The sequence below is a fragment of the Staurois parvus genome, unplaced genomic scaffold (genome assembly GCF_062004578.1).
Source record: "Staurois parvus isolate SC_StPar_1 unplaced genomic scaffold, SC_StPar_1.0 ptg000512l, whole genome shotgun sequence".
Taxonomy (NCBI): domain Eukaryota; kingdom Metazoa; phylum Chordata; class Amphibia; order Anura; family Ranidae; genus Staurois; species Staurois parvus.
In genome coordinates, this window is record NW_028318308.1 from 1,079,620 (window position 1) to 1,223,798 (window position 144,179).

General features: G+C 46.5%; 1 protein-coding gene across 1 annotated transcript; it reads left to right on the forward strand.

Annotated features, from left to right (window-relative positions):
- The first annotated feature begins 22,922 nt into the window (after positions 1-22,922).
- Positions 22,923-87,248, forward strand: LOC149451885 (NACHT, LRR and PYD domains-containing protein 3-like). Its single transcript, XM_089690037.1, has 7 exons — positions 22,923-22,971; positions 24,828-25,130; positions 36,134-37,862; positions 45,073-45,213; positions 66,790-66,960; positions 73,604-73,786; positions 86,599-87,248. Exons 1-7 carry the CDS (start codon positions 22,923-22,925, stop codon positions 86,702-86,704), a joined length of 2,682 nt encoding a protein of 893 aa, XP_089546163.1. The 3' UTR covers positions 86,705-87,248.
- The last annotated feature ends 56,931 nt before the right edge of the window (positions 87,249-144,179 follow it).

The window sequence follows — 144,179 nt, forward strand, 5'->3', positions numbered from 1 at the left end:
CCTAAAATGCCAGGATAGTAGAAGCCCCTCCCCCCCAAATGACCCCTTTTTTGGAAAGTAGACACCCCAAGGAATTTGGTAAGAGGCATGGGGAGTATTTTACAGACTTCATTTTTGTCACAGGGTTTGAAAAAGGAAAAAAAGAAAAGAAAAAATACATTTTTGTTTTCTTTCTTCATTTTCCAAAAAACTTGTGGAAACAAATGAGATCTGTAAAATACTCCCCATGCCTCTTAGTGAATGCATTGGAATGTCTACTTTCCAAAAAGGGGTCATTTGGGGGGGAGGCTGCTTCTACTATCCTGGTATTTCAGGGCCAAAATTAGACGCGTCTGCCAAACATCACCCACTCGTCTAACCACTGGAATACCAAGCCTTTTCCAACACTTTTGTTTACATGAAAAAACGTTTTTTTTGCTAGAAAATTACTTTGAACCCCCAAACATGATTATTTTTTTTTTAAAGCAGAGGCCCTAAAAAAATAAAACGGTGGGTGTTGCCATTTGTTTACATCACACAGTATTTGCGCAGCAATTTTTTAAACGCTACTTTTTTGGAAAAAGATTTTAATCTTAATGCACAGTATATTGAACAATTTTTAAATAAAATACAAAAGATGATGTTAGCTGAATAAATAGATACCAAACATCATATACTTTAAAATTGCGCATGCCTGTGCAATGGCAACAAACTATGTACAGTGGGGCAAAAAAGTATTTAGTCACCACCAATTGTACAAGTTCTCCCACTTACAAAGATGAGAGAGGCCTGTAATTGGCATCATAGGGAGACCTCAACTATGAGAGACAAAATGAGAAAACAAATCCAGACAATCTCATTGGCTGATCTGGAAAGAATTTATTTGCAAATTATGGTGGAAAATAAGTATTTGGTCACCTACAAACAAGCAAGATTTCTGGCTCTCACAGACCTGGACCTTCTTCTTTAAGAGGCTCCTCCTCCTGCACTCATTACCTGTATCAATGGCACCTGTTTGAACTTGTTATCAGTATAAAAGACACCTGTCCACAACCTCAAACAGTCACACTCCAAACTCCACTATGGTGAAGACCAAAGAGCTGTCGAAGGACACCAGAAACAAAATTGTAGACCTGCACCAGGCTGGGAAGACTGAATCTGCAATAGGCAAGCAGCTTGGTGTGAACAAATCAACTGTGGGAGCAATAATTAGAAAATGGAAGACATACAAGACCACTGATAATCTCCCTCCATCTGGGGCTCCACGCAAGATCTCACCCCGTGGGGTCAAAATGATCACAAGAACGGTGAGCAAAAATCCCAGGACCACACGGGGGGACCTAGTGAATGACCTGCAGAGAGCTGGGACCAACGTAATAAAGGCTACCATCAGTAACACACTACGCCGCCAGGGACTCAGATCCTGCAGTGCCAGACGTGTCCCCCTGCTTAAGCCAGTACATGTCCGGGCCTGTCTGAAGTTTGCTAGAGAGCATTTGGATGATCCAGAAGAGGATTGGGAGAATGTCATATGGTCAGATGAAACCAAAATAGAACTGTTTGGTAAAAACACAACTCATCGTGTTTGGAGGAGAGAGAATGCTGAGTTGCATCCAAAGAACACCATACCTACTGTGAAGCATGGGGGTGGCAACATCATGCTTTGGGGCTGTTTCTCCGCAAAGGGACCAGGACAACTGATCCATGTACAGGACAGAATGAATGGGGCCATGTATCGTGAGATTTTGAGTGCAAACCTCCTTCCATCAGCAAGGGCATTGAAGATGAAACATGGCTGGGTCTTCCAACATGACAATGATCCCAAACATACCGCCCGGGCAACGAAGGAGTGGCTTCGTAAGAAGCATTTCAAGGTCCTGGAGTGGTCTAGCCAGTCTCCAGATCTCAACCCCATAGAAAACCTTTGGAGGGAGTTGAAAGTCCGTGTTGCCCAGCGACAGCCCCAAAACATCACTGCTGTAGAGGAGATCTGCATGGAGGATGGGCCAACATACCAGCAACAGTGTGTGCCAACCTTGTGAAGACTTACAGGAAACGTCTGACCTCTGTCATTGCCAACAAAGGATATATAACAAAGTATTGACATGAACTTTTCATATTCACCAAATACTTATTTTCCACCATAATTTGCAAATAAATTCTTTCCAGATCAGCCAATGAGATTGTCTGGATTTGTTTTCTCATTTTGTCTCTCATAGTTGAGGTCTCCCTATGATGCCAATTACAGGCCTCTCTCATCTTTGTAAGTGGGAGAACTTGCACCATTGGTGGGGACTAAATACTTTTTTGCCCCACTGTAACTGTTTAATATTGATAGGCAATGCTATAAAAGCCTTTACAGGTCACCACTTTAGATTTACACAGGAGGTCCAGTGCTAGAATGACTGTCCTCGATCTGATGTTTGCGGTGATACCTCACATGCATGGTGCAATCTCTGCACATGAGCACAGGAAGGGGGTGGGGTGGGGTAATTTTTTTTTACACTGTACCTTTCTTTTTTTTAATCAATTTTATTGTTATCACAAGGAATGTAAATATCTCCTGTGATAGCAATAGGCAGTGACAGGTATTCTTTTTTGAGAAATCTGGGGTCTATCAGACTCTAGATCTCTCCTCTGCCCTTATATTATCTAATCTCACCAAGATCGCTGTGATCAGATGACTTCCCAAAGTAAAAATGGCGCTGTTAAAGTCCGGCAAAAGGGAAATGATGAAATGCTCATAGCTTCCAATTTCTTAGACTATAGAGATGATTGGAGCCATTCTGGTTTCTGTTCAGCTCTATGGTCAGCCAGCAGAACTGCCGGCTGCATGCTTGGATCCAGGAGAGCCTAAGAAAGCAGTGGAAAGAGGCGGGGGGATGTCCATTTCTGCTGCTTGTAAAAATGATCCTGCAGCTAATTTGTCACTAGGATTGTTTTTACATGAAAGCTGATAACCAGCTGAAAAAAAAACGGTCCCGGGATGATGTCTGTAGCTGCAAGCATCATCCCGGTATAACCACCCAAAGTCCAGCGACGTACCAGTACATTGCTGGTCCATGTTGGACATATATGTAACAGCAGAGAACACGGACATACGATGAATCGGGTCTGTGGACCAATATGGCCGGCATTCATTTTTTTCTGTAACGCCCATGTTGAGGGTTCGTCTCAATAGAGTTTTAAATTCAGAAACCGTGATAGGTTTCCATGTGAATTGTCCAGCAAGAGCTGAATTTGGGTGGCGGCAATGTATTGTTGTGTATAAATTGCCTTGGCCCACAATCCATTGCTACAAATCTGCCATGAAAAACAGCGGGGGGGCTAAACACTAGTGCTGACCGGGAACGGGGCCCATCCTGCTAACTCTGCATTTTTGTGGGCACTATACTAAGCAGGCACTAGTATAAACTGAAACAGGGTGAGTGTGCGCAAATCACAAGACAGCAGCTAGCACACAAGGCAATCCTCAACACCAAAAAAACAAAATATACAAATGGTATGCAGCGCTAAATGGTATATCAACCATCAATATAAAGATGGATGAGACAGTAAATAGACAGTCAAAATATGAATAGTTCCATATAGATAAAATATAAATATATAAATGTTAAAATCCAATCCGGCTTGTGGAAAAATCCAGTAAATGATTGCGCTTACCACAAAAACATACAAACAGAGCGTTGTATGTATATGATGGACATCAGGGCCTGGTCAGCAACTAGAACAGCATCCGGTCACCATATGAGACTTCCAGGAATGGTGGAAACCCCCCACGGTCATCTCCGGTTTTACCAGCAGGTCCAACGAAGTCCTCTCCACGCACTGTTCATCTGGATCACACCACCTTGGTAACGCTCATAAATGATGAGCCAGAGCAAAATGGGCAATGATAGTGAAGTATGTTTTAATGGGTGAACAGTAAAATATAAAGTATAGAACTCACATAATGGGAAAAACACAGCCCAGGTCAAACGAAGAATTTCCCTGGTGATCTGTGGTTCCCTGGTAATCTAATGGCGTCTGTTGGGTGGATCCCCTAACATGTTTCGAGCCACGCTCGTTGTCAAAGGGGTGAAAAAAAAAATCACCCCTTTGACAACGAACGTGGCTCGAAACATGTTAGGGGATCCACCCAACAGACGCCATTAGATTACCAGGGAAATTCTTAGTTTGACCTGGGCTGTGTTTTTCCCATTATGCTGTTCTAGTTGCTGACCAGGCCCTGATGTCCATCTTATACATACAACGCTCTGTTTGTATGTTTTTGTGGTAAGCGCAATCATTTACTGGATTTTTCCACAAGCCGGATTGGATTTTAACATTTATATATTTATATTTTATCTATATGGAACTATTCATATTTTGACTGTCTATTTACTGTCTCAGGCACTAGTATAGTTCTGTAAGTGATCACTATATTGATCCGTACAAACACTATACTAGTAATGGGGGAGATCAGCGACTTATAGCGTGAGTGCGATGGTGTGCGGGCAATCTAACGCTAGCTGACCCTGGCTGGGAGGGGCGCTAACTGACCCTGACTGGGAGGGGCGCTAACTGACCCTGACGTCATCTGATGTCACTAGTGGCAGGAATACAGTGATCAGTGAAACATTCTATATACTGACACTGTACTAATGGCACTGGCTGGGTGACGGGGCCATCAAAGGGTTAATAGGGGAGATCAAAGGGTTAAATGTGCTAATCGAACGTGTGCATGTAAAATGTATTGCTTTTATTCGGTTCCGTGTTCACTCTTCTCTCCCTGGACTGACCGGGGGGGGCAGCAGGAGGGCGCAGGTGTGTTCACACCCCAAAATAGAAAGTGGCATAAGGTTAAGTCGCTTTGCTCAAAGCCGCTGCTCACCCACAAAATGCGGGCAGGCGGGTTGAAAAAAAAAAGTTAAATTTTTTTTTTTTAATTTTCAATACGGTATTTTTTATTTTAGTTTATTTTTTACATTATTTATTTATTTAAAAATTACTTTCATCAAAGTAATACATCGTTACCATAGTAACATTGTACTACTCTGGGGGGTGATCAGGGATTTTTTTTTACACTTTGCATTGCAGGAGGAATGAAGATCAAAGCTTGTTTTGAATGGTCATGAATGAGTTGAGGTTATGACAGTTCAACCTCATAGTGATCTGTGATTGGCTAGAGCTGGTCACATGGTACATGGTAACCAATCACTAGGAAGAGAAGCGGAACTGTTATGAATCAAATTGATTCGTAAGGACTTTGCTAATGTTGCTAATGATCACCGGGTCCCATTCACTGGGATCTTCATTCTGCTGTGTCCCACAGCTGTCGTGGGTGGGGAGCGCTGCACACCTGCTCGGGCATGCAGCGCCCTCCTGTGTTAGTACAGCCAGAACAACGTACCCATGCGTCGCTCTGCCCGTAGATCCCCGAGGGTGGAGGGTGAGCAGTGTTGCTGATACCAGTGGCTGGAGAAGGTCTTTATGGAGAGGAGTAAGTGCCACCATTGAGGACACCGAGTGAGGTGACTGACCTGTGACCAATAATACCTGTAAGGATCGTGGTGTGATCCTAGAAAGGAGCTGGCTTCTAAGGAGGCGAGGGGGCATTTTGGCCACTTGAGGATTTGCACCTGTGATGTGACCACGACTACACAATATCACCTGCATGATTTTGATGTTTTGAGCACTATTTGATATTTTCTTGAGGTCGCACAAATCCTGTTCGTGATTTTCAATGACAGTGGCCGCAGCGTCCATTCTATCTTCGAGATCGTTCGTCCGGGTGCCCAACTCCCGAATTTCTTGCGAAAGACGGTCGGCCAGCTTGGAGGTAGCAGATGACAATTCCACCTGCAGCATACACTTAAAGTGGCGCTGGAGCTCAGCATCACGCAAGGATGGAGCGGGAGAATGCTGGGATATCTCTGCTTCCAGGTCCCCCATACCATCAGGATCCTCGGATAGCGGAAGCGGGGGACCCACAGTCATGGGCATCATTTGCAGCCCCCGGTGGGAGCCGTGGACCCGCGGCCGGGATCGCGGAAGCCTCCGGCGGCCGGCCCAAAATCGAGGCCGCGGCTTCAGTCGCGACCTCTGGAGGGTAGGCCGCAAAGTCTGGCGCAGCCCGCCGGGCGCTGGAGGCGCGGGTGGCCCGCGTTTTCTTGCCCATAGGGTTCATGGAGGGTCAGGGGCCAGCGAGCAATCAGGGGGACCTCCCCTGAGGGTCGGAAATTGGCCGATGTGTCCGGCGGCCGAGGAAGAAAATCAGAAGGCAGCCATCCTGGCTGCTGCTCACGAGCGCCCCTGGAGCACTAGTTGATATTTTCAAATATTTGTTATTTATATGTGCTGGAAAGGGGGATTTCAGTTGGGGGTGGACATGTACTGGGAGGAGGGGGAATTTATGCTTAGAGGGTAAGAATGCAGATTAGTGGTCAATTTTTTTCTTTTCTTGGGGGGGGGGGGGATTTTTGCTTAGACATAATGCTCATACATCTTGGGGCGGTGGCATGCAATTTGACATGTATGCCCTGGGCTGTAGATGACCTTGTCCCAGCACTGATCCCTGCTGTTCCTGCCAGTTCCTATGCTTTCCTAGCCTGAGAGCTCAGTGTGGTCAGTTCTCTCTACTCTCTAGGTATGCTGAAAACTCAGCCTGCTCTCCTTCAATGACCAGACTTGTCTTGCCCCTTATACAGCCATTCACTGGGAAGATCGGTGTGCTGAGGTTTATCCTCTCCAGCTCTCTGAGCTCCCTATGATGCTGAGAACAGAGGGAATGTGATCACTTATAAAAAAGGGTATTTATAGTGGTTTTTTTATATCTATACACAAATGTGTTACCTTTCATTTCTATTTTAAACTGAACGGGTGGTTCTACAAGGTGAGGGGTCACTTAGACTTTAAAGGACTTATCAAGAGATGAGTGCCTATATTTACTTCGTTCACGGACGCCGAGCCTACTACAGCTGCCAACGCCTAGCCTACTCCACCTCCAGACGTCGATCCATACCACCTCCTGACGACGACCCTTCCACTCCTCCCGACGCCGGGCCCTTCAGCACCCTCAGCGCCTCCCGACACCGATCCCTCAACACCTGGCCTCAACTTCTCCGGTCTCCGAGCCGCCAGCATCACCAGACACCGCGCCTACCGCACCCCAGACGTCGCGCCCTATGACCCCTCCGCTCACCGAATCACCGCACCCACTGATGACGTGCTGCCGCACCCACGGACACCAACCTACTTCACCCGCAGACTACTACCAACCAGCTGCTATCCCTGTTGCCCTCCACTCTCCCCTCACCCCTCACAGAAGAACTCAATAGTCTCCTCCACAGTGCTACAGACGCTCTGCGCCACCATCCCGGACCTGCACCCCCTCACCTCCCACGGCGTTTCAGACACTCTGCTTTGCCATCCCTGACCAGCACCCCTTCAAATACGTTTCGGACACTCTGCTTTGCCATCCCTGACCAGCACCCCTTCACCCCCCTGACCTTTCCAGCACCCCGCTCACCCCAACATGCCGCCCACGCTCCTCCTCCTCGTCCTCCTCTCCTCCATCCCTAAAACCGCCTCCCTCTACCCGCCCACCCCCACTAAGCAGCTCTATATCGCCCCCTCGCTTCTCCCCTCTCCCCATTACGGCACCCACCACCTCCTCCTGCTACTCCACTTCCCCGCTGACCCACTTGCCACCACTTCCAGACCCACACGCTCCTACACCTCCCGTTCCCATGCCACCTTCCTCACCCTCATCCTTCTCATATCAGCTGGGGACATCTCCCTGAACCCTGGCCCCTCACCACCTCACCCCCCCCCCTAGAGCCCCCCCTGCTCACGCCAGCCGACGCGACCCCCTCAACCTCATACATGTACCCCTCCTCCCCATACCTATCCCCCCTCTCTCGGTTGCACTCCTGAATGCCGGTTTGGTTTGCAACAAGCTTACCGCCATCCATGACCTCTTCATCTCTCGCTCCCTAAACCTCCTAGCAGTCACCGAAACCTGGGTACAGGCCACCGACTCCACTTCCCCTGCGGCACTCATCCATGGAGGTCTCATCTGGACCCGTTCGCCAAGACTGAGCGATCGCAGAGGTGGTGGTGTCGGCTTGCTCCTTTCACCGCTGAGCACCTTCCAGGTCCTCCCTAACCCACCCTCTCTATCCTTCCCCTCCTTTGAGGCGCACTGCATCCGACTCTTCTCACCCACCCCCCTAAGGATCGCAGTGATCTACAGACCTCCTGGGTCCATACCCCACTTCCTGGACAACTTCGCCGCCTGGCTCCCCTTCTTCCTCTCCTCTGAGCTACCGACCGTCATCCTCGGGGACTTCAATATCCCCATCAACGACAACAACCCGGCCACTTCCCAATTCCTCCACCTAACCTCCTCCTTCGCGCTCACACAGCTCACGCAATCCTCCACCCACATCGGAGGGAACACCCTGGACCTCGTCTTCTCCCACCTCTGTACCCTCAACCAGTTCTCTAACACCCCTTTCCCTCTCTCTGACCACCACCTCATCACTTTCTCCATCTCCCCTTCCCCCAACTCCCCCCCCCAAAACCGCCAAACCATCACCAGCCGCAATCTCCGCAAACTGAACCCGGCCCCCCTCCACTCAGCCGCCGACCGCCTACATGACAGCATCCTCCCACTGTCATGTACCCACATAGCCACCACCTTGTACAACGACTCACTGTCAGCTGCCCTAGACTCTCTGGCAGCCCTAACCACACGCATCATCAAACCCAGACCGCTCCAACCATGGCAGAATGACAGCACTAAACGCCTCAAACGTCGCAGTCGCGCACTGGAGAGACTGTGGCGCAAAACCAGGTCTCCTCACGCATTCTCCCTCTACAAATCTGCCTTCCTCACTTACACCTCCTCCCTTCACGCCGCCAAACAGGCCTACTTTGTTAACCTAATCAACACCCTCTCCTCCTGCCCTCGCCGACTCTTCTCCACCTTCAACTCCCTGCTCTCTCCCCCCCCCTCCTCCACTCAGTACCTCACTCACCGCCCACGAGATTGCCACCCATTTCCATAACAAGATTGACGCTATCCGTAAGGACATTGTCAACTCGCAATCTACCTCCCCACCTAGCCTCCCCACCCCCGTCACCCCTTCTTCTCCCCCCTCCTCTGCCCTCACAACCGCACTGCTCTCCTCCTCTCCCAAGGCCCCGCCCATCGTAACCCCCCCTGCACTGCACTCCCTCAGCCCTGTCACTACTGAGGAAGTCGTCAAGGTCCTCTCAGAAGCCCGCCTAACTAGCTGCCCCCTGGACCATATCCCCTCTCAACTCCTCCGGTCACCCCCCTCTTCCCTCATCCGCTCCCTCACCCACATCTTCAATCTCTCCCTCTCTACTGGCGCATTCCCCTCCCCCCTAAAGCACGCACATATCACCCCCATCCTCAAAAAGCCCTCCCTGGATCCCGCAGACCCCAACAACCTCAGACCCATCTCCCTGCTGCCACTCACCTCCAAGCTCCTTGAGCGCATAGTCTACGATCGCCTAAGCGCCCACCTTATTGACAACAACCTCCTTGACCCATTACAGTCCGGCTTCTGTCCCCTACACTCCACCGAAACTGCCCTCCTCAAAATCACTAACGTCCTACTAAACGCCAAAGCCAAGGGCGACTACTCTGTCCTCCTTCTCCTGGACCTCTCTGCGGCCTTCGACACAGTCAACCACCCCCCACTCCTTAATAAACTACTCTCCCTTGGCATCAGAGATACCGCTCTCTCCTGGTTCTCATCCTACCTATCCCGATGCTCCTTCAGCATCACCTACAATGGTGCCACCTCCCCCTCCCTCCCCCTCTCTGTTGGGGTCCCCCAAGGCTCTGTCCTTGGACCCCTTCTCTTCTCCATCTACACCTCCTCCCTGGGCACACTCATACACTCCCATGGCTTCAATTATCACCTCTATGCTGACGACACCCACATTTACCTCTCCACCCCTCTCCTCACCCCCACTATCTCCGCCCGCATCACTCACCTCCTAAACGACATCTCAGACTGGATGTCGTTCCATTTCCTCAAGCTTAACCTCTCCAAAACTGAACTCCTCGTCTTTCTCCCTGCCCACACCCCCCCCCCATCCTATCCATCACCACCACCAACACCACTATCATTCCCGCCCCGCAAGCCAAAGTCCTTGGCGTCATCCTTGACTCAAACCTCTCCTTCCTGCCTCATGTCAAATCACTTACAAACACCTGCAGGCTCCATCTCCGCAATATTGCCAAGATACGTGCCTTCCTCACCCCAGACACCACCAAACTTCTTGTACACTCCCTCATCATCTCACGCCTTGACTACTGCAACTCTCTTCTCACTGGCCTACCCAAGAACAGGCTCTCCCCGCTCCAGACCATCCTGAACTCAGCGGCTAGACTCATCCACCTCACCACCCGCTCCACCTCTGCCACCCTCCTCTGCCTCTCCCTCCACTGGCTCCCGATTGCCCAACGCATCAAATTTAAACTTCTAATTCTGACCTACAAAGCCGTTCATAACACTGCCCCTGACTACCTCACCAACCTGATCCCCAAGTACCACCCTACCCGTACCCTTCGCTCTTCACTGGACCTCCTTCTATCCTGCTCCCTGGTCTCCTCCTCCCATGCACGACTGCAGGACTTCTCCAGGTCCTCCCCCATCCTCTGGAACTCACTACCCCAATCCATCCGACTGTCGCCTTCCCTCCCCACATTCAGGCGCTCCCTCAAAACCCATCTCTTCAGGGAAGCCTACCCCACCCTCACCTAACGGCCATTCTCCCTCATTCCTCCCACCACTTCATCCCCCTCAGCTACTTCCTATTGTTCCACTACCCCCTCCCTCCTAGATTGTAAGCTTGAAAGAGTAGAGCCCTCTTACCCCTCGTACGCTGTCTGTTTTTGTTGTACTGTGCCATGTATTGTCCCCCTTATTGTTCAGCGCTGAGCAAACCCTTTGGCGCTATATAAACTCGATGTAATAATAATAATAATAATTTACTAGGTACTTTTTTTTTTTTTTTGATTGAGTAAGGAATAAAAATCTGACAGAGGCTCCAGGTTCCTCCATCCAAAATAAAATGCAGGTTTTAACTGGAGTTGGGCTTTAGCCTGCCATGGGACCTGTGAGGTCTTCCCACATCTCTATCTATCCTGTACAGACGGACCATTTATTAACGGTTTGTCCAGCTCAGATGTGTTCTTTTTGTTGCATTTATAGTAAAGTTCTTTATCTACCCGGCAGGATCTCTAGAAACGTCCTTTTCAGGATTTCACTTGAAAAATATGTACAGTCAGGGTGACATGGAGACATCGCCTTCCCATTGTTGTCTCTTCTGCTTTAAATACTTTCTGTTGTTCTGTAACAACATTTTTTCTCATTTTATCTGTTTGTTTTATTCTTCGTCTGTATTGTACAAACATTCTCCGTGTTGTGGAGTTCGGAGGATGCGCAGCGTCACCAAGGACTACAGCCAACTAACAGGCAGGATGGAGGTCAGGGAGGTGTAAGTCCTCAGATGGGTGGGCGGAGGAAGGAGGCGAGAGTAGCAGACGGGTGGTCGGAGGAAGGAGACGAGAGTAGCAGACGTGTGGGCGGAGGAAGGAGACGAGAGTAGCAGACGGGTGGTCGGAGGAAGGAGGCGAGAGTAGCAGACGGGTGGTCGGAGGAAGGAGGCGAGAGTAGCAGACGGGTGATCAGAGGAAGGAGGCGAGAGTAGCAGACAGGTGGTCGGAGGAAGGAGACGAGAGTAGCAGACGGGTGGTCAGAGGAAGAAGACGAGAGTAGCAGACGGGTGGTCAGAGGAAGGAGACGAGAGTAGCAGACGTGTGGGCGGAGGAAGGAGACGAGAGTAGCAGACGTGTGGGCGGAGGAAGGAGACGAGAGTAGCAGACGTGTGGGCGGAGGAAGGAGATGAGAGTAGCAGACGTGTGGGCGGAGGAAGGAGACGAGAGTAGCAGACGGGTGGGCAGAGGAAGGAGACGAGAGTAGCAGACGTGTGGGCGGAGGAAGGAGACGAGAGTAGCAGACGGGTGGTCAGAGGAAGGAGGCGAGAGTAGCAGACGGGTGGTCAGAGGAAGGAGGCGAGAGTAGCAGACGGGTGGTCGGAGGAAGGAGATGAGTGTAGCAGTCTGAAGACTGGAGGTCAGGTCACATTAATTATTTTAAATAGATATCACATCCAAAACTGTTAGAGAAAAGAGGGGATATTATAATATATATTGTAGGAGGATATTGGGGCCCAATTGTCCCTGAACTGGGAGCTGTGGCAGTGATAGGCGCCGAGCCTCTATCTACCAGGTGACACCTTACGCCCAAGTTATGAATGGGTGGCATTTATATAACGTGTATATTAGACAGAGTGATATTAGGCTCTCCTGATACACACTGCTCAAAAAATGAAAGGAAAACTTTGAAAACCCATCAGATCTCAATGGGGAAAAATCTCCTGCTGGATCTCTATACTGACATGGACGGGGTAATGTGTGAGGAACGTAAGGACGCCCCATCGTTGATGGAAATGAAAATGATTGACCTACAGAGGACTGAATTCAAAGACGCCCCGAAAATGAAAGTGAAAAAATGATGCAGCAGGCGAGTCCATTTTGCTGAAAATTCATTGCAGCAACTCAAAATCAACAGTTTGGTCCATTCTGAGGCAAGAAGAACGCACTGGTGAGCTCAGCAACATAAAAAAGGAATGGGCGTCCATGGAAGACAACAGTGGTGGGTGATTGCAGGATCCTCTCTATGGTAAAGAAAAGTCCATTCACAACATCCAGACAAGTGAAGGACACTGTCCAGGAGGGGGGTGTATCATTGTCAAACTCTACAATCAAGAGAAGATTTCACGAGAGCAAGTGCAGAGGGTCCACCACAAGGTGCAAACCATTCATAAGCCTGAAGAATAGAAAAGCCAGATCAGACTTTGCCAAAAAATAACTAAACAAGCCGGAGCAGTTCTGGAAAAGCATTCTTTGTACGGATGAAAAAAAGATGAATCTGTACCAGAATGACGGGAAGAAAAACGTGTGGAGAAGGCTTGGAACAGCTCATGAACCAAAGCACACCATGTCATCTGTAAAACATGGTGGAGGCAGTGTGATGGCATGGGTGGAGGCAGTGTGATGACATGGGCATGCATGGCTTCCAGTGGCACTGGGTCATTGGTGTTTATTGATGATGTGACAGAAGCAGCCAGATGAATTCTGCAGAGTTTACAGATCTACTATCAGCCCAGATTCAGCCAAATGCAGCAAAGGTGATTGGACGGCGCTTCACAGTACAGATGGACAATGATCCAAAACACACTGCAAAAGCAACCCAGGAGCTTTTGAAGAAAAATAAGTGGAATATACTGCAATGGCCAAGTCCATCACCTGATCTCAACCCAATTGAGCATGCATTTCACTTGCTGAAGGCAAAACTCAAGGCAGAAAGACCCAAAAAGAACAACTGAAGACAGCTGCAGTTAGAGCCTGGCAAAGCATCATAAAGGAAGAAACCCAGTCTTTGGTCATGTCCATGGGTTCCAGACTTCAGGCAATTCATCAGAAAGGAGGAAACCCAGTCTTTGATCATGTCCATGGGTTACAGACTTCAGGCAAAGCATCATAAAGGAAGAAACCCAGTCTTTGGTCATGTCCATGGGTTCCAGACTTCAGGCAAAGCATCATAAAGGAAGAAACCCAGTCTTTGGTCATGTCCATGGGTTACAGACTTCAGGCAAAGCATCATAAAGGAAGAAACCCAGTCTTTGGTCATGTCCATGGGTTCCAGACTTCAGGCAATGCATCAGAAAGGAGGAAACCCAGTCTTTGGTCATGTCCATGGGTTACAGACTTCAGGCAAAGCATCAGAAAGGAGGAAACCCAGTCTTTGGTCATATCCATGGGTTCCAGACTTCAGGCAAAGCATCATAAAGGAAGAAACCCAGTCTTTGGTCATGTCCATGGGTTCCAGACTTCAGGCAATGCATCAGAAAGGAGGAAACCCAGTCTTTGATCATGTCCATGGGTTCCAGACTTCAGGAAAAGCATCAGAAAGGAGGAAACCCAGTCTTTGGTCATGTCCATGGGTTCCAGACTTCAGGCAAAGCATCAGAAAGGAGGAAACCCAGTCTTTTGTCATGTCCATGGGTTACAGACTTCAGGCAAAGCATCAGAAAGGAGGAAACCCAGTCTTTGGTCATGTCCATGGGTTACAGACTTCAGGCAAAGCATCAGAAAGGAGGAAACCCAGTCTTTGGTCATGTCCATGGGTTCCAGACTTCAGGCAATGCATCAGAAAGGAGGAAACCCAATGTATGGTCATCTCCATGGGTTCTAGACTTCAGGCAAAGCATCAGAAAGGAGGAAACCCAGTCTTTGGTCATGTCCATGGGTTCCAGACTTCAGGAAAAGCATTAGAAAGGAGGAAACTCAGTCTTTGGTCTTTGTCCATGGGTTAGAGACTTCAGACAAAGCATCAGAAAGGATGAAACCCAGTCTTTGGTAATGTCCATGGGTTCCAGACTTCAGGCAAAGCATCAGAAAGGAGGAAACCCAATATTTGGTCATGTCCATGGGTTACAGACTTGTTTGTACAGTCTGACTTGTTTGCTGGGAGCTTAGCTGGGCCCCAGTGGGAATCTGGTCAAGGGAGTGGGTGGTTTTGGTGGCTTGCAGGAGGTCAGGTAGGGTTCCCTCATCAGCCTCCCCTATGGGTGTGGGGCAGATTGCTAGTATGGGCAGGGTCCTGTCATGGTATTCATTTTTTTTTTTTAGAGAAACTTTATTGGGTTTTCAATTAGCAGGAGAAATACTCCAAGGATGTATCTCAGTAACAAAACATTGTTGTTAATTGTATTGACATAATAATCAAAACAGGCAATAGTAAGAATTACGTATAGAAAATCTGAACATAGAAATTCACCACATACTTGATACCTCTGAGGGGAATTCAGAAGATGAAAAGAAAACATCTAATTGTAGTACCATCAGTAAGGAAATCTGAGGAGAGACTCTGAAAACTGATGATAAAGAAGAAGAGGTATGTTGTGAATCAGAGATGTAGAAGGGTGTGGAAAAGTATGCTATATCATATCCAGAGATATGAAGTTGACAATATGTTATAATGTAGTGGCTATGTTCCAGATTACTGAGACTGTGTTGAGAGTCAAGTAAATGGGTTGAATACTAAAGTGGGAAGAAAAAAAAACATATGTGAAAAAGAATTAAGCAGAGAGGAAGGAGAAAAGGGAGGAAGTTAGAGGGAGCTATAAAAGGAAAGGAGAGACGTGAGAGAGAGACTAAGCTGGAGAGCAGAAGCAAAAGAAAAGAGAAGAGGAAATGATGCAGGAGCGGGCTGGAGGGGCCCTTCCCAAGAAGTCACTGAATATGTTTAGCAGTGAGCCAAACGGTGTATTAAAGATCAAGGGGGGAGGGGGGGGGGGGGCAAGAGAAGGCGTTATGTAGCTGAAGGTTCTGTAGGTGTTGTAAGGCCACACTGGTTAGGGGTGGGAAAGGATAATGTATAGGGAATTAGAGAAGGGATTAGAGTATACAGGAGACGGTGAGGAAAAATAAAGAAAAAATAGTTAGATGGAAATTTAGTTTGGCTGGCTAGGAGTGGTAAGAGAGCAGCAACAAAAGAGCCTTGTATGCCTATGATACAGTCATGTGGACTTGAGACAAAATGGATCAATATGATATAGTCAGATTACTGGATCCTGTTTCCAGGTGGAATCATAACAGAAGAGTCATGAAGTAATAACTGTTGCTCTGAGGTCAGAAAGGACTGTTGTATATAGAGTCTCCATTTTCGATTATAATGTTCTTCTCTATGCTGATGGGAGGAGGTTAGAAAGTTGAGCTGATCCAGATGAAGAAGGGCATTGAGATCTGTCTTGACATCTGAGATATTTGGAGGGCTGTTGGAGACCCATTTTTTCAGTATAGCTCTTCTCGCGACAATCAGGCAAGAGGACAGCCATGGTTTTGTGGCACAGAGTGTGGCAAGCTGAAGCAGGCTAGCTCTTGGCAGAGGCAGTTTCAGATTGCCAAAGAGAAGAGGTAGGGGGTTACTTGGTAATTGGAGAGAAGTAATGGAATCAATGTAGCTGAGTAGTTGGGTCCAGAAAATAGATATGGATTGGCAAGTCCAAAATCTGTGTTTTAACGAGGGTTTATAGTGACCACATAGAGGGCAGGTAGAAACTGAAGGATTCCCACGGACATATAAGCATGGCATATAGGCATGATACATCAGCTTGAGTTGTTGCTCCCATCAGAACTCATTGGTGTTGAAAACGCTGGTATTGTTGAAACCAGTGAGGAGTTGATCCATTGAAAATGTGTTATCGAAGTCTCTAATCCAGGGAGAGTTGGTAGAGGATGACTCTAGAGATTGTATATAATGTAGATTTAACGGTCCATAGATGTTAGATATCTTGTATTTTTGATTCCTGACTAAGGTATCTATGAACGATGAATGGAAGCGGCCAGCTTTAACTGGTGTTATCATATTCACATAGTTACATACTTGTAGGACGTATAGAAAATGGTGAGGAGGTAGATTGAAGGAAGTTGAGATCTGAGAAAAAGACAGGGAGAGCCAGAAGCAATGTCATATAATTGGTTTACTAATTTGAGGTCCTGTGCGAACTATAGATCGTATGCCATGTGTTGTTGCAGGACGGGGAAAGCAGGATTGTGGTGAATGGGGAGGAAGCGAGAGACCCAGGGGGGATACCCCTAGTTTGCGTCTGATTTCCCTCCACGTGATAAGGGTATCTCGTATGAGTGGATTATACTTTAAGTGTGGTGGGAGTGAGTTAGGGTTTGAATGTAGAAGGGCTGTGAGATCAAAAGGGTGAACCATGGCAGATTCTAATTGTAGATTAGAGTAGTTAGAGGACTTGGTCAGCCAATCTATACATACTTGTAGAATGCAGGAAAGATTATATACTCTGATATTTGGAAGACCAATTCCTCCCTCACATCTAGGCAGATATAGCTTCTGCAGGGCAATGCGTGAGCGAAGTCCTTTCCATACAAAGTTGGAGATCGCCTTGTTTAGTCGAATTATGTCCGTATGTTTAAGCAGTAGAGGGATAGTTTGAAGAGGGTATAACAATTTCGGAAGGCTAGCCATTTTGAAGAGATGTGCCCGCCCCGAAAGTGACAAGGGCAGCTCTTTCCATAGCTCCAATTTGCCTATAATTTTTTGAACTGTCGGTGAATAATTAAGCGAGTAAAGAGAAGAAGCAAGTTTTCCAATCTTTGTTCCTAAATATGTAATGTGACGTGAGGTAATTTTGAAAATAGAATTGTGAGCCCATGAGGGAGTGCATGCATGGAATAGCGGGAGGACTTTGCTTTACGTGAACTTAATGCGGAGACCCGAACAGTGCCGGAAGGCCGTGAAAATATCGTGTATAAAAGGCAAGTCGTGGGTTGGGTCAGCCGTGAAAATCAAAATATTGTCAGCAAACAATGCTAGACTTAGATCTTGCTGTGCAATTTGAACTCTGTGCAGTTGTGAATGGAACAGTAGGAAGCGGGCTAAGGGTTCTAGTGCCAGGTTGAACAGCAAGGGGGATAGGGGGCAGCCTTGTCTTGTTCCTTTATGAAGTTTTATAGAGGGAGATATGTGCCCTGCAGCAATCACCTGTGCCGTGGGAGCCGAGTACATAACTTGGACTAAATGAGTGAAAGGGCCCGAGAAACCGAATCTATGTAAAACCATCTGTAGCCACTGAAAATTAACATTATCAAAGGCCTTCTCGGCGTCAAGGGAAATTATCGCTATATCTTGAGAGGATTGATTTTTGCATGGTTTAATACAGCTAGTACTTTGCGGATGTTTGAAGCGGCAGAGGGACCCTGTATGAAGCCTGCTTGAGAAGGGTGGATGATGGAAGGCAAGATGATGGCTAAACAATTCGCTATAATTTTTGAGAGAATTTTGGCGTCTAAATTTAGAAGGGAGATTGGTCTATAGGAACCCGGTTCAGATGGGTCCTTGTCTTTTTTTGCAATTAGTTTTATATGTGCTTGGAAGGCTGACGGAAGGTGCGCTCCCCCTGCTTGTATTGAACAGTACACTGATTGTAAGGTTGTAGAAAGGGTTGTATCCATGAGTTTATAAAATTCGGAAATGTATCCGTCTGGGCCGGGAGCTTTACCATTTGCTAGGGTTTTTATGGCAGAGTGAATGTCGGATTGTGAGATAGGAGCATTGAGGGATTGGAGTGCTATGGGGTCAATTTGGGGAAGAGCAATACTGTCTAGGAAGGAGATGGCCTGTGAGTGATCAATGGGTTTGGATCCATAAAGTTTAGCGCAGAAATTTTACAATATGGAAATAATTTCCTCAGGGGAGTGTTTTAGCGTGCCCTGAGAGTCTTTGAGGGAGGTGAAGTGTGTAGGTGTAAATGGTTTACGGCACAAGCGGGCTAGCAATTTACCATGTTTGTTGCCAAATTTATGGTACTGTAAATCTAGATAGGATTGGTACATAGATTCTTGGGCTGTTGCCCATGTTTCGAAGTGGTGTTTTGCATCTAGCCAGGCTTTCCTGTGTTCATGTGTGTTGGATTCCGCCAAATTTTTTTGAGTCAGTCAGAGTCGATTACTAGCTTCTGTGTATTTGAGAGTGAGCTTTTTCTTGTAAGCGGATGTAAAAGCGATGATTTTACCACATAAGACCGCCTTACCCGCTTCCCAGAATAGATTTGGGTTAGATAGGTGAGCTGCATTAGTGAACTGGAAGTCCGCCCGTGTGTCTTGGAGTTGTCGTAACAGCTCCTGATTATTTGCTAAGAAGGAAGGAAAGCGCCACATTTTGTGTTGTGTGTTATTAAGATAGTTGAGAGAAATGGAGATGGGAGAATGGTCCGAGATAGCAATATCATGTATGTCTGAAGATGAAGTGAGTTGCGTTGCAATGGAATTGCAGAAAAAATAATCTATTCTAGAAAGCGAGTGATGTACCGGAGAAAAGAAGGTGAATTCCTTCCCCACTGGATGGGCCAAGCACCAAATATCTGTTAATTGCATTGCTTCCGCAAAGGAAGATAAGAGAGTATGTGTAGGGTGGGACTCCGAGGGTGAACGATGGTTAAGATCCAGGGACTTTGACTTGTCATCAAGGGCATTCATGAATGAGTTGAAATCCCCTCCAACTACTAAAGGGAGATGAATGTAGCTGGCCAGTCTTAAAGACAAGTCCTGGAAAAACTGTTTAGATGGTGAATTCAGGGCATATGTGTTGGTGAGGACCAGGGATTGAGACCCTACTTTATGATGTATTGCTAGGAATCTGCCTGCTTCGTCAGTGTTTACTGAAAGTATTTTGGGAGTGAGGCTTTTGTGTATCAGAATAAGGACTCCAGCTTTATTGTTGAGTGAGGGGGATCCTGTAACGTGCCCTACCCAGAGTTTCTTCATACGAGCAAAGTCGGTTTGACCTAGATGTGTATCTTGGAGTAGTGCTACATCTGCTCTGAGTCTGCAGAGATGACGACGTATTGCCATGCGTTTATGTAGTGATCTCAAGCCCTTGACATTCCAGGAAAAAATATGTATCATTGTGTCACGTGAAAGGTGATGTGTACTGAGGTGATAGACTTGCAGGTTTGCTGAGCGCAACAATCTAATCGCTCGTCACCACCACATCTCTGATGGAATATGATTGACTCCCGGGGAGGGGAAAAGTCTCCAGAGAAATGTGATGAAGGAAAGTAAAAAGGGAAAGAGAGAGAGTAGAGCAGGATGGCCCAACTGAGGCCTGATTGGCAAAATAAACAGTAAACCATAGCAATATACTGGACTTCACGTATTTCTGCATGCTGTCCCTATGCTATGACCAGCGTATCCGGGTAGTAGCAGAATAAATTATCTGCAACAGGCGCTCATTGGAGTTGTTGGGAGGACAGAGGAGCATAGCACCCTGACCTGTTTGGTAGCACCGAGGGGGAGTGGACTCAACAAATCGAGCAGCCAACATGGAACGTTTGGTCAAGGCAAGGCACAGAAAAGCGGTATCATAATAAAAGCATGTATAAATTATCAAACAGAGTGACAATTAAGTAACCACAAAACCAAGAGTGTTATCACTATCTAGCAGCAGTTAGATCTACCCGTGGACTCAAATCGAGGTAATATCTAAAGGCCTAGAAGACTTATATGTAAATGAGTGGAGCAGGTAGATTAATGTGAGGAGCTATCCATATAGCACCTGTATGGCTGCGTCAACTCAGGATCGGCGAGATTTGGAGGAGGCAAAGTTGGCGTTTCGGTGGATCGTTGCGGGGGCTTTGTTGATCTCTAGGGCCCGAGTGTTGGGTGGGATGATGGGGAAACGTTAAAGCGTCCGTGTCCGCCAAAGAATCTTGTAGATATTGAGTGGCTTCTTCTGGGTGGACGAAAGACTTTGTATCACCAGAAGGTGTAGTGAAGCGGAGAGTAGCCGGATAAGCCAGGGTGAACTTGTAACCCCTTTGGTATAGCGTGGCACATATTTGCTGAAAGGCCTTACGTTTGCAGGAAACATCTTGTGAATAATCAGCAAATAGGAGTAATTTGTGACCATCTATTTGCAGGGACCGTGAGTTGCAGAAAGAATTGAGAATAGACACTCGATCAGCATAATTGAGATATTTGACGATCCTCAAGCGTGGTGTGCGACGGTCATTCGAGGGCGGCCCTAGGTGATGTGCTCTCTCGACTTGGCATGGTGTGGTTATGCCAAAAGCTGAGGGGATACGTGTGGAACATAGTTCTGGAAGTACCTCTGATGGAAATGATTCCAGAAGGCCCACAATACGTAAATTATTTCTGCGTGAGCGGTTTTCTAAATCATCTAACTTGTCTAGGATGGTTTGGTGTGTACGATTGGTCTGATATGTACCTGTACGTAGTGATTGAATGTCATCTTCTAAATGTGACAAACGCTGCTCCACCTCAGTTAAGTGTTTGGAGTGATCACTCATATCCCTTCTAATCTGGTCAATGCCAGTGGCTACAACATTATCCACAGCTTGAGTGATTGTGGGCAGTAAGATGGAGGCGGCTGCTTGTGCAATCTTTTCATAAAGATTTGTGGGACTACAAGTGCCAGGAGTAGTGCCAGGGGTAGTGAGCAGAGCTGGGAGCATTGTGGCAGTGTGAGCAGGGAGGATGTTTGTACCTGCTTCAGTGTTCCTGTCAGCCTCTGTGCCTGTGGCCATTGAGGAGCTGTTATCGGTGGCCATCTTGGCTGCAGGGAGGGGGGAGCCGCATCCCTCTCCCTTTGTGGCGGGACCGGAGCTGGGCGGAATCGGCAGGAGGAATAGCTCCATGCCGGAGTGATCGGTGATGTGTGTGGGGGGGTCAGGGGGGAGCTCCTGTTATAATTTGCAGGAGTCCCTGATGCAGAGTGCCGGAGTTATATGCTGGGTTCCCGGGAGCCGCAGGTCTCACCACCTCACAGCACCAGAACCGGAAGTGCCATGGTATTCTTTAAGCATGTTTACATGGACTGTGCGCTGCTGCCGGTCATGATCGTCCGGGCTAATCAGATAACTAGTCTTGTCAATTGTGTGGAGGATCTTATAAGGTCCTTCCATGGTGTGCTGTAGCTTGTTCTGGGGGTGGCGGGACTATCTTGAGAACTTGTTGGCCCTCTGTGAACTCCCATCCATGGGCCCTGTGGTCGTACCACACCTTCTGCCGTGTCTGAGCTGCTTTGAGGTGGCTGTGGGCTATGGCAGAAAGTCTGGTCAGCCGCTCTCGCAGTTCCAGTACATATGATATGACTGTAGTGCCCATATCTTCATCCTTCCCTTCCCAGTAGTCCCGCAGTAAGGTCAGGGGACCTCAGACCTTTCACCTGTATAGCAGTTCAAAGGGGGAGGAGTTTTTCCCAGTCTGCCTCACTATCTACAAAGGATTTCAGCATACCTTTTAGGGTCCCGTTAAAGCGTTCACAGAGGCCGTTTGTCTGGGGGTGGTATGGGGTGGTCCGGATGGCCCATACCCCACAGGTGCGCCACAGGGATTGTATTACATCTGACATAAACTGGGTGCCTTGGTCAGTTAGAATCTCACTGGGGAATCCCAGGTGGGAAAAAACAGTGACCAGGACTTCTGTTTCCTTGTGTGCCAAAATGCAAGACAGGGTTACAGATTCCAGGTAGCGGGTCGCGTAGTCCACTATAGTGAGGATATACCTTTTCCATGACTTACTGGGGCGGGCCAGAGGGCTGATGATAGCTAATGACACTCTCTGAAAGGGCTCCTTGTTGATGGGTAGGGTACGGAGTGGAGCTCTGGGGCGATCACAGGTCCAGCAGAAGTTAGCAACGGACTGGGAGATGTCCGGCCAGTAAAATGCTTGGGTCAGTCTTTTTTCTGTTCTCCTCTTCCCCAGGTGGCTAGCTAAGGGAATGTTGGAAATCTGGAGCAGTGGGAACTTAAACAGTTGGGGAACTATCAGCTGTTTAGTTGCAGTTCAAGGCTGGCCTGGGCATCTTGAGTTCATCAGGTGGTACAGTAGTCCTTGCTCCCAAAGTAGTTGCTCTCCACATTCCCTTACTGGTCCGGCATCCGCCTGGGCCCTAAATCTGCTCAGAGTGGGGTCAGAGTCCAGTTCCCCTTTAAATTTTTCACAGTCCCAGGTCAGAGTGGCATTTAGGCCAGGGTAGGGAGCACTCACTGGATCCAGGGTGGGAGGGGGTTCTGGGTGGGCCTCTTCAACTGGAATACCTTGACTGGCTTGGCTCCTGGTCACAACCCTGACGTACTGGCACTGCAGCTCCCCTAGATCATTTCCAAGCAGGACATCTGCGGGGAGCCCGCTTATAACTCCAATCTGGCAGCGCTTTTCCTCAGATCCATAGTTGAGATGTACTGAAGCCCTGGGAATGTTCTTCCTGGCACCACCTGCTAGTTTGATGGAGAACCCATGGCCTGGTTCGATGGCTTCCAGTTTTACCACGCGGGGATCAGAGATGGTAAGAAAGGCCCCAGTGTCTGGGAAACCCGCGGTACTTTGCCAATCAATCAGGACTGCTTGCAGGTGGCGCTGCCTCTGCTCAGGGTAGGAAGGGACAAGTGGGTGAACACTGTAGACTCCCTGGGGTGTACTGGCCTTTTTTTAGGTCACCCATTCTCTGGGTGGTGGGGGATGTTTGATGTAGTTGCCAAGCCCAGCCAAGAAGAGGTGTGAGACTTGCCGCAGGAGGCAGCTCCCTGGCACCCAGCACACCACTTTATGTGGGCTACGTGTGGGCGCAGGGACATGTAATGGAGAAGGGAGGGAAGAGAGGGAGCGAGGGAGGGGGGCCATGACATGTACTGTACACCTTTTGCTGACAAAGTGGCCACTGAAGTGCCAAGAAACATGATGATGATGTCTTAACCTGTTTTTACGATCAATAAATACCGACCTTCCTGAAGAATCCACTTGGATCCACTTGGCTATAAATGACACATATTTGTGGAGTTGACACCTAAAAGTACGAGTCTGTATAAATTGTGACCCTAAACAGGGTAAAATTCCTGTGTGACCCCGATATACCAATCAGATGAATGCCAGGATGAAGGTTCTGATTGACCTTCAGAGTTATGGGTTGTAAATGACAGAAGTCCATCCAATTCTGATCTTCTCTAATTGGACAACAGGTGGCCAATCGTTATTCACATAAGAGAACAAAATCCTTCTTATTGGTTCTGTTCATCGCACCACAAAAAGGTTTATGATTGTTTGTGCTCCTTTCAGGTGATGTCATCTCGGGTCATCTCCTGATGTCATGGCGACCTCTTCCTCCTCATCTTCCCCCTCACAAGGTATGACTGCTGATCCTGACGATCCTTTCCAATGGTTTCCTCCATCTCACATCTCCAGAGATTGGAATTAGATGATAGGATGTCTTCTGTCTCTGTAGTCTGGACATTTCCTGTAAACATCTGGTCAGTCCTCCCATTAGAAGAGTTCAGAAGATTCCATCAGTTCCACAATCACATTCCTGTGTCTTCAGATTGTATTTATCATTGATGGAAATGATCTTCTGAGATGGCCCAGTGATCCATAATGACTGGATGACCCCAAATTGTATGGTTAGCTGTGCAGTGGTCGGGGAATCCTTTGTCTATAATCCTAGGGAGGACACAGCCCCGTGGTAGATGACACATATTGCTGGGAGATTTGGGGGTAATCAGACTTCTTAGTTTACAATGATCACAAATATCTTTTATAGGGGTAACATTTTTACAGGATTTATAGGGTTTTTTTTAGTTTACTATAAAACAATCAATAAACGTGATGTTTAAAATGGTCATCCCTACATATACATGAGGAGGTCTATATATAAAATACGTATTATGAGTTTGTGTCATTTGCACAGCCATCACTAATAATCCCCGTAATGTGTCTAATAGGTTACTTCCTATAATCATCACCTCCATCTAGTAGCTATATTACAGTATTTTTTCTTGAAATACCTCAACTAGTAAGATATGACATTATGGCCACTAGATGGAGGATGAAGGGAAATAAACATATTTGACCTATTATGGGGATTATTCATGGAGGTGATTTATTTTTTTATAAATAGACCCCTAGGTTTTTGCATTCAATATTCATTCATCTGAGAGGTAACACATCATCCTGGAAGAGGTCATGTGAGATTATCACAGCCAATCCCTCCATAGGATAATGTACATATATACATATTGGGGGGGATTTCCTTCCTCTTCTATATGCTCTCTATAGCATTACCAGCTGCCAGTACAGACTTATCAGCTGTCATGTGTCAGAAATCATCCAATCAGGATGAATGTTTATGGTTGCTGATTGTCCTCTCTGCAGGGTCGGCTCCTGATATTGGAGGAAAGCGGAAACAAACCACCGGGGATCTTCTCATATATTCTCTGGAGGATCTGAAAGGATGTGACTTCAAGAGATTTAGGGACAAATTGTCTGATTTCTCCTGTAAAGATAAACTTCCCATCCCCCGAGGAAAACTAGAAAATGCAGACTGGATCTCCACCAAGAACATCCTGATTGACACATATGGAGAAGAAGGGGCTCTGGATGCCACCATTAAAGTCTTTACACTGATCGGTCTGATGGGACCTGCAAATGACCTCCAGGAGAGGAGAACCCAGAATGGTGAGTTCCCATCTATAATGACCATTTTCTACCAATTCCTGATCAATATCTGTGAGAGGAAGAACTAGGAATGTCATCCAGGGAAAGCCAGCGACCAGTCAGGAGCTTCCAACTGGATGAAACCCTTCCCACTGACAGTGCGCTCATATGGGGCCTCACAGAAGTGGGTCTTTATCCTGGGGGCCCCATATCTGTGTACCTCTCTTTGTGCTGGGAGCGCTGCATAGAAACTAGGATCTCACCAAGAGTCCCGGGTATCGAATTAATGATCGGGACCCGGGACTCCCACTTTCCGGTCACCTGATCGCTGTGATAGCCTCTGATTGGCAAACAAATTGATCAGGCATTGTGCAGCCCACCTCTATGTTTTATTTCTTTATGAATGGAGGGAAAGAAACATTGTATACATACAGGACACATTATATCATACATTGTATACATACAGGATCCATATATCATACATTGTATACATACAGGATATATTATATAATACATTGTATACATGCAAGATCCATCATATCATACATTGTATACACACAGGCTATATTATATAATACATTGTATACATACAGGATCCATTATATAATACATTGTATACATACAGGATCCATTTATATAATACATTGTATACATACAGGATCCATTATATCATACATTGTATACATACAGGACACATTATATAATACATTGTATACATACAGGATACATTATATAATACATTGTATACATACAGGATCCATTATATCATACATTGTATACATACAGGATATATTATATCATACATTGTATACATACAGGATACATTATATAATACATTGTATACATACAGGACACATTATATAATACATTGTATACATACAGGATATATTATATCATACATTGTATACATACAGGATCCATTTATATAATACATTGTATACATACAGGACACATTATATCATACATTGTATACATACAGGATCCATTTATATAATACATTGTATACATACAGGATCCATTATATCATACATTGTATACATACAGGATCCATTATATAATACATTGTATACATACAGGACACATTATATTATACATTGTATACATACAGGATACATTATATAATACATTGTATACATACAGGATACATTATATAATACATTGTATACATACAGGATCCATTATATCATACATTGTATACATACAGGATACATTATATAATACATTGTATACATACAGGATCCATTATATTATACATTGTATACATACAGGATACATTATATAATACATTGTATACATACAGGATCCATTATATCATACATTGTATACATACAGGATATATTATATCATACATTGTATACATACAGGACACATTATATAACACATTGTATACATACAGGACACATTATATCATACATTGTACACATACAGGATCCATTATATAATATATTGTACACATACATGATACATTATATAATACATTGTATACATACAGGACACATTATATCATACATTGTATACATACAGGACACATTATATAATACATTGTATACATACAGGACACATTATATAATACATTGTATACATACAGGACACATTATATAATACATTGTATGCATACAGGATCCATTATATCATACATTGTATACATACAAGATCCATTATATCATACATTGTATGCATACAGGATCCATTATATCATACATTGTATACATACAGGACACATTATATAATACATTGTATACATACAGGATCCATTATATCATACATTGTATACATACAGGACACATTATATAATACATTGTATACATACAGGACACATTATATAATACATTGTATACATACAGGACACATTATATCATACATTGTATACATACAGGACACATTATATAATACATTGTATACATACAGGACACATTATATAATACATTGTATACATACAGGATCCATTATATAATACATCATATACATACAGGATCCATTATATCATACATTGTATACATACAGGATCCATTATATCATACATTGTATACATACAGGATCCATTATATCATACATTGTATACATACAGGACCCATTATATAATACATTGTATACATACAGGACACATTATATAATACATTGTATACATAAATGATCCATTATATCATACATTGTATACATACAGGACACATTATATAATACATTGTATACATACAGGACACATTATATCATACATTGTATACATACAGGACACATTATATAATACATTGTATACATACAGGATACATTATATAATACATTGTATACATACAGGATCCATTATATCATACATTGTATACATACAGGACACATTATACCATACATTGTATACATACAGGATCCATTATATAATACATTGTATACATACAGGATACATTATATAATACATTGTATACATACAGGATACATTATATCATACATTGTATACATACAGGATCCATTATATCATACATTGTATACATACAGGACACATTATATCATACATTGTATACATACAGGATCCATTATATAATACATTGTATACACACAGGATCCATTGTATAACACATTGTATACATACAGGATCCATTATATCATACATTGTATACATACAGGATCCATTATATCATACATTGTATACATACAGGACACATTATATCATACATTGTATACATACAGGATATATTATATCATACATTGTATACATACAGGACACATTATATCATACATTGTATACATACAGGACACATTATATAATACATTGTATACATACAGGATCCATTATATCATACATTGTATACATACAGGATCTATTATATAATACATTGTATACATACAGGATCCATTATATCATACATTGTATACATACAAGATCCATTATATAATACATTGTATACATACAGGATACATTATATCATACATTGTATACATACAGGATCCATTATATCATACATTGTATACATACAGGATACATTATATCATACATTGTATACATACAGGATCCATTATATCATACATTGTATACATACAGGATCCATTATATCAGACATCGTATACATACATGACACATTATATCATACATTGTATACATACAGGACACATTATATAATACATTATATACATACAGGACACATTATATCATACATTGTATACATACAGGACACATTATATAATACATCGTATACATACAGGATCCTTTATATCATACATCGTATACATACAGGACACATTATATCATACATTGTATACATACAGGACACATTATATCATACATTGTATACATACAGGACACATTATATCATACATTGTATACATACAGGATCCATTATATCATACATTGTATACATACAGGATCCATTATATAATACATTGTATACATACAGGACACATTATATCATACATTGTATACATACAGGATACATTATATAATACATTGTATACATACAGGACACATTATATAATACATTGTATACATACAGGACACATTATATCATACATTGTATACATACAGGATACATTATATAATACATTGTATACTTACAGGATCCATTATATCATACATTGTATACATACAGGATCCATTATATAATACATTGTATACATACAGGATCCATTATATCATACATTGTATACATACAGGATCCATTATCCCAACAAATGAAGCCCAGTTTGTCCTGACAAGACGTGGTATGATCCACCTGGATACACAATGTAGTTGCATTGATATGTACAGATGTACTAACACAGATCAAGATTGCATATTTGTGTTCAGGCATTAACATTTGTTTTACCCTCAGTCACTAAGGGGTTAAACAATCTTTCCTGAGGGAGTTTACAGAATAAAATAAATTTGGGTATCAAAATTGTGGATGAAGGAAAAGACTAAGGAGTTCAGGTACATTCTGAAAGGGACACAGAGTAACAATTCTCCAGGATGCTGGCAGTCAGTCCCCATAACACAATGACATCACTCAGCATGCTGAGCAGAGCAATACAATTGCAGCCACTTTCCTATTATACAGACCCTCCATATTTATATATTTTTTAGAGTGATTCTAAACCACTCCATACCGGGCACTTTTACCCCCTTCCTGTCCAGGCCAATTTTCAGGTTTCAGCACTCTCACACATTGAATGACAATTGAGCGGTCATGCAATGCTGTACCCAAAATAAAATGTTGCCATTTTCTTCACACAACTAGAGCTTTCTTTTGGTGGTATTTAATCACTACTGGGGTTTTTGTTTTTTGCTAAATTAACAAAAAAAATACCAAAAATGTTGAAAAAAAAAACGTTTTTCTTTGTTTTCATTCTAAAAGTTAGCAAATAAATAATTATTCTTCATACATTTAGGCCGAGATGTATTATGCTACATGTCTTTGGTGAAAATAACCCAAATTAGGATGTATTATTTAGTCTGTAGGAAAGTTATAGAGTTCACAAACTATGGGATATATCTAAATATTGATCAATCCTGAAGTACTGACAGCCAATCTAATTTCTTGAGGCCCAAAAACGTCAGAACAGTACAGATATCCCCCAAATGTCAGGACAGTACAGATATCCCCCAAATGTCAGGACAGTACAGATATCCCCCAAATGTAAGGACAGTACATATATCCCCCAAATGTCAGGATAGTACAGATATCCCCCAAATGTCAGGACAGGACAGATATCCCCCAAATGTCAGGACAGTAAAGATATCCCCAAATGTCAGGACAGTACAGATATCCCCCAAATATCAGGACAGGACAGATATCCTCCAAATGTCAGGACAGTAAAGATATCCCAAAATGTCAGGACAGGACAGAGATCCCCAAATGTCAGGACAGGACAGATATCCTCCAAATGTCAGGACAGTACAGATATCCCCAAATGTCAGGACAGTACAGATATCCTCCAAATGTCAGGACAGGACAGATATCCACCAAATGTCAGGATGGAACAGATATCCCAAAAAAGTCAGAACAGTACAGATATCCCACAAATGTCAGGACAGTACAGATATCCCCCAAATGTCAGGACAGTACAGATATCCCCCAAATGTCAGGACAGTACAGATATCCCCCAAATGTCAGAACAGTACAGATATCCCCAAATGTCAGGACAGTACAGATATCCCCCAAATGTCAGGACAGTACAGATATACCCAAATGTCAAGACAGTACAGATATCCCCCAAATGTCAGGACAGGAAAGATATCCCCCAAATGTCAGGACAGTACAGATATCCCTCAAATGTCAGGACAGTATACTGTAGATATGCCCCAAATGTCAGGACACTACAGATATCCCCCAAATGTCAGGACACTACAGATATCCCCCAAATGTCAGAACAGTACAGATATCCCCCCAAATGTCAGAACAGGACAGATATCCCCGAAATGTCAGGACGGTACAGATATCCCCCAAATGTCAGGACAGTAAGATATCCCCCAAATGTCAGAACAGTATAGATATCCCCCAAATGTCAGGACAGTACAGATATCCTCCAAATGTCAGAACAGTACAGATATCCTCCAAATGTCAGAACAGTACAGATATCTCGCAAATGTCAGGACAGTACAGATAGCCCCCAAATGTCAGGACAGTACAGATATCTCGCAAATGTCAGGACAGGACAGATATCCCCCAAATGTCAGGACGGTACAGATATCCCCCAAATGTCAGGACGGTACAGATATCCCCCAAATGTCAGGACAGGACAGATATCCCCCAAATGTCAGGACAGGACAGATATCCCCCAAATGTCAGGACGGTACAGATATCCCCCAAATGTCAGGACAGGACAGATATCCCCCAAATGTCAGGACAGGACAGATATCCCCCAAATGTCAGGACAGGACAGATATCCCCCAAATGTCAGGACAGGACAGATATCCCCCCAAATGTCAGGACAGGACAGATATCCCCCAAATGTCAGGACAGGACAGATATCCCCAAAATGTAAGGACAGTACATATATCCCCCAAATGTCAGGACAGTACAGATATCCCCCAAATGTCAGGACAGGACAGATATCCCCCAAATGTCAGGACAGTACAGATATCCCCCAAATGTCAGGACAGTACAGATATCCCCCAAATGTCAGGACAGTACAGATATCCCCCAAATGTCAGGACAGTACAGATATCCCCCAAATGTCAGGACGGTACAGATATCCCCCAAATGTCAGGACAGTACAGATATCCCCCAAATGTCAGGAAAGGACAGATATCCCCCAAATGTCAGGACAGTACAGATATCCCCCAAATGTCAGGACAGTACAGATATCACCCAAATAACCCCTTTTTGCAAAGTATTTTGAATTTTTTTTTTTTTTCATAATTTTTCGGAAATAAAGAAATAAAAAAAATGATTTTCACTATTTTTTTTGTACATACTGTCAGAAGTGCAGTACAGCGTCATCATATACAGTAACTGGTGTGGCGGTGATCAGAGACACTGACTGGTTACATGATACGGATAATTTTTTTAATTTTTTAATTAATTTTTTACATTTTTTTTCTCTTTTTTAAAGATTTTTTTTCATATTTTCACTATGACCAAAGTAGTATAACATTGTACTACTTGTGATCAGTATTTTGTTTTTGTTTTACATAATTTGCTTATAGCAAAGAATTATTTTGCTATAAGCAAGCATTTTCCTGAATTAAATCAATTCATTCAGGGTTTTTTTGTTGTGATTAGCTGTGATTGGCCATGGCTAATCACATGACACAGATGGGCTGTGATTGGCCCAGCCCGTGCATGTGATCACTTTGACACATTTGTATACAATGGATGGCATGAAAGGAAGCCATCCGTTGTATACAACTGTCATGTGACCTGCTGTGATTGGTCACATGGTACTGACAATGGGGCCGGTACACAGATTTGTCATCGGCCGTGTCCGAGGTACACGGCCGGTGATAGATCTTGCCGCTGCACGGATCTGCGGGCAGGCAAACTGTTCATGACTGAAAGGATGCCATATGACGTCCACCCAGAGGGACGAGCTGCTCGGCCGGCCGCCATCTGGCTATAGGTCAGGCGGCAACTGGTTAAAGTATGTTAATCACTAAACCACTCCAATTGATGCTTTTAAATATTGTGTAAACCTTATTCCAAAAAATATCACTCCTAATATTAGTGATAATTAGTCTCTTCTCCTCCTATTTCTCCATGCAGGTGATGGGGAGTGTCTATGTCTTCCTGGTAACATCTCAGCACATATATATATCTATATATATATATACTGTATGTGTCACACTAATTCCTTTTGATGATCTCTATGTGCAAACTTATTTACAGAACTATTAAATGACATAAATTATATGTGACAAAAAATAAACAAATTATATGTGTTATAATAGTGCCCACAAAACACCATAAATATATATCTCTAGTGTAATCAATAATGAATGACAAAAAAAAATTGTCCAAAAAAATCTCCCACTATGTGAATCCTTTGTGACTCCCAGTGCAGAAATAAATAAACCACGTGCTGTGCTTCTCATACACCCCTCTTAGGTGCGCACTCACCAGAACAGAGCCTTTAACCGCCTCCCGCCCACCATATAGTAATATGATGGGCACAAGGCGGTTCTCTCGTTCTGGGAGGACGTCATATGATGTCCTCACATTCTCACCGCACATGCACGGCTCCTGGAGCGCGCAGCGTGACGATCGGCGGTGTGCTGTGTCCCTAGGACACAGCGGATCACCGATCAACGGAAAGAGCCGAAGATGTCGGCTCGATCATGTGATCAGCTGTGTCCAATCACAGCTGATCGCATGTAAATAGGGAAATGCCGGTTATCTGCACGTCTCTCACGAGCTGTCATGCTGACAGATTAGAGTAGAGCCGGTAATTGGCATTCCTTGGAGGGGACATGTACACTGATCATCAGAGCACTGATGATCAGTGTGCCCTGATGATCTGTGTAGCCCCAGAAGTGCCTCATACAAGTGCCCATCAGTGCCACATCAATGCCACATTTCAGTGCCTACCAGTGCACATCAATGCCACATATCAGTGCCCATTTGAGCTGCCTTTCAGTGTCACCCATCAGTGCCAGTCAGTGCCACCTATCAGTACTGCCAATCAGTGCCACCTATCAGTGTCAGTCAGTGCCACCTACCCATATGCATCGGTGCAACCTATCAGTGACCATCACTACTGCCTATCAGTGCCACCTATCAGTGCCAGTCAGTGTCGCCTATCAGTGCCAGTCAGTGCCACCTATCAGTGCCATATATTAGTGCTGACTTTCAGTGTCCATCAGTGCCACCTACCAGTGCCTCCTCATCAGTGCCCATCAGTGTGACCTATCAGTGTCCATCAGTGCAGCCTCATTAGCACACATCAGTGAAGGAGAAAAATAACAAAAGCTAAGAAAAAACTTTTTTTTTTAATTTTTAGTGGTTTTTGGTTTGTTTAAGAAAAAATAAAAATCCCCGAGGTGATTAAATACCACCAAAATAAAGCTCTATCTGTCACAAAAAATGATAAAAATGTCATATGGGTACAGTGTTTCATAACCGCGCAATTGTCATGCAAAGTGTGACAGCGCTGAAAGCTGGAAATTGGCCTGGACAGGAAGGGGGTAGAAATGCCCGGGGGGCAGGAAGGGGGTAGAAGTGCCCTGTAGGCAGGAAGGGGGTAGAAGTGCCCTGTAGGCGGGAAGGGGGTAGAAGTGTCCAGTAGTCAGGAAGGGGGTAGAAGTGTCCGGTAGGCAGGAAGGGGGTAGAAGTGCCCTGTAGGCAGGAAGGGGGTAGAAGTGCCCGGTAGGCAGGAAGGGGGTAGAAGTGCCCGGTAGACAGGAAGGGGGTAGAAGTGCCCGGGGGCAGGAAGGGGGTAGAAGTGCCCGGTAGGCAGGAAGGGGGTAGAAGTGTCCGGTAGGCAGGAAGAGGGTAAAAGTGCCCTGTAGGCAGGAAGGTGGTAGAAGTGCCCTGTAGGCAGGAAGGGGGTAGAAGTGCCCTGTAGGCAGGAAGGGGGTAGAAGTGCCCTGTAGGCAGGAAGGGGGTAGAAGTGTCCTGTAGGCAGGAAGGGGGTAGAAGTGTCCGGTAGGCAGGAAGGGGGTAGAAATGCCCTGTAGGCAGGAAGGGGGTAGAAGTGCCCGGTAGGCAGGAAGGGGTAGAAGTGCCTTGTAGGCAGGAAGGGGGTAGAAGTGCCCTGTAGGCAGGAAGGTGGTAAAAGTGCCCTGTAGGCAGGAAGGTGGTAAAAGTGCCCGGTAGGCAGGAAGGGGGTAGAAGCGCCCTTTAGGCAGGAAGGGGGTAGAAGCGCCCTATAGGCAGGAAGGGGGTAGAAGTGCCCTATAGGCAGGAAAGGGGTAGAAGCGCCCGGTAGACAGGAAGGGGGTAGAAGCGCCCTGTAGGCAGGAAGGGGGTAGAAGAGCCCGGTAGGCAGGAAGGGGGTAGAAGTGCCCGGTAGGCAGGAAGGGGGTAGAAGCGCCCTATAGGCAGGAAAGGGGGTAGAAGTGTCCGGTGGGCAGGAAGAGGGTAGAAGTGTCCTGTAGGCAGGAAGGGGCTAGAAGCGCCCGGTAGGCAGGAAGGGGTAGAAGTGCCCTGTAGGCAGGAAGGGGGTAGAAGTGCCCTGTAGGCAGGAAGGGGGTAGAAGTGCCCGGTAGGCAGGAAGGGGGTAGAAGTGCCCGGTAGGCAGGAATGGGGTAGAAGTGCCCGGTAGGCAGGAAGGGGGTAGAAGTGCCCTGTAGGCGAAGGGTTAATGAGCCTTATTGCATAAATTTCCAGAAATCAGGGTCATCAGAACACGGCCTTTTTTCCACCTTATGAAGACTCCAAATTGTTAAAACCGAGAGGTTCCTCCAATAATCATCCATGATAAGAATGGTAGCCAAGATCATAATATATTCCTCTCCATAGTTACATATTTTTTTCTCTTTCTCTGTAACTATGGAGAGGAATATATATTTATGCAATAAGGCTCATTAAAGGCTCTGTTCTGGTGAGTGCGCACCTAAGAGGGGTGTATGAGAAGCACAGCACGTGGTTTATTTATTTCTGCACTGAAAGTCACAAAGGATTCACATAGTGCAAGATTTTTTTGAAAATTTTTATATTTTTAGACAATTTTTTGGGGGGGACAATTTTTTTTTTTGTAATTCATTATTGATTACACTAGAGATATATATTTATGGTGTTTTGTGGGAACTATTATAACATATATAATTTGTTTATTTTTTGTCACATATAATTTATGTCACTTAATATTTGTGCAAATAGGTTTGCACATAGAGATCATCAAAAGGAATTAGTGTGCCACATATATATATATATATATGCTGCGATCTTACCAGGCAGACATAGACACTCCCCATCACCTGCATGGAGGAGAGACTCCAATCTACAGAGGGTTGGTGGGATGATGGTGTCGGGGAGGATCTGCTACACTAATAACTCTCATAGTTATTATTTTATACATTTCATAGGTTTGTCAGGACTAATCACTTCCCTCATCTTATTTCCAGCCAAACTGAAGAAGATGACACACGACAGATTATCAGGTTAGTAGGACATCAACTTTTCATATGGAATCTCTTCAGGATGAACATTTTGTTCTGTTGTAGTCAGGATCAGTGGTGGAACTACCAGGGTCACAAAGGTTGTACTAGCAGCTTGAGTCACATTGATTAGGATGGCACCCCCTGGAATAAATGTGTTATGATTTGTCATGTGACTTTGTGTCATACGGCACATAAGTGGCAGCAGTGTGAACCGGAGCTTATAAAAGGCCCCATGATAGGAGTTAGTGAAAAATGCCCCAAGACCAATAGAAAGGGCCCCAAGGCCAGTAGAAAGGGCCCCAGTGGTCAGGGGGACCCTTCATGGTTTCTCTTTGCTCCTCTGCTCTGGATGGTGTGTCCATAGTTTGGATGCTTCCACAATCCTCCAGTATTTCATGGGATATCATCTTTTAGGGTTCCATTCTTCGGGTTTATAGTTAGAATATAATATTTCCAACTCTGTCTTATAAATACTATTTCATGTGTGTATGAGGAATAAAATATTTTCCTTTCTCTCATAAAGACTTCAGAAAGGAACACACAGTGTCTATGAAAGAGGCATTTCAGAAAATTAAAGAATATAATTCCTGTAGGGGGGAGACTGTTCATCTACAGAAAAGATACATCAAGTTATCGATGAGAAAAGGACCCCAGAATAAAAAGGGAAAAGAACAAGAACTGAGTACAGGCAGAAGACATCTACAGACCATGGAGAAAAGACCTTCTGATGGATCCTCCTCAACCACAATCCAGGCCCTCTTTGACCCTGATGAAGTTGGTTGTATCCCTAAGATTGTGGTGTTAGAAGGACCTGCTGGGATTGGAAAAACAATGACCTCCAAGAAGATCATGCTGGACTGGGCCTCTGGGAATCTCTACCAAGACGAGTTTGACTTTCTGTTTTATCTGAGCTGTAGAGAAATCAACACCATCCCTGGAAACATAAGCCTTGTGGGACTTTTATCCAGAGCCTGCGGACTAGAGAGTTCATATGACCTGGTGTCTCTTCTAGAGGATCCTGAAAGTCAAAGAAAACTTCTCTTTCTAGTTGATGGGTTTGATGAGCTGAGTTGGACTCTGGAGGAGAAATCTGAGGTTTGTCATGACGTCTTAAAAGAAAACCACAAGGAAATAATTCTCCAAAGATTGCTCAGGAGACAGGTTCTCCCACATTCTTCTCTGATCATCACCACGAGGTCACTGGCCATGGGGAAACTTAACACATTCATTGATGATCCTCACAATGTGGAAATCCAGGGATTTACAAGAGACGATCGAGAGGAATATGTCCATCAATTCTTTGGAAATAAGGAAGATGCAGACAAGGTTCTCAGTATAATAGAAGACAATGAAGTTCTGTACACCATGTGTGCCGTCCCCATCACATGCTGGATTGTCTGCACTGTAATGAAACAAGAAATAGAAAAAGATTTGGGTGTAATTCAGTGTAAAACGATGACTTCAATTTACCTTCTCTACCTGGAGGTTCTAATAACCCATCACAGCAAGAAGCAGTCTGTACGCAGGAAACAAACCTGTCTGAAGAAGCTGTGTGCTCTGGCCAATCAGGGAGTTCTGCAGCAACAAATCTTATTTGAGAAGAAAGATCTAGAAAGACATGGACTTTCTCTGTCTGAGGTGGAGTCTGTATTTCTGAATGAGAACATCTTTCATTGGGACGTCCGCACCCAGACCTGCTACAGCTTCATCCACCTGAGTGTACAGGAGTTCCTTGCTGCTCTGTATTATGGGCTGGATGATGGGTCTGGGTCTATGGAAGGTACTTTCCTCCCGGAGATCTGTGAAGGGGAATCACTCCGTGGCCTCATTTCCGATGACTCACATTTATCATTAGCTGTACAATTCCTGTTTGGTCTCCTAAATGAAGATCCAGTGAAGACATTCTCAGAGATCACAGGAATCAACATCTCACTCCGAGCCAGACCTGCCATGATGAAATGGGCTATGAAGGACATTGATCGGGATCTCTATCCTCAGACCATCTTCTGTCTGTATGAGACTCAGGATGAGGACTTCATTAGGAGCGTCATGTCTGGTTGTTCACATCTGAAGCTGGGGGGCTCATTTACTGATCGCTTCTTGATGAAAAGTAATTATTCCAAGCAGCTGAGCTATTGCTTGAAGGCTTTGAAGAGAGAAACGTTTCAGTCTTTAACTTTTGTGTGGCTCACTGTGGATCCGGAGTGCCAGACAATGCTGTCTCCATTCCTACACAGGTGTCCGGAGGTCTGGTAAGTGAGTGTGAGGATATCCTAACTGAATGTAGAGAATGGGCAGGAACCTGCATACAGTATAACGGGGATTATCAGACATGTTTTCCATCTACCACACTTGTTAGAAGTCCTGGGAACTCATTCTTTCCTCAGTCCTCTGCCCTGGGTCACACTGGTGGGATCTTTCCAGCGACATTCTAGTGACATGTAAAGTCGCAGGTGAAATGAAAACACGCAGATTTTATGGGGTTCTCTCTTAATTGCTGAGCCTCGAGTCGCTGCAACAACAAAAAATACTTCTTGTTCTACTTTTGGATGATTCCTGAGCTGCACGCCTCCCATAGACTTCAATGTAAAATCACCAGCAAGTCATACATTTGTCTTCATCTTTGTGACTTTGCTGCAACTTCTGAGGCAGTGATTTATTTACCCCTCACCTCTCCTCCCTGGTCATCCTTGTTGCCTAAAAACTTCATCCCAAGCACATTCCATTCACACCTGAGCGTAAAAGACACGCATGTGCCCGCTCACATTTTTCTGTGTTTTTCACGTGTAAACATACATCTCGTATGGTAAAGCCCATTCACTTGAACAGCACAGCAGCCCGCAAGAGAACACATGCGTTGCTGTGCAATGTGAAAACGTGGCGATGCGTGTTGTGTTTGCGCTGCCATTCATTCACATGTGTGTTTCTGAATGCACAGCACTCTGCAATAACATGCATGACAATGTATGTCACATGTGTGTTACCATTTATGCTGCATTTGCATCTAAAAACACGCCAACCTGCACAGAAAATGGTCGCTTTGCCTCACATTGTGTAAATGCGCATCGCGCTTCTCTTGGCATTTTGGTATCGCACACGTGATTCGCATTCACAGCGCATTTCTGAAATGGGCAGCAAAGCATGTTTTCTGTGGAGGTTGCCATGCAATGGACACTCACATTCTGAAAAAACATGCCACACCCCATGACTGAAATGTTCTAGAGTGACTTTGGGGCGTTTGTTGCATGCAGGGCGGCCCATTCAGGTGAAGGCCATGCGTGTTTATTCTTGAAAACACGGCAAACATGCAAGTGAGAACACGCGTATCTGCTATGCTCAGCTGTCAATGGAATGTGCTTGGGAGGAAGTTATTCGGTAGGACCAGGGAGGAGAGGTGAGGGTTAAACAACAACAACCCTGACCCATCAAAGTCACTTGGGAAGGCTTCTTCTCAGTAAAGTGGCCCTGAAGTGGCCCCTTGTCCCCGGGAAAATGGAGAGCAAAGTGGAGCTGGAAGTCGCTGCGACTTTCATGTCAGGAGAGTGAGAACCAGAGCTAAATGGACGATCCACAGATATCACCTGATACAGGACTTCTGGGAGAATCCCACCATTTACATCGGATTACCCTTTCCCTGCCCCTCCCCCAATTACACCATTTATCGCACACATGATCACATGTCACCCACATGTACCCCATCCCCCAAAACTCTACATGTACTTGTAGCAGAGGATCTGGAGGAGAAAAAGATGGTCTTTGTGTGAAGGATTTACAATTTGTGCCGAAGTCACCAAAATTCCCGGCAATGTTTGTAATATGTGTGAGATGTGAGCTTCCATCTGTGGCCTTTCACAGGGTGAATGTAACATTCCCTGACATTCCATCCTAAGAGAACATCGTCCTAAGAACATTCGACCAGAAGAGCGAATAATGTGTGGAAGAGCTGAGCTCCGTGTATGGAGATTCCTGAGCTCCCCACTGGCTGTGTCATGGATCCCATACTGCAGAGGGAACCGCCATACCGAATCCAGGAGATCGATCTCTGTACATTGTACGTCCTGTATAGGAGATCGATCTCTGTACATTGTATGTCCTGTATAGGAGATCGATCTCTGTACATTGTACGTCCTGTATAGGAGATCGATCTCTGTACATTGTATGTTCTGTATAGGAGATCGCTCTCTGTACATTGTATGTTCTGTATAGGAGATCGATCTCTGTACATTGTATGTCCTGTATAGGAGATCGCTCTCTGTACATTGTATGTTCTGTATAGGAGATCGATCTCTGTACATTGTATGTTCTGTATAGGAGATCGATCTCTGTACACTGTATGTTCTGTATAGGAGATCGATCTCTGTACATTGTATGTCCTGTATAGGAGATCGATCTCTGTACATTGTATGTCCTGTATAGGTGATCGATCTCTGTACATTGTATGTCCTGTATACAGTTGCAAGAAAAAGTATGTGAACCCCTTGGGATTACGTGGAGTTTTGCATGAATTGGGCATAAAATGTGCTCTGAATGTCATCTAAGTCACAACAATAGAAGAACACAGTCTGCTGAACATAATACTACACAAAAATTAGATGTTGCCATGGTTTAATTGCACATAACATGTAAACATTCACAGTGCAGGGAGGAAAAAGTATGTGAACCTTTGGACTTAATAACTGGTTGACCCTCCTTTGGCAGCAATAACCTCAACCAAACGTTTCCTGTAGTTGCAGATCAGACCTGCACAACGATCTGGAGTCATTTTGGACCACTCCTCTTCACAAAACTGTTTCAGTGTAGCAATATTCTTGGGATGTCTGGTGTGAATCGCTCTCTTAAGGTCATGCCACAGCATTTCAATGGGGTTGAGGTCAGGACTCTGACTGGGCCACTCCAGAAGGCGTATTCTGTGCTGTTGCAGCCATTGTTTTGTTGAATGACTTGTATGCTTTGGGTCATTGTCCTGTTGCATCACCCATCCTCTGCGGAGCTTCAGTTGGCAGACAGATGGTCGTACGTTTTCCTGCAAAATGTCTTGATAAACTCTGGAATTCATTTTCCCATCAATGACAACAATCCGTCCAGCCCTGAGGCAGCAAAGCAGCCCCAAACCATGATGCTCCCTCCACCATGTTTCACAGTGGGGATGAGGTTTTGATGTTGGTGTGCTGTGCCTTTTTTTCTCCACACATAGTGTTGTGTGTTCTTCCCAAACAACTCAATCTTGGTTTCATCTGTCCACAGTATATTTTGCCAGTAGTGCTGTGGAACATCCAGGTGCTCTTTTGCAAACTTCAAACGTGCTGCAATATTCTTTTTGGACAGCAATGGCTTCCTCCGTGGTGTCCTCCCATGTACTCCATTCTTGTTTAATGTTTTCCTTATTGTAGATGTGTCAACAAAAATGTTAGCATGTGCCAGAGATTTCTGTAGGTCTTTAGCTGACACTCTGGGATTCTTCTTTACCTCATGCAGCATTCTGCGCTGTGCTCTTGCAGTCATTTTTACAGGACGACCACGCCTAGGGAGAGTAGCAACAGTGCTAAACTTTCTCCATTTGTAGACAGTCTGTCTTACCGTGGACACATGAACATCAAGGCTCAAGGAGATACTTTTGTAACCCTTTCCAGCTTCATGCATGTCAACAATTATTGATCGTAGGTCTTCTGAGAGCTCTTTGCTGCGAGGCATGGTTCACATCGGACAGTGCTTCTTGAAACCAGTAAACCCAAAACAGGTGTCAGCAACACATCCAATATCATCACACTGATTGGAGTCAAGGTTGGCTCACTCCTGGCTCCAGTTAGCTCTGGGAGAAGTCATTAAGCTAGGGCCTCACATACTTTTTCCTCCCTGCACTGTGAATGTTTACATGTTATGTGCAATTAAACCATGGCAACATCTAATGTTTGTGTAGTATTATGTTCAGCAGACTGTGTTCTTCTATTGTTGTGACTTAGATGACGTTCAGAGCACATTTTATGCCCAATTCATGCAAAACTTCACGTAATCCCAAGGGGTTCACATACTTTTTCTTGCAACTGTAGGAGATTGATCTCTGTATATTGTATGTTCTGTATAGGAGATCGATCTCTGTACATTGTATGTTCTGTATAGGAGATCGATCTCTGTACGTTGTATGTCCTGTATAGGAGATTGATCTCTGTACGTTGTATGTCCTGTATAGGAGATCGATCTCTGTACATTGTATGTTCCATATAGGAGATCGATCGCTGTACATTGTATGTCCTGTATAGGAGATCGATCTCTGTACATTGTATGTTCTGTATAGGAGATTGATCGCTGTACATTGTATGTCCTGTATAGGAGATCGATCGCTGTACATTGTATGTCCTGTATAGGAGATCGATCTCTGTACATTGTATGTTCCATATAGGAGATCGATCGCTGTACATTGTATGTCCTGTATAGGAGATCGATCTCTGTACATTGTATGTTCTGTATAGGAGATTGATCGCTGTACATTGTATGTCCTGTATAGGAGATCGATCGCTGTACATTGTATGTCCTGTATAGGAGATCGATCTCTGTACATTGTATGTTCTGTATAGGAGATCGATCTCTGTAGTAGACGATTCAGTACACTTAATATTTATGTCTTCTGACCATCAGCTCCATCTAGTGGCCATAATGCAGTATTTTCCGGATTCACTCTCTTCTTATGACTGGAGATAAAATCTTCTCTGACTCTTCAGGTTGAATGTAATTGGGGCGATTTCCTCTTCTGATCGAATGTTAGGGAATGTCACATTCACCCTATAAAAGGCAACATTTCACACAGATTCCACACATCACAGAGATGATTTGTGACTTTTGTGTGAATATTGAGCCATTCACAGGGCCCTTCTATAAATCGCCCCGACAATGATTTCTAGGGCACACACACCATCCAATCTCCAATCTCTCCATTAAATCCAGTATAAAGGACGAGGCTGTGTGGAGATAATAAATCACAAATCTGTCCAAAGGTCGACCTCTTGTGAAATGGTGAGAAACTCGGCCGGAAGGTTCCCTCTTCATCCCCCCTTTTCCTGTCTTCCAATATACAGCACAGACCCCCAACATGAAAGGAGGATAGCGGGGGTCTTGTTATTATCAGGACACATATAGAGGTTCCCCTAAACCTGTATGGGGGGAGATGGGTGGGGGAGGGGAATGATGACTGCAATCCCTCCCATCTCACTTCATAGCCCCCAGTATTGGGATATTATGTCCCATCAATAGATTCTATGACCTCCCCAGTGTGTCTGCACCTCGTAGAGGTTGTCCAGTGTTCAGCAGTGGTGCCGACTGACCTATCGCCCTCCTCCTGCCGGGTCAGGTGTGAGCTACCAGTCATTCATTGGTGGACAGGAATGGGTGTGTCCAGCCAATGGAGGGAAAGCTTAGTGTTCAGAGATCTGGGGGAGGGAAATGATTCCAGGGGTGTGACATCATCACCCCAACATTGGAGGGACCAATTGTCTGCAGAAGTGGGTGGAGATGGGAATGTCTGGACTGCATTGTATATGTAAACCAAAGTGGTGTTCCAGGATTCTCCAGAATGTGTTGATGAATGGAACCTCTTGTGTAGGTAGTCCGGAGATCCTGTATATACAATACATATATATACAGTGAGGAACAGAAGTATTTGACCCCCCCTGCGATTTTGCAAGTTCTCCCACTTCTCCATCATGGAGGGTCTGACATTCACATTGCAGGGGATTCCCACTCTGAGGACAGAATTCAGGAAATCCCATTGTATGATTTGTAAAGAATGTATTTGTCTCGCACGGCTGAACAGAAGTATTTGAACCCCTGAGAAGATCCGTGTTAATATTTGGTACAGAAGCCTTTGTCTGCAATTACAGAGGTCAGACGTTTCCTGTAGTCCTTGGCCAGGTTTGCACTGCAACAGGGATTTTGGCCCCCTCCTCCACACCGATCTCCTCTAGAGCTGTCAGGTTTCGGGGCTGTCGCTGAGCAACACGGAGTTTCAGCTCCCTCGAAAGATGTTCTATTGGATTTAGGTGTGGAGACTGGCTAGGCCACTCCAGAACCTTGATATGCTTCTTACGGAGCCCCTCCTTGGTTCTCCTGGCTGTGTGCTTCGGGTCGTTGTCATGTTGGAAGACCCAGCCACGACCCATCTTCAATGCTCTGACTGAGGGAAGGAGGTTGTTGCTGAAAATCTCACAATAAATGGCCCCATTCATCCTCTCCTTAATACAGTGCAGTCGTCCTGTCCCCTTCGCAGAAAAGCACCCCCAAAGCATGATGTTACCACCCCCATGCTTCACAGTAGGGATGGTGTTCTTGGGATGCAACTCATCCTTCTTTTTCCTCCAAACACGACGAGTGAAGTTTAGACCAAAAAGTTCTCCTTTGGTCTCCTCTGACCACATGACTTTCTCCCATGCCTCCTCTGCATCATCCAGATGGTCATTGGCAACCTTCAGATGGGCCTGGACATGTGATGAATGGAGCAGGGGAACCTTCACACGGGCCTGGACATGTGATGACTTGAGCAGGGGAACCTTCCGTGCAATGTATGATTGGAAACCATGATGGCGTAGTGTTCTACCGACAGTGACCTGTGAAACTGTGGTCCCAGCTCTCTTCATGTCAGTGACCAGCTCCTCCCTTGTAGTTCTGGGCTGATTCCTCACCTTTCTTATCATCAGTGATCCCCCACGAGGGGACATCTTGCATGGAGCCCCAGTCCGAGGGAGACTGACAGTCGTCTTTAGCCTCTTCCATTTTCTAACAATTGCACCAACAGTTGATCTATTTTCACCAAGCTGCTTGGCAATTGCCCCGTAGCCCTTTCCAACCTTGTAGAGGTCCACAATTTTGTCTCTGGTGTCTTTTGACAGCTCTTTGGCCTTGCCCATGGTAGTAGTTGGCGTCTGACTGACTGTGGGGTGGACAGGTGTCTTTAAAGAGCTCAGACAGGTGCTACTAAGTGAGATGAATGAGTGGAGTAGAGGTGGACTTTATAAAGGCGCAGTAACAGGTCTTTGAGAGCCAGAATTCTTGCTGTTTCTTAGGTGTTCAAATACTTCTGTTCAGCAGTGCGAGACAAATACATTCTTTACAAATCATACAATGTGATCTCCTGAATTCTGTCTCTCAGAGTGGGAATCCCCTGCAATGTGAATGTCAGACCCTCCATGATGGAGAAGTGGGAGAACTTGCAAAATTGCAGGGTGTTCAAATACTTCTGTTCCTCACTGTATATACTGTGTATATATATATATATATCAGGGGCATCAAACGTTTTGTCTAGAGTGTGACTTCATAGACCGGTCATAGCCACCAATGACATCAGGACCAGCATGAGAGTGTAGAGCCGGAGGGAAGGCAGCCATGTGGGAGGGAAATGTTGGGTGTTACATTGTTATCGTGTTGTCAGAGGTCATACATTCCTGGTGGTAATTATTGTCTCATTGTTGGGTTTAGGTTTGATACATGTACTATTTCCAGTAAAGATCGTCCGGGAGAGAACAGAGCAGAAGATGAAGTGTCCTCCTCAGAAGATGAATCGGCTCCTGCTGATCTTTCCTTTCTGAGGAGCCCGGAGAGTAAAATTCAGACATTATGGTAAGTGAGATCTGTGATCCTGCAGTGATCGGGAAATGTGACGTCTTGTGATTGTTCCCGTCTCTCGGTGTTTCCTGATATCTCTGGGTGTCCTCCATCCTCACCGATGTAGAATCTTCCATCACCTTCCTCTTCTCATGTCTTCTCCTCTCTGAGGGAATCTTTCTCTTTGTGATCTCCTCCATGGGATTTGGGGTTCTCCTTGAAGTAGACCTGTGAGCAGGCTTTGTACATATGGAATGAACATCCCTATCCATAACAAGCAGGAAATAGGATCCAATACAAACCCTTAGGGCTCGTTCTCACGTGTGATTCTGAAGGAGGAAGCAATGCTCACTAACAATCCTCTGGCATGATGACGTCTTTTCATTGTGTTTATGATCGCTGGATAAACAAATCACACTCCCTATCGCTGCGTCGTCGCTCTCACTATGGCCGCATCATCGCTCTCACTATGGTCGTGTCTTTGCTCTCACTATGGCCGTGTCTTCGCTCTCACTATGGCCGTGTCTTTGCTCTCACTATGGCCGTGTCTTCGCTCTCACTATGGCCGTGTCTTTGCTCTCACTATGGCCGTGTCTTCGCTCTCACTATGGCCGTGTCTTCGCTCTCACTATGGCCATGTCTTTGCTCTCACTATGGCCGTGTCTTTGCTCTCACTATGGCCGTGTCTTTGCTCTCACTATGGCCGTGTCGTCGCTCTCACTATCGCCGTGTCATCGCTCTCACTATGGCCGCGTCGTCGCTCTCACTATCGCCGCGTTTTCGCTCTCACTATCGCCGCGCCGTCGCTCTCACCATCGCCGCGGCATTGCTCTCACTATGGCCGCGTCGTCGCTCTCACTATCGCCGCGTTTTCGCTCTCACTATCGCCGCGCCGTCGCTCTCACCATCGCCGCGGCATTGCTCTCACTATTGCCGCGTTGTCGCTTTCACTATGGCGCGTTGTCGCTCTCACTATGGCGCGTCGTCGCTCTCACTATGACCGCGTCGTCGCTCTCACTATGGCCGCGTCATCGCTCTCACTATGGCCGCATCGTCGCTCTCACTATGGCCACGTCGTCGCTCTCACTATCGCCGCGTCGTCGCTCTCACTATGGCCGCGTCGTCGCTCTCACTATGGCCGCGTCGTCACTCTCACTATTGCCGGGCCGTCACTCTCACCATCGCCGCAGCGCCGCTCTCACCATCGCCGCGTCATCGCTCTCACCATCACCACGTTGTCGCTCTCACCATCGCCGCGTTGTCGCTCTCACTATCACTCTCCTGTACCCTGGAGGACACACCTCCCAGTCTGAGGATAGTCCCGGCTTAGTGACTTGGTGACTCCATGACCGGACAGTGGATTGGAGACTTTGGCAACAGGCAGGCAACCTACCCCTGGGCAGGGGTCTCGGGCAACAGGCAGGCAATCTCTCCCCTAGGCTTGGGGCCTCAGCCAAGCTCCCTCCGTGACTGGACAGCAGATTGGAGACACGGGCAACAGGCGGGCAACCTACCCCTGGACAGGGGTCTCGGGGACTCATCGGGACTCTAGCTGTGGAGTCTGGCCTGGTACAGCTCCCACCCAGCTTTCTAGGGACATCGGGTTCACGGGGACTCAATGCGATGGCTCAAGCACTCAGGGGCATCACAGGTAGCTATAACCAGGGCACGCCATGGGGCAGTTCAAGTAAGGGTAGTCTAGGCATGTGGTAGGGCAGTTCCTAACCTAGGTGGTCTGTGCGCACAACAGGGCCAGCTCAGGACATGGGTGGTTGGTGCACACAGCAGGGACAGTTCAGAACACGGGTGGCCGGTGCACACAGCAGGGACAGTTCAAAACATGGGGTGGACGGTGCGCACAGCAGGGACAGTGCAAAACGCGGGAGGCCGGTGCGCACAGCAGGGACAGTTCAGGACACAGGTAGCCTGTGCGCACAACAGGGACAGTTCAGGACACGGGTAGTCTGTGCGCACAACAGGGACAGTTCAGGACATGGGGAAGGTTGGTGCGCCCAACAGGGACAGTTCAGGACACGGGTAGTCTGTGCGCACACCACGGGCAGTTCATGGCTTCTAGGGACACTCACTCGACTTGCAGACACTCAGCAGCAGGCGGCTTCCAGGGACGCTCACAGCAGCCGGCTCCTCCAGGGGCCTAGTGATCAGCAGCAAGGGCCCTCACGGCGGTCAGCTTCTCCAGGGGACCAGCAACCAGCAGGCAGGGGCCCTCACAGCGGCTGGCTCCTCCAGGGGCCCAGCGATCAGAAGGCAGGGGCCTTCACAGTGGCTGGCTTCTCCAGGGGCCGAGCAACCAGCAGGCAGAGGCCCTCACAGCAGCCAGCTTGTCCAGGGGCCCAGCAATCAGCAACAAGGGTCCTCACAGTGGCCAGCTTCTCCAGGGGCCCAGCGATCAGAAGGCAGGGGCCCTCACAGCGGCCAGCTTCTCCAGGGCTCAGTGACCAGCAGGCAAGGGCCCTCACAGCGGCCAGGAACAGTAGCGGAGGTAGCATGGCCGCAGGGTCTGACCTTGGAAGAGGGGGCTCATGCAGAGCTGCGGAGACTCCCACCCTGGGACATTCAGCAGATGAAGCAAGATGATTCCAGCAGTGTGCACAGGAACAAAGAGGGCAGCTGATTCCTGTGCCAATCTATTTAAAAAACCATGAGGGACGCTGCTAGGTTGCCTCGGCAACGGCCGGCCCACCACCATTCATGGAAGCTACATGGACATTGGAATGTGCAAGGGGGGAGGGAGGGGTGGAGGGATATGGCGGGGGATGGGAGAGGCACTGGCACTCGGTGACAGGTACATATGGAATAAATGGTTCCTGTCAAAAGGATATCACACTCTTTGGCCGCCTCCTGTTTTTTGGGGCTTCTTGTGAGTAGAGATGAGCGAATCGAACATGACGAAGTGGAATTCGTTTCGAAGATTGGGAAAAATTTGATTCGCGCCGAATCCGAAGATTAGCAAACTTCGGATGCACGAATCGAATTTTCCCAAAAATGGCGGCGACATGTGTGGCGACGGAGTGGGGATCTCTGGGAAGGCGCGCAGACAAGGCGCGCTGACCCATAATGCATTAATTCATGACATGTGATCGCATTAGCCAATCAGCAGCCAGCCAGCCAGCACTGTGTAATGGTGGAGCTATAAATCGCGGCCATCTTAGAATTCTCCATTAGCCTCCGGTCATTCAAGAGAGACAGACCTGTGTGTATGAAGGGACAGAGTTAGGGCCACAGAGACTTTAGGGCCACAGAATCGTTACTCAGGGACACAGAATCGTTACTCAGGGACACAGAATCGTTACTCAGGGACACAGAATCGTTACTCAGGGACACAGAATTGTTACTCAGGGACACAGAATCGTTACTCAGGGACACAGAATCGTTACTCAGGGACACAGAATCATTACTCAGGGACACAGAATCGTTACTTAGGGCCACAGCTATCAAAGAATCGAAAATTTAAAGTGACATACACCCTTTTTTTTTTTGGTGGCTGTCGTGCACAGTTGGTGCTGCAGTTTGCCGATTGTGCAAAATAAACTGACTTTCTGCTTCACAACCACTATTGTACGTTCAAAGAGTTAAATCCATTTACACGCCGGGTGGCGGTAATATTTTTTGGGTGATTAGTGCATTCAGGTGACATAAACGTACAGTTTCCAGCCAACGGCAAGCTGCAATTGACCGATTGTGTACAATAAACTGACTTTCTGCTTCACAACCACTATTGTACGTTCAAAGAGTTAAATCCATTTACACGCCGGGTGGCGGTAATATTTTTTGGGTGATTAGTGCATTCCAGTGACCTAAACGTACAGTTTCCAGCCAACGGCAAGCTGCAATTGACCGATTGTGCTAAATAAACTGACTTTCTGCTTCACAACCACTATTGTACGTTCAAAGAGTTAAATCCGGTTTTATTTTTGGGGTGCGTATTGAATTAAAGAGTATGTCAGACAACACGCAGAGGAGTGGCAGAGGAGGCAATGTTTCAGGAGCGAGCAGACGTGGCAGCAGAGGAAGGGGTCGAGGCAGCACTAGTCGCAGCCAGAGGCCAGTGCTCCCGGTGTCATCCAGCAGTCGTGTCTCCACCGACAACCCTGCCGTCATCGATTGGTTGACTCGGTCGTCTTCCTCTTCCCAGGTCACCTCTGACACCTACAGCCAACGGTCGGTGGGTACGTCAGACACAACCGTTAGTTGGCATGGCCCGGGAGCAAGCCCACTGAAATCACGTGTCCTCGACCTGCCCCTGTCCTTTGGTGTTCCCTCACCAAGCGAAGTATCGCATGCTGTGGGCTCAGCCCCACGGTACAGTGAGGAAGAGCTAACAGAGGGCGGTCAGGAACGGGGGGAGACATCCGCCTCTTCAGCAGCCAGGCGAAGAAGTACTGGCGAGGAGAGTGGCTCGGTAGCCGGTCTAGAGACAGGTCTGTCTCCTGACCCACACGCAGCCGAGGGGGCTAGTAGTGAGGCGGAGACCCTACTTGATGATGAGGAGGTTGATCGCACTTGGCAGCCTCGTCGTCATCAGGCTATTGCTTCCGCATCATCAGGAGAAGAGGGTGCCAGCTTGCCAGCGAGCAAAACAGTCGGTGGGTTGCCCAGGAGGCAGCAGGGTCGCAGCAGTGTCAGTGGAGCCAAACGGCCACGGAGTAGAGCACCAGCTCCACTGCAGCCTACCACCACGGCCAGTAGTGGTGCCGGTGTGCACGGAGGAAGCAGCAGTCAGCCAGTGAGGAGTAGCGGGGGCAAAGTTTCCTACTCGGCGGTGTGGCAATTTTTCGTCAAGCCGCCCGAGGAAGTAAACGTAGCCGTATGTCGACTATGTGGCCAGAAAGTCAAGCGTGGCCAGGGGGCCCATGTTGGGACTACAGCGTTGCGTCAGCATATGCAGCGTCGCCATTCGGTGGCCTGGGAAAACCGCGATAAAGATACGGCGGTTCTGCCTGCCCCAGCCCCCGCTCCATCACCCGCTCCGTTACTTGCTCCGTCACCCGACGTCAATCGCCCTCTATCAGCCAGTCAAGGCTCCAACACCTCTGCTGAGGGGAGTTGTCGCTCGTTGGCATCTTCCGCTCGTTCAGATGCTCCTTCTCCTGCTACTCCTCTTCACGGATTCCGTCAGCAGTCTTTCTTGGAATCCGTTTCCAAGAGACAACAGTTTGTGAGCACGCACCCGACGGTGCAAAAGCTGAACGTCCTCCTGTCCAAGTTGCTGGTGCTGCAGTCCCTCCCTTTCCAAGTGGTGGACTCAGCACCTTTCCGAGAAATGATGGCTTGTGCCGAGCCGCGGTGGAGAGTGCCAAGCTGGCATTTCTTCGCCAAAAAGGCAGTGCCAGCCCTGCATTCACATGTAGAAGAGATGGTGGGCCAGTCTTTGAGCATGTTGGTCTCTGCCAAAGTGCACGGCAGCGCCGACGTGTGGAGCTGTAACTACGGTCAGGGACAGTATATGTCATTTACGGCCCACTGGGTGAACGTGGTGCCGGCACAGCCGCACCAGCAACTTGGACAGGTCACGACGCTTTTGCCTCCACGTTTGCACGTCCTTGGTCCAGCAAAGATGTCCGCCTCTACCACCTCTTCTTCCGCCGTGTCCTCAGCCGCCACCCCCGTGCCAAGTCCCATTACCCGACCGGCATATCACATGTGCAGGGCGCAACGGTGTCACGCTGTGCTGCACCTGGTATGCCTTGGCGAACGTAGTCACACAGGGGAGGAACTTCTGAGTGTAATGAACAGAGAAATCGACAGATGGCTGTCTCCGCGCAAACTGAAAATCGGAACCATGTTGACCGACAAAGGAAAGAACATGGTGTCTGCTCTGCGTCAAGGAAGGTTGTGCCATGCGCCATGCATGGCTCACGTGTTCAATCTGGTTGTCAAGCGGTTCCTAAAATCCACCATCCCACTGCAAGACATCCTTAAAATGTCACGTAAACTTTGCATGCATTTCAGCCATTCCTACACCGCAAAGCACACCCTCCTTGAGCTGCAGCGGCAGAACGGAATTCCACAGCATCGCCTGATCTGCGACGTTGCAACAAGGTGGAATTCAACCCTACACATGTTAGACCGCCTTTACGAGCAGCGAAAGGCCATCACCGATTTCCTGATGTTACAAGCGGATAAAGGTACTCCCCTGTGTAACTTCGATGTCAGCCATTGGCAGCTCATGCGTGACACCTGCCGCTTGCTCAGGCCCTTTGAGGAGGCCACGCTATTCGTGAGTCGGCAGGACTATGGGATGAATGACGTCATTCCTCTGTTGCACGTCCTGGAACAAATGCTGTTAACAAAGGCTGGTCAGGGTGCGGTAGACGTGGCGCACAGATCTCAACGCCACATGACCCCTGTGGGGGCAGGACAGGAAGAAGAGGAGGAGGTAGAGGAGGACATTGGTGCTCAGGAATTATTGAGTGAAATGGGTGTTTTTTCCACTCAGCGGACAGGAGTGGAGGAGCAGGAGCATCTAGTAGAGGAGGAGGAGGAGACAGAGGACCCAGACGCACCGTGGCAGTATGCTGTGGAGATGGAGGCAGGGAGTCCCTCGCATTCCTTGGCACAAATGGCCCATAGCATGCTCAGTTGCTTGCGTAGCGACAGCCGAATAATAACCATCAGACAGAGGGATGACTTTTGGCTGTCCACCTTGTTGGACCCTCGCTACCGTTCAAAAATGGTGGCCTTTTTCACACCTGCTGAGAGGGAGGCCAAAATAAAGTACTATAAAAACCACCTATGTAGTCAGTTGGTCTCTGCCTTTCTGCACCAACGTCCATCCTCAGACACTGTGGGCCCTGTGCGCTCGCGTTCCGCTGCCATGGCAGCAGGGGAGGGGTGGGGTGGTAGGAGCAGTGGCAGCTCCACCAGCAGCGGCTGCCTCAGTCTGCAGTCGATGATGAGTAGCTTTCTTCACCAGCGCAGTGAGGAAACTACTAACCAGCCGCAGCAGCAGCATCAGGTGGACCTGGAGCAGGACCTCAAACAACAGGCTTGGGCCTACTTGGACAGCACCCTGCCAACCGAGGTAGACAATCCCCTTGACTACTGGGCAACGAAACTTGACCTTTGGCCCCAACTAGCTGAATTTGCCCTTGAAAGGCTGTCATGTCCGGCCAGTAGCGTGGCATCGGAGCGCGTGTTTAGTGCGGCAGGAGGTATTGTAACTCCGCGGAGGACACGACTGTCCATCCAAAGTGTGGAGAGACTCACGTTTGTGAAAATGAATCAGGCGTGGATTAGTCTGGATTTCCAACCACCAGTTCCTGACACAACTTACTAAATCCACCATGAATCATGCCCCAAACATGTTATTAGGGACAAATGGAAGACCTCCACCTGATCCGTACATTTGTATATATATTTTATTGAGAGGCTGCTGGTCGGCCGACTCATGTTTTGCACATTTTTAATGACTTATACTCTGCAGGTCGGGCCCCTCATGAATTGGGGTTTTTAAATTATTTATACTTCGCTGGACGACCGTCACATGAATTGAACCTTTTTAATGACTTATACTCTGCTGGTCGGGCCCCTCATGAATTGGTGTTTTTAAATTATTTATACGTCGCTGGACGACTGTCACATGAATTTAAACTTTTTAATTATTTATAGTCGACCAGTTCCAGACCGATGGAATAGCAATTTTTTAAAATATTTATTTGACACGTGTTGTCCATCTCATCAATGAGGTGGACTGTTTATTTATTGGCCACGGTTTGGCACCCTCCTGTTTCTTACATTGTTAACTTGTTGTATCGGTCACGGTTTGGCCACATGTTTGGTTGTCTTGTTAAGATTTTCTGTAATGTACACAGTTACGCTTGACTTGTTGACTTTCCACAATCTACTAAGGTATAGCATCGCATCAAAGTTTTTTTTTTTTTTTTTTTGGTCTAAACCATTTCTTATAATGTCAATTTGTAGGATACGCCGCTGTAAGGCGACCTACTTTTTTGTCACTGTGTAGACATCTATTTATAGGCCGATGTTTGGCCAGATAGATATATTTAGTAATAACCTAGCCGTTCAAGCCGCTCACTGAACACCTCGGGAATTGCTTTGTATATCTGTCGCCTTAGGGGCCGCTGTCTGGCGACATAATTTTTTGTCACTGTGTAGACATCTATTTATAGGCCGATGTTTGGCCACAAACCGTGACCGATACAACAAGTTAACTATGTAAGAAACAGGAGGGGGCCAAACCGTGGCCAATAAATAAACAGTCCACCTCATTGATGAGATGAACAACACGTGTCAAATAAATATTTAAAAAAATTGCTATTCCATCGGTCTGGAACTGGTCGACTATAAATAATTAAAAAGTTTAAATTCATGTGACAGTCGTCCAGCGACGTATAAATAATTTAAAAACACCAATTCATGAGGGGCCCGACCTGCAGAGTATAAGTCATTAAAAATGTGCAAAACATGAGTCGGCCGACCAGCAGCCTCTCAATAAAATATATATACAAATGTACGGATCAGGTGGAGGTCTTCCATTTGTCCCTAATAACATGTTTGTGGCATGATTCATGGCGGATTTAGTCAGTTGTGTCAGGAACTGGTGGTTTGAAATCCAGACTAATCCACGCCTGATTCATTTTCACAAACGTGAGTCTCTCCACACTTTGGGTGGACAGTCGTGTCCTCCGCGGAGTTACAATACCTCCTGCCGCACTAAACACGCGCTCCGATGCCACGCTACTGGCCGGACATGACAGCCTTTCAAGGGCAAATTCAGCTAGTTGGGGCCAAAGGTCAAGTTTCGTTGCCCAGTAGTCAAGGGGATTGTCTACCTCGGTTGGCAGGGTGCTGTCCAAGTAGGCCCAAGCCTGTTGTTTGAGGTCCTGCTCCAGGTCCACCTGATGCTGCTGCTGCTGCTGCGGCTGGTTAGTAGTTTCCTCACTGCGCTGGTGAAGAAAGCTACTCATCATCGACTGCAGACTGAGGCAGCCGCTGCTGGTGGAGCTGCCACTGCTCCTACCACCCCACCCCTCCCCTGCTGCCATGGCAGTGGAACGCGAGCGCACAGGGCCCACAGTGTCTAAGGATGGACGTTGGCGCAGAAAAGCAGAGACCAACTGACTACATAGGTGGTTTTTATAGTACGTTATTTTGGCCTCCCTCTCAGCAGGTGTGAAAAAGGCCACCATTTTGGAACGGTAGCGAGGGTCCAACAAGGTGGACAGCCAAAAGTCATCCCTCTGTCTGATGGTTATTATTCGGCTGTCGCTACGCAAGCAACCGAGCATGCTATGGGCCATTTGTGCCAAGGAATGCGAGGGACTCCCTGCCTCCATCTCCACAGCATACTGCCATGGTGCGTCTGGGTCCTCTGTCTCCTCTTCCTCCTCTACCAGATGCTCCTGCTCCTCCACTCCTGTCCGCTGAGTGGAAAAACCACCCATTTCACTCAATAATTCCTGAGCACCAATGTCCTCCTCTACCTCCTCCTCTTCTTCCTGTCCTGCCCCCACAGGGGTCATGTGGCGTTGAGATCTGTGCGCCACGTCTACCGCACCCTGACCAGCCATTGTTAACAGCATTTGTTCCAGGACGTGCAACAGAGGAATGACGTCATTCATCCCATAGTCCTGCCGACTCACGAATAGCGTGGCCTCCTCAAAGGGCCTGAGCAAGCGGCAGGTGTCACGCATGAGCTGCCAATGGCTGACATCGAAGTTACACAGGGGAGTACCTTTATCCGCTTGTAACATCAGGAAATCGGTGATGGCCTTTCGCTGTTCGTAAAGGCGGTCTAACATGTGTAGGGTTGAATTCCACCTTGTTGCAATGTCGCAGATCAGGCGATGCTGTGGAATTCCGTTCTGCCGCTGCAGCTCAAGGAGGGTGTGCTTTGCGGTGTAGGAATGGCTGAAATGCATGCAAAGTTTACGTGACATTTTAAGGATGTCTTGCAGTGGGATGGTGGATTTTAGGAACCGCTTGACAACCAGATTGAACACGTGAGCCATGCATGGCGCATGGCACAACCTTCCTTGACGCAGAGCAGACACCATGTTCTTTCCTTTGTCGGTCAACATGGTTCCGATTTTCAGTTTGCGCGGAGACAGCCATCTGTCGATTTCTCTGTTCATTACACTCAGAAGTTCCTCCCCTGTGTGACTACGTTCGCCAAGGCATACCAGGTGCAGCACAGCGTGACACCGCTGCGCCCTGCACATGTGATATGCCGGTTGGGTAATGGGACTTGGCACGGGGGTGGCGGCTGAGGACACGGCGGAAGTAGAGGTGGTAGAGGCGGACATCTTTGCTGGACCAAGGACGTGCAAACGTGGAGGCAAAAGCGTCGTGACCTGTCCAAGTTGCTGGTGCGGCTGTGCCGGCACCACGTTCACCCAGTGGGCCGTAAATGACATATACTGTCCCTGACCGTAGTTACAGCTCCACACGTCGGCGCTGCCGTGCACTTTGGCAGAGACCGACATGCTCAAAGACTGGCCCACCATCTCTTCTACATGTGAATGCAGGGCTGGCACTGCCTTTTTGGCGAAGAAATGTCGGCTTGGCACTCTCCACCGCGGCTCGGCACAAGCCATCATTTCTCGGAAAGGTGCTGAGTCCACCAGTTGGAAAGGGAGGGACTGCAGCACCAGCAACTTGGACAGGAGGACGTTCAGCTTTTGCACCGTCGGGTGCGTGCTCGCAAACTGTTGTCTCTTGGAAACAGATTCCAAGAAAGACTGCTGACGGAATCCGTGAAGAGGAGTAGCAGGAGAAGGAGCATCTGAAAGAGCGGAAGATGCCAACGAGCGACAACTCCCCTCAGCAGAGGTGTTGGAGCCTTGACTGGCTGATAGAGGGCGATTGACGTCGGGTGACGGAGCAAGTAACGGAGCGGGTGATGGAGCGGGGGCTGGGGCAGGCAGAACCGCCGTATCTTTATCACGGTTTTCCCAGGCCACCGAATGGCGACGCTGCATATGCTGACGCAACGCTGTAGTCCCAACATGGGCCCCCTGGCCACGCTTGACTTTCTGGCCACATAGTCGACATACGGCTACGTTTACTTCCTCGGGCGGCTTGACGAAAAATTGCCACACCGCCGAGTAGGAAACTTTGCCCCCGCTACTCCTCACTGGCTGACTGCTACTTCCTCCGTGCACACCGGCACCACTACTGGCTGTGGTGGTAGGCTGCAGTGGAGCTGGTGCTCTACTCCGTGGCCGTTTGCCTCCACTGACACTGCTGCGACCCTGCTGCCTCCTGGGCAACCCACCGACTGTTTTGCTCGCTGCCAAGCTGGCACCCTCTTCTCCTGATGATGCGGAAGCAATAGCCTGATGACGACGAGGCTGCTAAGTGCGATCAGCCTCATCATCATCAATTAGGGTCTCCGCCTCACTACTAGCCCCCTCGGCTGCGTGTGGGTCAGGAGACAGACCTGTCTCTAGACCGGCTACCGAGCCACTCTCCTCGCCAGTACTTCTTCGCCTGGCTGCTGAAGAGGCGGATGTCTCCCCCCGTTCCTGACCGCCCTCTGTTAGCTCTTCCTCACTGTACAGTGGGGCTGAGCCCACAGCATGCGATACTTTGCTTGGTGAGGGAACAGCAAAGGACAGGGGCAGGTAGAGGACACGTGATTTCAGTGGGCTTGCTCCCGGGCCATGCCAACTAACGGTTGTGTCTGACGTACACACCGACCGTTGGCTGTAGGTGTCAGAGGTGACCTGGGAAGAGGAAGACGACCGAGCCAACCAATCGATGACGGCAGGGATGTCGGTGGAGACACGACCGCTGGATGACACCGGGAGCACTGGCCTCTGGCTGCGACTAGTGCTGCCTCGACCCCTTCCTCTGCTGCCACGTCTGCTCGCTCCTAAAACATTGCCTCCTCTGCCACTCCTCTGCGTGTTGTCTGACACACTCTTTAATTCAACGATTCTGTGTCCCTGAGTAACGATTCTGTGTCCCTGAGTAACGATTCTGTGTCCCTCAGTAACAATTCTGTGTCCCTGAGTAACAATTCTGTGTCCCTGAGAAACAATTCTGTGTCCCTGAGTAACAATTTTGTGTCTGTCCCTGAGTAACAATTCTGTGTCCCTCAGTAACGATTCTGTGTCCCTCAGTAACAATTCTGTGTCCCTGAGTAACAATTCTGTGTCCCTGAGTAACAATTCTTTGTCTGTCCCTGAGTAACAATTCTGTGTCCCTGAGTAACAGTTCTGTGTCCCTCAGTAACAATTCTGTGTCTGTCCTTGTGTAACAATTCTGTGTCCCTCAGTAACAATTCTGTGTCCCACAGTAACAATTCTGTGTCCCTCAGTAATAATTCTGTGTCCCTCAGTAACAATTCTGTGTCTGTCCCTGAGTAACAGTTCTGTGTCCCTGAGTAACAGTTCTGTGTCCCTGAGTAACAGTTCTGTGTCCCTCAGTAACAATTCTGTGTCTGTCCCTGAGTAACAATTCTGTGTCCCTCAGTAACAGTTCTGTGTCCCTGAGTAACAGTTCTGTGTCCCTCAGTAACAGTTCTGTGTCCCTCAGTAACAGTTCTGTGTCCCTCAGTAACAATTCTGTGTCCCTCAGTAACAATTCTGTGTCTGTCCCTGAGTAAAAGTTCTGTGTCCCTGAGTAACAGTTCTGTGTCCCTGAGTAACAGTTCTGTGTCCCTGAGTAACAGTTCTGTGTCCCTCAGTAACAATTCTGTGTCTGTCCCTGAGTAACAATTCTGTGTCCCTCAGAATTGTTACTGAGGGACACAGAATTGTTACTGAGGGACACAGAATTGTTACTGTGTCCCTCAGTAACAATTCTGTGTCTGTCCCTGAGTAACAATTCTGTGTCCCTGAGTAACAGTTCTGTGTCCCTGAGTAACAATTCTGTGTCCCTCAGTAACAATTCTGTGTCCCTCAGTAACAATTCTGTGTCCCTCAGTAACAATTCTGTGTCTGTCCCTGAGTAACAATTCTGTGTCCCTGAGTAACAGTTCTGTGTCCCTGAGTAACAATTCTGTGTCCCTCAGTAACAATTCTGTGTCCCTCAGTAACAATTCTGTGTCCCTGAGTAACAATTCTGTGTCTGTCCCTGAGTAACAATTCTGTGTCCCTGAGTAACAGTTCTGTGTCCCTGAGTAACAATTCTGTGTCCCTCAGTAACAATTCTGTGTCCCTCAGTAACAATTCTGTGTCCCTCAGTAACAATTCTGTGTCTGTCCCTGAGTAACAGTTCTGTGTCCCTGAGTAACAGTTCTGTGTCCCTGAGTAACGATTCTGTGTCCCTAAAGTATCTGTGGCCCTAACTCTGTCCCTAATACAGAGAGGTCTGTCTCTCTTGAATGACCGGAGGCAAATGGAGAATTGTAAGATGGCCGCAATTTATTGCTCCACCATTACACAGTGCTGGCTGGCTGGCTGCTGATTGGCTAATGCGATCACATGTCATGAATGAATGCATTATGGGTCAGCGCGCCTTGTCTGCGCGCCTTCCCAGACATCCCCGCTCCGTCGCCACACATGTCGCCGCCATTTTAGGAAAAATTTCGATTCGCGCATCCGAAGTCTGCTAATTTTCAGATTCGGCGCAAATCAAATTTTTCCTAATATTCAAAACGAATTCCACTTCGCCTACTTCGATTCGCTCATCTCTAAAAATATATATACAAATGTACGGATCAGGTGGAGGTCTTCCATTTGTCCCTAATAACATGTTTGGGGCATGATTCATGGCAGATTTAGTCAGTTGTGTCAGGAACTGGTGGTTGGAAATCCAGACTAATCCACGCCTGATTCATTTTCACAAACGTGAGTCTCTCCACACTTTGGGTGGACAGTCGTGTCCTCCGCGGAGTTACAATACCTCCTGCCGCACTAAACACGCGCTCCGATGGCACGCTACTGGCCGGGCATGACAGCCTTTCAAGGACAAATTCAGCTAGTTGGGGCCAAAGGTCAAGTTTCGTTGCCCAGTAGTCAAGGGGATTGTCTACCTCGGTTGGCAGGGTGCTGTCCAAGTAGGCCCAAGCCTGTTGTTTGAGCTCCTGCTCCAGGTCCACCTGATGCTGCTGCTGCTGCGGCTGGTTAGTAGTTTCCTCACTGCGCTGGTGAAGAAAGCTACTCATCATCGACTGCAGACTGAGGCAGCCGCTGCTGGTGGAGCTGCCACTGCTCCTACCACCCCACCCCTCCCCTGCTGCCATGGCAGCGGAACGCGAGCGCACAGGGCCCACAGTGTCTGAGGATGGACGTTGGCGCAGAAAGGCAGAGACCAACTGACTACATAGGTCTTATGGATGGAAGTACGACGGTATATGATCTTCTTCGCACCCACGGCATTACCTCATAAAATTTCTGCATTGCATCTGCAATCACAACGCTGACTTCCCGGATCACCACTCAGCCATTGGACTCTTGATAGTCGTCTCCCCACGCTGCTGCTGGGGGGACTTTTTAACATAGGCCTCTGTATGGCCTTCAATTTTAGCTGCTTACGCTCCGCCACTCTGCCATGGGCCCCTGTACCGCCTCCTCATGCTGCTGCCAGGTCCAGAGTGTGTCATGGGTCCCTGTATGGCCTCCCATTGCTGCTGTCTTCATTGCCAGACTCTGCCATGTGCCACTTTCAGGTCTCCTTACACAGTTGGTGGGTTCCATTTTGTGATAGGGTGCTGTATGGTCTTCCATTGCTGCTGCCTCCACCGCCACCCTGCGCCATGTGTCTCTGTCGTCTGCTCACGCTGCTGACGGCTTCCGCTTTTTAACCTAGGCCTGTGTATGGCTTCTGAATACTGCTGCCTCCACCGCCACCCTGCGCCATGTGCCTCTGTCGTCTGCTCATGCTGCTGACGGCTTCCGCTTTTTAAACTGGTCCTGTGTATGTCTTCCGAATACTGCTGCCTCCACCGCCACCCTGCGCCATGTGCCTCTGTCGTCTGCTCATGCTGCTGACGGCTTCCGCTTTTTAAACTGGTCCTGTGTATGTCTTCCGAATACTGCTGCCTCCACCGCCACTCTGCGCCATGTGCCACTTTCAGGTCTCCTTACACTGTTGGTGGGTTCCATTTTGTGATAGGATGCTGTATGGCCTTCCATTGCTGCTGCCTCCACCGCCACCCTGCGCCATAAGCCTCTGTCGTCTGCTCACGCTGCTGACGGCTTCCGCTTTTTAACCGAGGCCTGTATTTGGCTTCCGAATACCGCTGCATCCACCGCCACCCTGCGCCATGTGTCTCTGTCGTCTGCTCACGCTGCTGACGGCTTCCGCTTTTTAACCTAGGCCTGTGTATGGCCTTCAATTGAAGCTGCTTCTGCTCCGCCACTCAGCCATTGGACTCTTGATAGTCGTCTCCCCACGCTGCTGCTGGGGGACTTTTTAACATAGGCCTCTGTATGGCCTTCAATTTTAGCTGCTTACGCTCCGCCACTCTGCCATGGGCCCCTGTACCGCCTCCTCATGCTGCTGCCAGGCCCGTAATCTGCCATGGGCCCCCGTACCGACTCCTCATGCTGCTGCCAGGCCCGTAATCTGTCATGGGCCCCTGTACCGCCTCCTCATGCTGCTGCCAGGTCCACAGTGTGTCATGGGTCCCTGTACGGCCTCCCATTGCTGCTGTCTCCATCGCCACACTCTGCCATGTGCCACATTCAGGTCTCCTCACACTGCTGGTGGGTTCCATTTTGTCATAGGGTGCTGTATGGCCTCCCATTGCTGCTGCCTCCACCGCCACACTGTGGCTCCACACTCTGGTTTTGGCCCCGTGACTGCCCAAATGAGTGAAGTGTGCGGTGATTCTAAGATCGACGGCACTCATCTGCATGTCATACTGACTGACAGTATTATTTCTCTTCCCCAGCAGACTCCAAGGGCATTTAAATTAAAGGTACAGTGTTCTGCACTAATATAAAGGCTCTCTGAAGCCTAGAAACACCCTTTTATAAGTTAAATTCGCAGCGAATATATTCGGGTCGTATCAAATTTATTCCGCGAATTCGGCGAATCAGCCGAATCAAATTTTTGAATAATTTGCTCATCTCTACTTGTGAGATGTCTACATCTGCAGGGCAGCTTCTCCTAGTGTGCCAGTGTGTACCAGGCAGTGAGGGGTACCAGACCGGACCAGAGCTGACCCACATAAGGATCTCCAGTGTGATGAGGTTATCATCTCTATATGCGCATTTTGGTTGCGTATCTGGTGAGTGCGCAATCTTTTCACGGTGTTTTCACATCACCATATCGTTGGATTTAATCACTGGATTTTGAAGATCATCAGAGATCTCCTATGCACCTTCATTGTGAACTATGTTGGGTTGATGTGTCCGGCACTATTCACTTTATTGGTCACTCCTTAGTGGCAATTTATCTGCACATTGTCACTGGACTTATTATTATATTTCTGATTATATGACATATTTTGGATAAAGCATGTCTAGTTAATTTATGTGAGATATTACGAGATTTTATAAGTGGATATTTTAGCGCTGCACCCTGCTTTTTATGTTTTCATGCTGAATATTTGTCTGCAGCCTTGATGGACCATGCCTCTGCCTTCCACGTTGACTGACCCTGGCCTGGTTACTGACTATGCCTCTGCCTGCCGTCTGGATTGTTTCTAAACCACGTTTCTGCCTTCCACCTGCACTGACCTCGGCCTGTTAATCGGCCATGTTTTTTGCCTGCCGCTTGAACTGATGTTTTGACCTGCTACTGTAGTAGTGGGTGCAAGATAACACTGGGGTCTGTCTGTAGCCAACCTGTCCTCGCTCCTCTTTAGCACCGGATCCAGGGAGATAAAGCCATTGACACAGAAGTGTTGTAAGCCGTATTTCTGAACTGTAATCCGATGTGTTCGGGGTAATATACAGAAACAAAATAGACGTCTCTTAGTCAGGATAACCAATAAAGCATTACACTCTTATCAGTATAGTTACGTGAAAACAGAAACTACAGAAGCTGAGGGGCCCCATATAAGATATTTCCGTTTACACAGAAATGAGAGCAAATTCCTGAGAAACTAAACTTAAGCTGTTCCACATCTAATATGGAGGCGTTCTATAGAATGGATGCCAGTTTAACCACTTGCCGAATGACGGCTTCACTGTGGCTGGCCAGTTCTGGGAGGGTGTCATATGACGTCCTCCCAGAACACACCCTCCCGCGCAACCCCGGCAATCTTTTACCAATCACAGCGGCCTTTTACCATGTGATGAGCCGTGTCCAATGACACAGCAGATCACCGGGAAATACAGTTGCCGGTTATCGACTGCACTTTCCTCATGATTTCAAAGCTTGAGGAAAGTACTGCTGATAACCAGAAATTGTCAGAGGAGGGATAGGCACTGATGATCAGTGCCCTGATGATTGGTGCCCAGCAGTGCCGCCTACCTGTGCCCGTCAATGGCCACCAGTGCCACCCACCAGTGCCCAGCAGGGCTGCCAGTCAGTGCCCAGCAGTGCCACCAGTCAGTGTCATCAGTCAGTGCCACCCATCAGTGCCCAGCAGTGCCACCAGTCAGTGCCATCAGTCAGTGCCACCCATTGGTGCCCATCAGTGCCCCTTATCAGTGCTGCCTATCAGAGCCCATCAGTGCTGCCTATCAGTGCAGCCTCATCAACGCACATCAGTGAAGGAGAAAGATTAACTGTTTGCTAAATTTTATAATAGAAACAAAGGAAAACCTTTTTTTTCTTTTCAAATGTTTTGCTTTTTTTTGTTTATAGCGCAAAAAAACCCCCAGTGGCGAGTAAATACCACCAAAAGAAAGCTTTATTTGTGTAAAAAAAGATATAAAAATGTCATATGGGTTCAGTGTTGCATGACCGTACAATTGTCATTCAAAGTGCGACAGCGCTGAAAGCTGAAAATTGAGCTGGGCAGGAAGGAGGTATAAGTGCCCGGTAGGGAAGGGGTTAAAGATACATCTCCTTACAACCGGGATTTGTAATTCCTGGATCAGAGTCTGTTAGTTCTGAGGCTTCAACATGATTGGGTAGGATAAAGCCTCTACCCCTGTGGCCGGGTCTTACCTGACAGAGGCCTTAAGCATGATGTTCCCTCCTGCTGCCTGGACCAATACTGTGCTGTCCATATCTCTGCCTGCTGCCTGTATGGACCCTTTTTATGGACCATGTTCCTGCCTGCTACCTGAACCAGTACTTTGGCTGTGCTGACCATATCTTTACCGGCTGCCTGAAATGAGCCAAGACTTTTTTTTGGACTATGTTCCTGCCTGCTGCCTGGACACCAAGTCACACCAAGTCCCAAACTATCTTGCCATGTAGTCTGGGCATCTGGGGGCTCCACGTGTCTATCTTTTCCCTTGTAAATCTGAAAATGACCTGTATAGCCTGTTGCCATCTCAAAGGTCTTCTACATATTGACCCCAGATCTGGTACACTTGCTGGGAAGATACTGTTTGAATGCAAGGAGGCCAGAAAAATTAATGAGGGACTCATCCAGGCAGAAGTTTTGTTGGGCAGTATAGACATCATAAGGTGATTTACGAGGGGATACGATCAATTTCTGTCTGTCTGTAGCCCAGCCTGTCCTCGTTTATCTCAACAGGCGTTTCTAAATCAGGATAACCAATGAAACATTCTACTCTTCTCAGTATAGTTACGTGAAGAACAGAAACTGCAAATGGCTGAGAGGTGCCATATAAAGTGCATCCGCTTACAGAGAAATGAGAGTCATTCCTGAGAAATGAGACTTACTGCCTACATGTTGTAGGCATATAAAATGTGTGTATCATAGATATAACTATATATATAAAATATGAGGAAATGTACTGTATATACATTCATGGATGTGAGGTTGGCATTCATAGTGGGCCAGACGAAGTGCATATTTTACACACCAAAAGGATAGCCAAGGACTCCTTACTATGTTAATATATGTACGCGGTAATGACCTTCCCTTTGTTGTGTTGGGGTAACCTGTGTTTGGGTACATATGTGGAGAGTTGGGGGAAGTTTCAGAGCAGGTTATCTGCAAATAGATTGGGAAAGGTCTTACATATTCATGGTGTGCTTGTTTATGGTGAGGAGAGCAGATTTGCCATAAACAAGACAAGTAGTAACTATTTAACCTTTTAATTAAAATCTATTCATACAGCTGTTCTAGGTCTAGACACATGAGATCAAACATGCTACTAAAAGTGGCCAATCAGCGTGCTTGCCATTGTACTGAATGGGAAAAATGTGTATATTAAGGAAGATTCTTTTTGGTTAAGAGACACAGATGACAGGACACAGGAAGGTTCTCTGAAGGGTTCTAATGATTGCCTGTCATCTGCCTCGTCTGTACCTCCGCTGGGAGAGGAGCTTCTTCCTGTCATTAATATGGGGGCACAGGTATAGATCATAACTCCCATTATTGCATGCATGGAAGCGACCTCGGTGCATATTACAGATCGGACATATGATGGACGGTGTCGGATCTCTATGCTTGATATGAAGGATCTTACATGGGACTCTGAGGGGTGTATTATTATTATACAGTATTTATAAAGTGCCAACAGTTCGCTCAGCACTGTACATTACAAAGGGAGACAGAACATGCAACAGTACGAAAACTATACAATGTGATACATGAGGGGTTCGAGGGCCCTGCTCTTTCAAGCTTACAATCTAGGAGGGAGGGGATGGTAGCACAGGAGGAGATAGCTGTGGGGGATGGAGTGGTAGGAAGAGTGGAGGAGGTCGGCAATTAGCAGGGGGTGGGGTAGGCTTCCCTGAAGAGGTGGGTTTTCAGGTTGTGCCTAAATGAGAGGAGAGTAGGTGATAGTCTGGTTGGGGTAGGGAGTTCCAGAGGATAGGCGATGTCCTGGAGAAGTCCTGGAGGCGGGCATGGGAGGAGGAGACCAGGGAAATAGAGAGAAGGAGGTCTTGAGAGGAGCGGAGTGTGCGTGTTGGGTGGTACTTGGATATTAGGTTGGTGATGTAGTTCGGGGCAGTATGGTGGACGTCTTTGTACGTCAGTGTTAGGATTTTGAATTTGATTGTTGAGCAATCGGAAGCCAGTGGAGGGATTGGCAGAGGGGGATGGCGGAAAAGGAGTGGTTGGTGAGGTGAATGAGTCTGGCTGCCGTGTTCAGGATCGACTGAAGTGGGGATAGCCTGTGGTGAGGCAGGCCAGTGAGGAGGGAGTTGCAGTAGTCGAGTCGTGATATGATGAGGGAGTGGATGAGCTGTTTAGTGGTTTCTGGGGTTAGGAACGTGCGGATTTTGGTGATGTTGTGGAGGTGGAGTCTGCATGTTGCGGAGGTGGAGTCTGCACGAGTTTGTTAAAGATTGGACTTGGGGCTGGAAGGATAGGTTGGAGTCCAGAATGACACCAAGTACTCTGGCCTGCGGGGCAGGCCTGATGTTGGCATTGTTGGACGTGATGGAGAAGTCACTGGGGGGGGGGGGGGTGTGCGAGCTGGGGGGAAGACAAGGAGCTCGGTTTTGGAGAGGTTCAGTTTAAGGAAATGGAGAGACATCCAGTCTGATATGTCGCTCAGTAGGCTTGTGATTCGGGCGGAGACTGAGGGGGTGAGGTGAGGGGTAGAGAGATAGATTTGTGTGTCGTCGGCATAGAGGTGGTAGTTGAAGCCGTGAGAGTGTATGAGTTGGCCAAGAGAGGAGGTGTAGATGGAGAAGACAAGGGGCCCAAGGACGGAGCCTTGAGGGACCCCAACAGAGAGGGGGAGTGAGGGGAAGGTGGTAGCATTATAGGTAATGCTGAAGGAGCGTTGTGATAGGTAGGACGAGAGCCAGGAGAGAGCAGAATCTCTGAGGCCGAGGGAGTGTAGTTTTTTGAGGAGGAGGGGGTGGTCGACTGTGTCGAAGGCCGCGGAGAGGTCGAGGAGTAGGAGCACTGAATAGTGGCCATTAGCTGCAGCGGTTAGAAGGTTGGAGAGTTTGAGTAAGGCAGTTTCGGTGGAGTGGAGGGGAGAGAAGCCGGACTGTAGGGGATCGAGGAGGTTGTTGTCGTTGAGGTGAGAGGTGTTCATTGTAATATTTACAAGTATTCAGCCGAATTTCTGTCATCTGTAACAAATATCTTTATCCGAATAAATGCATCTCTCTGGAATACAACTATTAGTTGCTGCAGGAAAGCACATAGATAAATGCACCCTGGTCCTCCAGAGAAGGGCTGGATCTCCATGTTTGATATGAACTATCTGTTGCAAATATCTTCATCCGCTCTGTTGTATGGATTTCTATAGTTGTGTTCATAATTTAGGACAACATTGGTGCCGTGACCCGGATTAGTTGTTACATTAATGTTAAGACAACACTGACCAAGTTCCCCTGAGTCCCCCTATGTCAGGCCTTGTCTGCTCCTGTTCAGTATCTGCTCATCATTTCTCTGTGTGATCTCAGTAATGATATGGGAGACATTCTACTCCAGAGACAAGCTTCCTACAGAGTGAATGGACTGCTGGAGAGATTTACACTCCTCCCCCTTCCATGGATCATCAGAAGGGGATTTACTGACTTTTCTCACCTTGATGATGGGACCCCATTATCTTCTTCCTTCTTTCTTTTCTATGAGTTTTATGATGACCATAGCCTAAGAGTTGTTGGTTCTTTCCCTAATATACTCTCATGTGTCTGTATTTGTCTCTGCAGGTTGCATGGATGTGATCTGACTTCCTCCTGCTGTGATGATCTCCGCTCCATTCTTATCACTAACCCATCCCTCACCAGCCTGAATTTATCCGATAATAATCTCCAAGACTCTGGAATGAGACTTCTGTGTGAGGGACTCCAACATCCTGGCTGTACTCTGCAGGAGCTGAGGTGAGAATTCTCCTATAAATGATCTCATATTCTGCAGGACTCTGATATAAATCTTCTATGTGAGGGACTCGGAGATCCAGGAGATGAGGTGAGAATTCTCCTATAAATGATCTCATATTCTGCAGGACTCTGATATATATCTTCTATGTGAGGGACTCTGAGATCCAGGAGATGAGGGGAGAATTCTGCTATAAATGATCTCATATTCTGCAGGACTCTGATATATATCTTCTATGTGAGGGACTCCGAGATCCAGGAGATGAGGGGGAAATTCTACTATAAATGATCTCATATTCTGCAGGACTCTGATATATATCTTCTATGTGAGGGACTCCGAGATCCAGGAGATGAGGGGGAAATTCTACTATAAATAATCTCATATTCTGCTGGATTTTGGGATAAATCCTTTGTGAGGGATCCAGACACGTTCCCTAGATGACAGTTATACAAAGACAGACTTCTTGGCAGGTTACACTGGGAGACGCCATCATAGTCCTTCAGGTCACTGGCTGTTATTGGCTTTCCTCCATTCCACCCTCCACTGACTATCAGAGATCAGACTTTATGTCTGTCGAGGTGGATTGTTGTTTAGATGATATAAAAACACAATGAAGTTTATTTGGCCCATAGAGACTGAGTGATGACATTTTGTATCCAATAAAACACGTCCAGATCTATCCATCTACCAGACAAATGTTGTGTTGTAGTCTTGTTTGTAGAACTTAGAACATCAGATGTGTACTGACTAGTAGGGATGAGTGACTCTGCCCCGGTTCAGTTCCCTGCAGGGTCCCACTGAAGGGGGAAGAATGAGCACCCCTCAAACCATACCAGGCCACATGACCTCAACTGGGGGGGGGGCTTTTGGGCACTTCTGGGGGGACTTCCTCCCAAAACAGCTTGTGCTCATGTTGATGGGAACAAGGGCCTCTTCCCCATAACTCTTGCCCAATAGTTGTGGGGGTCTGCAGGTGGGGGGCTTATAGGAATCTGGAAACTGCCATCAAAGGGGGTTCCCAGATCCCAGCAACCTCATGTGAATGAGTATGGGGTGCATAGTAATCCTACTCAAAAGAGAAAAACAAATACAATCTAAACTGTGTGAATAAAAAAAAAAAGAGCTGAGCAAAATGTTGGCGCTATATAAATCCTTAATAATAATAATTCACAAAAAAAGTGTCAAAAACTAAGTAAAAACACAAACCTAGTTTTTCACAAGTCCTTGATAAAAAGAGAAAAAAAATCTCCCCAGTGCCATTAGTACAGTGTCAGTGTTTTTTCTTTTTTTTTGCACTGATCACTGTATGGTGTCACTGGGATGTCAGTGACCCCAAGTCAGTTCCCCCCCAGTGTCAGAATGCCCACCGCAGTTCTGTCATAAGTCACTGATCACCTCTATTATTAGTATAAAAAAAAATCCCAGTATATATACCACCATTTGTAAACGCTATAACTTTCACGTAAACCAATTAATTTACACGTATTGGGATTTTTTTAGCAAAGACATGTCGCAGAATACATTTTGGCCTAAATTTATGACGAAATTTGATTTTGAATTTTTTTTTTACTGGACATGTTTTATAGCAAAAGTCCAAATATTGTTTTTATTATTGTATTTTTTTTTGCAAAATTGTCGGTCTTTTTTTTTATAGCACAAAAAATAAAAAACGCAAAGGCGATGAAATACCAAAGAAAGAAAGCCTAATTTGTGGGAAAAAAAGGAAGTAAATTTCATTTTGGTGCAGAGTAACATGACCGCGCAATTGTCAGTTAAAGTGGCGCAGCGCCATAACACAAACCGCTTCTGTAATCGCTTCCTGATTGCCCTATAGTAGAAATACTTCTACTGCGTGACACGGGTGCACAAAATCACATAGATATACACGATTCACGCTCCCGCAGTTTTCATGCCCCTCCCAGATAGCGTCAGATTGCCCGTCAGTACACCAGTCATCACATTTAACCCCTTGATTGCCAGGAAGATGCTCATACACAATAAACCTCCATTGCTAGTATAGTGTCTGAACGGATCAATATCTTTGATCAGATCAGCACTATACCAGCATTCCCATTAGTATAGTATCCCCCAAAAATGCAGTGTTAGCAGGATCAGCCCCGGCACCTGCCAGCACCTGCATTTAGCCCCTACGCTTACCCCCCCTTCTCCCCCAGCAAGTGCAGTGTCAGTAGGTCACTGTCACTAGATATATTGCACACAAAACCGCAGTGTTGGCAGAATCAGGCCTGATTTCTGGTAGCATTTGTCTGTAAATTCTGATGACTCTCATATGCAGCAGAGTGCCAGTACTAGTGCCGCGCTACCTTTTGGTGAACTGGCGAGCACCAGCGGCCTAGTATATCCTGGTTTTTCACATACCAGCACTGCAGTATCACTTGGTGATGTGGCAAGTCCCATAAATGCAGTGCAAGCTGGTGCCGTGGCGAGCACAACAGGGGCAGACTGACAACTCATGGGGCCCCCGGGCAATAGGGGATCATGTGGCTCCTGTGTCCTTGCCCAAACTCAAAAAAGCCTATGAAAAAGCTACCAGGGGCATCTCATGGGGCCCCCTACTGATCCCAGGCCTTCGGGCAGTGCCCGAGTTTCCAAATGGTCAGCCTGCCCCTGGAGCACAAGTATTGTCCCGCAACCACCAAGAATTGTCACACAGGCCCGTAAAACCCTTAGTATCCTTCTGGATGTGCTTGCAAATCCTGATTGGCAGCCCACAAATTCTGCAGCACCTGTACTTCCCCTATTCACTGTCCAACCCGGAATTCAGGTGGAAACAGCAAATTTAACTCCTCTCCTTGATTTTTTGGAGCTGTGTTTCATGGAAAATCTGTATGCATTGATTGTGGATCAAAGCAATTTATCGCCGCCAACAGTTTCTGAATTAACATTTTTTTGGGCCTAACCCTCAACATGGGCATTACTAAAAAAAAAATAATTGCGGTTGTATTGGTCTGCAGACCCGATTCATCATATGACGTGTTCTCTACTGCCATGGCCAGGCAGAGATATGACAGTATAATGTGTTTTATGCATTTCAATGACAATGCACTCTGCCATCCTCGGGGTGACACTGAATTTGACCGGCTCCACAAAACTCAGCCCCTCGTAAATCACCTTAGCCAAAAACTTGCAGTTGTCTATACTCCCCAACAAAACATCTGCGTTGCTGAGTCCTTCATTAATTTTTCTGGACGCCTTCCATTCAAACAATTTCTCCCTAGCAAGTGTGCCAGATATGGGGTCAAGATGTAGAAGACTTGTGAGAGGGCAACAGGCTATACATATAATTTTTGGATTTACGAGGGAAAAGCCCCCCCGGATGCCCAGACTACATGGGGAGCAGTGACAAGATAGTTTGGGACTTGGTGTTATTCCTCTTCCATATGGGGTTCCACTTATACGTGGACAATTTTTATTCATATGTGCCACTATTTAGACATTTGTACAATCTTGTAACTTTCACATGTGGCATCATGTGACCTAATGTGCGCCACCATTAGAAGTGGGTGGATGCAGGGCGGTATATTCTAATGGTGGGCATACCTTCACAAAACATGACTTAGTACTTGGTGGCAAATCCCTTGATTGCAATCACAGAGGTCAGATGTTTCCTGGAGTTGGCCCCCAGGTTCGCACACATCTCAGGAGGGATTTTGGCCCACTCCTCTTGGCAGATTCTCTCCAAGTCATTAAGGTTTGGTGGCTGGCGTTTGGCAACTCTAACGTTCAGCTCCCTCCACAGATTTTCAATCGGATTAAGGTCTGGAGAGTGGCTAGGCCACTCCAGGACCTTAATGTGCTTCTTCTTGAGCCGCTCCTTTGTTGCCTTGGCCGTGTGTTTTGGGTCATTGTCATGCTGGAACACCCATCCACCACCCATTTTCAATGCCCTGGCTGAGGGAAGAAGGTTTTCACCCAAGATTTGATGGTACATTGCCCCGTCCATCATCCCTTTGATGTGGTGCAGTTGTCCTGTTCCCTTAGCTGAATGTTTCCACCACCACCATGTTTGACAGTTGGGATGGTGTTCTTGGGGTCATAGGCAGCATTCCTCCTCCTCCAAACACAGCGAGTTGAGTTGATGCCAAAGAGCTCAATTTTGGTCTCATCTGACCACAACACTTTCCACCAGTCCTCCTCGGCATCATTCAGATGTTCAGTGGCAGACTTCAGATGGGCCTGGACATGTGCTTTCTTGAGCAGAGGGACCTTGCGGGCACTGCAGGATTTCAGTCCTTGTCGGCGTAGTGTGTTACCAGTTGGTTTCTTGGTGACTGTGGTCCCAGCTGCCTGGAGTTGATTGACAAGATCCTCACGTGTAGTTCTGGGATGATTCCTCACTGTTCTCATGATCATTGACACTCCATGAGGTGAGATCTTGCATGGTGCACCAGACCTAGGGAGAATGACACTTGTTTTGTGTTTCTTCCATTTGTGAATGATTGCACCAACTGTTGTCACCTTCTCACCAAGCTGCTTGGCCTTAGTTTGGTAGCCCAGTCCAGCCTTGTGTAGGTCTACCATCTTGTCCCTGACATCCTTGGACAGCTCTTTCGTCTTTGCCATGGTAGAGAGTTTGGAATCTGATGGTTTGATTGCTCCTCTGGACAGGTGTCTTTTATACAGGTAACACAATGAGATTAGCAGCACTCCCTTTAAGAGACTGCTTCTAATCTCAGCTTGTTACCTGTATGAGAGACACCTGGGAGCCAGAAATCCTGCTGAATGATAGGGGATCCAATCCTTCTTTCCCTCATGAACATGCAGATCAGTCATCATTTGTTAGACGCATTTCTGCTGAATTTGTTGTTGTACAGTATTCTGTCTCTCAGTGTTACACCGAACATTCCATTTTTAGACCGATCGTTTCTTTGTGAGGGGCAAATATTCAAAATCAGCAGGGGAGCAAATACGCATTTACTTCACTGTGTGTGTGTGTGACATCCCCAGTGACACCAATACAGTGATCAGTGCTAATTAAAAGGCCTGACGCTGTACTAGTGGCTCTGGGCAGGAAGGGGTTAACATCTGGGGACAATCAAAGGGTTAACTGTGTGCTGTGTTACTCTGTGCTGTGCAGAGCAATCCAAAGCAGTGTGCACAAGCTGAGAGGGAGGAGAACTGTTTTGTTTACAAACAGTTCTCCTCCCTACCGGAGATCCTCAACATTCACCGGGCAAAATCACACACACACACACACACACACATATATATGTGCATGATTTTGCCTGGTGAATGCTGAGGGTCTCCGATGGGGAGGAGGACTGTTTGTAAACAAATCAGTTCTCCTCCCTGTCAGCTTGTGCACACTGCTTTGGATGGCTCTACACAGCACAGAGTAACACAGCACACAGTTAACCCTTTGATTGTCCCCAGATGTTAACCCCTTCCTGCCCAGTGCCACTAGTAGTGTCCGGCCTTTTTATTAGCACTGATCACTGTATTGGTGTCACTGGATATGTCAGTGACAAGTCAGTTCCCCCCCCAGTGTCAGAATGCCCACCACAGACCCGCTATAAATTGCTGATCGCCGCCATTGCTAATAAAAATAATTTTAAAAAATCCCAGTACATATACCGCTATTTGTAAACATTATAACTTTCATGTAAACCAATTAATTTACACGTATTAGGATTTTTTTTAGAAAAAAACACAGAGCAGAATACATTTTGGCCTAAATTTATGATGAAATTTGATTTATTACATTTTTTACTGGACATGTTTAATAACAAATAGTCCAAATATTGTTTTTTTCTCAAAGCTGTTGGTCTTTTTTTATTGTGCAAAAAATAAATAAAACACACAGGCGACCAAATATCACTGAAAGAAAGCTCAATTAGTGCGGAAAAAAGGACATCAATTAAATTTTGGTGCAGCATTGCATGACTGCGCAATTGTCAGTTAAAGTAACGCAGCGCCATAATGCAAAAAATGGCCTGGTCAGGAGGGGGGGGAGAGAATCCTCTGGAGGGCAGATATTCCACATTCTGATTGGTTGGATAGAGAACTACAAACAAAACACAAATGTCCCCAATACTGAAGTACGTCCTTCAAAACAATTGTCTCTTTATTTACAATAAATGCTCTGACAAGCAATAATATGTCTGCCTATCAAGCACCTGATTGGGCAGGAGATTATATTGCTCACTGACACCACTTCCTGTGTCAGTTCCAGGCAGGAAATGACATCACTTGGCTCCGCCCAAGGGTGGACTACCCAATTTATTCCTCGATATACCGGCATATTATCATTGCTTGTCAGGGCATCTAGCAATCCTCATGGATTTTGCTGCATGGAGACGCAGGTCAAGTAGAAGTCCCATTATTTCCTATGTGGCCGGTTCCCATCTATGTGCCGCAGGGAATCTATATGGAGCCATTCCCCCTCCAATGTGTGCATCACCACGTACACTGCAATGTGTCCATCCACACTAAGACTTCTCAGGTGGGTGACAACTCCCCTCCATCTCACAGGGGAGGTCCAACCAATATTCCATGAGATCATCCATCCAAATGGGCCAACATTTCATCTTCTAAGACCCCGCCCACTGATTATTCATTGGAATGTGTCTACTTCTGCCCGTCACTGGAGAACATCTCACCTCTCTTTCCTGCTTCTCCCACCAGAATATTAGAGTGTGATGTGACATTATCGTGCTGTGATGATCTCTGCTCCGTGATCTCCACAAACCGAACTCTGACCAGACTGGAGGTGTCATTGTATAAGGAGGATGGTGAGAAGATGTCGGACTCAGAAGTGGATCCTCGTTGGCAGGTCCTCCAGAATGCCGGCTTCACTGTGTATAGAAGGTAAGATCTGTTCTATTGGGGGGAACACACATACTGGGGGGATTTACTAAAGCTGGTTCCCTCAGAATCTGGTGCAGCTGTGCATGGCAGCCAATCAGCTTCTCACCTCAGCTTGTCCAATGAAGCTTTAGCAATAAAAGCGGTGAGCTGATTGGTTCCCTCGCAGAAGTGCACGAGATTCTGAGGGATCCAGCTTTAGTAAATACACCCCACTAAGCCTGATGATGGCAGTCACACAGGACAGGTACAGGAGCCCCAGCAACTGTACTGTATGATCATCATGATGGCGGTCACACTCGCACAAGACAGGTACAGGAGCCCCAGCAACTGGACTGTAGGACCATCATGGTGATGATGATGATCATTGAAGGAAGGACAGTGAAATATAAGCTAGCCACAGATGGTTCAGATCTCGGCCAGTTCAGCGGGGACCAGCCGAGATTTGAACCATGTATGGGCAGGCTGATTGTACCCAAGTCAATGGTTGAATGGCTTGTGTACTCCAGCCTGTGGGATTTTACATGTGATTATTGCTAGCAGCTAGTATGGCCACCAGCAGTAATCATTGTGTTGTCCAGGCAGGGATGGTTCCCCCCGAGATGTTTACCATCGTAAGTTATACAGTCGCTCGGCAAGCAGGTAGACACAGACAGAGCATGCTCTGGGCGGTTGGAGGTAAGCGGGTGTAACCAGACACAAGTCCCTCTATATCTGCCACTCCATAGAGGTGAATGGAGGGTCCACCTGAAAAACGGACAAGCAGACCCAATCTGACCGATCATGTGAAAGGGGCCTTAGTGTTTAGGGGTATGGTAAAAATGTGCAGCTCAGCTGTGAATTTTTACCGCCCCCAAATGCTCCCACATATACTGCAAAGCAGTGGAGGGGGAATAGTATACACCATGGCCCTGATGATTTATTATCACCGCTGTTCTGTTGCCCCTCAGCCCGCTCCTGTTTTCCCAGGCTGCCCTGCTGTACACGGATGAGTTGGCAGCATACAGTGTGGGGGGAGGGGAACATCCGTGTCTCCCCCCCGTGATGAATGAAGCCGGAAGCTACAAGGATTATGTCACTTCTGGGTTTAATTCTGTGTTTACCTGACTGATACCAGCCAGGAAGGCAGCCAATCAAAGCGATTTGTGTATGATCATGTGCCTTAGAGGGCAGGGGAGGGGTCAGGGGTCTAATAGACCCCATATATCTCCATAAAGAAGACCTGTCACTGCCCCATCTATCACAAGGGATGTTATTCATCACCTGTCATAGCAATACACCGTGTTCCAAATGATTCTGCAAATTCTATTTAAGTGTCACAAAGATTAAATATGTTGTTTTTCAGTGTAACTCATGGATGGCATTGTGTGTCAGGGCTCTTTTGATCACTGAAAACAATCTGGGACACCTGTGATAATTAGATTGGCCGGTGAGCCCAATTTCAGGAAAAACTCCTAAAGGACGGCGTTCCACATTATTAAGCAGAGCGCCATTTTCCAGCAATATGAGGAAGAAAAAGGATCTCTCTGCTGCCGAAAAGAGTGAAATAGTTTGATGCCTTGGACGAGGGATGAAAACATTCGATATTTCACGAACACGTAAGCGTGATCATCGCACTATGAAGAGATTTGTGGCTGATTCAGAGCACAGACGGGTTGGGGCAGATAAAGGCACATTGAGGAAGATTTCTGCCAGATCCATGCATCGGATCAAGAGAGCAGCTGCTAAAATCCCATTACATAGCAGCAAACAGATATTTGAAGGAGCTGGTGCCTCTGGAGTCCCACGGACATCAAGGTGTAGAGTCCTCCAGAGTCCTGCAACTGTGCAGAAACCTTCTATTCGGCCACCACTAACCAATGCTCACAAGCAGAAACGGCTGCATTGGGCAGAAAATACGTGAAGACTCATTTTCAAACAGTCCTGTTCACTGATAAGTGCCGTGCAACCCTGGATGGTCCAGATGGATGGAGTAGTGGATGGTTGGTGGACGGCCACCCTGTTCTAACAAGGCTGTGACGTCAGCAAGGCGGTGGTGGAGTCATGTTTTGGGCTGGAATCATGGGAACAGAGCTGGTCGGCCCCTTTAGGGTCCCCGAAGGTGTAAAGATGACCTCTGCAAAGTATGTGGAGTTTATGACTGACCACTTTCTTCCCTGGTACAGAAGGAAGGACTATGCTTTCCGTAATAAAATCATCTTCATGCATGACAATGCACCATCTCATGCTGCAAAGAATACCTCCGCATCAATGGCTGCTATGGGGATAAAAGGAGAGAAAGTCATGGTGTGGCCTCCATCCTCCCCTGACCTCCATCCTATTGAGAACCTTTGGAGCATCCTCAAGCAAAAGATCTATGAGGGTGGGAGGCAGTTTACATCCAAACAGCAGCTCTGGGAGGCTATTCTGACATCTTGCAAACAAATACAAGCAGAAACTGTCCAAAACCTCCCAAGTTCAATGGATGCCAGACTTGTGATCTGCTATCAGATAAGGGCTCCTATGTTACAATGTAACGTGACGCTTCAAATGTTTACAAAGTTACAATGTTGGGAAAAGTTGGATTGAAATAGCTTTTGATTTCAGTAAATTTGCTGCAAACACAACAAATGACAATTTTCAGTTCTTTACAACCTAGAAAGTGTTTTGAAACTTCCTGTGCGGAATAATCCGGAACACAAATCCTGTTATTCGGAGTAGAGATGAGCGAAGTATTCAAAAATTTGATTCGACTGATTCGGCGAATTTGTGGAAAATATTTGATTCGAGTCGAATAAATTCGCTGTGAATTTAACTTAAAAAAGGGTGTTTCTAGGCTTCAGAGAGACTTAATATTAGTGCAGAACACTGTACCTTTAATTTAAATGCCCTTGGAGTCTGCTGGGGAAGAGAAATAATACTGTCAGTCAGTATGACATGCAGATGAGTGCCGTCGATCTTAGAATCACCGCACACTTCACTCATTTGGCCAGTCACGGGGCCAAAACCAGTGTTTGGAGCCACAAGCCATACAGCAACCTATGACAAAATGGAAAACCGCAGGAGTGTGAGGAGACCTGAAAGTGGCACATGGCAGAGTGGGAGCAATGGGAGGCGGTACAGGGACCCATGTCACACTGTGGACCCAGCAGCAGCGTGACCAGGCGGTACGGGGGCCCATGGCCGATTTGGGGCCTGGCAGCACCTATGGGAGGCCTGTAATCTGCCAGCAACCTATGACAAAATGGAAAACCGCAGGAGTGTGAGGAGACCTCAAAGTGGCACATGGTAGAGTGGGAGCAATGGGAGGCGGTACAGGGACCCATGTCACACTGTGGACCCAGCAGCAGTGTGACCAGGTGGTACGGGGGCCCATGGCCGATTTGGGGCCTGGCAGCACCTATGGGAGGCCTGTAATCTGCCAGCAACCTATGACAAAATGGAAAACCGCAGGAGTGTGAGGAGACCTGAAAGTGGCACATGGCAGAGTGGGAGCAATGGGAGGCGGTACAGGGACCCATGTCACACTGTGGACCCAGCAGCAGCGTGACCAGGCGGTACGGGGGCCCATGGCCGATTTGGGGCCTGGCAGCACCTATGGGAGGCCTGTAATCTGCCAGCAACCTATGACAAAATGGAAAACCGCAGGAGTGTGAGGAGACCTCAAAGTGGCACATGGCAGAGTGGGAGCAATGGGAGGCGGTACAGGGACCCATGTCACACTGTGGACACAGCAGCAGCGTGACCAGGCGGTACGGGGGCCCATGGCCGATTTGGGGCCTGGCAGCACCTATGGGAGGCCTGTAATCTGCCAGCAACCTATGACAAAATGGAAAACCGCAGGAGTGTGAGGAGACCTGAAAGTGGCACATGGCAGAGTGGGAGCAATGGGAGGCGGTACAGGGACCCATGTCACACTGTGGACCCAGCAGCAGCGTGACCAGGTGGTACGGGGGCCCATGGCAGATTAGGGGCCTGGCAGCAGCTATGGGAGGCCCGTAATCTGCCAGCACCCTATGACAAAATGAAACACACCAGCAGTGTGAGGAGACCTGAAAGTGGCACATGGCATGACACACTGTGGACCTTGCAGCAGCGTGAGGAGGCGGTACAGGGGCCCATGGCAGATTAGGGGCCTGGCCGCAGCAATGTGAGGCCCGTAATCTGCCAGCACCCTATGACAAAATGAAACACACCAGCAGTGTGAGGAGACCTGAAAGTGGCACATGGCATGACACACTGTGGACCTTGCAGCAGCGTGAGGAGGCGGTACAGGGGCCCATGGCAGATTAGGGACCTGGCAGCAGCTATGGGAGGCCCGTAATCTGCCAGCACCCTATGACAAAATGGAACCCAGCAGCAGTGTGCGGAGACCTGAAAGTGGCACATGTTTGGGGCATGATTCATGGCGGATTTAGTCAGTTGTGTCAGGAACTGGTGGTTTGAAATCCAGAATAATCCACGCCTGATTCATTTTCACAAACGTGAGTCTCTCCACACTTTGGGTGGACAGTCGTGTCCTCCGCGGAGTTACAATACCTCCTGCCGCACTAAACACGCGCTCCGATGCCACGCTACTGGCCGGGCATGACAGCCTTTCAAGGGCAAATTCAGCTAGTTGGGGCCAAAGGTCAAGTTTCGTTGCCCAGTAGTCAAGAGGATTGTCTACCTCGGTTGGCAGGGTGCTGTCCAAGTAGGCCCAAGCCTGTTGTTTGAGGTCCTGCTCCAGGTCCACCTGATGCTGCTGCTGCTGCTGCTGCGGCTGGTTAGTAGTTTCCTCACTGCGCTGGTGAAGAAAGCTACTCATCATCAACTGCAGACTGAGGCAGCCGCTGCTGGTGGAGCTGCCACTGCTCCTACCACCCCACCCCTCCCCTGCTGCCATGGCAGCGGAACGCGAGCGCACAGGGCCCACAGTGTCTGAGGATGGACGTTGGCGCAGAAAGGCAGAGACCAACTGACTACATAGGTGGTTTTTATAGTACGTAATTTTGGCCTCCCTCTCAGCAGGTGTGAAAAAGGCCACCATTTTGGAACGATAGCGAGGGTCCAACAAGGTGGACAGCCAAAAGTCATCCCTCTGTATGATGGTTATTATTCGGCTGTCGCTACGCAAGCAACCGAGCATGCTATGGGCCATTTGTGCCAAGGAATGCGAGGGACTCCCTGCCTCCATCTCCACAGCATACTGCCACGGTGCGTCTGGGTCCTCTGTCTCCTCCTCCTCCTCCTCCTCTACCAGATGCTCCTGCTCCTCCACTCCTGTCCGCTGAGTGGAAAAACCACCCATTTCACTCAATAATTCCTGAGCACAAATGTCCTCCTCTACCTCCTCCTCTTCTTCCTGTCCTGCCCCCACAGGGGTCATGTGGCGTTGAGATCTGTGCGCCACGTCTACCGCACCCTGACCATCCATTGTTAACAGCATTTGTTCCAGGACGTGCAACAGAGGAATGACGTCGTTCATCCCATAGTCCTGCTGACTCACGAATAGCGTGGCCTCCTCAAAGGGCCTGAGCAAGCGGCAGGTGTCACGCATGAGCTGCCAATGGCTGACATCTAAGTTACACAGGGGAGTACCTTTATCCGCTTGTAACATCAGGAAATCGGTGATGGCCTTTCGCTGCTCGTAAAGGCGGTCTAACATGTGTAGGGTTGAATTCCACCTTGTTGCAACGTCGCAGATCAGGCGATGCTGTGGAATTCCGTTCTGCCGCTGCAGCTCAAGGAGGGTGTGCTTTGCGGTATAGGAATGGCTGAAATGCATGCAAAGTTTACGTGACATTTTAAGGATGTCTTGCAGTGGGATGGTGGATTTTAGGAACCGCTTGACAACCAGATTGAACACGTGAGCCATGCATGGCGCATGGCACAACCTTCCTTGACGCAGAGCAGACACCATGTTCTTTCCGTTGTCGGTCAACATGGTTCCGATTTTCAGTTTGCGCGGAGACAGCCATCTGTCGATTTCTCTGTTCATTACACTCAGAAGTTCCTCCCCTGTGTGACTACGTTCGCCAAGGCATACCAGGTGCAGCACAGCGTGACACCGTTGCGCCCTGCACATGTGATATGCCGGTCGGGTAATGGGACTTGGCACGGGGGTGGCGGCTGAGGACACGGCGGAAGAAGAGGTGGTAGAGGCGGACATGTTTGCTGGACCAAGGACGTGCAAACGTGGAGGCAAAAGCGTCGTGACCTGTCCAAGTTGCTGGTGCGGCTGTGCCGGCACCACGTTCACCCAGTGGGCCGTAAATGACATGTACTGTCCCTGACCGTAGTTACAGCTCCACACGTCGGCGCTGCCGTGCACTTTGGCAGAGACCGACATGCTCAAAGACTGGCCCACCATCTCTTCTACATGTGAATGCAGGGCTGGCACTGCCTTTTTGGCGAAGAAATGACGGCTTGGCACTCTCCACCGTGGCGCGGCACAAGCCATCATTTCTCGGAAAGGTGCTGAGTCCACCACTTGGAAAGGGAGGGACTGCAGCACCAGCAACTTGGACAGGAGGACGTTCAGCTTTTGCACCGTCTGGTGCGTGCTCGCAAACTGTTGTCTCTTGGAAACGGATTCCAAGAAAGACTGCTGACGGAATCCGAGAAGAGGAGTAGCAGGAAAAGGAGCATCTGAACGAGCGGAAGATGCCAACGAGCGACAACTCCCCTCAGCAGAGGTGTTGGAGCCTTGACTGGCTGATAGAGGGCGATTGACGTCGGGTGACGGAGCAAGTAACGGAGCGGGTGATGGAGCGGGGGCTGGGGCAGGCAGAACCGCCGTATCTTTATCACGGTTTTCCCAGGCCACCAAATGGCGACGCTGCATATGCTGACGCAACGCTGTAGTCCCAACATGGGCCCCCTGGCCACGCTTGACTTTCTGGCCACATAGTCGACATACGGCTACGTTTACTTCCTCGGGCGGCTTGACGAAAAATTGCCACACCACCGAGTAGGAAACTTTGCCCCCGCTACTCCTCACTGGCTGACTGCTACTTCCTCCGTGCGCACCGGCACCACTACTGGCCGTGGTGGTAGGCTGCAGTGGAGCTGGTGCTCTACTCCATGGCCGTTTGGCTCCACTGACACTGCTGCGACCCTGCTGCCTCCTGGGCAACCCACCGACTGTTTCACTCGCTGCCAAGCTGGCACCCTCTTCTCCTGATGATGAGGAAGAAATTACCTGATGACGACGAGGCAGCCAAGTGCGATCAACCTCCTCATCATCAAGTAGGGTCTCCGCCTCACTACTAGCCCCCTCGGCTGCGTCTGGGTCAGGAGACAGACCTTTCTCTAGACCGGCTACCGAGCCACTCTCCTCGCCAGTACTTCTTCGCCTGGGTGCTGAAAAGGCGTATGTCTCCCCCCGTTCCTGACCGCCCTCTGTTAGCTCTTCCTCACTGTACAGTGGGGCTGAGCCCACAGCATGCGATACTTTGCTTGGTGAGGGAACAGCAAAGGACAGGGGCAGGTAGAGGACATGTGATTTCAGTGGGCTTGCTCCCGGGCCATGCCAACTAACGGTTGTGTCTGACGTACCCACCGACCGTTGGCTGTAGGTGTCAGAGGTGACCTGGGAAGAGGAAGACGACCGAGCCAACCAATCGATGACGGCAGGGATGTCGGTGGAGACACGACCGCTGGATGACACCGGGAGCACTGGCCTCTGGCTGCGACTAGTGCTGCCTCGACCCCTTCCTCTGCAGCCACGTCTGCTCGCTCCTAAAACATTGCCTCCTCTGCCACTCCTCTGCATGTTGTCTGACATACTCTTTAATTCAACGATTATGTGTCCCTGAGTAACAATTCTGTGTCTGTCCCTGAGTAACAATTCTGTGTCTGTCCCTGAGTAACAATTCTGTTGCCCTGAGTAACAATTCTGTGTCCCTCAGTAACAATTCTGTGTCCCTGAGTAACGTTTCTGTGGCCCTAAGTAACGGTTCTGTGGCCCTCAGTAACAGTTCTGTGGCTCTCAGTAACAATTCTGTGTCTGTCCCTGAGTAACAATTCTGTGGCCCTAACTAACATTTCTGTGGCCCTAAGTAACGGTTCTGTGGCCCTCAGTAACAATTCTGTGTCCCTCAGTAACAATTCTGTGTCTGTCCCTGAGTAACAATTATGTGGCCCTAAGTAACGGTTCTGTGGCCCTCAGTAACAATTCTTTGTCCCTGAGTAGCGTTTCTGTGGCCCTAAGTAACGGTTCTGTGGCCCTCAGTAACAATTCTGTGTCCCTGAGTAACAATTATGTGTCTGTCCCTGAGTAACAATTCTGTGGCTCTAAGTAACGGTTCTGTGGCCCTCAGTAACAATTCTGTGTCCCTCAGTAACAATTCTGTGTCTGTCCCTGAGTAACAATTCTGTGGCCCTAAGTAACGGTTCTGTGGCCCTCAGTAACAATTCTGTGTCCCTGAGTAACGTTTCTGTGGCCCTAAGTAACGGTTCTGTGGCCCTCAGTAACAATTCTGTGTCCCTGAGTAACAATTCTGTGTCTGCCCCTGAGTAACAATTCTGTGGCCCTAAGTAATGGTTCTGTGGCCCTCAGTAACAATTCTGTGTCCCTGAGTAACAATTCTGTGGCCGTAGGTAACGGTTCTGTGGCCCTCAGTAACAATTCTGTGTCCCTCAGTAACAATTCTGTGTCTGTCCCTGAGTAACAATTCTGTGGCCCTGAGTAACAATTCTGTGTCCCTCAGTAACAATTTTGTGTCCCTGAGTAACGTTTCTGTGGCCCTAAGTAACGGTTCTGTGGCCCTCAGTAACAATTCTGTGGCCCTCAGTAACAATTCTGTGTCTGTCCCTGAGTAACAATTCTGTGGCCCTAACTAACGTTTCTGTGGCCCTAAGTAACGGTTCTGTGGCCCTCAGTAACAATTCTGTGTCCCTGAGTAACAATTCTGTGTCTGTCCCTGAGTAACAATTCTGTGGCCCTAAGTAATGGTTTTGTGGCCCTCAGTAACAATTCTGTGTCCCTGAGTAACAATTCTGTGGCCGTAAGTAACGGTTCTGTGGCCCTCAGTAACAATTCTGTGGCCCTCAGTAACAATTCTGTGTCTGTCCCTGAGTAACAATTCTGTGGCCCTAACTAACGTTTCTGTGGCCCTAAGTAACGGTTCTGTGGCCCTCAGTAACAATTCTGTGTCCCTGAGTAACGTTTCTGTGGCCCTAAGTAACGGTTCTGTGGCCCTCAGTAACAATTCTGTGTCTGTCCCTGAGTAACAATTCTGTGGCCCTAACTAACGTTTCTGTGGCCCTAAGTAACAGTTCTGTGGCCCTCAGTAACAATTCTGTGTCCCTGAGTAACGTTTCTGTGGCCCTCAGTAACAATTCTCTGGCCCTCAGTAACAATTCTGTGTCTGTCCCCGAGTAACAATTCTGTGGCCCTAACTAGCGTTTCTGTGGCCCTAAGTAACGATTCTGTGGCCCTCAGTAACAATTCTGTGTCCCTGAGTAACGTTTCTCTGTCCCTAAGTAACGTTTCTCTGTCCCCAAGTAACGTTTCTGTGGCCCTAACTCTGTCCCTAATACAGAGCGGTCTGCCTCTCTTGAATGACTGCAGGCAAATGAAGAATTCTAAAATGGCCGCCATTTATAGCTCGACCATTACACAGTGCTGGTTGGCTGGCTGCTGATTGGCTAATGCGATCACATGTCATTAATGAATGCATTATGGGTCAGCGCGCCTTGTCTGCGCGCCTTCCCAGACATCCCCGCTCCGTCGCCGCACATGTCGCCGCCATTTTAGGAAAAATTTTGATTCGCGCCGAATCCGAAAACTAGCATACTTCGGATGCACGAATCGAAAATTTTCCAATATTCGAAACGAATTCCACTTCGCCTACTTCGATTCGCTCATCTCTAATTAGGAGGTTTGTTCAATAAAAATTGAATTGTCCTCTTCTAGTTGTCACCTGAGAATTCTGCCGACTGTTATTTACATAAATTATTTAGGCAAATGAAAAAATATCATTTGCATAATAATTTGGAACAGGGTGTAAAGTTAAACAAAACAAATCCCATAAAAAATCAATAATTCTGCCACCAGACCTCCTGCCTAACTGTAAACTGGTAACCTGTAAAGGCTATTAAAGCGCCCCCTATGGACAATGTTAGGTACGGTACTTTGTCACCATTTACCAGATGTGCACAATATTTCATCTTGGCAAGTTTGGTATCTATTTACTGAACACATCATATGCTGTACTATTGCTGGGAAGACTGCAAATGCTAAACATAGAATATTTCAAACCAACACATTGCCAAAAAAAATAATATTCTGCTACTTAAGGGGATTCATGGAGAAAAGGCCTGGGGGCTTAGGGGGTTAAAGAAACACTTTGCCATTCTCCTCTTCCTCCGCGTGGAAATGTTTGTGTAACCCCCCCTCTTACTGTGCTGGTGTATCCACAATGACCATACATGCCCAGAAATTCCAGCATTGTTCTGATTGGCTGCCCCACTGCCACTTGCCAGGTCTTGTGTTGCCGCCTTCTCTTCTCTTTCTTGCAGCCAGCACCTGATGATACACCGCTGTATGTCCCTGCTGCCGCAGTCTCCTGGGATATGTGACGGGTTACATCCCAGGAGGCTACAGGAGCCGGGAAATGTCATATTTGTCTGGGGAAGAAAACCACAAAAAAGGAAAATGACTTTACAGCTAAGAAGTGTCTTAAAGTCATTGGAAAAAAAATTTAACTGCTCCCCGTCCTCCCCATAGCAGAAATAGTGCTTTAGGGCGGCATGGGTGCAAAAAATTACGTATATACATGTGATTTTGCAGTTCTGGGTAGGCGGCGTGCATGAGCTGTGTGCGCGCCCTACCCGCACTGCCATTTGTGGCCGCGGCTGTCAATCACCGGGTCCCGGCCGGTAATTACTCGTCGGCGCTCAGTGATTCCCAAAAATCTCCAACAGGGAGGATGACTGTTTTGTTTACTAACAATCCTCCTCCCTGTCAGCTCAGGCACACTGCACAGCACAGCCATCCAGAGCAGTGTGAGTAAAGTGAAGCACACAGACCCTCCCCCTAGTAACACAGACACCATCCCCTAGTAACACAGACCCCGTCCCTTAGTAACACAGACCCTGTCCCCTGGTAACATCCCCCACCCCCTAGTAACACACCCCGCCCCCTAGTTAAACACTCTCAGCACACAGTTAACCCTTTGATCGCACCAGATGTTAACCCCTTCCTACCCAGAGCCATTAGTACAGTGTCAGGGCTTTTTTTTAGCACTGGTCCCTGTATTGGTGTCACTGGGGATGTCAGTGACACCAAGTCAGTTCCCTTCAGTGTCAAAATACCTGCCGCAGTCCCACTATAAGTCACTGATCACCGCCATTACTAGTCAAAAATACAAAAAAAAATTAAATAAAAAAAAATCCCAGTATCTTTACCACCATCTGTAAACATTATAACTTTCATGTAAACCAATTAATTTACACGTATTGGGATTTTTTTATTTTTTACTTTTTACTGGATGTGTTCAATAGCAAAAAGTCAGAAATATTGTTTTGTTCTCAAAAAATACTCAGGAGGGCAAGTGGTTAATTAAAATAACGAACATATTATACTTACCTGTTCTGTGTAATGGTTTTGCACAAAGCAGCTTGGATGGGTGGGTGGAGGTGAGGTCAGGGGTGGGGTTTGGGGGCCCCATCTGTTAGAAATCATGGGACCCCGTGCGACCTAACAGTGGCCCTGATAACACCACACACAATGTAACGTTTAATATGCACTCTTCTTCTGAGGTTCATGTAAACAAATCATTGTGAAGAGTTCTTTTGTCCTTTGTCCAATCTAGACATGGACTCATCCATTCACCTTACCACTTGGTGTCATGTCCAGTCTTTATCTCGTAGCCGTCTGATCCCACCATACCTCCCCCAGATTTATAACCTGGGAACATAAGCTGTAACCACCTTGGAATGTTCTTAGAATCTGTGTTCAGAAACCATGAAATAGAATATACAGAACAAAATGTCTTCCAGCATGTCCATGTAGAGATGAGTTCAGGCCTTCCTGTTTCATTCTGTGAGCCCAGAACAGTTCCCACATTTCTGTAGAACCCATTGGTGGTCTCTGGAGTTATACAGATAATGAGAGAGATGATTGAGATTTCCTGTGCCAGTCACAGATTTCCCAGATGATGGAGAATGTCTTCCTCATCCCAAGTTGTATCATTACAGATGGGTGGATGAGGAATATCAGATCCACCACTAATAATCTTAGTCGGGTCCTACAATCTTCCACAAGGTTTTACCTTTAAAGAAAAAGAACTTTCATTAAAAATCCCCCCATCCCCCGCTATCTGTCCAATGTGTCAGTATAACTGAGCCAATCAGATGTGTCCACAGCCTGTACCCATGACAGCCCAGCACACCAGGCGTACAGTCTGATATCCCAATGGTTGGATGGCCATGAGTGTGTGGGCCCCTGCCATGGTGAGGACCCCTCAGTATTAGGTGGGTAGTTTAGAAGGTGGTGGGGCCCTATAAATGGGGGACACTTATCAAACCCCTAAAGTGTGAGGACAGAGGGGATGGTTTGGTGTATTTGCATACTGGGGTCAGTTATGAAGAGATGAGATCCCACATCCCACCATCTACATCCAATCTACGTCAGATCTCCTCCCAGCATAGGAGACCACTGATGTACATTGTACGGCTGCAGATTTGTACATTACACATCGCACACATTTCCAGGAAGACAGAAGAATACTTCCCATTAGTGTGTATAAAAATGTCCATCATTTCTTCCAGAGCTCAGCACCAGCTCCCCCTTTTCCATCATCACAGCAACATTTCCTCCTCTAACACTCTCATTTTATTCTTCATAGACGGGATGGAAGATGGTGGAAGGTATCTATACACAGAAGAAGATTAGAGAATGGTCTGTGGGAAGTCCTCCCCTCCCCCTCAGGTAATACACGGATCCTGATATGAAGAGAATGTCCAGAATGGAATTATATCAGATTCTCCTGTTCATGGCACTGATTATTCATCATTTTCCTTTTCTTCACATTCAGATGATGATGAGTCTACTGACTGATATCTACTGACCGTTATTCCGCAATGATCTGAGCGGGGATCTGTCTTTCCTCCCATTCCTCCATTTTGTATTGTATTGTTACTCCTCAATGTATTCATTACTACAAAATAAAAATGTGACTTTTGGATCTTCACACCAAGACTGCCACCACTGGTGAGACCAGCACGCTGGGAAATTCCTGTTCATGACATGAAGATTCTTCCTACACAAGTAGAAGACACTGAACACACGGTGACAGTGCGGTGCGGACAGTGGGGGGCGCTCTCCATAACATATAAAGGAACAATGGGTAGACAGGAGATTCCGCACCACAAGGACAGACGTTACCTTCAGAGACTAAGTGGCAAAAATACTGAATATTTTTATTATAAAAATAATTTGTATTATTTTTTGTGTAGCAAATATATTTTCAAATAAAAAACCACAGAAATAAAAAAACACATGTATCCCCATTAACCAAAGACAGTGTTGTCTTCCCACATGACTTCAGACATCCAGATGTGGCCACATCTAATGGGTGGGTCAGGTAGACAGTGGGGTGACCCCCTACTGTACCGGCTTCCCCTCCCCCATATAATAAATGGCCTCTCAGGAAAACAACAACTGCTATATAAGGCCAGCTGAGGCTACACTATAGAGTGTGTTTATGAGCTGCAACAAGTAACAGACAAAACAAAGCAATCCATGTATAAAGGAACACATCTAGTGTCATCTTCCAGGATTACAATAAGAATTGTCGGGGGCGTGTCCAAGATGGCGACCGGACGAGTCGCATGAGCGGGAGCTCCGGCGGGATTCCTCTCCAACCTCGGGCATCCAGGTCGTATAGGAGGGCGGGGGCGAGCGGGTTACTCACCCGTCCCTGCTGCAGTGCTGGTGGGAAGTTTTGAGCGCTTCGGGCGCCGTCCTGCGGTGACGACCTGGTGCGGCCTGCTGCGGCCAGGTGCAGCCGCGGCATCCTCCTACGGATCAGCTGGTGGTGGTGAGACGGGAGCGGGAAGGGGGACGGCTGGTCACCCCCCCTTCCGCGCGTGCAGGGAGCAGCTTACTTGTCTCCCCTCTGGGTCTGGCGATCCGCGCCGGAGGGGCATCATCATCATCCTCCCTCCCCCCCATAAGTGACACAGGGGTGGTGAGGCCTAGTGCGGCCCAGTGAGCACAGATCCTTCACCACCAGAGCACAGATTGGAGGTGATCCTAATCACGGTCAGCGCACTACCCAGGCACCTATACCTCCTCCCAAAGTCTTCTGTCAGTACTCCAGGGCCCATCGGGGCAGCCCCCACACAAACCCAGGGACCACCGGCACATGGTAGAGGCCTTGCTATAGCCCACACAGCAGGGAGCTGTGCTGAGGTTAGGCCTACTGAAGATTCTTCCCCTGTAGATTCATATAGAGAGACGACAGTGATAATCACTATATCCACACAGCAATATTCAGTGTCTCCCCTGATTTGCCTATCCTCCCCAGCCCGTAGAGGCTTTCAGTGCGAATTAGGGCGTGTTTGCATCTACCTACCCACATCTTCATTTTCCTGTTTTGGGGGTTCCAGCATGACCCCAAAGAAAATGGCAACTTAATACCCTGAGCCTTGACACACGTAGGTGGGGCTACGCTTACATGACAAGGAATCGCTGCTAAAATGGGGAAAGCAGACAGGAAAGCTAACACTCCTCGCTCCAGATCCCCACGCCGTACAGGTGGTCCTGCTAATCGAGGCATCCCGGAATTATTCCGTTCTCTCACTCCGGATCAAACAGATTCTTCCACCCTTGCCTCCCCACTACATTCGCCTGCAAAAGAAATTCCCTCACAGCCAATGAGCTTGTCAACAGCTACTGCAACTGGACGCTCTGATCCTCCCCCTCTCACCATGGAGGATTTGAAAGCGATTGCATCAGATATTAAAGGGACCCTTTCTGCGGCGATAGCTGAGTTACATATCGACATGCAGGCAGTGGCTCACAGACTGGACGCAGTAGAAGACACAGTTCATATGCAAGGTCTTGCTTTTCATGATATGCGCAGGCAGGTTGACTCGCACACCTCGCACTTAAGAGAGCTCGATCGTCACATTGAAGACCTGGACAATAGGGGTAGACGACATAACTTAAGAGTGCGCGGTGTGCCTGAAGCAATAGAACCTGGCCAATTAGCCCAAGCGATTTTATCTATCTTTAATGATCTTTTAGAAAGGCCGCATGAATCTCCAATTGAGTTCGAGCGCCTACACAGGGCTTTGCGTCCTAAAGGCAGAGATTCTGACCCACCGAGAGATATAGTTTGCTGTCTCGTCGACTTCCGCCTTAAAGAGGATATTTTACGCAGAGCTCGAGACAAACAACGCTTGCTATACCAAGACGTTGAAATCAAATTGTTTCAAGATCTCTCCCATCTCACCCTGCAACGCAGGAAAGACCTGCGCCCTCTTCTAGATATACTTCGCTCTAAAGGTATTGCCTACCGTTGGAAGTTCCCGTTTGGCCTCTCTGCAACACATTTAGGGAGATCTGCTCTCATGAGATTTCCGGAAGATCTTGCACCATTCTGTGAAACCATGAATATCCCACTACCGGTCATACCTAATTGGTCCAATGACTCTATTCGACAAGTGCAACTAGATGAAGGCCCCATGGAAGCACAGTCTAATGGCCTCTCTACCGGAGACAGACGACGCAAATCATCTCACCAAACCTCAACTTCTCCGGTACGTAGAAGGCTCATTACCGGCGACAGTCTACCATCTTCACCTGCGCACCGCAAGGCACGTCATGAATGACTTCTCCTTGTTATCACTTCTCAATGCTTCTGAGTAAAAACTCCCCTGTACCCTGAAGCTGCTCTACTGGTGGATCGCATGCGTTTAGGGGAAAGAAAAAGGAGAAAGAAAGAATTGTTTTTTTTGTTGTTTTCTCTTTCTTTCTCTTTTCTGTTGATTTTAGCCAAGGTTCCATTATACGCTTTATTTGACATCATTCACACTTCTGAAGCCTGGACTTAAGGGTATGTGTATCGCATCACATTGTCAAATTTTATATGTATACTGTCTATCTGTGGTAAATATTGGTTTTGTTGGCATATATCAGCTAAGGTATCCTATTGTGTGATAAAGAAGAACGAGGTGGGGATAAGTTTACTGGTGGCCTTGATTGTGCACCTATGGGTGTTAAAGATTATCTGCTTGGTCGGTAAGGGTCTACCACATTACCTTACGAACCCTGCCGGTTACAGGAGTGAAGTTAGGCTTGGGTTCCGGGGACATGGGCTAGGCCCTCTTTTGGATTGTTGCCTTCCTCTCCGAATCCCAATGTAGGGGTAAATGGTGCACTTGGATGGGGAGTCTCTTGGATCCTAGGTTTTGTGTTTCTTAGGATCATGGTTTCGCAATGTCCCTTGTCATGATCTTGGAAACAGATTCTGTGGGAGCATTGAGATTTCCGGACTAGCCTTTACATTTATTTTACCTATCCTTAAGGTGGCAGGGGATATTGGCTTACGCAGATCAATCTCGTACTATGTTGTGTCTCTCGCTCCTGCTGTACCTTGAGAGATGATATAATGGGGTTGATTCGTAGGACTCAATGCCATTTTTTTGTACCATTATACAAACCTTCCTCTGACCCTTCTCTTATAGTTGGATCAAGGTAGACAAAGTATTCGTTTGATACTCGCACTATTCCTTCGCTCTTCCTAAATTGTTCTCTCCCTACATAGCATTTGGAATACCTTAATTGCCAATGTGGTTTCTGACAGGTTACATACCCTCTATCTAGCTATGATTATGATGGTGTTTTAGATTTGAAATTTGGGATCGTTCTATTTGATATTCTCGTTTATAGTTCACTATGTAGACGGGTCCAACTTGGCCCTACACAGTTACCTGCTTTGACTTGGAGCTTGTGTTGGGTCACGGATCGTGGACTCTTCCCCTCTAATAACCTATCTATGTTTAGTGGGTGGTGGGGAGTGAGGCACTAAACAAGTTTCCTCGTTTGGAACTAAGATCTACATTGTATCGTGGAAAAGGTGACTGACAATGTTTGGTCGGTGACCTACTTCCTAGAACAATCATAAGTGATATTATTGCTACTGTTATGCACTGTTTCATGTAAAGTAAATATCAGTAGTTGAAATGCATATGGCCTATGATGACCACTTTCAAGTGACTCACTTACTTAATAGGCACGGTTTAATGTACCTTTCAGGTTAAGACAGTTTAGAGATTACTTTATGGTTAACTGATGACATAACTTATCAATACTTAAATTTATGGTTCACGCAACTGAACTTTACATTTTCTGGAGCTGGCCAAAGTTTTCTGATGTATATCCATAACGTACAGGTCTTATCCTTAGATACGCACTCTCTCCCATACCTAACATTACACATCTTTGTTTATGAGCCTTGATGTGGTCTAGGTGCTTACCTATAATATTTTGCTTAATATGCTGTTACTTCTATTACTTCTAGTCTGCATACTCCCCCTGTTACACACCTCTCATCTCTCGATACAAATTAGCTACTTCCCACCTACGTATATGTGTCAAGGACGCCTCATGTTAGATTATTTCCCCTCTACACCTTTTTATTCAGGAGAGTTTGGCCTCTTTCAGATTGTACTTAACATTGCCAATTCGGCCGTCTCTGGGTTTGACACTTCTCCGACTGTAATTTCAGACTCCCAGCTATCATATTGCTAACAACTAAGTATTGGGAGCTGTATTATGAGAAAGAATAGCTGGACTATTCTGCCTCTGGATTCTAGTCTTTACAGGAAGTTGAAAGAAGATAGCTCAATACATGAATATGGGTTTATATGACATACACCTGACACTTCTCTTCTTCTTTGCCACATTCCTTGACTCTTTTCCGTAATAACTTCTCCTCTACTCCAACATTCTGAAACTTTCTACTAGCCTTTTTCTAATCTTTATACTAGTCTCTTTCCCCTCCTCATCACCTTCCCTGCCCTCCCTTAACCCACCCCCCTCTATATCCCCCTCCCTCCCCCCCCCCCTTTTTTTTTTTTTTTTTTTCTTCTTTCTCTCTCTCTCCCTGCTGCTGTGATACTCATCTGGTATACTTATAGCCCTTAAGCAACCCTTTTGGGTAAATGACATGATGACTACTAACCACATATCTAATCGGTCGACTCGTACACTCTCCGTGGCCTCTCTTAATGCAAGGGGCCTAAATATACCTGAAAAACGTTCGCAACTTCTCACTTATATGAAAAGCCTTCATGCAGATGTGCTCTTTATCCAAGAAACTCATTTTCGGGCAGACCAAGTCCCTAGATTCTCAAATATTCACTATCCCACGGCATATCATTCAGCTAATGCGGAGGTGAAGGCCAAAGGGGTATCCATTTTACTCTCTAAAACGCTCCCGTTTGAACTTACTGAATCGCTCGAGGATCCTGAGGGGAGGTTCCTTTTTCTCAAAGGCACCCTCTTTAATAAACCACTTACCTTAGTCAACATTTACAGTCCCAATACAGCACAGGTATGTTTTTTTCGTAAAATCGCCAAGTTACTTGCTACGTTTCAATCGGGTATCTTGATTTTTGGTGGCGATTTTAATGTAGCGCTGAATCCATTGGAAGATACCTCCTCAGGGGTCTCATCCATTCCATTCAAAGCACTTAAACAAATAAAAATTGAACTGAAAGATCTTCTCCTACATGATACCTGGCGTACTCTTCACCCATCAGGCAAAGACTATACATTTTATTCTGCTCCTCACAACCGCTATTCTAGAATAGACTATTTCTTCCTCTCGCAAAACGATCTATATACCCTGAAGTCTGCCTCGATCGAACCAAAGATCCTTTCGGATCATCATCCAATTATGATAACCTTGCAATTTCCGGATACACCAGGTATTTCCAAAATATGGAGACTGGACCCATTTCTCCTTACGGATGCATCGGTTGTCCCCCAGATCCGTGATGCCCTGAAGAACTATTTTCAGGAAAACACATCCATGGAAACGTCCCCTCTCATACGGTGGGAAGCACACAAATGTGTGATACTTGGTCTTCTAATGTCTATCTCAGCAGCACGAAAACGTCAGGCTCTAGCATCGTTCAACTCTTTATTGCATAAAGTTCGTACACTTGAGTGCTCTCATAAACGATCAATGGCCTTAAGATGCGCTACTGAGCTAGAGCACGCACGTAAACAACTCCGCGAGTTAGTGGAAAAGAAAACGAAACGCAATTTTACTCTACAACAAAAACTTTTCTATGAACATGGCAATAAGAGTGGAAAATTTCTTGCCCGGGCTTTACAATCTAAAAAAGCTGCTCGGCACGTATATCTGCTCCATTCTAAATTTGGTAACTCACTGAAATCGTCGTCGGATATTGCGAAGGAATTTGAGGAGTATTATTTTAACCTTTATAACTTACCCCTACCATCCAAACCAACAGGTGATACTAGGCCACGTAAGACCATTATACAGCAATTCCTTAAACAATATCTTCCTAAATCGATATCTAGATCACAAGTGAAGGATTTAGAGGGAGCTCTGACGTCGCATGAACTACAACAAGCTATTACGCAATTGAAACCGGGTAAAAGTCCAGGACCTGACGGTTTTACCAATTCTTACTACAAGTCTTTTCTTGACGTTTTGGGGCTTCCATTTCTACAGGCCTTCAACTCACTAGACACGCCAGGGCAGTCTATGCGCCATCTTTCCGAGGCTCACATCACGGTTATACCCAAAGAGAATAAGGACCATACATCACCAGCGAATTATCGTCCGATCTCTCTATTGAATGTTGATCTAAAGATTTTTGCCAAGATTCTGGCTACCCGTTTACAACAGGTAATAGATTCCATCATATCACCGGACCAGGTGGGCTTTGTTCCAGGGAGAGAGGCCAGAGATAACACTATAAGGGCCATAAATATACATCATTGGTTAACCCAAAATCAACAATCTGGATTCTTTCTCTCGTTAGACGCCGAAAAGGCGTTTGACAGACTAGCATGGGATTACCTAGAGGCAGTTCTGATTGGCATTGGACTACCTTTGCGCTTTTTGTCATTTATTCTGTCTTTATATAATGCCCCCACAGCGCGAGTGCGAGTGAATGGCTGCCTTTCGGATTCCTTTTCAATCAGCAATGGGACTAGACAGGGATGCCCACTATCACCCCTCTTATTCATTCTTACTCTGGAACCTTTCTTGAACTGCATAAAAGATAATGATAACATTAAGGGGATTTTGATCAATGGCAAAATGCATAAAGTGGCAGCCTTTGCTGATGACGTGTTACTTTTCTTGACTGACCCACATATCACGATACCTAATTTGTTACAAGATTTCAAATTATTTCAGTATTTGGCTAATTTTAAAATCAACTTTTCTAAATCCCAAGCGCTTAATATATCATTGACTCCAGATGTGATTAGACAGGCGACACTAAATTTTCCCTTTACATGGCAACGTGAAGCTATCACTTACTTAGGTATCCAACTACCATCCCATCTTACAGAACTGTATACAAAAAATTTTCTTCCCCTCTTACGTAACATCTCCAAAGACCTCCAGACATGGAACAAACCTTGGTTCTCGTGGTTTGGTAGAGCAGCAATTCTTAAGATGAACGTGCTTCCCAGAATATTATATTTGCTACAGACAATACCAATTCAATTGCCAAATTCGTTCTTTCAATCGTATAAAACGCTCTGCTCATCCTTTCTGTGGTATAATAAACGTCCAAGAATTAGCTATGCCCAACTCACTATGCCCAAGCAGAATTGAGGTATTGGATTACCAGATATTAACCGTTATTACAGGGCTTGCCACCTAGCCAGGTTAGTAGACTGGACCACGAATCACATTCCTAAGGTCTGGGTTGGTTTGGAGGCTGATTTTTCTCAGACGCCTCTTTCTACCTCCCCATGGCTGAAAACTTCCCACGTCCCTTCTGAGTTTCGGAATCACCCACTTATAGGTCCCACATTACGCTGTAGCTCACAATTATTCCAGAAAAAAGAACTTTCTTCCTCTCCGAGCCCTTTCACTCCGATCAAAATGAATCCAGACTTTGTTCCAGGGATGTCTCCAACATTTCTCGCTGGGTATAACCGTGAGGATAACCTGACAGTACGTCAACTCTTCAAAGATTCTAAGCTCTTATCTAGAGAAGACATTACTCGGGCGTGGCCCTCCATCACTCTAACGCCTTGGATGTATAGACAAATACACCACTTTTTGCGTAACTCCCCACATTTACAGGATTTGTCAAGATCGCTTACTGCATTTGAGAAGCTCTGCTTTACAGACTCCCCTCAGCGGCATGTAATATCTAAGATATATTCTTTTTTGGAAAGTTCCAATACCTCTCATTTGCAGAGGGCTTGTATAGCCTGGCAACGTGATCTACAAATCCCACTCTCTCCAGAGTACTGGGACCGGATTTGTGACCACATACATAAAGGTTCCATGTGTGTTTCTACACAAGAAGGCAACTACAAAGTATTTTCCAGGTGGTACAGAGTTCCATCTGTGCTTCATAAATTTGATCCTAATGTTCCTAACTTATGCTGGAGAGGTTGCCAGGCAACAGGCACTCTTTTGCATATATGGTGGGAGTGCCCGCAACTGCAGCCCTTCTGGATAAATGTTTTGGACATAATCGCACAAGTCACTACATACGCCCTAGACTTTACCCCAGCACAATGTCTACTCCATCATTCCTCTCTTCCTGTGAAGACCTATCGTAAGTCGCTTGCATTACACATGATAAATGCGGCAAAACAGTGTATTCCTGTTCATTGGCGATCAGACCATATTCCCACCGTGCGAGAGTGGATTCTTAGGATCAATAAGATCGCGGAAATGGAGGAGCTGATCTCAGTGGCGAAAGAACACCCCGAGCGATTCAGGAAGACATGGGCATGTTGGACTCACTTCCTATCTACTGAGACTTATCATGGCTTAATGAAGGAATGAGCGAGAAGATTTGGTAAACTGGAGAACCTCTAGAACTTTCACCCCAGGAATAATTCCTTTACTGGACTTTAAAGAGATTATAACCTTAATTTAAGACAGCATCTGTTATGACCAGGCCGATACTATGTGATGTGATTGGTTTAGTTATACTTATTTAATTCTAATCCCCAACTCCCCCCCCCCCCCTTTTTTTTTTTTTTTCTCTCTCCCCCTATTTATATGTCTTCCTTGTCCCACTCCTCCTCACTCTGATATTACTTCCCATACTCCTTTTCCATTTCCACTCGAGTCTCTTTCTTTTCTTTTCTTTCTCGTTTTAGCAACCCTTTTTCTCATATTCTAAATAGCAATATTATTTACAAGGATCAGAACACTTCTAGATGTACAAGTGTGATAATACTTTAGAAAACTAACCCACGATTTTTGGATACGGATATAGCAGACATATGTGCCTTGAGATAATACGTTTGTCTTGCGCCTCATAGTCTTGCTGCTTGAGCTCTCTCTACATAGAGACTAATGTATACCATATTTATCGAACATTACAGATGGTAAATATTATTACTATGGTTATACTTTTTGCATATGCTTTATTGTGGGAATTGGATGCATGTTGCTCTAAAATCTATTCTAACGTCCTATTCCCGTCTGCGATACGGGAGAACATATATGAAGATGTGCACGGACTGCGATCCGTATCTGTCTATGATCTGTTTTGTCTTTCTTACTTCAATAAAACTTTTTTGGAAAAAAAAAAAAAAAAAAGAATTGTCTCTGATATTGTTCCATCTGCAGATAAGCAGACTAAAGCCGACAGGGAGCAGAGTCCATATGAAAGTCCAGCCGGTGCAGTGTCCCCCTTTTCAGCATTTCCATCGATCGCTCAGCATGGAATCAGCTGTAGAAATGGAAGCTGACAATTGGTGTAGCGACTCTTAGGTCATGCGATGCTACTAAAGTTCCAATTGTAGCTCTAGTGATCGCTCAGCAGGGTGCACTACAATGTCCAGCAAGCACAGTCATAGCAGAACTATCAGAAGATAGAGCAGGACAAGCCATAGAGTTCCAGCAGTTCCAGTCCACATGAGATCTTATGCCACATGAATGGTGACACACGTTAGATTGCAATGACCAATTGGCAGTGTCATGGCGGAGCAATTGTGAGAACGAGCAGAGCAAGCCGCAAGATGTGACAGTCAGCGTTCATGTATGAGCCGCAGCGGTCTGGGTGTCGAGTCGAATTCTGGCCCATAGTTGCCAACATTTCCAAAACGTTTTTAGGGAAACCTTTTTTTCTGAGTGCCCAGAAAGCCCATGTAGGCGGAGCCTGTACTTTAGGGGTGGGGCATTCATTGATTATGGGCGTGGTCCTACATGAACATGACTTCTTTGTGGCAGGCATATATATTCAGCGCCTCCAATGTACGCAGTGCTGTACATCCTGTACATGACATTTCATTGTTAGGAATGTTTCTACAGGAAGATTTCTCATCAGGACAGAAACAGCTAAGAAGATATTGGGAATTGGGAACATTATTCCCCCATTTGTTTGGCTACAACAGCACTGACTGTAAAGTGCAGCAACCCGACAGCTCTTGCAGAGAATCCAGTGATAGACACCAATGACACATTTTATTTCATTATTACAGGTACTTATATAGCGCCATCAATGTACACAGCACTTTCCATACAGTATATATTGTACATTCACATCAGTCCTCAACCAGCAGACAATCTAAGGTCCCTAATCACATCCATACACATACTAGGGACAATCTACCTACCAGCATGTCTTTGGAGTGTGGGAGGAAACCCGCACAGGTACAGGGAGAACATGAAGTGTAATGAGGAAATAAAGCCCTTTAAAAGCCTGATGGTGCTTATTGGATTTTGGGGTCCTGTACTTGGCTAGACTGCCAAAACGTCTCTCACATGTGGTACCCCCATACTCAGGAGAAGTAGCAGAATGTATTTTGGGGAGTAATTCCACATATACCCATGACATGTGTGAGCAATAAATCATTTAAATGACAATTTTGTGTAGAAAAAAAAAAGAAAACATTTTTTGTTTGTCATTTTCCAAAAAAAGTGGTAAAAAAAATAAATTCTTCTATTGATTCAACATTCCTCTCAGCAAATAGTTTGGGGTGTCTACTTTCTAAAAAGGTGTCGTTTTGGGGGGTGAGGGTGTTTTATGCCCAGCATTAGAAGTTTACACTCACTCTTCTAACCACCTGAAGACCAAGCCTTTTCTGACACTTTTTGTTCATATGAAAAACATCTGTATTTTTTGCTAGGAAATTAATTTAAACCCCAAACATTATATATTTTTTAAAGCAGACACCCTAGTGAATAAAGTAGTGGGTGCTGCAATTTTTTATGTCACATAGTACTCGTGCAACAATTTTTCAAATGCAATTTAAAAAACAAACAAACTTTTTTTACTTTTAATTTCAAATATTTTTATTGAAAGATTTTAGTGTAAAACAAAACAAGGTACATTAATACGGTTCACAGTAAGTACAGCAATATTGTTGCGTGAAATAAATTCCCCACCATTTGGCTGGGGAGGGTATAAACATGAGTCGTATTTACCTGAGAGGTATGATCGGTTTGGTGTGAACCATATCAAGGTGGGATTGTTATATAAAGTGGGTAAGAAACAGGGGGGGGGGCAAGGGGGGGTGACGAGGACACCAGTCTAGTGCATAAGGCCTTAATGTTATATATTTATGAAAATATTATCATTTTATGGAGCAGTTAGGGTTCTGTAGCCATGGAGACCATTGGTATTTGAATTTATGGTGGGGAGAATGGTTGAGGGCTGATCTTCCTTCCATCTCACATTGGAAGTTAAGGTCTGTTATAAGGGCAAAGAGAGAGAAGGAGTTTTGGTAGATTTCCATCATTTAGTAATGTTGGTTTTAGCAGCTGCCAATAAGTGGATAATGATGGTGCGTGAGTCTTTAGGGAATTTGTTGATTCCTATATGAAGGAGTGCAAGAGCCGGATTTGGAACCACTGGGGCTTCAGCAACTGTTGAAATCAATTGGAGAACGCTGTTCCAGTACGATCTGAGAGATTTGCATGTCCAGAGTATTTGTAGAGTTGATCCTGTTTCTCCGCATTGTCTCCAACAAGCAGGTGTTGAGAGTAATATAAAGAGAGTTTTTACAGGTGTTATATACCACGGGTGTAACATTTTCATATATGATGACCAATGAGAACTACATCTAGATGCCTTGTGGGTAATGTTGAAGGTTCTTTCCCAAGTGTGCAGTTGTATTGGTTGTTGGAGAAGTTTCTCCCAGTTGGATAGAGATGTAGTTTGTAGGGCGAGCTGTGAGCTGGTTATAAGTGTGTATAAGGTCGAAATCCCTTTCTTTGGGTATTGAGTTTTGTTAAGGAATTGATGTACAGTAGTAGGAATTTTCAGAAGATGTGGAATGTTTATTTTTTGTAGGGAATGAGCTATTCTCATGTAATTGAAGTTTTCGTTGTTGGGGAGGTGAAATTTTTCCTGAAGAGTCGAAAAGGAGTCTAGTTTGTGGTTTGTAGAGAGGTCTTGTAAAATAGATATACCTCGGTTTTCCCATTGTAGTAGTTTTAAAGAGGGGATAATGAAGTGTAGGGTGGTGATTGGAGTAGGAATTAGTTTGGTATCTGTCAGGTTGGATGTTAAGAGATCATACCAGGCTTATAAAGAGGCTTGGATGCATGGGTGTTTGGGTAGAATTTTGGATTGAGGGGTTGGTGGCAAGAACAGCAAATTACGTGGTGTAGGCGGGAGATGCTGGAGTGTTTCCATGGTAGTCCATGCTTTTTCGTTAGTTGGGTGCCACCAAAAATAGAGTTGGTCTAGAAGTGTGGCATTGTAGTATGATTTTACATGTGAGAGAGCTGCTCCTCCCCTAGAAGTTGGGCGCATTAAGAGATTTGTAGTACATCTGGGGTTTTTTTTTAGTTCCAGAGGAATTTGGCAAGTACTGCTTGTAGTTTGGAGAAGAAGGTATTGGGGACGGGGATGGGGAGTTTGCAGTATATGTAAAGGATTTTGGGTAGAATGCACATTTTGAGGGTAGCTACTCTTCCTAGTTTCCATAGTGTTGACGTGCATAAATTTTTAAGTTCTTGCGGGATGGATTCAAGTAATAGTTTGTGGTTTGGGGCGTATAGTTGATCAGTCGTAGTGGTGAGTTTAATTCCCAGGTAAGGGATGCTGTGGTGTTCCCAAGAGAAGGGGAAATGTTTGATCAGCATTTTCTGGGTCTTAGTGGGCATATGGAGGTTAAGGATAGAGGATTTGGGCTCATTGAGTTTATAGTATTCACAACACTGCCCCTAACTACCTCACCAACCTGATTCCCAGGTACCACCCTACCCGTACCCTTCGTTCTTCACAGGACCTCCTTCTATCTTGCTCCCTGGTCCCCTCCTCCCACGCACTATTGCAAGACTTCTCCAGGTCCTCCCCCATCCTCTGGAACTCACTACCCCAATCCATCAGACTGTCACCTTCCCTCCTCACCTTCAGGCGCTCCTTGAAAACCCACCTCTTCAGGGAAGCCTACCCCACCCTCACCTAGCAGCCGCTCTCCTTCATTCCTCCTACCACCCCATCCCCCACAGCCACTTCCTCCTGTACCACTACCCCCTCCCTCCTAGATTGTAAGCTCGAAAGAGTAGGGCCCTATAACCCCTCGTGTGCTGTTTGTAGTTGCTGTACTGTTTCATGTATTGTCCCCCCTTCTATTGTACAGCGCTGAGCAAACCCTTTGGCGCTATATAAACTCGATGTAATAATAATAATAATAATAGTATGATACTTCCGAGTAATTATGAAGATGTGTACGAATCGTTTGAAGCGATTTGTATGGTTGGTAATCATTAGTATGATGTCATCTGCAAATAGGATAATTTTGTGTTCTTTTCTGAGGTGGGTGATTCCTGTGAATGCTGGGTCATCTCTGAGTTTTGAGGTGGGTGATCCCTGTGAATGCTGGGTCATCTCTGAGTTTTGAGGTGGGCGATTCCTGTGAATGCTGGGTCATCTCTGAGTTTTGAGGTGGGTGATTCCTGTGAATGCTGGGTCATCTCTGAGTTTTGAGGTGGGTGATTCCTGTGAATGTTGGGTCATCTCTGAGTTTTGAGGCTAAGGGTTCGATGAGTAAAGTAAAGATTATGGGGGATAAGGGGTAGCCTTGTCTGGTACCGTTGGATATGTGGAAAGTATGTGAGAGTGTGCCATTTGTTAATACTCTGGCTGAAGGGTTGGAATAGAGGGAGAGGATTGCCGATAGCATCCAGTCTGTAATTCCAAATTTTTGAAGTGTGAGTTTCATACATTGCCATTGTATTTGGTTGAATGCTTTTTCAGCGTCTAGGGATAAGAATAAGGATGGTTGTTTGGTGGTTTCTAATTTGTGTAGGAGGGATATGAGTCTTCTGGTTGTGTCTGGTGCTTGGCGACCAGGGATAAATCCCACTTGGTCTGGATGGATTAATGTAGGAAGGTGGGGAAGTAGTCTTTGGGCTATTATTTTGGCGTAGAGTTTTATGTGTGTGTTTAGTAGTGAGATCGGTCTGTAATTCTGGACAAGTTGGGGATCTTTGGGGGTTTTGGAATAGTTGTGATTATGGATTGTAGCATTTCGTTGGGGAATTCACCCATAGAGGCGGCATGGTTAAAGAGGCCGGTTAGGCGTGGTGTAAGATTAGGGGCAAATGTTTTGTAGAATTCATTCATGAAGCCGTTGTTTACTGGAGATTTATTAAGAGGTAAGGTTTTTATAGTTTTTTCTATTTCTGTAGGATGGATTGGGATAGAGATAGAGGTGAGTTGTGATGGAGTGAGTTGGGGAAGATTATTAGTGGTTGGGAAGTTTTGTATGGATACTGTTGTTGGTTGGGTCGTGTCCGGGTCATCTTTGATATTATACAGGGTTTGGTAGTAGGTCGCAAAAGCGTTAGCTATGTCTTGCGGATTTGTGAGCGATGTGTCAGTAGTTGGGTGTTGAATTAAAGAGATTTTGGATTTAAGACGTCTTTGTTTGATTATTGTTAAAATAGAATTTGCTTTGTTACCTAGGGAATAAAATTGTGATTTAATTTTTTGAAGGTTGAGGTCATACTTGTAGAGTAAGAGGGTTCGGAGTTCGTTTCTGTCTGAGGTTAGGGATGCAGATGTGGAGGTACTTGGGTTTTTTTGTTGATTGCTTCTTTTAGTTTTATGGATGTTAGGAGTTGGTCAATTTGGGATCTTTGTTTAGTGATTTGGGAATTTAGTTGTATGAGGATACTTCTCATGTATGCTTTGTAAGCGGGCCACAATGTGGTTATAGAGATATCAGGTGTAGCATTAAATTCATAGAATAGGTTGTGTGCTTCTAACAGGTATTTTTAGTTGTCTGAGTTCTTTAATATTGTAGAGTTCAGTCTCCAGATGGGAGGAATTGCAGAACGTTGGATGTCGTCTAAGATTATGTTGATTGGAGCGTGGTCTGACCAGGTTATGGTACCTATTTTGGATGACATTACGTGTTGTAGAGTCCATTTGTCCGTAATAAAAAAGTCGATTCTGGAGTAAGATAAATGAGGAGGGGAGTAGTAGGTGTAGTCTCTTTCAGTACTGTGTTGGCATCTCCAAATGTCTTAAAGGTCGTGGTCATGTAGGAAACAGTTGAAATTCTGTTTGGGAGATCTTTTGTTGGAAGACGAATCTAGAAGTGGGTTGTCGATGATGCTGATGTCTCCTCCAATGAGAAGCCTGCCTTGTTTTTGAGACGAGATGATGGTGTGGAGTTTGTTGTAGAATTGCAACTGGTTATTGTTGGGACCGTATACATTTACTAAAGTATAAGGAATATCGTTGATTTTGCAGATTAAAATGTGATATCAGCCTTGAGGGTCAGCCATTTCTGATATGTGGTTGAACTGTGTAGAGTCCTTTATAGCTGTAATAACAACATTTTTTGTTTGGAGTTAGTGGCCATATAGATGAAGGGAGAATCAATGTAGCTGTAGTTTGGGGGTTTTGGTTGTTGCGAAGTGTGTTTCCTGTAGGAACAGTATGTCAGCCTGAAATGTCCGAGTTTTCTTTTGGAGCATCGATCTCTTAAAGGGGGAGTTTAAGCCACAAACATTGAGAGACGTTATGCTAATCATAATGTAAATCTTTGGTTTGGTTAGTGGAGTAGTTGAGTTGTTGTTTGAGATGTTGATTGAAGTTGGGCGGATATGGTCATGAGAGGGAGTATTCCGGAGACCTGGTAGTGTGATATTGGCTCGATCAATGAGTCAGGGGGTGTATTCCATGTTTTTTTGTAGGTTTCAGTTGAACATGTGGTACAATTGGTCGACTGATGGAACAGGAGGAGAAGGAAGTAAAGGAGGTGAAAGGGGATAAAAAAAAACGTGTGTAAAATGCAAGTGACATGAGTAGCTTGCTGTGCTACTTCAAAACAGGGGGGTTTGAATGAGCATTGACCTTAAAGGAGGTCATGCCAAACAATTTCTTGTAACGTGAAGATTTCTATACAGGGCCGATCGCCATAAATTAGTAGGGTGGGATACAGCATCCGAGGTGAAGTGTTGGAAGTGGATTAAAGGTGTATAAAGTCAGAGTCATTCTGCCTCCATTTGTTGCATATTGGTAGAGGTGGATTGTTGGGGATCCACGAGTATTATGTTCCATGTCTTCAGCAGGTCAATGCCCGCTTCTAGGTTTTTAATTGTGTAGATTCTGTCGTGATGTTTGACGGTTAGTTTTGTGGGGAAACCCCATTGATAGCCTGTTCCGTGGTTTCATAAGGCTTTGGTGATGATGATCATCTTTTTACAGTTAAGGAGTGTGGCCTTTGATAGGTCTGCGAATAATCTGATATTTGATGTGATGGCGGGAGTGGAGGGAGGTTTCTGACTGCTGACATTATCTTTTCTTTTATGTGGTAAAGGTGGATGTGAGCCAAAACATCTGTAGGAATTGATGCTGATAGGAATGAAGGTTTGGGTATTCTGTGAGCTCGATCGATGGCGATCTCTATATCTGAGAGAGCTGGGATGAGGTGTTTCATATATTGTTGGATATATGGTAGTAGTGCCTCAGTGATATTTTCAGGAATACCTCTGAATTTGATGATATTGCATCTTGAACGATCTTCTAGATCTGCTAGTTTCAAATTTATTTGTTCGATGTCAGATGTATGGTCAGCATGTGCGTCAATCAGGTCGTTATGTGCTATAATTATCTCTCCCATTCTTGTTTCAACATGGCACAATCTATGTTCTTGTTGTTGAACCACGGTTGTAATCTGGGCTAATGATGAAGTTAAGTCGCTGTGTAGTGTTTGTCTCAGCGATAGTAGCATGTTTTTCATGCATATTTCAGTGATGGGTTGGTCAGATGCGGGGAAAGATTCTATCACAGGTGGGTCAGTGCTGAGGTGAGGTGATGGATGAATGACGGTCTGGCAGGCAGATATGTTGTCAGAGTCCAGATGGGGTCTACATTTGGCTGGGCTGCTTATAGTGGGGGACAGGGGAGGAGATAACTCACCAGGGTCCCCAGGGTACAGTGGATATCGCAGCCTGGCATCTGCTTGGTGGGATGTGTTGTCCCCCTCATGGCTGCTGTGTCTTTCAGTGCTGCACCATCTTGGATCCCTGCTGTGATAGCAGGGAAGAAATTAGTTACTTTCCCTGGCTGTCCAAGGTTTTATGGTGGCGGAGCATCATTAGAGAGGCTTGTACACTGTCTGGCTGTCAGAATCTGACAGTTGTATCCTTCGGGGCTGGGGTATGCCGGGTTTTCACTGGTGTGTGGACGAAGCGGTGCTCACAGCGCGTCCATCCGAGAGCTGGCCACACATGCACATTCACCCCTCCCTTTTTTTACTATTAATGCACAAAAACACTAAATATTGGCCACTTATTTGGTAAAATATAAAAGATGATGGTTTGCTGAGTAAATAGATACCAAACATGACATGTTTTAAAACTGTGCATGCCCCGTGCAATGGCGACAAACTGCAGATGTTTTTAATGGCAACATTTTAAAGCCTTTATAAGCTACCATTTTAGATTTACAGAGGAGGTCTGGTGTTAGAATTACTGCACTTGCTCTGATGTTCACGGCGATACCTCACATGTATGGTGCATGTGAGGTATCGCCGGCGCTGTTTCCATACTGGCACAGGGTCAATGCTCATGAACACAGATGCGTGCGTGCGCAGGGGAGCAAGAGTACTTTTTTTTTAAGTTATTTTGATTTTTTTAATTATTTTTACACCGTCCCTTCATTTTTTTAAATCCCTTTTAATGCTGTCACAGGGAATGCAAATATCTCCTATAACTTCAATGGGCATTGTTATATATTCTTTTTTGAGAAGTCTGGGTTCTATCAAAATCTAGATCTGTCCTCTGCCCTTACATTATCTAATCTCACCAAGATCACTGTGATCAGATGCTTTCCCAGTTTACAAATGGCGCTGTTTATATCCTGCAAAGCTGAAGTGATGAAATGCTCGTAGCTCGTAGATTGGCTTCTTGTGCAGCTTTAACTCCTCCGAGTCTGAATCCTGTTTTAAGGGGCTGACACCAGGGTAAATTCAGGCACTGAGCTTCCACACCTCAGCCCCAGTATTCCAGGTATCTGTGCAGACTTGAGGAGCAAGTGCGTATGACCAGAAGGATATCCCTAACACACGCCACCAAACCAGGTGACCACCAGAGGATCGCATTACCAGGCAGCACCCACCTAGGACCTCCGGCTACATGAGATCTTGATACGCGCACTAAGATTGCGCTTTCAGTGAGTAGGCAATCTATCTATACCTTCACATCAGGACACTGGATCACATTCGCATTGATTGAAGTCACCTTTAATTGTTGGACTTTTCACCCCATTTGACATTGCTGTACTGGACATTTATCATTGTATACCTATCTGCTGAAGATAGATCCAACCTGTTCATTTTCTTTTTCATCTTTATTCTTGTAGCGCTGCACTCCCCATTTCATTGATTCCATATAGAAAGGTTTTGTGGTTCCTTTTTAGTGCAATAGCCGCTTTTCAGAGTGCGCTCGCTAACCTGCATACATACAGTTTTTAAATGTAATTACCGTTTTTTTTTCCTCCCTTCACTATATAGTAGTTCAGAAATTCAGCAGTTACTTTCCCCCTCCAGCTGAAAGAGACAAAGTTTCTTTTAGTTTATTTCCCCAAGTTAAAAGATACAATGTTTACTCTCAGTTTCTTAAAAGATACAATGTTTCCTTTCAGTTTCTTGAAATATACAAAGTATCCTTTAGTTCCGGGAAACTGACAGCTAATGTTGTGAGCTTTACTGAAGAGAAAAAAAGATGGCAATTGCATTTAAAAATCAGCGCTGACATACACTTAGTATTGTGAAAAAAAATAGTAAACAATTAGTAACCCGAGGCATTATTTTCAATGGATTTTAATTTGTAAACCGAAAATTACGATAACAAAGGCATTCGTAAACCGAGTTATTACTTATATGCTATGTTTTTTTTTGTATGCAGCCTGTGGACTGAATGTAAAAAAGAGAAGAAATCTCTGCCAGAAACAGTGTGTGGTATGCCCACCATTAGAATATACCACCCTGCATCCACCCCCTTCTAATGGTGGGCACACATTAGGTCACATAATGCCACATGCGCCAGTTCCAAGTTTGTACAAATGTCTAAATAGTGGCACGCTTGAATAAAAATTGTCCTCATATAAGTGGTACCCCATATGGATAAGGATAACACCAAGTCCCAAACTATCTTGCCACTGCTCCCCATGTAGTCTGGGCATCTGGGGGGCTCCACATGACTATCTTTTCCCTCAAGAATCCAAACAATACTTGTGTTCACCACCGCACCAGCTTGCACTGCACTTATGGGACTCACCACGTCACCAACTCATACTGCAGTGCTGGTATTATTGTTATTCAGGATTTATGGCACCAACAGTTTGCTCAGCACTTTACAATATAACGGGAGACAATACAGCAACAATACAGTTCAATACAAGAGGGTTAGGAGGGCCTGATCCTGGGAGCTTACAATCTAAGAGGTATGTGAAAGACCAGGATGTACTAGACCACTGGTGCTCGCCAGTCCATCAAAAGGTAGCGTGGCACTAGTACTGGCACTCTGCTGCATATGAGAGTCATCAAAATTTATCGACAAGTGCTAACAGAGATCAGGCCTGATTCTGCCAACACTGCAGTTTTATGTGAAATGTATCAAGTGACAGTGACCTACTGACACTGCACTTTCTGGGGGAGAAGGGGGGGTAAGCGTAGGGGTTAAAAGCAGGTGTTAGCAGGTGTTGGGGCTGATCCCGCTAATGCTGCGTTTTTGGGGACGCTATACTAATGTGAACGCTGGTATAGTGCTGATCTAATCAAATATATGGAACCATTCAGACATTATACTAGCAGTGGAGGATTATTGTACATGAGCGTGCTCCTGGCAATCAAGGGGTTAAATGTGATAACTGGTGTACTGACGGGCAATCTGATGCCATCTGAGAGGGGCGTGAAAACCACAGGAGCACCAATCATGTATATATATGTGATTTTGCACACCTGTGTCGCCCTGTAGCAGTATTTCTGCTATAGGGCGATCAGGAAGCGGTTACAGAAGAGGTTTGTGTTACGGTGCTGTGCTACTTTAACTGACAATTGCGCAGTCATGCAACGTTGCACCAAAATGAAATTTAAATATTTTTTTCCCCACAAATTGAGCATTCTTTTGGTGGTATTTGATCGCCTGTGTGTTTTTTATTTTTCCCGCTATAAAAAAAAAAATAATAATTTTGAGAAAAAATATTTTGAATTTGTCCAGTGAAAAAATTTAAATATCAAATGTTGTCAGAAATTTCAGCCAAAATGTATTCTGCTCCATTTCTTTGCTAAAAAAAATTCCCAATACGTGTAAATTAATTGGTTTACGTGAAAGTTATAGCGTTTACAAATGGCGGTATACATATCAGAATTTGTCTTTTTTTATACTAATAATGGCGGCGATCAGCAACTTCTGGCGGGACTGCGGCAGATATTCTGACACTGACTTGGGCTCACTGACATCCCCAGTGACACCAATACAGTGATCAGTGCAAAAAAAACCCTGCTGACACTATACTAATGACACTGGGGAGGAAGGGGTTAAAGTTTTTAGGCAATCAAAGGGTTAACTGTGTGAGGGGAGTGTTTTATTAGTGGGCGGGGGTTGTGTACTTCACTGTTGCACGCTGTCCCGGAAAGCTAATCTATACTCTCTTGGACAGTGTCCTGGGAACTGACAGGGAGCAGGGCTGCATTGAAAACAAAGCAGCTGTGCTCTGTGTCACTGTTTGCCAGCAATCGCTGGGACCAGGAGGGTAATGACTAACCGGGACCCGGTGATTGACACCCGCGGTCACGATCGGCAGAGCAGGTAGGGCGGTTGTGCGCCCCCTACCTGATATGAAAAACCCAGAAGGGGTAGTGGGGAGTGTTAGTGGATGGGAATGTGGTGAGGAGAGTTTGAGATATTGTTAGGAGGAGTCTATATATTTTTCGTGGAATATCGGAGCACATCTGGACATGGGGAGATCGCTATTCTCCACCGAGGAGATGATCCTCATTTGCAAAGTAAGTGTGGCCATTGCACCTATGTTCATAGCATGTGAGGGGGGAGGGGGTATGTGATAGTTTGATGCTTTCTTTGGTTTAACAGCTAATGTGCAGCTTTTGGGGGGCTAGCAGCATGTCACTTAGTGCACATGTGCATACACACGCTACTTCCTGTTTATCTGCACATTAGCTCTCGGGTATTGATGTGTCACAGATATTATCCATCCCAGCAGCTAGGCTTTCATGTTTAAACTTTGCATATATGTACATGTATACCGTGTTCAGTGCGTTAGTGTACAATGTGATAGAATACAGTGTGTTAGTGTACATTGCGTTAGTGAACTGTGCGTTAGTGTACAGTGTGTTAGCGTACAGTGTGTTAGTGTACAGTGTGTTAGTGTACAGTGTGTTAGCGTACAGTGTGTTAGTGTACAATGCGTTAGTGCACAATGTGTTAGCGTACAGTGTGTTAGCGAACAGTGTGTTAGTGTACAATGCGTTAGTGTACAGTGTGTTAGTGTACAGTGTGTTAGTGTACAATGCGTTAGTGTACAGTGTGTTAGTGTACAGTGTGTTAGTGTACAGTGCGTTAGTGTACAGTGTATTAGTGTACAGTGTGTTAGTGTACAGTGTATTAGTGTACAGTGTGTTAGTGTACAATGCGTTAGTGTACAGTGTGTTAGTGTATAATGTCTTAGTGTACAGTACGTTAGTGTACAGTGTATTAGTGTACAGTGCGTTAGTGTACAGTGTGTTAGTGTACAGTGCGTTAGTGTACAGTGTGTTAGTGTACAGTGCGTTAGTGTACAGTGTGTTATTGTACAATGCGTTAGTGTACAGTGCGTTAGAGTACAGTGAGTTAGTGTACAGAGCGTTACAGTACAGTGCGTTACAGTACAGTGCGTTAGTGTACAATGCGTTAGTGTACAATGTGTTAGTGTACAGTGCGTTAGTGTACAGTGCGTTAGTGTACAGTGCGTTAGTGTACAATGCGTTAGTGTACAGTGTGTTAGTGTACAGTGCGTTAGTGTACAGTGCGTTAGTGTACAGTGCGTTAGTGTACAGTGTGTTAGTGTACAGTGTGTTAGTGTACAATGCGTTAGTGTACAGTGCGTTAGTGTACAGTGAGTTAGAGTGTACAGTGCGTTAGAGTACAGTGCGTTAGTGTACAGTGCGTTAGAGTACAGTGCGTTAGTGTACAATGCGTTAGTGTACAGTGCGTTAGAGTGTACAGTGCGTTAGAGTACAGTGCGTTAGTGTACAGTGCGTTAGTGTACAGTGGGTTAGTGTACAGTGCGTTAGTGTACAGTGCGTTAGTGTAATAAGTTAGAGTACAATGCGTTTAAACCATAAGAAATGAAGTCACATTCCGGAGGAGCATATCGCACCATGTATGATGAACATCCAGTAATGACCTTCTTTAGGCACTAGATGGCAGTATCATCCCCAGCAGCATAGACCAGTCCAGGCTCCAAAACGTCCCCACACTGTGTAAGGCAAGGCAAGGGCCCGTATCATTACTGCCATCTAGTGCCTAAAGAAGGTCATTACTGGATGTTCATCATACATGGTGCGGTATGCTCCTCCGGAATGTGACTTCATTTCTTATGGTTTATTGTACAATAAAAGTAATTACAGGATAAAGCACTATGCTGAGCTTTTGTTTATGAGGAAGTATTGCTGACCTTTAGGTGGGTATCTGGAGGGGGCATCCTGGGAGATATTATTCATCAAGTTGATCTTCAGAGTCCATACGTTTGGGACCAAAAGTGCAGTTTGACCAAAACTCTAGGGCGTGCGTTAGTGTACAGTGTGTTAGTGTACAGTGTGTTAGTGTACAATGAGTTAGTGTACAGTGCGTTAGTGTACAGTGCGTTAGCGTACAGTGCGTTCGTGTACAGTGCATTAGTGCACAGTGCGTTAGTGTACAGTGCGCTAGAGTACAGTGCGTTAGTGTAATGAGTTAGAGTACAATGCGTTTAAACCATAAGAAATGAAGTCACATTCCGGAGGTGCATACCGAACCATGTATGATGAACATCCAGTAAAGTCCTTCTTTAGGCACTAGATGGCAGTATCATCCCCAGCAGCAGTGTACAGTGCGTTAGTGTACAGTGCGTTAGAGTACAGCGTGTTATTGTACAATGCGTTAGTGTACAGTGCGTTAGAGTACAGTGCGTTAGTGTACAGTGCGTTAGTGCACAGTGCGTTAGTGTACAATGCGTTAGTGTACAGTGTGTTAGTGTACAGTGCGTTAGTGTACAATGTGTTAGTGTACAATGCGTTAGTGTACAGTGCGTTAGTGTACAGTGCGTTAGTGTACAGTGTGTTAGTGTACAGTGCGTTAGTGTACAGTGTGTTAGTGTACAATGCGTTAGTGTACAATGCGTTAGTGTACAGTGCGTTAGTGTACAGTGTGTTAGTGTGCAGTGTGTTAGTGTGCAGTGTGTTAGTGTACAGTGCGTTAGTGTACAGTGCGTTACAGTACAGTGCGTTACAGTACAGTGTGTTAGTGTGCAGTGTACAGTGTGTTAGTGTACAGTGCGTTAGTGTACAGTGTGTTAGTGTACAGTGCGTTAGTGTACAATGTGTTAGTGTACAGTGTGTTAGTGTAATGAGTTAGAGTACAATGCGTTTAAACCATAAGAAATGCAGTCACATTCCGGAGGAGCATACCGCACCATGTATGATGAACATCCAGTAATGAACTTCTTTAGGCACTAGATGGCAGTATCATCCCCAGCAGCAGTGTACAGTGCGTTAGTGTACAGTGCGTTAGTGTACAATGTGTTAGTGTACAGTGTGTTAGTGTACAGTGCGTTAGTGTACAGTGTGTTAGTGTACAGTGCGTTAGTGTACAATGCGTTAGTGTACAGTGTGTTAGTGTACAATGCGTTAGTGTACAGTGCGTTAGTGCACAGTGCGTTAGTGCACAATGCGTTAGTGTACAGTGTGTTATTGTACAGTGCGTTAGTGTACAGTGCGTTAGTGTACAGTGCGTTGGTGTACAGTGCATTAGTGTACAGTGCGTTGGTGTAATGTGTTAGAGTACAATGCGTTTAAATCATAAGAAATGCAGTCACATTCCGGAGGTGCATACCGCACCATGTATGAGGAACATCCAGTAATGACCTTCTTTAGGCACTAGATGGCAGTATCATCCCCAGCAGCATAGACCAGTCCAGGCTCCAAAACGTCCCCACACTGTGTAATGCAAGGCGAGGGCCCGTATCATTACTGCCATCTAGTGCCTAAAGAAGGTCATTACTGGATGTTCATCATACATGGTGTGGTATGCTCCTCCGGAATGTGACTTCATTTCTTATGGTTTATTGTACAATAAAAGTAATTACAGGATAAAGCACTATGCTGAGCTTTTGTTTATGAGGAATTATTGCTGACCTTTAGGTGGGTATCTGGAGGGGCATCCTGGGAGATATTATTCATCAAGTTGATCTTCAGAGTCCATACGTTTTGCACCAAAAGTGCAGTTTGACCAAAACTCTAGGGCATGCGTTAGTGTACAGTGTGTTAGTGTACAGTGTGTTAGTGTACAGTGCGTTAGTGTACAGTGCGTTAGTGTACAGTGTGTTAGTGTACAGTGTGTTAGAGTACAGTGTGTTAGTGTACGATGTGTTAGTGTACAGTGCGTTAGCGTACAGTGCGTTAGTGTACAGTTCATTAGTGCACAGTGCGTTAGTGTACAGTGCGTTAGTGCACAGTGCGTTAGTGCACAATGCGTTAGTGTACAGTGTGTTAGTGTACAGTGCGTTAGTGTACAGTGCGTTAGTATACAATGTGTTAGTGTACAGTGCGTTAGTGTACAGTGCGTTAGTGTACAGTGCGTTAGTGTACAGTGCGTTGGTGTACAGTGCGTTAGTGTAATGTGTTAGAGTACAATGCGTTTAAATCATAAGAAATGAAGTCACATTCCGGAGGAGCATACCGCACCATGTATGAGGAACATCCAGTAATGACCTTCTTTAGGCACTAGATGGCAGTATCATCCCCAGCAGCATAGACCAGTCCAGGCTCCAAAACGTCCCCACACTGTGTAATGCAAGGCAAGGGCCCGTATCATTACTGCCATCTAGTGCCTAAAGAAGGACATTACTGGATGTTCATCATACATGGTGCGGTATGCTCCTCCGGAATGTGACTGCATTTCTTATGGTTTATTGTACAATAAAAGTAATTACAGGATAAAGCACTATGCTGAGCTTTTGTTTATGAGGAATTATTGCTGACCCTGAGGTGGGTATCTGGAGGGGGCATCCTGGGAGATATTATTCATCAAGTTGATCTTCAGAGTCCATACGTTTGGGACCAAAAGTGCAGTTTGACCAAAACTCTAGGGTGTGCGTTAGTGTACAGTGCGTTAGTGTACAGTGCGTTAGTGTACAGTGCGTTAGTGTACGATGCGTTAGTGTACAATGTGTTAGTGTACAGTGTGTTAGTGTACAGTGTGTTAGAGTACAGTGTGTTAGTGTATAGTGCGTTAGTGTACAGTGTGTTAGTGTACAGTGCGTTAGTGTAATGAGTTAGAGTACAATGCGTTTAAACCATAAGAAATGCAGTCACATTCCGGAGGAGCATACCGCACCATGTATGAGGAACATCCAGTAATGACCTTCTTTAGGCACTAGATGGCAGTATCATCCCCAGCAGCATAGACCAGTCCAGGCTCCAAAACGTCACCACACTGTGTAATGCAAGTCCAGGGCCCGTATCATTACTGCCATCTAGTGCCTAAAGAATTTCATTACTGGATGTTCATCATACATGGTGCGGTATGCTCCTCCGGAATGTTACTGCATTTCTTATGGTTTATTGTACAATAAAAGTAATTACAGGATAAAGCACTATGCTGAGCTTTTGTTTATGAGGAATTATTGCTGACCTTTAGGTGGGTATCTGGAGGGGGCATCCTGGGAGATATTATTCATTAAGTTGATCTTCAGAGTCCATACGTTTTGCACCAAAAGTGCAGTTTGACCAAAACTCTAGGGCGTGCGTTAGTGTACAGTGCGTTAGTGTACAGTGTGTTAGTGTACAGTGCGTTAGTGCACAGTGCGTTGGTGTACAGTGCGTTAGTGTACAGTGCGTTAGTGTACAGTGCGTTAGTGTAATGTGTTAGAGTACAATGCATTTAAACCATGAGAAATGAAGTCACATTCCGGAGGTGCATACCGCACCATGTATGATGAACATCCAGTAATGACCTTCTTTAGGCACTAGATGGCAGTATCATCCCCAGCAGCAGTGTACAGTGCGTTAGTGTACAGTGCGTTAGTGTACAGTGCGTTAGTGTACAGTGCGTTAGTGTACAGTGTGTTATTGTACAATGCGTTATTGTACAATGTGTTAGTGTACAGTGCGTTAGTGTACAGTGCGTTAGTGTACAATGCGTTAGAGTACAGTGTGTTATTGTACAATGCGTTAGTGTACAGTGCGTTAGTGAACAGTGCGTTAGTGTACAGTGCGTTATTGTACAATGCGTTAGTGTACAGTGCGTTAGTGTACAGTGCGTTAGTGTACAATGCGTTAGTGTACAGTGCGTTATTGTACAATGCGTTAGTGTACAGTGCGTTAGTGTACAATGCGTTATTGTACAATGCGTTAGTGTACAGTGTGTTAGTGTACAGTGCGTTAGTGTACAGTGTGTTAGTGTACAGTGCGTTAGTGTACAGTGTGTTAGTGTACAGTGCGTTAGAGTACAGTGCGTTAGTGTGCAGTGCGTTAGTGTAATGAGTTAGAGTACAATGCGTTTAAACCATAAGAAATGCAGTCACATTCCGGAGGAGCATCCCGCACCATGTATGATGAACATCCAGTAATGACCTTCTTTAGGCACTAGATGGCAGTATCATCCCCAGCAGTATAGACCAGTCCAGGCTCCAAAACGTCCCCACACTGTGTAATGCAAGGCGAGGGCCCGTATTATTACTGCCATCTAGTGCCTAAAGAAGGTCATTACTGGATGTTCATCATACATGGTGCGGGATGCTCCTCCGGAATGTGACTGCATTTCTTATGGTTTATTGTACAATAAAAGTAATTACAGGATAAAGCACTATGCTGAGCTTTTGTTTATGAGGAATTATTGCTGACCTTTAGGTGGGTATCTGGAGGGGGCATCCTGTGAGATATTATTTATCAAGTTGATCTTCAGAGTCCATACGTTTTGCACCAAAAGTGCAGTTTGACCAAAACTCTAGGGCGTGCGTTAGTGTACAGTGCGTTAGTGTACAGTGCGTTAGTGTACAGTGCGTTAGTGTACAGTGTGTTAGTGTACAATATGTTAGTGTACAGTGCGTTACTGTACAGTGCGTTAGTGTACAATGCGTTAGTGTACAGTGTGTTAGTGCACAGTGCGTTAGTGTACAGTGCGTTAGTGTACAGTGCGTTAGTGTACAGTGCGTTAGTGTGCAGTGCGTTAGTGTAATGTGTTAGAGTACAATGCGTTTAAACCATAAGAAATGAAGTCACATTCCGGAGGTGCATACCGCACCATGTATGATGAACATCCAGTAATGACCTTCTTTAGGCACTAGATGGCAGTATCATCCCCAGCAGCAGTGTACAGTGCGTTAATGTACAGTGCGTTAGTGTACAGTGCGTTAGTGTGCAGTGCGTTAGTGTAATGTGTTAGAGTACAATGTGTTTAAACTATAAGAAATGCAGTCACATTCCGGAGGTGCATACCGCACCATGTATGATGAATATCCAGTAATGTCCTTCTTTAGGCACTAGATGGCAGTATCATCCCCAGCAGCATAGACCAGTTCAGGCTCCAAAACGTCACCACACTGTGTAATGCAAGGCAAGGGCCCGTATCATTACTGCCATCTAGTGCCTAAAGAAGGTCATTACTGGATGTTCATCATACATGGTGCGGTATGCTCCTCCGGAATGTGACTTCATTTCTTATGGTTTATTGTACAATAAAAGTAATTACAGGATAAAGCACTATGCTGAGCTTTTGTTTATGAGGAATTATTGCTGACCTTTAGGTGGGTATCTGGAGGGGGCATCCTGGGAGATATTATTCATCAGGTTGATCTTCAGAGTCCATACGTTTGGGACCAAAAGTGCAGTTTGACCAAAACTCTAGGGCGTGCGTTAGTGTACAGTGTGTTAGTGTACAGTGTGTTAGTGTACAATGCGTTAGTGTACAGTGCGTTAGTGTACAGTGTGTTAGTGTACAATGCGTTAGTGTACAGTGCGTTAGTGTACAGTGTGTTAGTGTACAGTGTGTTAGTGTACAATGCGTTAGTGTACAGTGTGTTAGTGTACAGTGTGTTAGTGTACAATGCGTTAGTGTACAGTGCGTTAGTGTACAGTGTGTTAGTGTACAGTGCGTTAGAGTGTACAGTGCGTTAGTGTACAGTGCGTTAGTGTACAGTGCGTTAGTGTACAATGCGTTAGAGTACAGTGCGTTAGTGTACAGTGCGTTAGTGTACAGTGCGTTATTGTACAATGCGTTAGTGTACAGTGCGTTAGTGTACAGTGCGTTAGTGTACAATGTGTTAGTGTACAGTGTGTTATTGTACAATGTGTTAGTGTACAGTGCGTTAGTGTACAGTGCGTTAGAGTACAGTGCGTTAGTGTACAGTGCGTTAGTGTACAGTGCGTTAATGTAATGCACCTCCGGAATGTGACTGCATTTCTCATGGTTTATTGTACAATAAAAGTAATTACAGGATAAAGCACTATGCTGAGCTTTTGTTTATGAGGAATTACGGCTGACCCTGAGGTGGTTATCTGGAGGGGGCATCCTGGGAGATATTATTCAGCATGTTGGTGGTCAGAGTCCATACGTTTGTGGCCAAAAGTGCAGTTAGACCAAAACTCTAGGGCGGGCACAAAGCGGTGCTTGCCATGTTATCCAGTGTGTAGTCACATGACACGTTGTCCTGGCCAATCAAACATTCCATGAATACATGCTGTGACTTGGGGAAGAGAGTGGAGAGGAGGAGAACAGCCGGCCAGTGTTGGCCATTGTCTGTGCCACCTGTAGATTTATGAAGAATAAAGATCCTCAGCTATGGATCTAAATGTTTGTATTGTTCTTTCAGCAGATTCACATCTGGAGTACAAGGCAGAGGGGGGCCCTGGGAAGCCTGCTGGGATTGGCTGTCTGGTGTCACAGGGTGGTGGGGAAAAGTCATCTTAACAATTGTTCCAAAATACAATAATAAACAAGTAAGACTTACCTGCCCTGCACAGTAGTTTGCCACAGAGCAGCCCAGATCCTTCATGTCATTGCTCCCCCCAGCATTCCTTGGCCCCTCTCTCCTGTCCAGTGGCCCCAGTACAAGTATTCAGGGCCACTTCCCCACGCCTGAACCCCTGTCACATGACAACCTGTGTTCATACAGCTGCTGTGTCCCCATAGTGTAACAGGGGGCCCCACCCACATGAACACCCCCCTCATTCATGCTGTACAGGACAGAGGACCTGTGTGAATGGGGCATTTCTGACTTTTGTTTCCTCAGCTCATTAATGTAAATGGGCTGCTTGCCATGTGGGAACATGCAGAGATACTGCAGGCATGTTATTGTAAACGTGTGTTGCACCTAACCGCACAGTAGTAATGTGGTGCCATGCGTTTTGGTGGTTGTGAATGCATCTGTTTAATAGACGTGTGGAGGTGCAGTGACGTTTTCATCATGGTTCCTGCCGAGGGCATTGCGTGTCTTTGCCGTGCAGGACAATGCGTGCTCTTGCATGCGTTTCTGCACCACAAATGGTGTGAACAAGTCCCAAGGGCCAGTTCACACTATGGAAACAGTCTAGAGGTGTTCCAGATGCATTTTTGCATGCCGTTTTTGACACTTTTTTAGCACATTCTGGTGCGTTTTTGATGCGTTCCAGTACAGTTCTGTGCAGACAGAACACAGCCTCTCATATCACCTTCTTTCTGTGCGTTTTGGATGCAGAAAATAGTAAAAAGTGGGATGAATGATGGCAACACCCCTACTGTAGACGTATGGTTATACGAAACGCGTCTAGGAGGAGCCTTTGCACGCCGACGGATCACGGAGGTCCAGCGGCCACCATTATCATCCAGCTGGTCAGTGTATTCAGCAGCTTCCATGCTGCCTATTATACAAGCTCACAGCTACAATGTGCCTGCGTGTTTTATGTATGTTCATCACTTCCGTACTTTAATGCTCATTTAATAAATACTTTAACATACTACACTATGGGCATCTATTTTTCTTGCTCTGCACCGAACATTTATACCCCATCCCAGGACCCCAGGTGATCTACTCGGACCAGAGGAGGGAAGCCTATGACCAGACCCTAATACAGATAACCCCTTAAAGGGACCCTCTGATTGACATCTCTATTACTCGTACCAGGCTGTACCCTTTAGGAGACCTCCGGCCGATACGCTTGATTTATGTACATTAAGATTGTGCTTCTGGTGAGTGTGCAATCTTACCATTCTTCACCGGATATTACTATTCTCTTCTGCCACACTGGGATAGCAGAGCGGTCACATCTACTGTTACATTGTTGGACTTTTACTGTCACCCTGCATATATATATTCTTAGGGGGACTTTGATGTCCCCGATTATCAGATATGTTTTATATGTTTATATATAGATTTATTGGTTCATTACCAGACGTTTTATGAGCTTATAGGAGTGCTGAACCCTATTGATATACTGATATTCTCACTGTCTTTAGCGCTGCACTGTCCTTTTTATTGCTTGTTGGAGTGGTTTGTGGTTCCTTTTCGGTGCATATAGCTGCGTTTGTATGAGCTCGCTAGGTTCTTACGTTTCTTCATAGACTTGTATGATATTTATGGCCCCGGACCGACTCTAACCTAGAAGATTCATCAATAAATGATCATTTTCAGGCGCTGTGCCCCATAGGAAGAGAGCATTGGTAGTCACTCACCGGCCACTTTATTAGGTCCATCTGTTCAATTGGTTGGTAAAGCCGGCTATACGTGGGTTGATTTTTTAATGATTTTTCGTTCGAAAATCGGACGTAAGGAAATGTGCTCAATTTTCACTCTGTTAATGAGGCAATGGCACCAGCTGCTTTTCGTGGTTCCTCCCCTTTTCATTTATCAGGGATGTTGGAAAATTCATGAAAAACAACTTATTTTCTAAATCATTGACGGCACCATCAGACTACAGAGAGAATGATGTTTTTGATTTTAGAGTGAAAAATCGTTTGGAATTTGAACCATGTATGGCCTGCATACGTAGATATATATATTAAGCACAGTAGCTAAATGGTTAGCACTTCTGCCTGGTAGTACTCAGGTCGTTGGTTTGAATCCCAACCACAGAACCACCTGCCTGGAGTTTGCATGTTCTCCCTGTGCCTGCGTGGGTTTCCTCCATTTACTCTGGTTTCCTCCCACACTCCAAAGACATGCTGGTATGTTAATTGTCTCCTGTCTACATTGTCCCTTGTATGTGTATGTATGAATGTGAGTTAGGGACCTTAGATTGTACGCCCCTCGGGGGCGGGGACTGATGTGAATGTACAATATATATGTAAAGTGCTGTGTAAATTGATGTCGCTATATAAGTACCTGAAAGAAATACAATATATATATATATATAAATTTCAGTATATTTTGAAATATATTTAATACGGCCAAAGTTGTAGTATTTCAAATATATGTTAATATATTTGGGAAGAATATTTTAAAAATATATTTCAAATATATTTTTCTTCCATGTGGGGGGTCACATTGAACCCCTATTTACCACAGGTCTGAGAATAGAGGCAGCTTCAGGGCTTCAAAGGGCCCTACAAATGTTTTAAAATCACCAAATGAAGTTAGCCAGGGGGGAAAAAGAAGAGAAAAAGGAAAGGAGGAAGAACAGAATGTGAGGAACCAGAAGAGGGGTCACACTGGGATGTATTGGGGAACTGAAATATACCGGATCCCACGATTTTGTGGAATTTCTGGGTAGTATGGAGAAGAATGCAGGTGAGTCCATCGTACACCACAATCCAGTTAAGTTTGGTTTGAACATACTGAAGAGGAACCATCGGCTGCTCCCAATATGTGGCTGTAGTCATTCGTGCCGCTAGGAGCAGATATGTAAGTCGGCGCACAGACCCTCTGGGAACATTGTCAGGGAATGTATGAAATAAAGCGGTTTTGGGGCGTCTGCAAATATTCACTCCCGTCACTGAGTAGCAGGGCTGCTGTTAGAAACCACGGGGCCCCATACAGCAAACCTGACAGGACCCCTCAACCAAAACTATGCTTTAATTATGAATGAACACAGTGAGTGATTGTTACCAATCACTCATCTTGTTCATCCAGGAAAGGAAGGGGCTGGTAAATATGTCATATTTGCTGGACCCTTCCCCCACTCTTCATCCTGAAGGATCCTATTGTGTGCATGCAGCTGCTGGTGGGAAGGAGAGGAGGGAATCCGGCAGCACTGTGGGGGCACACAGGGGAGGCCTGGGCAGCAGAGGGAAACATGTGGTGCATAGAGTGGGTGGCGGGTGCACCGGGGGGGGGGGGGGCAATTGCTGGAGTCAAATCCCTGTATGGCTCTCTCTGCAGTAGCTGACAGACAATGGGAGGGAGAGGAGAAGAAGCCATATCTTTCTGCCCACATCTGATTCATCCAGCTTCCTGGGCCCCATACAGGAGGACTGGTGGGGCCCCCTTATCCATGGCCCTGCTGAGTAGATCAAGGTAAATGTCCGAATCCAGAACCTGGCCACAATAGGGCACTGCCACCATATATGGCACATAGTTCCCATGTGGCCGCTAGCCGTAAAAAGGTGAGGGAAGGGACCCAATACCACCATAACATTTTATTACATGGTATCTGAAGTAACAGCAGGAGGTTCACCAGTCCTGAACACAAGTCTTGTGGGGATAACAGAACGTTGGAGAGATCTCTCCGGACAGAACGATATTCCCTCCCTCTCTCCACACACATGATGAGGCTTCCATCAAGGGATCCATACAGAAATGAAAGTCTCCTGCCACTATCAGGTACTGGAGAGGACCGAGGTCTGTGGCCATTTCTGGAGCATGCCTGTGAGTGTTTGTCAGCCCCATTGGAGAGAACCTTTCACTCAAGTTCTTGGAATCATCACTTGAGGTTCTCTATGCTCTGTGACTCCTTGTGGGTCGCATTTTGAAGGTGAGCGCGCACGCTAGCCAGTGGAGGATTTTTTCGTATATGTTTGCTGCACTGGATGTTTCACGGCGTGCTCTGAAAATTAATGCCGGCCATAGACGGGTCGTTTATCAGCCAAATTGTGTGCCGATAAATGAAAAATTGGCCGTTGGCACCATGGATGCTGCCACCAATGTGACAGCAATACGTACAGGGATCATATATATAATTTCTATTTTCTCCCTGAACCCTTCCTACGAACTGGAAGTCCAGTCCTAGCTATTATATTCTTGCAGTTGCAACAGATGTATCCATTTGTATCCAAATAAAAACATTTTTTTTTAATTTGGATACAAATGGATACATTTGTTGCAACCGCAAGACTTTTTCATTTATATCATTGTATCATTTATATGATTGTATCAATCATTGTAAGCGGCTCTCTTCTGTCTAATCGTGTGTGCTATCTGAGGTCACCTGGGCTCCTGGCTGTTGACTGCCGCGCAGTGGAACGGTGCTGGATAGTGCTGGTGCTGGCTGGTGTCAGAGCTGAGCTCATGTGGGCTTCTGGCATAAACTGCTACCACCATGACAGCTCCGTGATGCCGTCACTTCCTGTTTTGTTGGCTTAAGAAATTGATATTTCACCTATGCTTGGAGAAGAGCCTGAGTGGGAATACTAAATCCTGAAAAGTGGTTTTGGAGTGCTGTGTTGCCTGGAGGATCTGTGAGAGGGATCCATTACTGCTCTTTGACCCGCAAGGGTCGAAGTGATGAGGTGAGAGGCTAATCCAGAAGGTGGTTGGATTCATAAGCTCTATTTACACTCAGATATCTGCACGTTTTGTTTCACTTGTGGTCACCTTACAGTATTATTGGAAACACCGCTTACAGTTTTGTTCACCTTCAACATTTCATTATTGGACTTTGAGTTTGCGTTTATTATTTAGTCATCATTTCACTTCACATTGTGCACGTGTGATGTAATATATGTATGTGTATTTCTCATGCACATACGTATAGATTTAAGTTTGTGCTTTTTCATCAGTTTGGGTGGTTTATTTGTTAATTTTGTTATCATTAAGCACATATTATTTATTTTCATTATTATTGTCACTATTTTGATTTGAGTTATTGGATTCCACATTCACTTAAATAAGTTTGAATGTAGCGCAGCATTTATATGGTTTATATTTACTTGATCACTGGTATATGATTTAATGCTAGCAGCTGTTTGGGGTTCATATATTAATTTAGTTTGTTTTAAACACACATTTGGAGCGCAGGAGGGTCACACCACTATTACCTCACATCAAACGCTCGGAGAAGAACTTGACCTACTGCGTGACGAAAATTTGATGCTGCAGTCGCGTCTTGAGGATTTTGAGAAACGGGCCAGGCGCTCCAATATACAAATTTGTGGCCTCCCCGAGTCGGTCATATATGTCCAATCCACAGTTACCGCATTGTTCCAGGAACTCTCTCCCGCTATACCCATCGAGCGATTGGAAATGGATAGGGTCCACAGAGCCCTAATCCCAAAGCGCACTGACGGGCCACCACGTGACATCATTGCTAAGATGCACTATTTTCGCACAAAATAGCAACTCATGCAAGCATCCCGCAACGCTGACTCCCTCACGTTCCAGGGCCACTCCTACCAGCTCTTTCAAGATCTCTGCCCCAACACCATCGCCAAACGGAGAGCCATGAAACCACATCTTCAGACACTTCAACAGCTGAATATACCCTACAAATGGTGCTTTCCCTTCGCAGTGCATTTTCGTTACCAGGCTCGTGACCACACCTGCAAGTCCACTGAGGAACTATAGGAAACATTACAGAGTCTTCAACTACATCCCCCCACGACGCCATCGGATACCTCAAGACGACGATCTGCTTCATGCTCTCCCCAAAAGACTCAGCCGTCGCGTATCCCCAATGGTCAACTCAACGCCCACAAGCGTGGATGCTTCTCCTCGCCCACCCCACCTCCGCAAGACTCCATGGATTGAATCTAGATCTCCATTGCTCGCCTTCAAATCTACATCCACTGTAGTGAACTCTTGCTACCTCTGGATCTGATACTTGATGTTGCTACTCATCTCCCTCAACACCTGATGATAGATGCTACGAACTTGTATCCTTCCTTAAGCCTCAAATTTCTAACCTATTGCCTCTTTTGATTCCTCTTTTCTCCTACCGATTTAAAAGTTCACAGTGCCTTATACCCTACTTATTGGTACTATTTTGTCTGACACAATCTTGTTCTGATTATGTTGCTACCATGTTTGTTTGGGGTTGCTGGGTCCGACGGCACAGAAGTCTTTGGTCCAGTATTTCTGTTGACCTCCTTTTTTTTTTTTCTTTTTTTCTCTCGTAGGACAACCGTGGCCGCTTGACCCTGGAAACCCCCGAACCCCTCCTTTATGTTTTAATTTTTATGCCTTACTCTTGATGTCCCTTTTCCTACAGGTTCGCACCATTGCAATATGTATATGTGCTGTCTTCCCTGTGGCCCGCGTACCTGCGCACTCGCCCTTAGCCCCCCTGGTGTCGCGTTTTTGACGCCACTCGGGCTATACCTGCTCCCTGGTCCACCTGCCTTAGAGTGCACCTGGGGACCACATCTAGGCCCAATTCAGGCCCCCTACCTTCATCCTATGTTTTCTTTCCCTAATATATTCCCCCTCCCCCCTCCCCTCAGCGACTCCGTGTTTTCACCTCCTTTCTACTCACGTTCAGTATCCTCCTATCTTGCGCTCCTAATATTCTCTTCTTTGGTACCATTCTATAACCCCCCTCGAGGCTTGTTTCTACCATGGCTTCCCTAAACATTCTCACCCTGAATGCTCTGGGTCTTAATATCCCGCAGAAGCGTACTAAAGCTTTTCGCTCATTTGCCTCGAATAAAGCCCATGTAGTTTGTCTCCAAGAGACGCACTTTACTCCCGCTTCCACTCCCAAATTCTTTGGTCCTCGCTACCCACAGGTCTACACAGCCTCTGCAGATGTCAAGCGTAGGGGGGTCCTCATAGCTTTTCACCGAACAACGCCTTTTAAATTGTCCACTAAAATTAAAGACCCTGAAGGTCGTTATCTCATCCTTATTGGACTACTATTAGACTTTGAGGTCACAATCGCCACATATTATGCCCCGAACCAGGGTCCCTTGCCATTTCTCTCCCATCTACTATCGGTCATTGACTTCCATAAGCAAGGCACCTTAATAGTTTGCGGGGATTCAAATTGTACGTTATATCCCTTCCTTGACAAATCTCCTCAACCCCCCCTCCGCTCCCATCTAAACATTCATTTCAATCCGCCCTACAACAATATTCCTTGATAGACACGTGGAGGGAACTTAACCCAGCGAAATGTCAATACACCTTTTATTCCCACCCCCATAAGACCTTCTCTAGAATTGATCATATCTTCATGACTGCTAGTTCCTCCCCTCGAGTGCTGAACTCTGACATCCTCCCAATCCCTTGGTCGGACCACTGCGTGGTAACTACATCCATTGCTTCTCTAGCTCCTTCCTCTCCGGACCCCTCCTGCACCATTAACGAGAGCCTTCTATCGAACCCGGCACTCTGTTCTGAAATAGAAACAGCGCTTAAAGAATACCTGTCCTTTAACCAAAACTCAGTGACCTCCCCTCTCCTTCTTTGGGAAGCCCACAAACCTGTACTTCGCGGACTATGCATCAGTAAAACGTCCTTCCTAAACAGGGAGAGGAGACAAAAACGCCTGCTTCTTGAACAAACTTACGACCAATCACACCGAGCCTTTCAAGCCACCCCCTCCGCTGCCAATCGCAAGAGTTTAGAGCAAGCCAGACTGGCTCTCGATCTCCTCCTCACTGACCAAGCTGAACTCTCCCTCCGTAGGTCCCGACACAAATTTTACACAAAAGCCAACAAACCTGGCACCTTCCTAGCTCTTTGCCTCCGTAGGCTAGACCGTATTATTAAACCTATCCGTTTGCGTACCTCGTCTGATCATCTTACGAGTAACCCAGAACGGATCCTGCATATCTTCCATAAGCATCTTTCACGGCTGTACTCTACTTCAACACCCTTTGACTCCTCTCAGGATGACGCCCTTTTTACCTCCCTCCCGTTCCCGAAACTCTCCGATAATCACTTAAATGCGCTGGAGCGACCTATTACCACAGCTGAAACTTTAAATGCTATCAAACTACTAAAGCCTCGTAAGCGTCCAGGCCCTGACGGTTTCTCCGCCACCTACTACCAAAAGTTTGCCCACCTTCTCACACCTCTCCTCACTGACGCGTTTAATGCAATCCTGACCGGTCATACCTTTAACTCTGAAACGTTGCAGGCTACCATCTTGATGATCCCCAAACCAAATACAGATGACACGCAGTGGTCCAACTTCAGGCCAATATCTCTTCTTAACATAGACATCAAACTGTTAGCAAAAATCTTATCGACTCGATTTAACACATGTATTGGGTCCCTAATCCACAATGACCAGGTAGGCTTTATACCGACTCGACAGGCTGGTGACAATGTCCGTCGAGCAATCCTTCTCGCTCACATAGCTAAGACTCGCAAGATTCCTGCTTGTTTTCTGTCTCTAGACATTCGCAAGGCCTTCGACACAGTCTCCTGGCCATATTTACGGTATATCCTGCACCGCTGGGGATTTGGTCCCCATTTCCTAACATGGATATTCTCTCTTTATCAAGAACCTTCGGCCAGAATAAAATACTTAGGGCATCGGTCAGCCAGGTTTCCCATATCACGAGGCACTAGACAGGGTTGCCCACTGTCCCCCCTGCTATTCGCGTTAGCTGTAGAGCCACTGGCGCTTCTGATAAGGGCCAGTCCAGATGTCCGCGGTATTGAGATCGGGGGTACCTGCCACAAACTATGTTTATTCGCGGATGATGTGCTACTTTTTCTAACCCCCCCCCCCCTTGACCTCTACTCCTACTCTTCTCTGCCTGCTCGAAAGGTTCGGTTCTCTTTCGGGCCTCCTTATAAATCCCCAGAAGTCACTGGCCCTTAATATTTCATTATCCCCTGATGATCTGACCCAACTAAAACAGATCCTCCCGCTCTCATGGTCACAAGGATCCATCCCCTTCTTAGGTATAAAACTTACCCCAAACGTTTCCGATCTTTATGCCGACAACTACATCCCAATCTCAGCTCAACTTACTACACTCATGTCCAAATGGTCCTCCCTCCCACTGGCATGGTTAGGCAGAATAGCAGTCGTGAAAATGTCCATCCTCCCCAAAATCTTATACCTGTTTAGAGTTCTTCCAATTCCAGTGCCCGCCCATTATCTGCGCACCTTACAGTGCCGCATTTTCTCCTTTGTCTGGGGTGGGACCCGTCCACGTGTCCCTCGCTTTACCCTCTTTCTTCCCAAGTCTAATGGAGGTCTTGGTCTTCCAGACGTCAGCAAATATAACCAGGCGGCCCATATAGCACAACTGCCGAAATATCATGCAACTTACGAAACTCCACAATGGGTTTTCCTGGAATGGATTGATTGTGATCCCTTATCCATAGCTAATCTTCTCTGGCTAAGACCTATAGATCGCCGTCTGATTACTAACCCTATCACCTTACATTTTTTGCATCTTTGGGATAAGCTGAAATCCCGGTATCATCTACAGTCACCACACAATCCTCTCCTCTCCTCTCCTATATCCGAAATCCTGCCTTTCCTCCGGCTTGGCCCTCCCCGCACTCCTTTAACCGCTGGCTTATGGCGGATCTCACCCAAGCTCATCACTTCATGCTCAGGAATAAACTCCGGTCCTTTGACTCATTACGTGAAACTCATGCACTTCCGCCTTCAGAAATATTCTGCTACTTGCAATTGAAACACTTCTACGCCCATTACGCAATGGTTGCTAACCCAACACAAGCCATGTCCTCCTTTGAACGAACTTGTAGTAAAGACCCACACAGACGTGGCCTCATTTCATACCTGTACTCTCTCCTTACAACCCCGTCCGAAGCTTCCCTGCCTTCTTATGCGCGGAAATGGGATTTGGACCTGGGCCACGAAATTGATCCCTCGGATTGGTACCGTATTTGGTCTACCACCAAGGGGTCGTTGCAGAATATTGTGGCTTTGGAGACCAACTACAAAGTCTTAACCCGTTGGTACTTAGTACCAGCGAGAATAGCTAAATATACCCCTAACTATTCTTCAGCATGCTTCAGAGGCTGCGTAGACCCGGGCACTTTCTTCCATACATGGTGGGAGTGCCCAATCGCCAGGATCTTCTGGACGGAAATATTCAAAATGCTCTCGTTATTAAGTACGAAAAACCTCCATCCTAACCCGCTAACAGCGTTGCTTAACCTACGACACCCGAAGTCACAAAACTACAATTTAAGCTTCTATTACAGGTTACTACAGCTGCCAAACAGGTCATTGCCAAATTGTGGAAGTTTACGTCGCTTAACATTACCGCGGTCCGAAACAAAGTAACCCAGGCGATGATCCATGCTAAAGTGGAAGCCACAATCTTGAATACTATCCACAAATTTAGGATGATTTGGGACCCATGGGTAGAACACTTTCTACCTTCTAACTTTGATGAAACTCTTCTCACCCCATAACCAGCACTCCTAACTATTCTGGTACCCTCCCCTTTACTCTTACAGCTCCCCTCTCTTTCCTTTTTCTCTTGATTTGCGGAGTCGCATACCTTCCCCCCGTCTTCTCCCACCTTCACATTCCCCACCTAATATTGTTAACCAGTTCTTACCTGTTACCGTTCTGAAGTTTACGGTTAATACTGCATTCCCAAGAAAATTCACTGTATAAGTATTGTATATTGTATACTTTATTTGTTTTATCTATGTTACCCCTCCCTACAAACAAAATACAAATTTTGAACAAGAAAAAACTGCAAAAAACCTGAAAAACAGCCGACCAATTAACCCACTAACAGTGCGAAAATCAGCCGATAAACGACCCTTCTATGGCCGGCATTACTGTGGTTTTTCCTGAGTTTTTGGGACTTCTAAAATTTTTTTTTTTGGGACTGTGTCACTTATTGATGTTATTGATTTTTGGGGGGAACTGTGTCACTTATTGATTTTATTGATTTTTTTGGGATACTGAGTCACTTATTGATTTTTGTGGGGGGGACTGAGTCACTTTTATTACACCATACACATTATCATTATTGTTCTATTCACTTTTGTCACCAGCCCATTATAGTTTTTTGTGCTGCGGTTAGTGTCATTTGTCATTCTTTTGCACCCATTCGCATGTTTTTTGGATATGTTATGTGTACACTTGGATGAGGGCCATATCTGTATTCAGTATAATGTATTTATATTTCTACTGTTCATTCACTAAGTAGCTCAGCACCCTTTCACCCCTTTTTTGTTTTTCACTATTTTTGGAATATGGTTAGGTGTTTGCGGCCACTTTTCTTTTTTGGGGGTCATTGCAGGTAGGGAAGTAGCGCAAGAGGACCATCTTTATACAATAGGGTGCTGCCACCATATATGGCACACAGTTCCCACCTGGCCGCAATGCTGGAAATATGTGGGGGATGTGCATTTTTGCAACCTGGGAAGGGATCAAGTGCCACCGTAAAAACGTTTTATAATTGGCCTCTATCAAAGCCGTATTAATCAACACTTTAGATCAGGGGGGTCAAACTGGCGGCCCTTAAGCTGTTGTGAAACTACAAGTCCCATCATGCCTCTGCCCTTTTGGGAGTCACTCTTGTAACTGTCCATCTTGCAATGCTTCATGAGACTTGTAGTTTGGCAACAGCTGGAGGGCCGCCAATTTGACACCCGTGCTTCAGATTGAGTGGCAAGATATTGCTTCTCCTCTGACAATTCGAAAGCAAGGTTCAGGTCCCTTTGCCATTGAGATGTGTAAGGAGGCTTTGAAGTCGGATCAGTGAGGGAAGCATATAGTGCAGACACCCGCCCCCTCGCAAAGTTCCGGGATTGATAAGAAAGTTTAAAAGGTGTGAGAGTGAGGGGACTAGTTAGCAAATTAAGTTTGGACCGTATGAAAGACACAATTTTTTATACAGTTATATAGTTAGTCTGGCTGAAAAAAAGACAAAAGACCATCCAGTGCAACCATAAAAAACACTGTACAATCCTACACCCACAGTTGATCCAGAGGAAGGCAAAGAAACCCAGCATGATCCAATTTGCTGCTGCAGGGGATACAAATCCTTCTTGATCAAACTAGATGAACTAGATCCATGAGGCAGAAGGCAAATTGCCATCTTCTTCCAATGGTAGGTGGTTTGGCAATACTGTCCAACACTGCTGGTGTAAACAAGCCCTGCATGGTCATATCTAAAGAGTTCATTCGAGGGCATCCGTAGTTTATCCATAAAAAGTTGTAGGGAGTAAATCTGATGACCATTTGGATCATCTCCTATTCTAAGCATTCCTTTATTAATACACCATTGGAAGGAAACCGGTACCAAACCAGGAGGAAATTCTGGGTTGACAAAAAATAGGGGGCCAATGGTGTGTGCAAGGATGATAGAGATTTACGATGTTGCACTCTGTCCCAGACAGCTAGAGAATGTGATAGAGATGGGCAGGGCTGCTGTTAGAAGCCACGGGGCCCCATACAGCCAACCTGACAGGGCCCCCCAAGCCATGGGGCCCCATTCAGCCAACCTGACAGGGCCCCCAAGCCACGGGGCCCCATGCAGCCAACCTGACAGGGCCCCCCAAGCCACGGGGCCACTCTTCCCCCACTCTCCATCCTGAAGGATCCTATTGTATGCTTGCAGCTGCCAGTGGGAATGAGGAGGGAAGCCGGCAACATTACAGGGGAGGGGGCAGTAGGGTGAAATGTATGGTGTACAGGGAGGGTGATGGGTGCCCCGGGGTGGGGGGGGCAATTACTGTAACCATTTCACTGTCTGATTCTCTGCAGCAGCTGAAAGCCAGCCAGAGGGGGAAGAGAAGAAGCCAACTTTCAGCTCTGCAGAGAGAGCTATACAGGGGATAGGTTCCAGTAATTGCTGCCCCCGCCGTGCCAATAACTCTCCCTGCCCACATCTGATTCCCCATCTGCCTGGGCTCTTCTTCTGGCCTGGGCCCCGTACAGGAGGACTGGTGGTACCCCCTTATCCCCGGCCCTGGAGATGGGCATAGTATAGGAGGGCATAATCAGGTAGGAAGCCATAGTAGTGACCCAATAGCAAAAGGATTGCAGGAGAGGGCTTCAATGGAGACCCAAAGGGGTGAAGGGCCCTTAGCGGTAGTGTAGGCGAGTTGAGCAATCTGCGCAGCTTGAAAATAGGCGTATAAATTAGGAAGGCCAAGCCCTCCTCGTGGTTTTGAGGTATAAAATGTTAGTTTTGTGCATACGGGGTCTGCCATTTCCCCAAACAAAGTGGAGGTCATCAGTTGGTGAGCGTTGTAGTTCCATTCTCAGGGACAACAATCGTCCTAATATAATAAAGAAGCCTGGGTAAAAATGGCATTTTAATCGAATAAATTCTGCCAAACCAGGATCATGAATAATCCGCCCAGAGGTGGAGATCCAAGTTTCTTTACCCCTTCCCTACCGGGCACTTTTACTGCCCGCCTGCTCAGGACAATTTTCAGCTTTCAGCACTGTCGCACTTTGAATGACAATTGCGCGGTGCAGGGCGGACTGACAACTCATGGGGCCCCCGGGCAATAGGAAATCAGGGGGCCCCTGTGTCCTCACCCACACTCAAACCACACCCAAAAAAGCCTATGAAAGGTACCAGGGTCATCTCATGGGGCCCCTTACTGACCCCGGGACCTCAGGCAGTGCCCGGGTGTCTAAATGGTCAGTCCGCCCCTGGCACGGTCATGCAACACTGTACACATATGACATTTTCATCAATTTTTTAGACATATAGAGTTTTCTTTTGGTGGTATTAAATCACCTCCAGGGTTTTTTTTTATTTTTTGCTAAACAATCTAAAAAGGAATAAAAATGTTTTTTTTTTAATAGTTTTTTTCTTAGTTTCTGTTATAAATTTTGTATATAAGTAATTTTTCTGCTTCACTGATGTGCGCTAATAAGGCTGCAGTGATGGGCACTGATAGGCTGCACTGATGGGCGCTAATGAGGCTACAGTGATGGGCACTGATGGGCGCTAATGAGGCTGCAGTGATGGGCACTGATAGGCAGCACTGATGAGGTACTGGTAGGCGGCACTGATGGGCATTCACAGGCATCATTGGGCACTGAAAGACAACACTCATATATGACACTGATAGGTGGCACTGATAGGAGTTACTGACTGGCACTGATAGGTGGCACCAATTGGCACTATTACTTGGAACTATTAGGTGGCAGTGATGGGCACTGATAGGTAGCACTGATGGGAACTGTTAGACAGCACTGACTGGCACAGACAGTCACCACTGACTGGCACTGACTGGCACAGTTAGGAGGCACTGACTGGCACAGACAGGCATCACTGACTGGCACTGATAGGTGGAACTGATTGGCACTGATGGTTGGCACTGAAAGGAAGCTCTGATGGGCACTGATATTGAGGCAGTAATGGCAGAGTTCCCCTTTAATATGAACCAATGTGGTAGCACCCAGCTAGTGCAGAGTTTCCCTTAAATATATAAGGTTTTAGTTTGCAGAGTTGAGCTAAGCTCTGACTCCTCCCCCCACATTTCCTGTCAAAAGGGTCTGTTGTAATTTAGCAGGTGACAGTCTGAGCAGAAACCACAAATATCCTCTGTGTTGCTTTTCACAGTTACAAGAAATTTCAAGAGGAAAATATATTCCTTGTGACGTAATCGCTAGTACAGGGCTTGAAATTTCTGTTCACCCACTCGCCAAATGCGAGGGGAAATCCCTTTGTGGGGAGCACAGACGGAGCGGGTGGCTTGCAATGCAATCTCCAGGCCCCGGGGATCGATTTCCGTTACACTTGTTCTCCAAGCCTTGTTGTGAAGCCAACTTCTGGTTTCTGACTTCCGGTTTCTGGCTTACGGTTTCTTCTTCGCCGCCTTGGGTCACACAAGGAGTGGCCTGCACTCGACCACCTTGGGGGACACAAGGAGTGGCCTGCACTCCACCACCTTGGGGGACACAAGGAGTGGCCCGTTCTCCACCACCTTGGGGGACACGAGGCCCGCTCTCCACCGCCTTGGGGGACACGAGGCCAGCTTAAGGTGAGTTGCTTGCATGCACACTACAGGTTGTTCCTCATTGTCACAGTTAGTGGAGCACCACTCAATTGTTTGAAGTTTTGTATAGAGAGGGAAAGGGCTAGAACTTATGTATTCTACTATTGTCTGTGTCTGGCCTGGCGAGATTACAAAGACTAGGAAATTGGGTACGATGCCCCACCATTTACACTGTTTTGCCAACATCCCAAATATTGAAACAACCAACAACTATAGAAATATCCCCCTGAGACTTTGAAAGGCAAAAAAAGTGTGTACACAGCAGGGGCGGACTGACCATTTGGAAACTCGGGCACTGCCTGAGGGCCCGGGGTCAGTAGGGGCCCCCATGAGATGCCCCTGGTACCTTTTCATAGTCTTTTTTGAGTTTGGGCAAGGACACAGGGGCCTCATGATCCCCTATTGCCGGGGGCCCCATGAGTTGTCAGTCTGCCCCTGTACACAGGTGTAAAACAATAAGTGTTTATTGCAATTTATTTTTTGATAAAAAGAATGGAAAGCCTCAGTGAGGTTGAGCTGCAGCACAACAATGCATGACTTAAAAGTAGAAAACATACACAGTGTTCATATCCTGACAGTCTGTAATTATTACAATTATACAGACTAATGATTACAGACTGTTGGGATATGCACACCGTGTATGTTTTCTACTTTTAGGGGACATGGTTGGGGGCAGGGCTGGGGGAGGAGTTGAGGGAAAGGCCAGGGGTGGGGTTGGAGGCGGACCTGGGCAAGGTTGGGTGGGGCAACTGGTGGAGAGTAAGGTTTGTGCCTGGCTAGTAGGTGTAGACTTGAAATTTGAAGCCCTGCGCTAGTATATATGCTTGTAAGAAGGGTATACAATTCACTTAGCAGATGAGAGCGGATGGGCCGTCTGCTGGGTCAGAACAGCGCTGTTTACAATAATAAAAGAAATAAAAGTCTGACTCTGGAGTTTTACCTGAATTTCCAAAAATTGCTACAACAATATGTGGCATTGATGTGACACTGATGGGCACTGACAGGTGGCATTGATGGGCACTGACAAGTGGCATTGATGTGGCACTGATGGGCACTGACAGGTGGCATTTATGAGCAACGATGGACACTGACAGGTGGCATTTATGGGCACTGACAGGTGACATTGATGGGCACTGAAAGGTGGCATTGATGGGCACTGATGGGTGACATTGGGCACTGAAAGGTGGCATTGATGGACACTAACAGGGGTCATTGATGGACACTGACAGGTGGCATTTATGAGCACCGATGGACACTGACAGGTGACATTGATGGGCACTGACAGGTGACATTGATGGGCACTGACAGGTGGCATTGATGGGCACTGACAGGTGGCATTGATGGACACTGACGGACACTAACAGGTGGCATTGATGGGAAATGACAGGTGGCATTGATGGACACTGGCAGGTGGCATTGATGGGCACTGATAGGCACTGACAGGTGGCATTGATGTGCACTGATGGACACTGACAGGTGGCATTGATGGACACTGACAGGTGGCATTGATGTGCACTGAGGGGCACTGACAGATGGCATTGATGGACATTGACAGGTGGCATAGATGTGCACTGATGGGCAATGACAGGTGGCATTGATGGGTACTAACAGGTGGCATTGATGTGCACTGATGGACACTGACAGGTGGCATTGATGGGCAATGACAGGTGGCATTGATGGACACTGACCGGTGGCATTGATGTGCACTTAAAGGTGGTATTGATGGACACTATCAGGTGGCATTGATGTGCACTGATATACACTGACAGGTGGCATTGATGGGAAATGACAGGTGGCATTGATGGACACTGACAGGTGGCATTGATGTGCACTGAAGGGCACTGACAAGTGGCATTGATGGACACTAACAGGTGACATTGATGTGCACTGATGGACACTGACAGGTGGCATTGATGGACACTGACAGGTGGCATTGATGTGCACTGACAGGTGGTATTGATGGACACTAACAGGTGGCATTGATGTGCACTGATGGACACTGACAGGTGGCATTGATGGGAAATGACAGGTGGCATTGATGGACACTAGCAGGTGGCATTGATGGGCACTGATGGGCACCGACAGGTGGCATTTATGGGCACTGATGGGCACCGACAGGTGGCATTGATGTGCACTGATGGACACTGACAGGTGGCATTGATGGACACTGACAGGTGGCATTGATGTGCACTGATGGACACTGACAGGTGGCACTGATGGGCACCGACAGGTGGCATTGATGTGCACTGATGGACACTGACAGGTGGCATTTATGAGCACCGATGGACACTGACAGATGGCATTTATGGGCACTGACAGGTGACATTGATGGGCACTGACAGGTGGCATTGATGGGCACTGACAGGTGGCATTGATGGACACTGATGGACACTAACAGGTGGCATTGATGGGAAATGACAGGTGGCATTGATGGACACTGGCAGGTGGCATTGATGGGCACTGATAGGCACTGACAGGTGGCATTGATGTGCACTGATGGACACTGACAGGTGGCATTGATGGACACTGACAGGTGGCATTGATGGGCACTGACAGGTGGCATTGATGTGCACTGAGGGGCACTGACAGGTGGCATTGATGGACACTGACAGGTGGCATAGATGTGCACTGATGGGCAATGACAGGTGGCATTGATGGGAACTAACAGGTGGCATTGATGTGCACTGATGGACACTGACCGGTGGCATTGATGGGCACTTAAAGGTGGTATTGATGGACACTATCAGGTGGCATTGATGTGCACTGATGGACACTGACAGGTGGCATTGATGGGAAATGACAGGTGGCATTGATGGACACTGACAGGTGGCATTAATGTGCACTGAAGGGCACTGACAAGTGGCATTGATGGACACTGACAGGTGGCATTGATGTGCACTGACAGGTGGTATTGATGAACACTAAGAGGTGGCATTCATGTGCACTGATGGACACTGACAGGTGGCATTGATGGGAAATGAAAGGTGGCATTGATGGACACTGGCAGGTGGCATTGATGGGCACTGATGGGCACCGACAGGTGGCATTGATGGGCACTGATGGGCACCGACAGGTGGCATTGATGTGCACTGATGGACACTGACAGGTGGCATTGATGTGCACTGATGGACACTGACAGGTGGCACTGATGGGCACTGACAGGTGGCATTGATGTGCACTGATGGACACTGACAGGTGGCATTGATGGACACTGACAGGTGGCATTGATGTGCACTGATGGACACTGACAGGTGGCATTGATGTGCACTGATGGACACTGACAGGTGGCACTGATGGGCACCGACAGGTGGCATTGATGTGCACTGATGGACACTGACAGGTGGCATTGATGGACACTGACAGGGGTCATTGATGGACACTGACAGGTGGCATTTATGAGCACCGATGGACACTGACAGGTGGATTTATGGGCACTGACAGGTGACATTGATGGGCACTGACAGGTGGCATTGAGACGCGTGCGGAGTGTATGGCGGTGGGTAGTATGTACAGGAGAGGAGTGCGGAGTGTATGGTGGTGGGTAGTATGTACAGGAGAGGAGTGCGGAGTGTATGGCGGTGGGTAGTATGTACAGGAAGAGGAGTGCGGAGTGTATGGCGGTGGGTAGTATGTACAGGGAGAGGAGTGCGGAGTGTATGTCGATGGGTAGTATGTACAGGGAGAGGAGTGCGGAGTGTATGGCGGTGGGTAGTATGTACAGGAGAGGAGTGCGGAGTGTATGGCGGTGGGTAGTATGTACAGGGAGAGGAGTGCGGAGTGTATGGCGGTGGGTAGTATGTACAGGAGAGGAGTGCGGAGTGTATGGCGGTGGGTAGTATGTACAGGAGAGGAGTGCGGAGTGTATGGCGGTGGGTAGTATGTACAGGAGAGGAGTGCGGAGTGTATGGCGGTGGGTAGTATGTACAGGGAGAGGAGTGAGGAGTGTATGGCGGTGGGTAGTATGTACAGGGAAAGGAGTGCGGAGTGTATGGCGGTGGGTAGTATGTACAGGGAGAGGAGTGAGGAGTGTATGGCGGTGGGTAGTATGTACAGGAGAGGAGTGCGGAGTGTATGGCGGTGGGTAGTATGTACAGGAGACGAGTGCGGAGTGTATGGCGGTGGGTAGTATGTACAGGAGAGGAGTGCGGAGTGTATGGCTGTGGGTAGTATGTACAGGAGAGGAGTGAGGAGTGTATGGCGGTGGGTAGTATGTACAGGAGACGAGTGCGGAGTGTATGGCGGTGGGTAGTATGTACAGGAGAGGAGTGTATGGCGGTGGGTAGTATGTACAGGAGAGGAGTGAGGAGTGTACGGCGGTGGGTAGTATGTACAGGGAGAGGAGTGCAGAGTGTATGGCGGTGGGTAGTATGTACAGGGGGAGGAGTGCGGAGTGTATGGCGGTGGGTAGTATGTACAGGAGAGGAGTGAGGAGTGTATGGCGGTGGGTAGTATGTACAGGAGAGGAGTGAGGAGTGTATGGCGGTGGGTAGTATGTACAGGAGAGGAGTGAGGAGTGTATGGCGGTGGGTAGTATGTACAGGGAGAGGAGTGAGGAGTGTATGGCGGTGGGTAGTATGTACAGGAGAGGAGTGAGGAGTGTATGGCGGTGGGTAGTATGTACAGGAGAGGAGTGCGGAGTGTATGGCGGTGGGTAGTATGTACAGGGAGAGGAGTGCGGAGTGTATGGCGGTGGGTAGTATGTACAGGAGAGGAGTGCGGAGTGTATGGCGGTGGGTAGTATGTACAGGAGAGGAGTGCGGACTGTATGGCGGTGGGTAGTATGTACAGGAGAGGAGTGAGGAGTGAGGAGTGTATGGCGGTGGGTAGTATGTACAGGAGAGGAGTGCGGAGTGTATGGCGGTGGGTAGTATGTACAGGAGAGGAGTGCGGAGTGTATGGCGGTGGGTAGTATGTACAGGAGAGGAGTGCGGAGTGTATGGCGGTGGGTAATATGTACAGGAGAGGAGTGCGGAGTGTATGGCGGTGGATAGTATGTACAGGAGAGGAGTGAGGAGTGTATGGCGGTGGGTAGTATGTACAGGGAGAGGAGTGCGGAGTGTATGGCGGTGGATATTATGTACAGGGAGAGAAGTGCGGAGTGTATGGCGGTGGGTAGTATGTACAGGAGAGGAGTGCGGAGTGTATGGCGGTGGGTAGTATGTACAGGGAGAGGAGTGCGGAGTGTATGGCGGTGGGTAGTATGTACAGCTAGAGGAGTGTGGAGTGTATGGCGGTGGGTAGTATGTACAGGGAGAGGAGTGCGGAGTGTATGGCGGTGGGTAGTATGTACAGGAGAGGAGCGTATGGCGGTGGGTAGTATGTACAGGAGAGGGGTGCGGAGTGTATGGCTGTGGGTAGTATGTACAGGAGAGGAGTGCGGAGTGTATGGCGGTGGGTAGTATGTACAGGGAGAGGAGTGCGGAGTGTATGGTGGTGGGTAGTATGTACAGGGAGAGGAGTGCGGAGTGTATGGCTGTGGGTAGTATGTACAGGGAGAGGAGTGCGGAGTGTATGGCGGTGGGTAGTATGTACAGGAGAGGAGTGCGGAGTGTATGGCGGTGGGTAGTATGTACAGGAGAGGAGTGAGGAGTGTATGGCGGTGGGTAGTATGTACAGGAGAGGAGTGCGGACTGTATGGCGGTGGGTAGTATGTACAGGAGAGGAGTGAGGAGTGTATGGCGGTGGGTAGTATGTACAGGAGAGGAGTGCGGAGTGTATGGCGGTGGGTAGTATGTACAGGAGAGGAGTGCGGAGTGTATGGCGGTGGGTAGTATGTACAGGAGAGGAGTGCGGAGTGTATGGCGGTGGGTAGTATGTACAGGAGAGGAGTGCGGAGTGTATGGCGGTGGATAGTATGTACAGGAGAGGAGTGAGGAGTGTATGGCGGTGGGTAGTATGTACAGGGAGAGGAGTGCGGAGTGTATGGCGGTGGATATTATGTACAGGGAGAGGAGTGCGGAGTGTATGGCGGTGGGTAGTATGTACAGGGAGAGGAGTGCGGAGTGTATGGCGGTGGGTAGTATGTACAGGGAGAGGAGTGCGGAGTGTATGGCGGTGGGTAGTATGTACAGCTAGAGGAGTGTGGAGTGTATGGCGGTGGGTAGTATGTACAGGGAGAGGAGTGCGGAGTGTATGGCGGTGGGTAGTATGTACAGGAGAGGAGCGTATGGCGGTGGGTAGTATGTAGAGGAGAGGGGTGCGGAGTGTAAGCTGTGGGTAGTATGTACAGGAGAGGAGTGCGGAGTGTATGGCGGTGGGTAGTATGTACAGGGAGAGGAGTGCGGAGTGTATGGTGGTGGGTAGTATGTACAGGGAGAGGAGTGCGGAGTGTATGGCTGTGGGTAGTATGTACAGGGAGAGGAGTGCGGAGTGTATGGCGGTGGGTAGTATGTACAGGAGAGGAGTGCGGAGTGTATGGTGGTGGGTAGTATGTATAGGGGGAGGAGTGCAAAGTGTATGGCGGTGGGTAGTATGTACAGGGAGAGGAGTGCGGACTGTATGTCGGTGGGTAGTGTGTACAGGAGAGGAGTGCGGAGTGTATGGTGGTGGGTAGTATGTATAGGGGGAGGAGTGCAAAGTGTATGGCGGTGGGTAGTATGTACAGGGAGAGGAGTACAGAATGTATGGCGGTGGGTAGTATGTGCAGTGATAGAAGGGCGGAGTGTATGGTGGTGGGTAGTATGTACAGGGGGAGGAGTTTGGAGTGTATGGCGGTGGGTAGTATGTACAGGAGAGGAGTACAGAATGTATGGCGGTGGGTGTGGTAAGTCGCTTACGCACCACATTCTGGCAGTGGATCAGAGGACTGAAAGCTGACTCCTGCTAGTCCCTGGAGGATCTTATGATACGAGATCAACTACTGCACCTCTATCAGACGTCAAACAGTTTGTATTGGAGAGAGAACCTGCATCTGCCAATGCTGCAGCAGAGCTGGCCGACACCTATGTCCACATGAGGGTGTCTGACCCCCGCAAAGCTCCTCTGAATGGCTGGAAAGGAGGGAAATCGCCCATAGCAACCCCTCCTACGCCTGTGAGCCAAGCTCCCCCTCACCCAGCATCTGCAGTACTTGGGGCCAAGCCATCCCTGCCTGACAACCGCAGATGTTACACCTGTGATAAATCTGGACATCTCAGGACGCAGTGCCCTGAGTAGAAGATGACATCACCTGGCCAGCAACTCTTCTTCAGTGCTGTTTGTCCGCAGGAAAATTCGGGTAACCACCGCAAACTTGCAGCCAGTCACTGTGGGCAACCGAACTGTAACTGGTTTCTGTGACACCGGGGCAGAAGTCACCTTTATCCGACCAGAGGTGATTGAATGAAAGAACATCATCCCAGGAAAGTTCCTTACCTTCACTGGAGTTGGGGGGGCCTGTTCCCGTATACCTCGTGCTAAGGTATTCATTGACTGGGGTGCAGGAAGTGGGATGAGAGAGGTGGGAGTCTCAGATGAAATTCCCACACCTGTTCTGTTAGGTGCCGATTCGGGTACTCTTGTTTCCTATAATGCCCCTGCCAAGAACACCCTGGAGGCCCCCATGGAACTCTCTGGACATGCCAAGGTACTGTGTGCAGATGTTGGGTTAATATCTGGGCAACCTGTGGCTGAACAGAGGGAGGAGGCTGGGAATAGCGTGGGGTTACAGAATTCTCCATCACCTGGAGAAGGAGAGGAGATCCCCTTGCACGGGGATGTAATGAACTCCTGTGTCATTGATGTTACAAATGTAAATGATGATGATGATGATGATGATAATGATGATGCATTTTCATTGTTAGAGGTCACACCCAGTGCTGTGAAGAGGGTAAAGGTACAATCTTTGGGTGCTGAGCAAAGGGATGGTCTGGATAGGCCCTTTCCTTGCTCCAGCCCAGAGGATTATACCTTGATAACCTCCCAGTAGTTGTCTTTGTATGGTACTGGGAAGCTGGGTGGTACTTGTAGTCCCACGGCCAAGGCAGCACTGGGGAGTGACCAAAGTGTTGAATCCATCAGCATTAGCTGCGAGCTTCCCTGCTGAGAAAGATAAACAACAGCTTGACCAGGACAGTAAGAAGCTGGGAATGAATAGTCTACCAGCCGGGGGCTTGGGGACTGAAAGAGTTAACCAGCTGCTCATTGTGTCCAGTCAGCCTAGGAGACATGTAGTGAGAGTGTCACCTTATATGACCTGTCAAGGTATATGGGGAAAATCTGAAGCCAAGGAGGAAGTCACCTCCAACTATTTCTGTCTTAGATTCACCCCCCAAAAACTAACCAGGACAACGTATGTCATAGGCAGTGGCAGCACACCTGGATTGGGGATGCGAGGGGCCCTATTGGAGTTGATAGCCATTCCTCAGAGAGGGAGCTTCGGCCTTCGGCTCCAATCACCCTTCCTTTCCATTCAGGTACAGCAGCTGCTGGCAAGGTCTATGGTAAATGGTGTCTGGGTTTAGGGAAACCCTGGGAGAGCCCACTGTGCTGTTCATGAGCTGGACGGCAGGGTGTATCCCTCCCTCATGCTTTCAGCCCACCTCATCTCACAGGAGGTGCAGACAGAATGGGCCAAAGAGACAGAGGGAATATTGCAGTCAGAAATCCAGAAGTCCCACAGGGTCTGGGCATCACCAGTAGTCCTGGTCCCCAAACAGGATCAGATGACCAGGCTTTATGAGGACCTTGGACAACTGAGCGCCAACCCTGTGGTTGTCGCCTATCCTATGCCCAGGAACCATGCGGTAATGGAGCAGCTGGAATGTGCCTGATGTCTAACCATCGTGGACCTGAACAGAGGATATAGGCCAACGTCTCTAACCCAGGAGGCTCAGGACAAGTCAGCCTTCACCACCCCATGTGGCTTGCCTGAATTCACGGGAAAGCTAGTTGTGGTTGAGAACGCACCAACCACCTCTCCAGGGGTCAGGAATTACCTACAATGTGGAGTGGAACTGTGTGCAGTTGCCTACTTTAGGGGCCTTGCAGTGTTCGGCCCTGTCTGGGAAGAGCAACTTGGACCCCTCTCACCAGTCATGAACAAACTGTCCATGCCTAGTCTGACAGTCAAAAATGGTAACTGTCAGAGGGGCATGTCAGTGGTTGAGCACTGGGAACCACCGATAGGAAGAGACCCCCAGAGGTCTGGAAATGGGGAGACTGAGGCAATTAGGGCCTGGCCTACTCCCCAGGCCAAAAAGCAGGTTATGTCAGTCTTGGGTACAGCTGGCTATGGTAGGACACCTAGGTGTAACTATCATGGCTCAGCTGAACCTGTGACTGACCTAACAGACAGGAAACTGATGAAAATGGTGTCCCTGATGCTAGCATGTAAAGAGGACTGTTTGACCTGAATGAAGGTACCTGTAGGCACACCTGGGAGGCAAGTTCCAGAATTCTGGTTCCGGTGCACACAGGCGCCACTAACTTTGGGTCAGATGTAGTCCTGGGCCTGAGGAATGAGATTGGAGAGGGAAATCTCATTCTCTACCTTGACAAGAAGCTGCATGTCAATATGTTAGCATATGACACCCCTGAACAGAAGTGATTTGTGATCAGGTGGGCACCACGGCCATTGACGCAAGATCCGGGTAGTCACAGCAGACTGGTGCTCACCCCGCACAACTCACTTTGTTGGCACAACAGTGTTGCTAGGGAGAACAGCACCCTTCTCAGAAGGAACCTGGTTCTCCAGCAGTGCAGTTGTACCAGATCACATCAAGGTAAACGTCTGGGAATAAGGGATCTGTGTCCTGATCAGCCAAACCAGCAGCAGGTGTCGGTTGCTTCAGGATAGAAATTGCAGTTCCCTCCCATGCAACTACCTGAGAGGAGAGGTGTGATAATTGTGTGCTTAGATACATGGACGCTGACAACCATTTTGTATCATAATCTGCAAATATCATTCCTCTCCGTCCTACCCCCTCCCTGCTGGATGGAATGTGGTCTGTATGTGAACTGGGGTCACACGTGCATAGGCACAAGCTGAAAAAAACTTCATGGTTGTAATCCCTAATTAGCCTGGTGCCAGAGTGACTGACAAACACTATCCTCTGCCCGGTCGTAAAACCATAACTCAGTCGGTCCCGACCTAAAGCATGACAGCAGAAGGTGCCATAAAATGTACATCCCACATGAGTCATTTTTCATACATATTCATAAACTTCAGCAGGAACTAGGGCACATTGATATAAAGTATATATTCAGATAGGTCATTTTAATACGAGTCACATGACACCTTACATCCCTATGTAGCGTCTACAAGAGGGTAGAAAACAATATATTTTATTCGGAGTGGCAGGATATGCTATAATTTGGTATCTGGATGTTCGGAATATGATTCTACATATTAATCTGCCAGTTGCTAGGATGCTACCTGTACCTATTGAAGGTTATTGACCATAGTAGGAACTTGTAAGGGATTTGGTCATAACCTGAGTCCCCGCCTAACACCCATCCCCAAATTAGGCGATTGGCTCTTTGCTTTCGGGAGGCACCCCTTTGGGATAATAGAAATAAGGCTGACATGCCTGGAGAGAAATAAGAGATCTCTCCCTTTTAACAGCAGGAACATCTTTGGGAGAAAGGCAACCTTTTTGTTCGGACGATTGGACTCTGCTCAAACCAAGGACTTTTGCAAGTATCCTACCTTCTGAAGCTTCTTTCTTTAATTTCTCTGTTGTTTTATTGCTCTCTTTATATATATATATATATATGTTACATATTTTTCTGTAAATATTTTAATTGCACCATTTTGACCTTTTTAGTACTAAATCCTATTTTCTTAAAAGCAGATGGAACAGTTGATTGATTAATATTCCTGGCACTGACAGAACCCTGGAAATTGATCTCCATATTTTGGACATTCACAAATGTCAAGGAGCTTACAATCTAAGGCCAGAAACTCAGACATATACTAGGCCCAATTAACCTAACAGCATGTCTTTGGCAGAAACACACCCGTACAGAGAAAGCATGCAAACTCCAGACAGGTGCAGCCATGACTGGGATTAGAACCCATGACCCACATGCTGTAAGTTCTGAGTTCTAACCACTAAGCCACTGTAAGAGATAGAGTGTGAGCTCCAATGTAGAATAGTTACATTGTTTAAAAAAAATGAGAAAGCGAGAGCTGGTAAAATCATACAGACTACTAAAATGGTATTACACAAGATAAATATAAATCTAGGTATAGATATGAAGGTAGCAGCGAGCACTCAGGGTATTGGCAACAGTCCCAGAATAGAAATATGTTACAGTAATAGTGCAGCGCTATAAATGCATGTTATCAATTATCAACGCATGGAAAATCAACAAATTGCAAATAAGTGCAATAATGATGTAAACTGGTAAATGGTGCTAAAAAAAAATTCATATCATCATTCCTGAATAATGGAATGTCCTTCATGTGAGAGTACCAACTCAAAGAGTGCCTATAATTGGCACGTGTGGTCTCTCCGTGACGGACAGTAGTGCATGCACTCATGAAAGGTAATCCACCCTTGGGACGGGTGTACACTCACCAGAACAAAAGTATTAATGCGCATGGGTTATACACATCACACATCTGGGGGTGCAGCGGTATGCTGGCAGATATGGGTTAGTCATCCAACTCCATCCATCCATCAGGGTGGGTGCCAAACAGGGGCAAACTGACCATTCGAGCTCTTGGACACTGCCTGAGGGCCCAGGGTCAAAAGGGGGCCCCATGAAATGCCCCTGGTACCTTTTTATAGGCTTTTTTTGGGTGTGTTTTGAGTGTGGACAAGGACACAGGGGCCCCATGATCCCCTATTGCCCAGGGGCCCCATGAGTTGTCAGTCTGCCCCTGATGCCAAAATGGTCCTAGGGAGCTAATGCTAGCTAGTGCTAATAGTGTAGTACTTTATTATAGTGGTCACGAGTAACAATTTAAAATATCCACGTGGAGTAATAAAAATAACATAGGTCTGCGACTAAAAAGCTGTTTGATCATTTTCATCTAAGTTCCATGTATTTTGGTGTCCTGAAAAGAAATAAAATATTGAAAAATCTCCTAGACGTCATGATTTGCCACAAAATGCAAAACTGTCTTCAAATTTACCAAATTTTTTTTTAATTTTTGGCATATTTTTTATATTATGGGTTTTTAACCAAATTTAAAGTCCAAATGATTATTAATTAATTCACATAAGTGCATTTAAGATATAAAATGCCAAAAAAACCTTAAAGGGGTTGTCCGAGTTATGTAAAAAAAATATAGCACTGTAAATCTGATGGTCAGCAATATATACATAAGCTAGGCAAGTTTTAGGGAAAAAATTATATTTCCTCATTTCCCTAGTTCTCTTCTGGCCCTTTGTTGTTATTTGTAGGTAAACAATATCTGCCCCTCCCCCTCTGCGAAGGGGGTGAATACAAGTGCTGCTCTGAGTGAATATATGAAGACCATGAAAATATGAAGACCATGAAAATATGAAGACCATGGTTGGCAAGTGTG

Coding starts and splice junctions, on each gene's coding strand:
- LOC149451885 (XM_089690037.1), top strand. CDS start 22,923: ATGGCCTGGTTCGATGGCTTCCAGTTTTACCACGCGGGGATCAGAGAT. Junction 25,131..36,133: donor GGAGAGGAGAACCCAGAATG/GTGAGTTCCCAT, acceptor TCTCTCATAAAG/ACTTCAGAAAGGAACACACA. Junction 73,787..86,598: donor GGCTTCACTGTGTATAGAAG/GTAAGATCTGTT, acceptor TATTCTTCATAG/ACGGGATGGAAGATGGTGGA.